The 137,364-nt window shown below is 55.3% G+C and overlaps 7 protein-coding genes across 12 annotated transcripts in view; 2 read left to right on the forward strand and 5 right to left on the reverse strand.

The window, feature by feature from the left end:
- Positions 1-613, reverse strand: part of KCNC4 (potassium voltage-gated channel subfamily C member 4) — a 14,947-nt gene extending 14,334 nt beyond the window's left edge. The window contains exon 1 of the mRNA XM_062509505.1: positions 446-613. Coding sequence (XP_062365489.1) covers positions 446-613 — 168 coding nt within the window. The remainder of the gene's footprint in view (positions 1-445) is intronic.
- A 6,861-nt stretch (positions 614-7,474) lies between these two features.
- SLC6A17 (solute carrier family 6 member 17) lies at positions 7,475-18,877 on the reverse strand. 2 transcript variants are annotated; one of them, XM_062509423.1, is made up of 11 exons: positions 18,592-18,877; positions 14,627-14,784; positions 14,244-14,370; positions 13,388-13,569; positions 12,179-12,289; positions 10,952-11,193; positions 10,461-10,653; positions 9,930-10,122; positions 9,579-9,738; positions 8,967-9,129; positions 7,475-7,843 (listed from the first exon to the last, which is right to left on the reverse strand). In XM_062509423.1, the coding sequence occupies exons 1-11, from the start codon at positions 18,875-18,877 to the stop codon at positions 7,475-7,477; spliced, it is 2,184 nt and encodes a 727-aa protein (XP_062365407.1). The 2 variants fall into 2 exon arrangements, with proteins under 2 accessions (XP_062365407.1, XP_062365408.1); XM_062509424.1 differs by having other exon boundaries at positions 9,930-10,112; positions 10,454-10,653.
- Positions 18,878-54,192: 35,315 nt separating this feature from the next.
- Positions 54,193-59,520, forward strand: ALX3 (ALX homeobox 3). Its single transcript, XM_062509425.1, has 4 exons — positions 54,193-54,439; positions 57,552-57,853; positions 58,967-59,029; positions 59,215-59,520. The coding sequence occupies exons 1-4, from the start codon at positions 54,193-54,195 to the stop codon at positions 59,518-59,520; spliced, it is 918 nt and encodes a 305-aa protein (XP_062365409.1).
- Positions 59,521-61,863: 2,343 nt separating this feature from the next.
- STRIP1 (striatin interacting protein 1) lies at positions 61,864-76,148 on the reverse strand. Of its 2 annotated transcripts, none has more exons than XM_062509651.1 (21): positions 76,008-76,148; positions 74,011-74,080; positions 73,679-73,753; positions 71,823-71,957; positions 70,304-70,424; positions 69,947-70,015; positions 69,451-69,557; positions 68,979-69,106; positions 67,912-68,094; positions 67,612-67,829; positions 67,233-67,298; positions 66,975-67,038; positions 66,460-66,531; positions 66,099-66,173; positions 65,841-65,938; positions 65,335-65,461; positions 65,141-65,241; positions 64,861-64,927; positions 64,008-64,112; positions 63,636-63,840; positions 61,864-62,592 (listed from the first exon to the last, which is right to left on the reverse strand). In XM_062509651.1, exons 1-21 carry the CDS (start codon positions 76,131-76,133, stop codon positions 62,345-62,347), a joined length of 2,460 nt encoding a protein of 819 aa, XP_062365635.1. In that variant the 5' UTR covers positions 76,134-76,148; the 3' UTR covers positions 61,864-62,344. The 2 variants fall into 2 exon arrangements, with proteins under 2 accessions (XP_062365635.1, XP_062365636.1); XM_062509652.1 differs by lacking the exon at positions 76,008-76,148 and adding an exon at positions 75,683-75,747.
- A 1,735-nt stretch (positions 76,149-77,883) lies between these two features.
- AHCYL1 (adenosylhomocysteinase like 1) lies at positions 77,884-103,767 on the reverse strand. Of its 3 annotated transcripts, XM_062509653.1 has the most exons (17): positions 103,554-103,767; positions 88,577-88,688; positions 88,075-88,218; positions 87,256-87,356; positions 86,903-87,005; positions 86,071-86,165; positions 85,197-85,303; positions 85,006-85,122; positions 84,800-84,863; positions 82,869-82,957; positions 82,369-82,439; positions 81,671-81,765; positions 81,471-81,569; positions 80,875-80,943; positions 79,772-79,850; positions 79,255-79,375; positions 77,884-78,675 (listed from the first exon to the last, which is right to left on the reverse strand). In XM_062509653.1, exons 1-17 carry the CDS (start codon positions 103,656-103,658, stop codon positions 78,669-78,671), a joined length of 1,578 nt encoding a protein of 525 aa, XP_062365637.1. In that variant the 5' UTR covers positions 103,659-103,767; the 3' UTR covers positions 77,884-78,668. The 3 variants fall into 3 exon arrangements, 2 of the variants coding, with proteins under 2 accessions (XP_062365637.1, XP_062365638.1); XM_062509654.1 differs by lacking the exon at positions 77,884-78,675 and having other exon boundaries at positions 79,251-79,375; XR_009934004.1 differs by lacking the exons at positions 77,884-78,675; positions 79,255-79,375 and adding an exon at positions 81,026-81,224 and having other exon boundaries at positions 79,809-79,850.
- Positions 103,768-109,674: 5,907 nt separating this feature from the next.
- Positions 109,675-115,790, reverse strand: CSF1 (colony stimulating factor 1). 2 transcript variants are annotated; one of them, XM_062509667.1, is made up of 8 exons: positions 115,770-115,790; positions 114,450-114,572; positions 112,642-112,704; positions 112,178-112,357; positions 111,759-111,936; positions 110,110-110,237; positions 109,814-109,869; positions 109,675-109,726 (listed from the first exon to the last, which is right to left on the reverse strand). In XM_062509667.1, exons 1-8 carry the CDS (start codon positions 115,788-115,790, stop codon positions 109,675-109,677), a joined length of 801 nt encoding a protein of 266 aa, XP_062365651.1. The 2 variants fall into 2 exon arrangements, with proteins under 2 accessions (XP_062365651.1, XP_062365650.1); XM_062509666.1 differs by having other exon boundaries at positions 110,110-110,927.
- Positions 115,791-136,076: 20,286 nt separating this feature from the next.
- EPS8L3 (EPS8 signaling adaptor L3) overlaps positions 136,077-137,364 on the forward strand; it is a 5,140-nt gene continuing 3,852 nt past the window's right edge. The window contains exons 1-5 of the mRNA XM_062509580.1: positions 136,077-136,117; positions 136,217-136,290; positions 136,383-136,447; positions 136,530-136,685; positions 137,233-137,364. The exon at positions 137,233-137,364 is cut by the window's right edge and continues 6 nt beyond it. Coding sequence (XP_062365564.1) covers positions 136,077-136,117; positions 136,217-136,290; positions 136,383-136,447; positions 136,530-136,685; positions 137,233-137,364 — 468 coding nt within the window. The remainder of the gene's footprint in view (positions 136,118-136,216; positions 136,291-136,382; positions 136,448-136,529; positions 136,686-137,232) is intronic.

Genomic DNA, 137,364 nt, shown 5'->3' on the forward strand with positions numbered 1-137,364 from the left:
TGTGCCCCAGGGCCAAAGCTGTCACCCAGGTGAAGACCTGAGGAACTCATCCTGCCAGCACTGCTTACTTCTGCACTGCCACTGCTGGTGCTGCTGCACGGAGGGGGCTGGGGGATGTTTTTGGGGTCATAGAAGGGATCCAAGCCCAGCACAGACCTGTTACTGGGGTGGGGGTCTCATCCAGGAGGGTCAGCACTTGGATAAGAGAGTTCTTGGTGCAGGGCAAGGGGACGTGTTCTGGGGGATGCTGCCTCAGCACCCCTCTCTGCACCCCCCCCCTGGCTGTGTGGTGCATTTTCACCCCACTAGGGCCCCTCCTCACCCCCTGCCCAGCTTTGTCCCCTCAGTGAAGTGCCCCCAAAATCTGGGGGGCATTGGGGGTGGCTGGGGAAAACGCTCCACCCAAGAAAATCCACGAGGCACAAGAGCCACGCTCGAATCTTACCACCAAGAAAGCCCTGCTCCAGCTGTGACTGCAACTCCACAGCTTCCAGGGCCGGATCCCGAGCGGGCGGAGGCTGGCGGAGCTCCACACCCAAACCACCCGGAGCTGCACCAGCGGGAGAGCCTGGAGCCCGAGGGAAAACCGTGCTGGAAAAATCGAGCCTTGCATCACCGGCCAGGCATCGCAGCTCAGCTCCTCATCGTCGTAATGCGAGTTTGGCCAGGAGGAAGGAATGCTGAGACCTGATGCTAATATTTTATCTGTCGACTTTCATCCCGCCAGGAAGAGCTTCGTGCACCCAAGCGCGGCCGCTCCTGGGTGGGAGGAGGTGGCCAAGCAGACAAATGAGTTGTTTCTGGGGAAGGAAGGGATCTTTTAGCCAGCAACACCCGCCCAAAGCTGTCTGCTCTCTAAATATGCCTTCTGATTTTTAATGTCCATGGGAAAAAAAAAAAAAAAAGAAGAAGAAAATAGAGGGAAGAGAGGAAATGGAAAGAGCTGGATGAATGAAGGGCTTTTTGGATCAAGAAGGAGTTACTTCTGCAGGGATGTCCTGCAAGGCTTAAGCCATCTCATATAACATCCAGACAAAGGATGGAATGAAGAGCAGGACCTGGGAGATCTCAGGGAGGATCAGCTCTAAACTGGAAAGCCTTGGGTGGATCCTGAGGACATGGTAAGGGGTCTCTGGGTCCCCTCCCACCCATGATCTCTTCCTGTTACCCAGCACAGCACCCTGAGCCTGGCCCATGGTCCAGCACATCAGACACATCCCCAGAGGTGGGGAGAGACCAGCACAGGATGCTCAGGGGGCTCAGTGGCCTCAGAGAGAGGTTGGGAACACGCTGCGATGCCTCAAGGTGTCTGTCCATGGAAGGACAGAGGAGGAGGGTGGACTGCAGCAGTTTGGACTGCAGCAGTTTAGGGAGAGACAATCCTGCTCTGGTGTAGAAATGGCCAAACCAACCTCTCCAGGTCCTTCCAGCCCAGAATCTTGTTAATGAAAGCCGTGTTGTCCTCAGGAACACCTGGATGCTTCAAACAAGGTCTCTGCCCTCATGTTTTTGGTGGGACAGATTCATCTCCAATCCCCAGTGTGTGGTCCCCAAGAAATCTTTCTAGACTCTCTGCTGGAGGTGGGTCTCCCCCCAAAAAAATCTGTCACAGGCTCTGTCTCTGCTCTCTGTCTCTGCTCTCTGCCTCTGCCAGGGGAATTTTTTTTTTATTTTTTTTTTTGCTACAATTACTCATTTTAGCAGCGGACAGAGTCTGCAGCCCCATCCCTGCATGAGCTCAGCCTGGAAGGGGAGCTCACACATCCCCTGACTCCGGGGTGGGGAGCGCTCCCCGAATTCCTGGCGGGGCGGTGTGTGCCATGCTCTGTCACACAGTGCCACCTCGTGTCCTGCGCCCCGCCTGGGGCTCCGCCAGGGACAACACGGGCGCCGGAGCGTGCCGGGGTCTGGGGAGAATCTGGCTCCATCCGCGGCATCGCTGGCGCAATTTCGCTCCATAAAAGCGACTTGGGAACGGGAGGGGGCTGGGCTGGAGTGGGGACAGCGGTGGTGGGGATTGTCTGGCTTTGGAATGAGCGAGAGCGGTTCGTGAGGAGGTGCTGTGCCTCGGTTTCCCTGTCTTTAAGCATCAGGACGTCCTTTCCCTTTCCGAGGTGCTCAGGGAATCGCTGCAGATGTTGCTGTAGCAGCTCCACCTCGTGTCCGATCCCATCTCGTGCCCGTAGCTTGGTCCAGAGCTGTTTTGAGATGGGACATCCAAAACCCACCCCCACATCTGACAGCAACATCCTTCACCTCCCACCAGGCTCTGAAACCTCTCTCCCTGTCACAGGAAGTTCAATACTTGTGGGGTTTTTAAAATAGAATGTATTTGGCTTAAATTCCACATTTGGGCCCATTTCTGCATCATTTTTCCAGCCCCCAAGGACCAGAATTGCCCTTTCCAGTTTGTTTCTCTCAGCTGTTTTCAGGAAGCCCCTGGGACTGGGATCTTCTGGCCACCTGCAGACCCTCTCTCAGACCCTGGGAGCACAGGAAGGCCTGAATTCAGCTGGTTCAGCACAGCAGTGACACCACACGTGTATCCTGTCAAGCACTTGGCGTTACCCTGAGCCAGGATCTCCATCCCTGCTCCCACAGAACTGGGCTGTGTTGGGGTCAGAGCTGCCCTACTTTTCCCGTTGTCCTGGTCATCACTCCTGGGGGATGTTTTGCCCCAGAGCTGGGTCCTGGATGTCCTCTGGGACACAAATAAACCTGTGCCACCTCCTGTCCCCTCCCTGGGCAGTTCTGCTCCCCCAGCCGTGCCAGACCCTTGTCCCAGTCCTGCACCAACATCTCCAGATGGTGCCCAAAAGATCTTCCCTGCTTCCCCACAGCTGCCACTGCGTGGGGACAGGTTCAGTTCAGGGTCATGGCACTGTCCCCACAGCATCCCCAGTGTGGGTGTCTCATCTGGGTCCACTCTCCTGCTCTCTTCCTTCCTTCCTCAGGCTCTCTGAAGCAGCTCTGGAGAAGCCAAACAAGCTACCAGAAATGGGAGGGAAAGGAAGAGGCAGCCACACTCCCCAGCTAACCTAAGCTAATTCCCAGCAGTTCAAGTCATCTGGGATTGCTGGAAACCCTTGGTCCTTCTGCAGGAAGGGTCTCCAGACTCCCAGCAGTCAGGATAAGCCTCCAGCACTGTCAGCAGGACATTGTGGAGAGGAGCAGAGGCTGCACTTCCCAGTCCCTGTGCCCTGGAAAGCCAGGACATACTGGTTATACTGGCCCAGGATGGAAAACAACCTCCACGGCGCCCCTGGAGCACCTACAGACAGCTCGCTCTGAGCAAGGGCCTTGCAGAGGCTGATGCTGGGTGGAGGAAGGGATGAGGGGAGACAGGAGGACAACAGTGGGACAGAACAGGGAAGGACAGACCTCGCCACCCGTGGCCCTTTGCTTTATGCCTCTGCCACCCTAAACCTCAGAGAGACCCCAAAGCCCACCCAAGAAAGGAAACAGAGGCACAGAAGAGACTCGGTGAGGAGAGATTTGGTAAGAAGAGACTTTTAATCAGACTCCGATACAGCTCTTGGAGGGTTTCTCTCGATGGCCGAGGAGCCCGGGGGGCGCAGCCCGGCCCCGCCCGGCACACGTGGGAACTACTGCGGCTACAGGGGACACGGGACGCGTCATAGAGCTCTGTGCTTTACCTGTACGGGAGGGTTTCGCCAGTGTTGTGCTTGTCCCAGGGGAAGCAGCCGCGTCCTGCGTGTTCCCATGGCTGTGCTATGTCCCTCCCAAGGCCACCAAGGCCACTCGGCCCCGCTCCTGTCCGTGAAACCCACGCTCGGGAAGGGTGGGGGCCACTGGAAGGCAGTGGGAGTTGCTTCTGGGAGGTGCTGGGGCTTAATGTGACCTGCCAGGGTCTGGGCAGGAGCTGAGAGGTGAGGAAGGGGCTGTTTGGGAGGGACTGAGGGGAAGGATCCATGGGACATGCTGGGGACCCAGTTCCAGTCATCTCCTCTGCGGCAGAGGCTGATGCTGGGGAACAGAGCATCCCAACTCCAGCCCTACAGGCTGGACCTGCAGTTCCAGCACCGCAGGGTGTGCCCCTCCAGCAACCTCCTTTTTGCCCTCTCCAGATCCACTGAACATCCTTCCCCCAGAGAAGGAACGGGGGTGGGACCCCTTCGGACCTACCCAGCACCTCCTCGTCCCCCAGCCAGGGACACCACCCTGCTCTGAGCAGCGCATCTGGGCCGGGAACCATCAAGGAGCTGATGTGGGGGGACAGGAATATCGGCAGCGGTTCACCCCCTTTGTCCCACTGCCTGAAGGAAAACTGAAAAGTGCCTGTGCTCACAACTAGCAGCTATTCCCTGTGCCTCTGTGCAGAAAAAGAGGGAAAGAAGTGATTTCTAGGGCTAAAAGCCACTGGGGGTCGGCCCGATCCACAGCCTGGGACCCCAGGAAGGTTTGTGGAGGGAGAACCTGCCCCGGCGAGCGGGAGAAACCCCCACGCAGGCTCCAAAAGTGAGCGAGTACAGCCAGAAGTGAATCCTAAAGCCACCCACGCACACGGACACGCGCACACCCCACGCACGGCAGCTACGGACGGACACACGCACGCTCCCACGGCGACAACACGGATCTCCTACAGCCTAACACACACACACTCCCCCCAACACCCCGTGTCTAACACCGAGCAAATGCCACGACAAAATACAGGATTTCCACAGAAAAAAAGTAAAGGTGTCGTCCCTTCTCCTCCTCCTCTCTGCTGGATCCCCAGGGCAGCTGGACACCCTGGGGCTGGGGGGAGAAGGGGACGTGCACCCATCACGCACAAGAAATAAAAAGGTAAAAATATGCCCTGCTATAGAATGAGAATTGATCTGTACAGCACTGGGAATGAAAATAGGTCATGGACCACTTTGGAATACGATTTGTCATTTAACAGCATTTACAGTGACATTTACAGAATAAATATACAATAGAAATAGAGAATCTCTAGGTTATTATTCCATCTCCTCTCTCTGTATATATTTTATATATATATAATATAGCTTCTTTGCTACCTTCTTATTGACTTTGCCTCTTATGGATGCTGCAAGTAGAGAGGAAAGCGAATGCCTCCCTGGCTGGTTTGGGAATGGGGGTGGGAGAAATGGGGGGCCAGATCCTTCCCCCCGGGGTTCGAGGAGCATCATGCCATGGTGGGAGCACATGGACTGAGAGTTTTGGCTATGGAGTTGTCCTGCTCCAATAACTCCATGGGAGCTACGGTGGGAATCCGGCCCCCGGGCTCAGGGGCACTGGGGAGGTGATGCTGGGCAATGATTTGCTTCATCCTCTGTTCTGCTGGTCGGGTGAGGATGGACCCCATAAAAAATGGGAGGGAACATGTTGCCCTAATGATGGGCAAATGTCACCAGATTTGGGCTTTTCCCTTCCAGAGATGATGCCGTGGGGACATTTCTGTGTCCCTCTTGCATGGGCAGAGGAAGGAGAAGGACGTGGGAGGGGATGAGGAAGGGGGAACTTCTGGAGGAGCATGGCTGATCCTGACTCACAGATCTGGTGCCTCTTGGAACTATCACTGAGCTGCTTTGGTTCAGTCCACTCCTCCATCTTCCCCCCAGAAAAACAATTCATGAAGGGCTTCAGCTAATTGCCCAGGAAGAGCCTCCAGGTCACCAGCCAAGTCCATGGAGAAGACTGTGAATAAAGGATCACACCCACAAGAGATGAAACTGTGGGCACCTCCTGGCCCCAGGGATGCTGAAAGTCAGGGGTGTGGTGAATGGACCAGCTGCTTTCTGCCTTCACCTCCAGCCAAAAGGAGAACCAAGGTGAAAGAAAAGCAATTGAGAGGACAGTGGAGGAGAACAGAGCTCATGAACCAGCACCCACAAACGTGGCTTTCAGAGCAGCCTGAAACATCTTCATGCACAACCCAAGCCCAGCAGGACCCAGGATGAGGCAATCCCCCAGCCTTTGGAGGCAAGAGGGGAGAGAGTGTGCAAGGAAAGAGAGTGTCCCCAAGGAAAAGGGTGATGCCAGGTTATCCTGATGCCCTTGGCTCGGTTACATGTAGGATTCAGGGAAATGACCCTCAGTCCCAGCAGGAGAGACCCACTGCTAGAAGATCCCACCCTTTCCTAAACAGCCTGGGGAGAAACAATGTAAGGTCACAGCACTCTGATCCCCCAAAAACATGGATGGGCACAATAGAGGCCCCTGGACTCTCACAAGGGCTCCCTAGCCTGGATCAAGAGCTAGTGGGCACCTGGTACTTTGGCACTGGCTCCTCGGATGCCTGTGGTCCCCAGGAGCTGGTCACCCCCATCCAAAGGCTGGTGAGCTCCTGTGGGGTGGGACAGGAGGCAATGCCAAAGCCCTGGCTCGGAGGGGACGTGAGGAGAAATGAGGAGGCACATCCAGAGAGAACCACTGCCCAGCTCACCTCAGCAGGGCGGCAAGGGAGGGACGTCAGGGGATGGTTTCCTGAGAGCTACACCAGGAGTGCGGTAGGACTGGATGTCCCACAGCTCCTCTCCTTGTCCCTCTGGGACATCTAAAGAGAGGAGCGAGAGGAGATGATCACCATGCCAGGGATTTTGGTTCGGCAGAGCATCCCACACATCAGGAGTAATTCCAGGAGAGCTCTCCTGATCCCCCATCACACCAACCCCATCCAGACCCCTCACAGGCTCACACACCCAAACCACTGTCACCTAAGGGGTCCTCCTGCCTCTCAGAACCATCACCACCAACCCACAGAACATCCCAACCCCTCCATCCCATGGTTGGGACATGTCTGCACCTCCAACCAACTCCCAGCCACTGTCCCTATGCTGGTGGCAACGAAGGTCCCAGGGACGCACCATGCCCTGTCTCACACACCCCAGCATCTCAGCTGACCCAGTGCTGCTCCCTGCCAACCCTGGTCAGAATTTGGGGGGTTATTTGGGTGTGTCCACAGCTATAAAAACCTACAGGAGATACAACAACAACGACAATGGTGACAACAACAGCACCTTTTTGTGCTATGAACATCGATGGTTAATTGTGCTCGTTGGAATAAGGCCATGACTCCTCCCGGCTAAAGGACAACAGACGGGGAGGGAAGAGTGCTGGGTGACAGGAGGAAGCATGATTGGCTTCCCACCTGCTGCCAGGTCCTTGTTCCAACCATCAGCTGCTTAGAAAAGAGAGATTCCTTGCTTCATATTTGAGCTGTGTGAGAACAACTCTTGGAAAGGTATTGCAGCATCTCTTACTCCTCCTTCTTTCCCTGGAGATGAGTCCAGGGGTCCTGCCTTTCCACCGAGGGTTGTTAGAGGAGTCCTGCCCCTCCTGCAATCCTTTCTATCCGATGTCATCTTAGAAATGGCTGCTTTGCTTACGATTTTAAGAGGGGTTTCTTCTTCATCTTCCTTAGTAATTAATTTTCCTGTTGCCTGGACAGCCAGGATCCACTCCCCAGTGCCCTCCTCTCCCGGCGGGGGTGGTCGGCAGGCAACCATCACAGTTCAGATTCGGGGGTGCTGGCCAGGAGGTACCCGCTCCCGTAGCGTCCATTGGGAGCACTGCTCATTTCCATTGGGGAATTGCTGCCGGGGCCCAGGTAGGAGCGGTGCGTGGGCATGGGGGAGGGCGTCTCGCTGGGCACTTTGCTCAGGATGAAACGGGTCTCATCGTTGTCTTCCAAGTTGGAGATGTCCTTCATCATCCGACCCTTCTTGTAGGTGACAGAGAGGGCGTTGGAGCCATCCGACACGAGGTGGAACTGCCGGAGGATGAAGACCAGAGGCAGAGGGAGGGATGCCAGGATGATCAGGGAGATGAGGATGGCCATGGCCCAGGTTGGGTAGAACAGGAATTTTTCAGCAGCCTGGAAGAGACAGAGTTGATGTCACGGGGTTGTTGCAGCAGCAGCAGCGATGCCCACAACGTCTCTGAAGCACCAGACAGCTCCTGCTGCCTCCTGCCAGACTCAGGGACACCACAGGAAGGTGGGGAAGGATCCTCACAAAGGATGCTGAGCACAGCGTGGAGCTGTGGGAGCCAACCAAAAATCAACAGAAACTTCAGCCCACAGGCAGAGCTGGCTGGAGATATCTGGGCAGGGTGAACAAACCTGACTGCTCCCAGGGGATGAGCAGGGCAGGAATGCCACCCAGCAGGAGAGGAAGGATGAATGAGCAAAGCTGTGTTGGAATGTGAAAACAGAGGCCTCTCTGAGTCCCTCAGAGAGAGAACAGAATGCAAGAATTAAACTAAAAACCTTTAGAAAAATTCAAGTTCATTAAGCCACACGGACATGAAATAGAGGTGTAAGCTTTAGTTTTAAGTAAGTAAAAATATGGTTTAAGTGCCATAAGGAGCAAAATTATTAGAATCTAGTGCAAAAAACAAGGTTCATAGACAAGTGAGAGTGCGTGCAGTGAGAGTTCAAAAACATAGTTCTAGACATAACAAAAATATAGTAAGAATATTGCTTATATTCTTCAGATAGAACAGATAGGCTATATGCACAAATTATACGTCAACTTTCATATTATAGAACCATAATTCTAATAGGTTTAGAAGAAATGCTTCAGATTCATGTTTTTAGCTCACTGAGTAATTTGTACATAAGAATCTGTGTATTGAGAGCTCTCTCCTGCTCTCTCTGCTCTCTCTCCCCTCACCATCATCATCACCCAGAAGAAGACAGGACCTGCTGCTGCAGTTTCAGCCTTCTCAGGGCCTTGCACCAGGAGCTGCTTCTACTTCTAATCGGGACTTTACTTCTATTTGGGACTCGGTGCTGAAAACATTTAGCACGGACTTTAACACTTAGGACTCTGCCTTTTGAGACTTTACAATAACTTTACAGCAGCTAACAACTGCTCAGCTCTTTTGAGGGTACAAACCCACAACAATCCCGACAGGGCTGGGATGAACAGAGGGGTCCGCAGCTCTGAGCTGGCCCTGCTCTTCTGGGGGATGGGTGGGGAGGGAGCTGTGCTCACCTCCTCTCTGATCCACGCGCTGTATCCTGGGGGGCTGACTCCCAGCTGGATGATGCTGGCGGTCATGAGCACGGCCATGCAGATGGGAGACACGTACTTCCAGGTGTAGTAGTAGAATTGGTAGGGCCTGAAACCCAGCATTTCCGTCAGCTCCTGCATGAACCTGCCGAGGAAAGACATGGAATCCTGGTATCCCACACCTCCGAGTGAGAAACAGCCTCCCAGGAGCTCTGTTGGTGCTCAAGGTAGAGCCTGAAGAACTCATGGAAAAGTCCTCAGGACAAGACTATCTGAGCATTATCCAGAGCTGCCTTTGCTCTGGACAACTTCTGAACAGGAAGCGCTGTGGGGAGCAGCCTCCCACTCCAGAAGGACCTGGAAAGCTCAGGAAAAAGGGTCATCACAAGTAACCGAGCATCAACCAGCAGGAGATACCCAGGAGAAGGACCCACTCCTGGGGCAGGAGGATCAAAGCGAACTGAATTCCTGCCTCTATAACTGGCCTTGGAGCATTTTCTCCTGGAGAAAAAGCCATGTGGAAAGGAGCTGGAGGGAGGGTTTTTAGTCAAGAGTTACAGCACACTTAATCCTTTTGCTGTGGCAGCTCCTTACTTCTTGGTGCCGTAAATCCAGGCCACAGCGATGTTCTCCAGGATGACCACGACGGTGAGCGGCAGCGTGGCTGAGTAATCATCAAACATGGTGACAAAGTAGTTTCCAGAACGCTGCACAAAGATCAGCCCCACTACGAAGGCGAAGATGCAGCAACCAACTGTGGGGAGCAAATGGGCCTGGTCAGCAGAGCCCCCTGAGGGACACCAAGACCCCCACAAGGTCCATTCCCTGCATTGATATGGCCCAGTTCACCCCCCACTATGTCCACGCTCTTCTTTAGTGACTTCTCAAGGCAACGGGGGCCCGCCCCCACCCTTCCCAAGGAAGTTGCAGGAGAAGAGACCTCACCTGTGAACACTTCCTTCCGCACCTTGAAGGTGTCGATGATGGGCGTGGTGATGCCTGACATGGTCCCAATCATGCTCCCCAAGCCCAGGTTGATCAGCATCAAGAAGAACATGACAGACCAGAAGGGCGAGGCTGGGAAGTGGGTCATGGCTTCTGTGAAGGCAATGAAGGCCAGGCCAGTGCCTTGCACCGACTGTTGAGGTGGTGAGAGGACCAAAAGATGAGGAGAAACTCGTCAGACTTTGAGCCCCTGATGTCTCAGGTCTCCCTCACCAAACCCTCTTCAAGGAAAGTAAATCCCAGTCTGGTACTGGAGATGAACTGGTGATGACCCTGCTAGACTTGTATTGGACAGAGCTTCTCCCACCCCAGGAGAACCCCTGTGTGCTGGGTAAACCCCAGGGAATTGGATTCCCCATCCCTGGAGGGTCTCTAAAAGTTATTTTTCCAGATCCCTCTGCCCAGGATTGACACAGGGAGAGGCAATGGAGCAGGCAACCTGCTGGTCCAACCAGGAGTGCCACCAGGTACCTTGTTGAGCTCATCCTCCAACAGGCAGGCATCCAGGCCCAGCTCTTTGAAGTGCCCCTCCTTCACCGTCATGATCACCCTGTACATCTCGTTGTAGTCCTTGGCAGTGAGGTGGGAGAAGTTCACGTGGGGCGGGATGAGGTCATGGCTCAGCACATTGGTGTTCAGGTAGCCCAAGATCTTCTCAGCGTTCCTAAGGGAAGAGCAGAAGCTCTCAGGTGATGCAGGGCACCAGAGACACATTGGATTCATGCTCAAACTGCAGATTAAGAGCGCTTCTTGGGGCTGGATTTTAGGCTGGAGGAGCTGAATGTCCAGCTCCCTCAGCTACAGTGGTACATCTCTGGAAAACCAGGTCTTGACCACCAGGAACTTGGGTCCACCAAACCCCAGCATCATCCAGCTCCAGAGCACTTTTCTGCCCCCAGACCCACCACAACCAGCAGCAGCAAACACCTGCCCACCCCAAAGAGAGAAAAAGCAAATCTTACTCCACCACACATTTCTCGTTCATGATGTTGGCCTTGAAGCCCAGCACAGCAAACACAACCAGGGTGGCCAGCACAGACGTGAAGAAGTTGATGAAGGATACCAGGGTGGCATCGAAGTGGCAGTTGTTGTCCTGTTTGTTGTAGCTGGAGAAGGCAATGACGCCCCCAAAACCCAGGCCCAAGGCGAAGAAAACCTGTGTGGCTGCTTCACGCCACACCTGGGGGTCCAGCATCTTGTCCAGCTTGGAAGGAAGACAGGAGAAGAAGTCAGGTAGCCTGGTGGCCCCATCCCAGAGCTACATTAAAAGGGCTGGGTTGGTTTTGGAGCAGCTGTGGGCTCTTTTGGTGTGGAAGGAAACGATCTCTAAGGCCCTTTCCAACCCAAACCATTCCGTGATTCCATGATCTGCCATAGTCAGGTCTGGCTTTACCCAGCACTCACAGGTCCTTCGCATTCACACAGAGGGGGAAACTGAGGCATGGAGAGGACAGGACAAGGTTTGACCTGACCACATCTCTGCCTGCTCTACCTGCCCCACAGGCCTAACTGGGGGTTCCATCTCTCCCAGCTCAACTTCCAGTCAGTGTCCCCCCAGCCCAGGGAACTACCACAGCCATGGGTCTCCATCTTCCCCTGGCCCTCTCCTGCTTCCAGAGCAGCTGGAGCATTGAAATCAAACAACCTGGCTGGGGGGTTCTTTTAACTCCTGATTCCCCCCCCCAGCCACATCCCCCCTCTCCTGGGAGCCAGAGCTACAGCCTGGAGGCTTCCCAGCATCCCTCATCAAGGGACCATAATTAATGTCTTCTATCAGCCTCGCCGCCTGAGCTGATTCATCTACATCTCTGCTTAATTAATTAATTAGCTGGTTAATTAATAAGTGCATACCACCAGCAGAGGTTTTGCTGCCAGACAGCATCTGTCCATTAAATCTTTATATTTATATATTCCCTTGGGCACCTCTGTGCCCCCCACCCTGGCAGTTGGGTAGCTGAGGATGGTGAGTTTGTGAGGCTCGAGGCTGTCTTGGCCACACCCTGAATTTTGGGAGCCACTCCACATCCTAATGATCCATCAGGATCCCCAAGTTTGGGGCTGGTACTCCGGTTTTTGGGGTGGGTGGGTGGGGAGGAAAATAAGGGGAATAATCAGAGAATAAAAGAAAATAGGGCATGACCAGCCAGGAGGGGAATGTGCTTGGAGTGTGCTGGGCTTGGAGCTCTCACCTTGGGTGTGAACATGTGCATGATGCCATCCACTGCCCCACGCAGCAGCAGCCCCCGCACCAAGAAGCAAACGAGCACCAGGTATGGGAAGAGGGAGCTGAAATACATCACCTGGAGCAAGACGGATGAACACAGCACAGCCTCAGTTCCTGCCCCTGGGCCCAGCCACCTTCCCATCCAACCTACGGACAGCTCACAGGGGGAGAAGGAGCATTTCCCTCCCCAGGATCGGGTTGGCTCCCCGGGGATAAACTGTGGGACCCCTCGGAGCAGGGTGGTGCAGGTGGTTGGGCAGCAGCCAGGCAGAAAGGAAGCTGGGGGTATGGACAGACAGCAGGAAGGACATAAGCCAGCAGTGTGCCCTCATGGCCAGGAAGGCCAATGGCACCTGGCCTGGATCAGGAATGGTGTGGCCAGCAGGACCACTGGTGAGGCCTCACCTCGAGTGCTGTGTCCAGTTCTGGGCTCCCCAGTGTAGGAAGGACATGGAGGGGCTGGAGCATGTCCAGAGAAGGGTAACAAGGCTGGTGAGGGGTCTGGAACACAAGTCCTGTGAGGAGTGGCTGAGGGAGCTGGGGATGTTTATCCTGGAGAAGAGGAGGCTCAGGGGAGACCTCACCACTCTCTACAACTCCCTGACAGGAGGGAGCAGCCAGGAGAGGTCAGGCTCTGCTCCCAGGGAACAGCAACAGGACAAGAGGACACGGCCTTAAGCTGCACCAGGGAAGGTTTAGGCTGGGCTTTAGTAAGAAGATCTTCACGAAAGGAGTGATTGGGCATTGGAATGGGCTGCCCAGGGAGGTCACGGTCCCTGGAGCTGTTCAGGGAAAGCCTGGATGTAACACTGAGTGCCATCGTCTGGGTGACACGGTGGTATTAGGTCACAGGTTGGACTCCATGACCTCAAAGGTCTTTTACAGACTGATTCTAATTGATTCTGTGAAGTGCTGGAGCTCAGGGGGATTCCCTGTGCTAGTGTGGCTGAGCCCTGGCTGCTTGTGTCAGCCAAGCTAAACATCTTCCCTACACCCTCTTCTTATCTTATTCTGGGTTCCTCCAGAGGTCACCCCAACTGTGGGGAGGGTGTGAGCACCCCAGAGGACACAGCATTCCAGGGATACCCCAGAGCAGGGCAGGAGAGTGTGGTCCAGGCAGGTTCCTGCTTCCAGGACAGAGCCCAGCCAGGCCCAGGTGGCCACCAACACCCACCTTCCCCGAGGACTGGATGCCTTTGATCATGGCCAAGCCAACAAGGCTCCAGGCCACCAGCAAACACAGGGTCATCTTCCAGTTAAGCCCCCCGCTCTCAGAGATGGAGTTGGAGATGTCCAGGGTCTCCCGGTACCAGAAGTAGGTGGTGGCCGAGCTCCTCTCGCATTCGGTCTCCACAACTGCAACAGAGCAGAGGCAGGAGAGCATGAGAGGGAGAGTCATCCACTGTCTCTGGATTGATCAAATGTCACAGACCCACTGGAGCCAGCCAGGCAAGGGAGACACCTCGAGAAACTGAGGGGCAGAAATTAATGGGGCTCAATACTAGCAGGGAAAAGAAGAGACAGGACATAAAACCACTGCCAGGTGAAAATGAGATGTTAAATACATGGAGAGACATTTTCATTTGCTGTAAAACCTCTCAGAGAGTCCCAAGCTGATGCTCAGATGTTATTACACACCATTAGCTCCATCCATGTCTCAGTCAGGCAGTGCAGCAGCCCCTGCCTGACTCTCGCTGCCTCCCTCCATGGTCCTGGGGCAGATCTCGGCCTCAAGCACTGAGGCAGCCTGAAAATCCCATCAGTGGGGACTCTGCATTCCCAAAGTGGCATGAGATCCCATCAATGGAGTCAGAGAGCACTGGAGACATCCATCCAAACCCAATGGGAAGCTCTCCATATGGTCATGGCAGCCGGGCCAGAGAGGACCCAGTGCCCCAGGAGACACCTCTACCTCCTGCAGCCCCACCTTCTGTTGGGGGTGATGACAGGTCCCACGGTGTCCCACAGCGTCCCACAGCCCCCCTTCCCTGGAAACTGCTCCCTCCCAGCTGAGCTTCCCCCTCCCTCACCGGCCACCGAGCCGTTCTTCACGATGGGGCACTCGCTCCAGGGCAGGGGGTACTGGAAGGACTTGAAGAAGTAAAAGATGCTCCAGCCGATGATGACGTTGTAATAGAGACCAACAAAAAAACAGACCTGGGCAGGGAGGAAGGAGAAGGGCATGGCATCAAACCACAGGGCAGTGCCACTATCCCCAGGGCACTTCTCTCTGCAGGGAGCAGAGGGAGGCCAGGCTGCTGGGACCAGGGGGTGGGTGCATTCCCAAACCATTCCCAAACCAGCCCCCTAGCCATGAGTGGAGCTGGTAAAACACCTCTTGAGCCTCCCATGGGGCTCCTCGAGTTTTGCCTCATCCCTGAGGTGGGGCTAGAGGGTCCCCGGGAGTGCTCACCAGGCAGCTGGCGTAGCCGATGCCTCCCAGGCGGGGACAGATGTAATTCCAGACGCCGATGCTGCCCCGGCGGATCCGCTGCCCCACTGCCAGCTCCAGGAAGAACAGGGGCAGCCCGATGATGATGAGCAGGACCAGGTATGGGACCAGGTAGGCACCTGGAAGGGGAGAGGAAGGTCATTATAGATCTCCCTGCTCCAGTGCGGCCAAGGACAGATGGACATGGGTGGACAAGCTGGGCAGACCTGTGACAGGCTCTGCCTGGTCCATCGGTTCATTTGCCAACAGCCTCAGGTTGTTCCAGGGCAGGGAGGCTTAGATTGGATATTAGAACAAATTTCTTCGTGGAAAGCATGGTCAGGCACTGGCACAGCCTATCCAGGGCAGCAGAGGAATCCCCATCCCTGCAAGGGTTCAAAAACTGTACATGTGCCTCTTGGGGACATGGGCTAGCGGTGGCCTTGTGGGTTAATGGTTGGACTCAGTGATCTTAGAGGGCTTTTCCAACCTAAATATTTCCATGATTTTGTGATCCAGGAATGCAGATCAGAGCTTGGCCAGAGGAGAAGCTATGGAGAGGAGCAAACACGTGTGTGGACAGAAAGGGTGCAGCATCCCTGATGGTGTTAGATAGACCCCAAAGACTTCCTGAATCGACACAGACAAACCTCCACGTGCCAGGAGCCGCCTCCACGAACTGACCCCTGGGGAATTCCCGACCATCTCAGACACAGAGGAGCCGTCCTCTTTCCCCAGGCACAGCCAAGCCCCCTGTGCCACCACATCCCCTGGACATCCCACACTCCCAGCAGCAGCAGCACCATGCCATGTGCCACCCTGAGCGGTCCAGGGAGTAGAAACAACTGAGATGAAAAACTTGGTTAGTGTCTGGCTGATGGTTGAGGCTGGAGAGGAGTCAGTGCTTCCCGAGGCACAACTGATGGCCCTGAAGGATGCGATGACTCACGCTGCAGCCCGGCTGAGCAACGGCCCCAGCTCCTGCCAGGAGCTGAGGAAAGGGCTCAGGACAACGTGCCTGGCTCCTGCAGGGCAGCAGACGGTCCAAAGACAACAGAAATTCCCGCCTGGATTGACACCCCGTGACAACCACGACTCCAAGCAGGACCTGCGGTGTTAGAAGTCTGGGAGTTTTGAACTTTCGGTGATTTCTGATTCTGACCCTCAAAAGAACACTGCTTTGACTTGAGGCTTTGGAGAAGGCTTCCAAAATTGAGTGATGGAGTTAGAGTCAGTGGTAGTTTTGCAGAAGTGTGTAATATCACATGGCAAAGGGTTTGGAATTTGGGGTTTTAGAATAGAGTAATAGGTATGGGACAAGATGGAGGTTCTTGGGTGTTGGCTCGTCTTCCTTCTTGTTCCTTCTTCTTCTTGATTTTAAGTTGTAATTTTTGGTTGGATGGAAAGTACCGAAGTGCAGGTGACAGGTGTTTTTTCAAAAGTATAAATAATACAGATGTTAGTTTTTAATTGGATACTTAGGCCTTAAAAGACCTTGTAATGAGCAAGGTCCAGCTCTGTTTTCTCACTTTTAGCTTGTTAGCTATAGGTGCTATGGAACTCACTGTGCTTTAGATAAGAATTAATAAACAACCAAGTCTGAACACAAAAATCCATCTCTCGTGCCTCAATCCCAACTCTGAGTGAAGACAGAAGAAAAAAGAACATAGCCACTAATATGTGGTGCCACTAATACTGGGACAGGGGTGCTGCTCCAAGGAGGGACTCTGCAAAGCAGATCAGCCCTGCCATGGTTGGGGAGGGTGTGTCAATAAACACGGGTAAGGAGAGAAATTGAGGTGCAGGAGCCCTGGGTGATCGAAAGGGTAAAAAAGGAGAGGCAGAAAGCAGAGCTAGAGCTCGGGGAAATTCAGGAAGGGCCATGAGCATCCCATCTCTGCAACACTCTCCTGGGTACCTCAACCTACAGATAGGTGGACATGAAACAGATGGACAGATTCAGATGCAAATTTGCCCAGTAGTGGAGATTTTCTTCCCGTGATGCTTGGAAAGGTGCACAGCAGCTCACGCCTGTGCAGCACCGCCAGTCCCTGCTGGCTCCCGGCACTCCGAGTCCTGGGAATTTGGCTCCAGCCCATCCTGCCACCAGCACACAGCCATTCTCCCCTGCAGACATCTGCTCCAGGAGCAGGAGAGAAAGCAGCTGCTGCCATCACATCTTGGAGCTGCTCAGAGCCACCAGGAAGGGTCTGTTTGTCCATCCCTCCCAAACTCCTGCATCTGCTGGATGGCAGCATCCTCCTGGCCTGGTGGATATCCCAGCCAAGAGGGTTTGACATGGCAGGAGGAAAAGACAGAGAATCAATATCTCAATATGGGACAGACAGATGATGCCACTTGGGCAAAAGAAAAACCCCTGCAAAGCCCAGAAATCTGCTGCTCAAGCCAGTTCCCAGCTCCATGCCTCAGTTTCCCCATCTGTAGAATAGTGGCAATGCTTGAGGCAGCCTGTAAAGTCTTTTAATTCCTGCTGCAGAAAGATGTTCTATCACAGCAAGGAGCTCCTAAAAGCAGCTGCTTGTGCCAGTCCCTGCGTGGCTCACCCCTGGATCCCACCACAGGGTGGGTCAAAACCCTGCTCATCTCCTGTTGCAGCAGTGTCTCAGTTCCCATCCCCATTCCGCATCCCATCTAGTCTGGTGTCCAAAACTCCATCTTTAATGCTCCCCATGTACAGACAGCTAGATCAGTCCTGGATTTGAGGAATACACCAGGAGGAATCCCAGCCTGGCCATACCAGTTACACCTCCTTTCTCCCAGCACCCACATGGCTGAGGCCAAAGCTCCCCAAATACCCAGGACAGCAGAGTGCTCAGCATAAGATGAGGATTTTTAATAAATTACACTAATGATGCTTAATTAAGGATTGCTGTGGGCATGGGGAAACTGAGGCACATCTGGGTTAAGTCCTTATAGAGAAGAAGGATGCTGGTTCTCCATCCTCTGGGCCTGAGCTGGTTCTAAACCTCATTTAATGGGGAAAACTTCCTTGGCATTTAGAGGCCAGCTGTGGACAGCTGTGTAATGAAGCCAGCAGGGCTGTACCCACCTCTACCACCCCGAATTTGGGGTGAACACACCGTGCAGAGCCGTGCTGTGCCAAAACCGAGAGAGCTGGAGCCCAAGCAGGCACTGGGAGGTGCTGGGATGCAGGAGCCAGGCACAGCCGGCTCCATCCCGCACGGGCAGGGAATGGGGGGTGAGCAGCTCCGGGAGGGGAGTGCTGACTGCACAGGTCTCTGTTTGGCAGAATGACTCATCCTGACGATGACACCGGAGAGGTTTTAATTATTGAGAGCGCTGCGGGTTCGGCAGCTGCAGGGCTGGGACCGTGGCAAAGGATGCAGGGCTGGCGACAGCAGAGCTCCGGGGGACAGGGCCACTGTGCTGGTCCTGGCTCCCTCCAACATAGGAAGGGACTGGGTTTGGATTAATGATGAGGAACCCACTCTCTCATCAGGGTCATGAAGGGTGGTGGGGCTCAGCACAGCTGGGAAAGACCTGGCCCAAGGAGGAGGTGTGTGGACTGGGCTGAGGGAAAGGCCCGGCTTGAAGGGGGACTTGGGAATGGAACCACAAAATGTGGCTTCAAGGGCTCAGGACTCTCTTCCTTTTTTAGCCCTGATTTCCAAATTGCCCCAACAGGAGTCAGGGGGTGCGGCCAGAAATCCTGGCTCCCAATCTGGGACTCACTGTGACTTTGGAGCGGGCAGAGGGACAGCCTTTAGGAAGAGTCCATCCTGGAGATTTCCACATCTCAGCACAGCTTCTGGAAGCCCTTTCCCCCTTCAGAGCCCAAACAACCCATTTTAGAGCCCAAATTACCCCTGTCCTCTCCCAGGATCCACAGCCCAACATGCGGGGAGGCAGGACTGGGTCACACCTTCTTCTCCAAGGGCTGATCCCAACCCTGCCCCATCTCTCACCTCCTCCGTTCTTCTGGCAGAGGTAGGGGAAGCGCCAGACGTTGCCCAGCCCCACGGAGTAGCCGATTTGTGCCAGGATGTACTGCAGCTTGCTGTTCCACGCCGGCCGGTTCTCCGCGTCCAGGTCCTCATCTCCCTCCTTCTGTTTGTCCCAGGTCTCCCCTGCCACGTTCAGGACGCTGCGTTTGTAGTCCACGGGCTCCTGGTGGGCCAGCAGGTCGGCCACCGACTCGGTGACATGCTCGCTGCTGTGCTCCCGCTGCGTCACCTTGCTGTTCTTCGGCATCGGGACGGCTCCGGGGCGGGGTGGAGGGAGGGAAGAGGATGAATGTCCCGCAGGGAACGGTGAAATGTGTGAGCTACAGCTCGGGCTCACCACCTCTTCATCAGCGGGACCTGCGTGGGGAAGGGAACAGCTGGGGTCAGTTGGCTTTGTCTTATCCCCAGGTGGGACTGGTAGCAGTAGGTGAAAAGTGTCTCCATCCCCCCACCGTGTCCTGGGGACCTTCATGTGAACCTGGAGGGTCTCCTGCTCCAGGAATGATGGACCAGGAGCAATGTTCTGGCTGAGAATTAGAGAATGCCAGGATGGTTTGGGTGGGAAGGGACCTTAAAGCTCATCCAACCCCACATGGGAAGGGACCTTTCTATAGACTAGGCTGCTTTAAGTCCCATCCAACCCGGCCTTGGACGTTTCCAGAGATGCGGCAGCCACAGATGCTCTCATCCATGGAGAAGAGCCTCCTGTGTCCCAGAGAGAGGAATTGCTCTGGGCTCCAGGGGACAGTGACTTGGAGCAGGTCACATCACTGGAACATCTCTTCTGCCCTCTAACACCTCCGGCCCAGCAGCTGAACCTCACAAGGCCTGACACCAAATCCAGCCCTGGCTGAGGCTCTGCCCTCCCTGTCCTGCTCCTTCCCCTCCTGACCATCAGCACAGCCCAGGCTTCACCCCACGACAGCTTGGGAGCACTCAGGGGACAGTGACAAATGCCCAGGCTATCTCTGCATTCCAGGAAGTTATCAGGAGTGACTCAAAAGCCTTGGATCCTGACACGAAATCTCCCCAGGCAGCTTTAAAACAGATAACAGCTGCAAAGACAGCAGCAGCCAAGGCAAAGCCATCAACCCTGGCCCCTTGGCTTTCCCAGCCTTCAGTGTGGGGCAGGAGGAGTGATCCTGCACAGAAGCACCTCAGGAGGTGCCCAGAACCCAGCCCAGCCCTACAGATTTCCCCCCTGCCTCAAAAATCTTGGGAACATTGTGAAAATGTGCTTCACCGAGCTAGGGATCCCCAAAACGGGAAAGCACCATGTCCCTCCTCTCCATAGTGGGAGAGCTGGGGTCAGTTCTGGGAGATGAGCAGTTCCCACCCTAGGCTGGACCACGGTGCTACATCATCTGGGGAGAAAACACAGAACTCTCATAATAAATCCCTCTGCTTGGGGAAGTGACCCTCCTGAAGAGCTACGCTTCCATCTCTCCTCTCCCCTCCATCTCTGCTCCCAGGGGCTGGTGGCTGGGCCAGGGCAGAGCAATGCACTGTGCATGGAGACCTGACCCACCCAGACACCTCCCCCTTTTCCAGAGCCATTCCCAGCTCTTCTTTCCTTTTGGACATTTCGGATCCAATTCAGCCCACAATCCCAACCCTTTTCAGGGCAGTGGGTACAGCCTAGGCAGAAAAAGCCCATCCCAAAGCCATGAACAGGGTCCCAGCCCAGGAGCAAAGCACCGGGAGCAGGAAACCTCCCCCTCACCCACCCTCACCTTGGTGTTTTCTCACCCCTGACGGAAGTTCCCCCTTTGCCAGGCCCTGTTCCTATAACGAAAGAAAAAAAATCTATTTTCAACTGTGGGCTGCATCAGTTGCCAGGCGACCATCTCGGCCGCACATCTCTCCTGGATCCGGCTCCTCGGGAGAAGCCGTTTGAGTTCTTTTGTCAAGCCTAGGCCAGCGATGTTTAATTTCCTAACGAGGGCTCATTCACACAAACCGCTCAGTGCTCAATCGTGCCGATTACCGGCGTGGGGCTGCCCCGGGCTGCGGCATCCTCAGCCGGGGTGGGGATGGGCACAGAGCATGGGGAAGGGAAGGGAAGGGAAGGGAAGGGAAGGGAAGGGAAGGGAAGGGAAGGGAAGGGAAGGGAAGGGAAGGGAAGGGAAGGGAAGGGAAGGGAAGGGAAGGGAAGGGAAGGGAAGGGAAGGGAAGGGAAGGGAAGGGAAGGGAAGGGAAGGGAAGGGAAGGGAAGGGAAGGGAAGGGACTCATCCAGCAGCCAGGAAAGCGCAGGATTTGCATCAGGTTTGGGTCAGGCTCTCCGGGGATTTGTGCAGACCTGGGAGAATCACCCGCGGATTGTTTTCTGCTCTCTGTCTGCTCAGCAGCTCCTTCAGAGCCAGGGTGACTCAGAGAGCACCAGGAGGAGTCAGCCTTGGGGCTAAAATATCTCTTAGGGTTAGGGAGAGAGACAAGAAGATCCAGGATGTAATGGCCAAGCCCCCAGAGTTCAGTGGCCCACGGTGAGGGCACCCAAACAGCTCTCCTGGGACACCCCAACCCCTTGGAGGTGCCCAGCTCCAGGACAGGTGGTGCTGAGCCAGGCCAGCACCTTGGAGTCAGGACAGACCCCACAACATCCTTCTGGATCTCAGCCTCTTCCTTTCCTCAGTTTAGGTTCCCCCCACGTTGTTCTGAGGAGCTGAGAGGCACCAGGACAGATCCTGCAGGAGCAGGGTCCTTCCAGCACCTACAAAGCTCCAGAGGCTCTCAGAGCCTTGGAGGACACTCCAGACAGCAAATTCCCAAAGGATTTGGGGGATCAGCAGGACTGCTTGGCTGCTTTAATGGTGTGGGGAAGGGCTCTCTAAATACTGGCATGAGGGTGAAGGACAGAGGTACACGTCTTCACGCCTGTGGGAGATGTGCCCAACCTAATCTAGAGGGGAAGGTCGTAGCAGAGATCCAAATCCTGATCTGAGGATGGCTCTGGAGCAGTGTCCCCATAGCCAGTTTGGGGAGTTCCTGCTGTCTCCCCATGGCTCAGCCCCATCTGGGCAGGCAGCGTTGCCTGGCAGAGCTCCAGGCCTGCAGGAGAGAGGATCATTCCCAGTAGTGATTCCATGAGCACACCCAGCCTTCACCATCCCATCCCTGCTGGAACTGGGAGATGAGCCCAGCCAGAACCTGCACGAAGCCACCAACCCACACAGCACAGGAATGTGATCCAGGGAAAGCCAGGTCAGCAGGGCTCTTCCCAGTAATTTCCCCAGCCTTTTGTATCAGCCCTGAAGTCTGCACCCTCAAATGGAAAAGCACAGTCCAAATCCATCCAAGAAAGGTATTTCTGTGCATTTCTTTGGTTGAAAAGGGAATTTAATCAAAAATTCATCTGCCAAAAATAACAACCACCCTGTGAGAAAGACAAGGCAGATCAGCTGACAACCAGGAGCTTTCCGGGCTGGAGAGAGATAGAAAACCCTTGTCACGGACAGATGGAGATTCAGCTTGTTTACTTAGTCCCATGACCTTAATTTTCTTAAATGTGCATTTTTTTCCCTCTCTCTCTCTTTAGAAGAGAGATTAGGGTCTTTCAGAGCCCACGGCTTTTAAGACTCTCACTCATGCTGCCAGACCAGGGCTGCCTTTGCACCCACAGCTTTGCCCAGGTAAAACCAGTGCTGGTTCTACCTGCCTGGAGAGGCAGCATGGCTTTTCCCACAGCAGGACCCAGGAAAGGACCAGTTTGTGTTGTGGTCAGTGCTGGTGTCTCTGAGCTGGGGATAACTCACCTCGTCCTGCTCCATGTCCCTGGCTGTGTCCTTGAACAGGATTCTCACTTCCCTGCTCCCAGTGGATACCTTCATATTTAACTCCTCAGAAAACAAGCACCATTCCCTGAGCCCTGTGCCCAGGCCAGACCTCCGGGCTGAATCCAGGGCTCCTGTTTGCACAAAGTGACAGTCCCCCATCCGTGTCCTCCTGTCCAGGTGACACAGGGTGACCCCAAGCACCACATCCCTTTGGACTGGTGTGGGAACCATCGCTGCAATGGATCCAAGGCACGTGGGACTGCTTTGTTATGGGACAAACTGGTTTAACCCACCAGGGAAAGATCAGGGATGGAGAAGCTCTTACCTTGTTACATCCTGGGGGTTTAATCCCTGCTCAGAGGCTTCCCCAAAAGCACACACTGGGGAAAAGCTGTTATTTGGGATAAGTGGAGTCCCCCCCCCACCAACATCCCCCAGCCCTGCCAGCAGCATCATGAAGGGGTCAGGGGAGGAGGGAGGATCTGAGCCACGTGTCCTGTCTCAGCCCATCCTTGCTTTCATGGGAAGGCAGCTGGGGAGCAATAAACAGGCTGGAAATGTGTCAGCAAAGCTTTCAGCTGGGCCCAGGAGTGCAGGGGAAGGCAGGGAGGAGATGGGAATTTACAGCAGAACCCAAGGAGAGCAGCCACCAGCAACAAACATGCTCTGGGTTGGGGCACAGAGAAATTTTTCCTCTCCTGTATCCAAATTCTACATTTATTCCTTGTTTGGGTCCAAAAAGGAGAAACAGAGGCAGGAAAAGGCACAAGATGAGATTGGGTGAATTAAACATCAGCATTTCCACCCTTGGGGACTCTCTGCTGGTCCCTCCCTGCCCCACCATTACCATTTCTCCCCCTTCAGCTTCCACACAAATCCCCCACAGCTCCTAATGGAGAGGGGAAGGATATTCCTGGTGAAGCATCCAGCTAACCAGCCTGGGAAGGTCCAGCTCTCCCCATCAAGGTCACAGAGCAGGGAAAGGAGGGAGGAGAGGGGACAGAGGAACTGAGGAGTTTCGGGAGGTGGAAATCTACTCTCAGCTTCAGGCTCAGAGATCTGAGCATCAATTTGCAGCTCCTCATCCTCCCTGACACACACAGAGCAGGGGAAAATCTTGCACCCAGGGCCAGGCTGCTCGGTGCACATGGGGACACTGGAACAGGGAGGAGAAGGGACAGATCCAAGGTCACCCAGGAAGCAGAGGAGGAGGGAAGGACCGTGCATCCCTCCCATCGTCCCTCTGTGCTGCACAGCCAAGAGCCAAGGGAAGGAGACCTGGGTGCACATCCCGCTTGGAGCCAAGTCGTGAGAAAAGAGGCTCCAGGCCCCTTCCTGCTCCTTCCAGGTCAGGAGGGCCCCTGTGGTGGGACTGCCCTGGCAGAGCTGGTGCTTTGGGAAGCATCCCGCTCTTCCAAGCCACAGGAAAACGAGGGCAGGACCCTCCCAGCAGCATCCAAGCTGCTCTTCAAAGCCCCAAGGCAGAGTTCTTGCCGCTCTGACCACCCTGCCCTGCTCCGAGGGCCTTCCCACAGCCTCCTCCACACAAACCTCCCTTTTCCACCGGCCAAGGCTGGTCCAAGACACCTCCATCTTCAATCCCCCCATGCTGCGGGTTGCTCCTCCCTGCTCGGCCTCTGGCTCCACAGGGAAGGCTTTTACCATCTGGGCTCATTAGGGCTGCTCCCGCTCTCCCTTCGTTAAAATGAACCCTGCTAATTAGCACCCAGCACCCTGCAGAAAGGACACGGGGTGACTCAGTGCCACCACGCCTCCCACCCACCGCTGGGGAGGCACAGGCCGGATGGGGTCGGTGTGAAAGAACAGCGAGAAGCTTCCCAGGACCGAAGCCGGGGCTGAGAGCAGCCGGCATCTCCCTCGGAGCCGCTCCTTGTCCTTCCCGTGCGAGCCCGGTCCCGCTTTAGCATCGTGACCCAGGAGAGACGATGAATCAGAGCTGCCCCCGCTTCTGTCTTACACCCACCGCAGTGGCTTTCTCCAGCACCCAGCTGTTATAAATAACCCCCAGTTCCTCTCCAAAGAGCAGAGCTGGGGCTGCACCAGCCCCTGCTCCACCCCAGCCCAGCCCAGGTGAGTGCCTGTCCCACCTCAGGGGGATATGGCTGTGACATGACAGTGACTCTTGTCCCCAGCAGGTGCCAAGAAGCCTCCGAGAGGGGCCGTTCTGCCCATGGGTCACAGGCAGAGGAGCAGCCCCGGCACTGGGGTTTGTCACGAAGTGTAACGAGCCCGTTGATTCATCGGCTTTGGGCTCCTTTCATGTCTCGTTCGGTAGCACGAAAACACACACAGCTGCAATAACGTGACACCAGAGCAAAGCCGAGCATCATATGACTCCTTCAGGGCCCCGTTTGATTCACCAGACGATCTTTTCCCACTTAGACCTCAGTGATCCCTTGTAACTCACCCACTCCAGCCAAAGGTTACCGACTGAACCCCAAAGCAGCCAAGATTTATCCTAAAAAGCAACAAACTGGCAGCATCCAAACCCTGCTGTAAGTGCTGTTTTTCCCTGTTGTAATTCATGAAGCTGCTGCTACGTTTGTAAACAAACAAATCCAAACCCAGTCTGGGACAGCGTACAAGCAGGGCCTCTCCTCCCAGGGTGATGGTTTTGCCTGGATGTGCACAGGTCAGTGCCTCATTTGGGGTAAATTTGATTCCTGTGACTCCAGCTCTGGTATAACTCCATTCCCTGCTCTGTGCAAGCCTGAAGTAGCAGTGGAATCACTCCAGATTTCAACTGAACCCTTTTATTTCTACTGATTTTAGCAGAACTATCTCCAATTTATCCCAGTGGACAGCTCAGACCCACATTTTATTTCCCTTGGAGAAGTCACACCCCCAGCCAGGTTCCTTGACCTAGTCCTGACACCTCTGGAGAAATATTCACAAGGAACTTTCCGCCCTGCCGAGAATAGCTCAGCTGCCGCGGTGCTCCAGGTTTTTTTTCCTACCAGGACCAGAAATAGTTACATCAGCTCCTGATGGATTCAAACCTCAGGTGCTTCAGACACAAGGCGTGATCCAGGAAGCAGGATTTCACCTTCTGGGTCCTCTACAAAGAGCTGTGAGCAGATTTTTCAGCTCGTTTGAGCCCCACATTCCTGGACTGACGGAATTCTGGACCTTGCCAAGGGGCCAGCCCAAAAAACACACCTTTGGGTGTATCCAGTGGTAAAATAAATGCACGGAGGGGCGCAAGGGCTCCCCACACCCAATGCTGGGAATTTCACAAAACCAAGACCCCAAGCCCCATTTTCTACCTCAAACCCAACCATCCACACTCAGGGAGCAGCATAAAAACAAAAGAAGGGGCAAAACCCCCCACTACTCCAGGGGCCAAGACTGAAATATTGATCGCAGCCGAATGCTTTCTCCTCTCCCAATGTTATTGTCAAGGTCAACCTGGAGGCTGCATTTCCACCCATCCTCATACGGGATGAGCCCCCCACCAGCTCCAGCCGGGCAGGAGCCCAGTGCCACCCCCGGCGGTGACACCCCCCCCCCCCCACCCCGGAGCCTTCTGCTGCCTCTAAATGTCCCCCCCAGCCCTGGATGCCACCCCTCCGAGGGCCACGCCTGATGCCTCCAGGCTGGGATGTCCCCTCCATTGACCTCGCCCTGGCCCTGAGCATCTTCCTCCTCAAAAGACCCCGGTGGGGAGGGGGCGAGCTGGGGAGACCCCGGGAGCGAGACCCGGAGCGGGGATGGGGGAGCATCCTTACCTCGGTGCTGCGGCGGCTGCCCGGGAGGATGAACCCGACCCGATTCCAAGAGAAACCGGCTCGGTGCTGGAGGAAACAGCGCAAATTCCCGATAGAAATCACCCAGGCTCCCGTGAAGGGGGGCGAGTCCGGGGCGGCGGCGGGGCCGGTCCGAGGCTGTCGGTGCTGCAGGGAACCGGGCAAACCGGAGCAGCGGTGGCCGGGAAAGGAGAGCAGTGGTCGGGAAAGGCTCCGCGGGGAAGCTCCGAGGTACCGGCGGCTCCGCTCCGGGTCCCCGCTCCCCGCCCCGCCACCGCCCGGTGGATGCGCGCTGGGCTCGCCCGGCCCCGCTGGCCTTCGCCGGAGGGAGGGAGGGAGGGAGGTAACTCCGCTCGGCTCCAGGGAAATAAAGAAAGAAAGAAAGGCAAAGGGAATTTAAAAAAAAAAATAGATTAAAAAAAATAAATAAATAAACGCGAAGGGACACGCAGCCCCTGACGCAGGCTTGAGTCACCAGGGCTGCGCGTCAAAGCTGGGGTGCTGGGCCACCCCCCCCTGCTCCGAGGGAGGCTCTCGCCTTCAGAAAAGAGTAACATCGAGTCCTGACACAAGGGGTGGGTTGGTTTTGCTGTGGGGAGAATAAAACCCCTTTAAAATGCCCCTGAAGAGCAAGCCCAGGGGGCCCTCCTGGCTGCTGCTTCCCCTGGGGCAGTGTTTGAGGGGTCTGGTCACCCCTTTCCCCTGATTTATTGTCAGAGACTTGGAGGATGGTTTGTATTGGAAGGGACTTTGGTGACCATCTTGTTCCACCCCCTGCCATGGCAGGGACACTTCCACTCTCCCAGGCTGCTCCAAGCCCCAGTGTCCAACCTGGCCTTGGACATTTCCAGGGATCCAGGGGCAGCCACAGCTTCTCTGGGCACCCTGTGCCAGGGCCTGCCCACCCTCACAGGGAAGGGTTTTTCCCTAAAATCTAATCTAAAACCCACTATATTTCATTATTTGAAAGAGGTATTTCATATCTCTTTTATTATTTGGCATTTCAGAGGATGTGGCTGGGACCACACAGGAGAGAGGCAGGAGGAGTAGCCAGGCCCCAAATTCAGCTCCCCCTCACTCAGGTGTGAATCCATAACCTGCCCCTTCAGTGTGAGGATGCTCAGGGCTGGTCCTTTGCTCTGTGACACGCAGGGACACCAGAGCCAGCCCTGGGCACAGAGGACACCACATCTATGGCCACACCAGTTCCCTCTGCCAGAGGAGTCCAGTACTGAATACAGCAGGGCTGAGCTGGGGTGTCAGCTAGCTTTGAGATATTTGAGACATGATATTTGAGATATTTGCATTTATTATGGAATGGTTTGTGTTGGAAGAGACCTTCAAACCCATCTCATTCCGCCCCTGCCATGGGCAGGGACGTCTTCAACTACCCCAGGCTGCTCCAAGCTCCATCCAACCTGGCCTTGGACACTTCCAGGGATCCAGGGGCAGCCACAGCTTCTCTGGGCACCCTGTGCCAGGGCCTGCCCACCCTCACAGGGAAGAATTTTTTTCCAATATCAAAGCAAAATTCCCTTTCCTTCAGTGCAAACCCATTCCCCCTTGTCCTGTCACTACAATTTCTGAAGAAGTCCCTCTCTGGCTCCCTCATTGGCCTCTTTAGCTCCTGGAAGACTGCTCTGAGGTCTCCAACTTTAACCCACCTTTAAGGTAGACAATAATATTCTCCAGGTAAAAGGACACCACTTTCCTTCGAGGGCATGGGATATAGCAGCACATTCAATCTGGACAAAGGCAGAAATACATTGCACAAAGAGCTCTTGAGAGTGAGCAAACCTCAAACCCAGCTTTTTAGGCCCAGTTTCCCACAGCTTCTCAGGCTGCTTGGTGGGGGAAGCAGGGCCCAGGACACCTGGAGGGCTCAGCCTACCCCATCTATTCAGTGCTGCCCTCAGAAAACCTCTAATCAGATTAATCAGGAAAACCGCAGGGCTGTTAGGTTGGTCCATTGCAGGGAAAACAGGGGAAAAGTTATTGGAAGAGTTAATTTCTGGTTCAGGACCACAAAAGTCTCCTGTTCCTGAATTCAGCTTATCCAAACCCCAGCAAGGGAGCCTGGATGCATTTTCCCAACCAGTGCGTTTCTGGTGCTGGGGATGCTCGTACCAATATCCAGTGAAAAGCCCCGACAGGAGGAAAAACATATTTGGAAGAGAAACTCCAGAGGATTCAAACCTCCAGCCCTGAACCACGCTCCCTCAGCTCCTGGGTTTTAGTGTTTATTCACATTCCTGGCCTGTGGACCCGTTTCCCTTTCCAGGCTATTAGGCACAGAATGATCAATTCTCCCAGGTTCTTGGGAGCTCAGCCAGCACTGCTGGCCATAACTCTGCCTCTTCCCCGGGAAGGAACGAGGCCATGCTCCATTACCTGCTCCTTCCCCAGCCCAGCATGGGGAAGGCAGCTCAGCACGGGAAAGGGAACCCATCACACATGACTTAAAAGTCAAACCACTCCCCCAGTGTGAAATCCACGGTGTCTGCTCAGATGGTGGCAACATCTCCGCATGATCCAGGGAGTGATGGAAGTGGCAAAGCAGCCTGGAGGAGGTGGGATGTGGTCAGTGCCTGCCAGGGCTGCTCTGCTCCGTGATCAGTCCTTGTGACCTCTCCAAACATTTGGTACTTCCTGTGTTTGGACCGAGGCATCTTGAGCCAAGAACATTCCTTTTTTTCTTTTTGCTTTGTGAGAAAGCAAACACGAAGCCAAGGTTGAGATGCCCAGGCTGGGAAAGGGAGACTTGGACAGGACTGACAGGCAGGACCTCAGTGGGGGCACGTAGGGGACATGAGAGGTGAGGACCTGGCACAGGGTGCCAGAGAAGCTGTGGCTGCCCCAGCCCTGGAAGGTGCAGGTTGGATGGGGTTTGGAGCACCCTGGGATAGTGGAAGGTGTCCCTGCCCATGGCAGGGGTGGGAGTGGATGAGCTTTAAGGTCCCTTCATCCCAAACCACTCCGTGATTCCCTGACTCTAATTTCTGAAGATGGGGATTTTTGTTGCATCCAGGCACTGTCTCCATGGGAAGATGGGCCTGAGCTTGGAGGGCTGGGGAGGGGAGCTGCAGATCCCACGGGCCGCAAGGGCCAGCAGCAGCAAACTCTGTGCACCCAGATAATCCAAAGGAAGATTGGGTGATCTGATTTGGGGGTTTTAAGCAAAGAGAAATCAAGGATCCTTATGAAGGAGGGGCTGAACCAGCCACTCAGTTCCCTGATCCCATACATCTCATCAAGGAGCAGGGATAACCTGACCGGAGATGGGGAGAGCCGACTCAACGACACCTTGAGGTGTCATAAATCCTCCCCTGTGGATTTAAAATCTCCCTTTGGTTCACCACACCTCACCAAAGTGTGTTGTTGGTTGGTAAACTGAGGCATGGAAATATTCCCAGATTACCAGAGCTAAAACCATATGAGACAAGGCTGGATTTGGGCTCTGCCATGAACATTTTCAGGACCAAAAATCCAGGTTATGGCCCAGGCTGTCACACTGCAACAACAAATAGAGGAGATGCTACGGGCAGATGCGGGAAGGTTACGGCTTCATTCGGCTGAAGTTGATTCAGAGAGATTCAGGCTCAGAAAAAAATAAACCAGACCCTCTTCCCGGTACTTTTCCAACACCAACCTGAGCAGCAGGAACAGTCTGGATTAAAGCAGAGCATGAGTAATGTCTCCTGGAAGAGCGGTGCCCCAGAGAGCCGGCGAAGGGCTGATAGCACGGTCGAAGGCAGACGCATTTCCATAAACGCTGGAGCAGCAGCCTATAAATAACTGCCTGAATTTACCGCTGCTCTCATGTGACCCTGATCCCCGCATTTTCCGCTGCCATCTGTCACCATGGAAATGGCATCACACCAGCCATTCATTCATAGGACTGGGCCAGGGGAGGGGGTCCGGCTCGGGGGAGGCTTTTTAAAGGATGGAAGTTGTGATTTCGGGAGGAAAAATCCAGCGCGGAGGTTTGGAGGGAGGGAGGATGGAGCGGGTGAGGATGGAGTGGTGCCTCCCAGGGGGGATGCGGCAGAGCCGAACACGCTGCAGCCAGGCAGAGCTGTGGGGAGGGACGGACAGACAGCAAACCGGGATGGACAGAAACCAGGGATGAAGGGACACCTTCAAGGAGCACAGTGATGAATGAATCTCTCCCCAGGTGTTTTGGAACATCAAGAGGGAGCTGCTCTTCCCATCTCATCTACCCCCAGTCCCCTCCTGTGCCTCTGGGACGAGAGGCAGCCTTCAGGATGCACCTTAGTGTCTCCTCTGCTGGTGAAACAGCTCCCAAACCCAGCTTTCTCCCCCAAAACCAAGTGGGAACAGGGTGAGGATTAACAGGACAGTGAGTGCAGAGCACCGGAACGCTCTGAAGATGATTTTCCACCTAAGCTGTCAAGCCGACCTACATTCAAGTGATAATAATTGCAGGGGATAAAGCCCTCTGGTTTCTAAATACGTATTTGCCTGCAAAGCCAGGGCCTGTCGTGCTTCATTGGGGTCAGCATTGCAAACAAGGAGGGAAAGGAGCAGACCCGGGGAAGGAGAGCCCAGCCTGACTCAGAGCAGAGGAATTTCTGGCTCTTAAGGAGCATTTTCCACCCAAGAATCCGAATCCCAGCTCCCTCTGCCAGGATGTTTCTCTCATTCCATGAGGAAAAGAGATGTGCCCAAGAATGGGAGAGGCTGCAGCATGGCTGGGATGCCAGGCAGGACATTCCCCTTGGATTTGCCTTCCCCATCATAGAGATGCCCCTTCCTCAGGGATAACTTGAACCTGTGGCCACCAAGGACACGCAGACCTGGTGGCACTTCCCAGTGCTCCCAAACCTCTTGGGTCACTCAAGAGTGGGATGATAACACCACAGGGCAGCATGTCCCCAAAAAAAGTGTTGATGTCAGACAGTGCCAGCTGGAAACATCAAGAATCACAGAGAAAATTACCTCTAAAAGCATCATCTCCCTTTATCAGGGATATTAATTAACCCAGCCCAGTGCCCCTCCATGCACTCACCTGTTGGCTGTTTGTCTCCAGCCCTGGGAGGAGCAGGGCTCATCTATTTTTGGCCTAGAGATCATGTCTGAAAGACAAAAGGGTGTTGGGAGGAGGCAGCAAGCCATGTCTGAGGACAAGAAAACCACACTGCTTCCCTTGGCCCCCGGGGGACAGGCATGCAGGGAATAAAGGGGACTCTGCACAATAGAGGGGAAAATAATAAGCCCCAGCCAAGGCAGAGGAATGAGAACCATGTCCCATGGCCCCTGGGAAGGGCTCCAAGCAGTGGGACATGCTTTAAAGAGCTGCTGCTCCAGAGTTCTGGTCTTAATTTTCTTCACATGCCAAGCTGCTGGCGAGGCAGACGCAACCGAGGCGACATTGAGCAATGGGGCGAGTTCAGGAGCACCAGGGCTGGGTGGCACCACTCCAGCTCAGGCTGTCACAGCTTTTCCAGGTGGTTTTGGTGGCTTGGATGCATTTTTGGAAGGGATTTTGGTGATCTCAAGGAGTTTTTTTAAGTTTTTTCCCCATAGCTTGGATGATATTGTTCTCCACACCAGACCTCCAGTGCTGCCCCTCACTGTCTGCAAGGCCCATCTGAGCCAGCTCCATCTCCCTGCAGGGTTTCCAGTGGGATAGATCCCCAAATCTCTCTCACAGCTGAATCCAGCCCTCTCTACACCACACAGAGGCCTGAGTTGGGATCTGGGATGGCCTCAGTGCCTGGACCCGCTCCAGCGAGCTGCGTGGTCCTTGGACATTTTGTCCTTGTAAATGAAAATAAAACCCTTTCAAAAGCTGCTCAGCCTCACATCTCCTAGCACAGGTACCGTGCTGCTTACCTCAGCCTGACCTGGGGCCAGTCTCTCTAAGCAGGACTTGTGTCCCTCCCCAAGGTCCAGAGGGAGGACACAGCCCTGCAGGGAGGGAGTTTGCTGTGGTTTTGTCTGATGCTGCCCAAACCAGCACTTGGCTTGTTCCTGCAGTGTTCACTCTGACTGTGCAAACCTGCCTGGTGGGCTCAACAGGGCTCAAAGTGCCAAAACCAGAGGATTTTCACCCCAGCCTGCATCTTCTCTGTGGAAAAAAGCATATCCTGTGCTCCTGAGCCAACCCTTCCAAGCTGCTCATCATTCCTGTCCCCTTGAGGGGGGTGACCCTCAGCAACTTGGCACCCAGCACAATTTTCTACCCAGCTAACAAGAAGCAGCCAAACACCACCAGTACACACATCCAGCCAATCCCTACCAGTAGCTGCTTCCAACAGAAGTCACCCAAAAAACGCCGCGGGGCCGTGCAGCCACAGCCCAGGCTGCTGGGAGCAGATGGGAACCAGGCGGCCACCTGCAGTCCCCAGCCCTCCCTGCTGTCCCCAGCCTGGCAGAGCAGCTCCCTGGTCATGGCAAAGGCTGGGAAGCAGCTTCAGCTGGAGCACAGATCCCCAGGGCTCCCCTGGGACTGGTGCTCGGAGCCCAGCAGCTCCTGTTTCACAGCTGCCATGTGATTTTGCCCTGGGTATATTTTAAGCGCTGCATTTGACGTCACACCTTCTTCCCCAGGATGCTGCTTTCTATAAGTTTCCAAGCAGAACCGTTCCCAAATGTCCCTTTCAGCTTTCCCCCACCAGGCACAGAGCTACCCTGGCCTGAATTTCCCCCATTCCCTGCAGCATTGCCTCCCCGCAGCCAGGTCATGCCTCGGCAGCCAAACAGAACTGAGGGGCAGGGAGGTGATGTCAATGATCCTCTCTGAGAGAACAAGGAAAAGATGGGGAAAACCACAGGCAGGGAGGTGCCCAGCTCACATGGCAGTCAGACCGGGGCAGGATTGGTCCATCAGCCCCACAGGGTGGGAGTGGGGAACAAGGCAACACAGATGGATCCATGCAGGATGGTGGGTTCATCCTGCTCCCTTCTTCTTTTCAGAGTTTGGCACAAATGAAAAATCCTTCCTGTGTCCCAACAGACCACCTCGAAAAGCCCCATCAAACCAGACCCTGTCCCATCCTCTCCACCCCAGCTGCACTCCTGGATCAAATGAAGTGCTGAATCCTATCCCAAACCAGGATCAAGCCTCCAAATCCCTCACATCCCAGGCTGGAACCCCTTCAGCCACCTGAGGCAAAGGACCTGGGCAGGGACAGAGCAGCTTGGCTGCTCTGCTGGTTCTAGTGGCTGGGCAGGGCTTGGCAGAGCTGCAGTACAGCACAAACTGAGCTTGGAGCTCACACAGCTCATCCCAGAAACACCCACCGTGCTCCAGAAACCTTCACCCGAGCCTCCCACCACCTCTGATCCAGCAGCTGGGGCTGAGCCATGACTGATGGAGAGCAGCAGAGAGCAATAATCCAACCTGCTTCTCCCTCCTCCTGGGAGGCTCTGTCTAAGCACACCCCTCTGGATCTCAGTGCCAACACCAGGCACATAAGTGCTCTTTGTCCTTCCTCGGATGTCCCCAAAGCCAGGAGATGCTGTAGGAATGCCCGCTGATTCCCACACGGCACAAACACATCCTTCAGTGCCCTGAGAGCACCAGTGGTCTGAAATAAACCCAAAACATTTGGCCAAGGGACTGTTTCCTTCCCCTGAACCCTGGTCACAGCCCAGGTTTTTCTGTTTTGATCCTGTGGCTGTCAGCTAGCCAGGTGTTTCCACAGGCTGTCCTGTAACAGAATGTCTCAGTCTGTGATCCAGCTCCCACTTGAGCTGTACAGGAACAGGGAGAGAACCCAGGAGAACTCAGGACTTTGAGAGGTCACTGGGAGGACTAAAGCAGCTGATAAAAAATAAATATTTTTTTTTTTTAATGGCAGCAATTCCAGCTGGAAATGATCATCCACGTGAAGACAGGCGGGTTGGGATGAGCTGTCCTTGCCCTCCCCTCCCTCCTTGGTGCCCCTCAACCCTCCAAGGTCCTCAGCGAGCTTTAAGGATGGAAAAAGCTCCATGGAATGTGAAACGCCGCTGGAGAGAAGAGCTGGATGCCACCCCTCGTCACCCTCCCCGCTGTGCTCCCATCCAGCGGGAAGAGACAGGCTCCCCACTAGGGCTGGCACCAGCCAAGGCATCTCCTCTCATGAGCCCCGGGGCCGATCCTTGTCTCCCATCCAGGGCACAGCCCCACTACAACAGGCCCGGGAGAAGGAGTCAGAGTCGGGAGAGCTTTGAGGAGCGCTCCTGGCTGAGCAGCATCTCCTGGGATGAGCTCTGAGCCGCACTGCCGCTCACCCCAGGGATGCGGGATCGTGCCTTGAGCATCCCGCACGGAGGCGGCTTTGCAAGATGTCAGGACAGGGAGACTTTTTAGGCCAGGCAAGACCTCCTGCAGCTTTGCAAAGAGCTGAGAGAGGGGGATTTTCGTCCTTGAGACTCTTTCCCTGGCCGGGGATGGCAGCAGGAGGTGGCTGGGCTGTGGGGAGATGTGATGAGAAGAGCAGGGCCGGCTGTGGTTCAGGGTCTGGTGTGTACCTGCTCCATCCTTCCTTGTTTCTGGTTTCTCCTTCTTTCCTCCACTTCCCAGAGCTTCCTGAGCTGGCTCCAAGTGGAGTTTCCTCTGCCGTGCCCCATCCCTTCCCCTGAGGCTCCGGCACCACCCGGAGCCAAGGGAGGCTGGAGCCAGCACTGACATCAAGCAACACTTGATGGGAACAGGGAAAGATTTACTCAGGACCTCAGCAAACAGGACTTTGCTCCCTATCCAAGAGCCCTTAGAGCTTCAGGACCACCCTCCCACCCCCCAAGGGCATCTCCCAGCATGAGCACCTCAAAACCGGCCACTCAGGGCATCTTCCAGTGGAAACCCCCACCCAGATCAGCCTTTAGTGGGAAGCCATCCAAGCAGCATCCGCCTGTCGGTGCCCATCCCTTCCCCCTCGGCGCAGGGAGCCGCTGCCAAGACAGCAGCACGCTCCATTGTCCGGGTCGGGATCAACCACTGCCACCCGCGAGGAGCTTCGGGCATCCAACAAAACTGGCAGCGCCAAAGAGACCCCGGAGGAGGCGAAGAGACAAACAACCGGAGAAATCAACCCCCCGAAAAAACAATGCAGTTTTCTGAGGCCGGGATCAAGCCGGGATCGTCCCCGCTGCAGGGCTCGACCTCGGCTCAGGGGACCGCGGAGGAATGCGGCCACGGGGGGGTCCCCCGGGCACAGGGGGGCACCGAGGAGGTTCGTATTTGGTAGAGGGGATTGCAAAGCCCCTGGCCTTTTCAGAGACTTTGGGCTCCCTTTTGGCTGAGCCACCTGGAAGTTGAACCCCTGGGACTGAGTCCAACCCAGGATCTGGGGAGGCAGCCTGTGAGTCAAGGGAGGAGTCCGGGGACGCAGGAGCCGGGATGAATCGTTCAATCCGGTGGATTTTATGGATGTTTTAACCTTCCCTTCTCTTTGGTACCTAGAATTTACAGCTACTTCAAAAAGACGCTCAAAGCTGGAGCCAAGGACACAAAAGACGTGGCAGCATCTCTGCAGCTGGAAGGGGAAGGTCGGGGGGACCCAGCAGGTCCCAGCCTCCTTCGTGCCTCAGTTTCCCCTCGTATGGAGCTGCGTCCTCATCTCAATTCCTCTGCAGCTGAAGCCTTGGTTTTGCACCGTGTGGAAATAGGGGCTGGGGTTGCAGGAGAATGTTGGGGTCCTGCGTGGCAGGGAAGTCCTGGGGGGGGGGGGGGGGGGAATAAATCAGCAAAATAGAAGAACAAGAGGAGTCAGGAGAGAGAACGAGGAGAGAAGGAGCGAGGAGGCGGTGGCGGGGAGACAGACGGCACCGACCATCTGCTGCCGGAGCTTTTAATTGCTCGGGCTCGCTTCAGCTCCGCTGCCTCGGCTCTTCTGCAGGAGCTGCCACTGAGGGAAACTGGTCCCCAGCACCAGCCTGGGCCACAGGGAACACTCGGGAATGGGGCAGGATGAGCCCCAGCCCCTGAGCAGGCCAGGGGAGATGGCAGAGCCGTGTTTTGGGGGGCTGAGCTGGGGCAGCGGCGTCTGCCGGGGATGGCTCCAGCTCCAAACCACCCCCGGGGCCGGGGAACCTCCGGTAGAGCCACGCTGGAGCAGGGGAAGGAAAAGCTGCTCGGAGCAGCTGTACAGGTTTCACATAACCAGGCAGATGCCCCGTTCCTCGCAGCTTTTTAAGGCTGCCTCTTTTCGAGCGCTTGACGTGCACCTGGAGCTGCTGAGCTCTGCTCCAGGTTATAAATACCCCTCTGCTCCCCCTAGCAGCTTCTTCTGTTCCATCGGCATCCCAAACGCCTCCCTTGGGCTCCCCATTGCTGCCCTCGTGCCTGTCACCCCCCAAAACCCTCACCCAGGGTCCCCATTCCTGTAGCTTTGCTTTTCCCACATCCCGAAAACCACCTTTGCCAACGGGCAGGAGCAGGAATAAAAATCAAAATTAATCATGAAACAAAAATTTGGGCATCCCTCCTGAGTGTGAGATCTCCCACCGGACCAGGAACTGGCCACGGGGGGGACCAGCACCACCCCCTGCCAGGCTGCATCACTCTGGGGGGGCTTGGGGGTCCCCCCCATCCTAAGGGCTGCAGCCCATGAGGTGTTTGTGTCAGCCCTGCCGTAACACAAACGGTAACAACGAGCCACCATTCTCCCACAGCCCTTTTATCCCTTGTTAGGCTGCAGGGAGCCCTAGCTGTTTATTATTCCTTCACCACACTTGCAAAAATCCCTCGGCTTCTCAGCATGGATGAACTCACACCACGGAGCATCCACTCTCCCAGGGGCTGGTGCTGATTTATAGCTGGGCACCGCCTGCCCTCTGGGGAGTCCTCAGGCTCCCCAAGACCCCCCAGCCCTTTCTGGGCTGGGCTGGAGCTGCCAATCATCACCAGGGATCCCATTAACCAGAGCCTGTTAATTGTTTTACACAGCAGGGATAGTCCCGGGAGGAAAACGCAGAGACAGCGGTGCACCCGCGTGAATCCACACACTCCAGGAAATCCAGCAGGAGCTGTGGACCCCGCTCCTGGCTCCCACTGGGGATTCCAGTGCTCCACACTGGGACTACTGGGAATACTGAGCTGTCTGTGTAGTGCTATCACAGGAGACACCTTCTGTCCTGCAAAACTTTAAGGGTTGGGATTCAGAGGGGAAAAAGAGCCGCTCTCCCCCTGTCAGAGGTGTGAGCTGGCAGGAGGGATCCAGCTGGGGTGCCCAGGGGTTCGGACAAACAGCAGAGCTGCACATCCCTCACCAGGGTGTTTACAAACAGGATCAGTGCTGCCAGCAGAACAAATGTGCCGTGCCCGGGGTTTAAATTCCTTCATTAGGGAAGTCTGATGCTGAAATCCAAAGCACCAGCTCTAGGTGTGAGGTGAAAGAAGCTGGTTGGGTCTCTTAGTGCTCAGTGTCTGAGCTGCTTGTTAATCCCAGTGGGGAAAGTTGTCCCAGTAAAGCCAAAAGATGGGGCTGGACCTGTGGGCATCAGTGGAAGTGAGGCCAGAGGCAGTGAAGAGGATGTGGATATGTGTCCTGTGTTTGGGCCGAGCCAGCAGGTCCCTGTTGGACCAAAATAAAAACCTGCCTGAAGGATTCCCAGGAAAAACTGGGAAAACCCATCCAAAGAGATCACTGAGCCAGCAGCTCAATACAATCAGCTGAGAGCACCAACAGGAATAACTGCAGGTGAAAGAAGACGGATCCTTAATCTTGGATCAAATCCTGCTCCCAGCCCTCCCCTCCCTGTCTCATCCTTCCCCTTGGAACCTCATACTCCTTTTCCCAGCACCCCAGGAAGGTTTGTCCAACGTGGATCACGGGGAGCAGGGTCAGGCTGGGGACATCCCTCCACAAACACAGGAGCTCATGGCAGACGTGTCCGACCCGGCACGGTAAGGAGGCATCTGACACACGCAGGGCTGGAAACAGGCTGGTAATCCCGAGGGAACCGCCAGTGCCGGGATAAAACCCCAGGATCAGGCACTAAAGCGCTAAAAAAGGGGGAAAGAGTGATGGGAGAAGCAGGGGTCACCTCCGCCTGATGGACTTCGGGGCCGGGGAGGGATCTCGGGAAGAGCCAGCCCGGGACAGCGATCCAGCCCCGCTTCCCAACACTTTTCCCCGCGTAATTGCTTCTCCCAATTACACCATTAGCATATGCAAAGACAATCACAGATCGGAGGATTATCAGTATCATCCTCACACGACTGCGGTGATTTCCGTGGAAAATTGAGGAGAGAAGCAGCGAAAAAATAAATCACCTCCAAAAACCAGGGAACGGGGCAGCACTCCAGCCTCACACACACCTTTGCACTAACAGCTGCTGTGGGTGCATTACCAGGATAAATCAGGGATTCAGGCAGCCTCCAAACAATCTGGGATTGTGGTGGATGAATTATGTCAATGCACGCGAGTCCTCTGCCCTGCTCCTTCCTTTTCCTCCCGAGCGGGGCTTGGATTTGTGGCCTTTTCCTGCTTTATAATCGCCCGGAGGGAGGCATTAATGGGCAGCTGGAAGGAGAAATTGCAGGGCTGGGCAGCTGCTTGCAGTTTAGGATTGCAGCGTGTTAATTATGTTAAAGGCATTAAATAATTTTACCGTGTTGATGAGGGAGGAAGGATGCTCTGGATGTCTGAAGTGCTGGAGGAAATAGGATACCTAGAGCCAAGGCTGCACAGACACCTCGTTCCCATCAGTTCCTTTGGAATAAAAAAAAAAAAAAAAAAAACAAAAAAACAGTTTCTAAGATTTAACAGCGCGGTTTGGAGATGTTTAGGTTGTGTTTGGACACTCAGAGCTGGGACCGCGCTCTGACCCTGCACGGAAGGAATGAACCGCGACGGAGAAATCCCTTTTTCTACGGAAAGGTCGTTCCGCTGTCCCCTCCAGCCCCGGGAGCTGCCGGTGCCGGGAGGAGCAGGGGGGCTCAGCCGGGGGCCGGTGCCACCGCCCTGTCCCGGGTCCCGTTGTCACTAGATGGCACTGGAGCATCTCGGTGAGGCTCGGGGGGCCCGCTGAGCCCGTGGCACCCCCGCCAGACCCCGCAGCCACCCCACCCCAGGGCTGATCCGGAGGGAGCCCAGGTGCAGCGATCCCAGCACGCCCGAGCTCCGAGCATCGCCGTTGCCCTGGATACAGCCCGGTTTCTGGCTGAGACTTTATTTGGGTGGAAAAAACTGAAGATCTTGGCTGCTTAGCCAGGATTTCTCCTGCAGCGGGCTCGGCTCTGGATTCACGTGTCCTGCCCACGGCTGGGCTCTGTCGGGCATGATGCAGATCCCAAATACCCCTCTCTGTCCCGGGGCTGCAAAAAACCCTCCAGAGCCTGTGCAGAGCCCAGCTGTCCTCTCGGAATGGGGACAGACCCCAAGTTCTCCAAGCTGTAAAGGGAAGAGGCAAGACAATCAAACCCTGGAGTTCCTCTGGGATAAAACCCAGCTCTTTCACCCAGGCACAATCACATGGGAACAACCACCCCAGGGCAGTTAAACTGCCCCGTGGACTGGCAGCAGAGCAGGGGATTCCAGCACTCCCAAACAAGGAATTCCCCAAGCAAATCAGTTTAGTTCAATCGTTGCAGTGGCTAGCACAGGGATGAAACAATCTAGAAACCAGCTCCATTAAATTACTGTAATTTCTGGGCATGGATCAGGTCTGGATCTACAGACCTCCAAGCAGGGCACTGTCCAGAGCAGAGCAGATTTTCAGAGGTCTGGTTTTCCTACCTCAGGACCTCCCCCTTGCCCTCCAGGACCAGCAGCCCTGGAGCTAAATCAATTCCTGCTTGGGAAAGGGACAGCAAAACCTCGAGATGGTTTCATGCACATCCTCTGGGATGTGCCGCTGCAGGCTGAAACTCCTGCTCAGAATTCTCCTTTCAGGGATACCTGAAAAGGGAGAAACTCACCCCAAATTCAAGATTAGCTGGGAGGATAAAGCCCCAGGGCCAGCAGAGCAGAGGGATGACACAGCACAGGTAGAGGACACCCAGGCTGGGAGAACAGGGCAATAAATAAACCTGAATTACCGTGCTCCTTGCTGGGCAGAGAGCATTGCTGCAGGGCTGCTGGGATAAGAGACATCCCCTCCAAGTCCAGTAAAGCCAATATCCCACCAGTCCCTTCAAACCCACAGCACCCACCGGTAGGTGCCCCCAAACCAGCTTGGGAGAGAGATTTTGGGGTTTACTTTCTCCTTTTGGATATGGCCAGCATAGACCCCAAAGGAAGGGAGAAGAGAGATGGAACAACGCTGGCTCACACCTTCCCAGATAGGCAGGGTCCACGAGTCCCTGGGATTCAGTAACCACAGCAAAGCCTAAAAAAAGAGGTGATATTAATTCACAATGAGCACCCAGTTATTTTTGGGGTGGTGGTGCACCTGGAAGCTTTTAACCCACAGAATCCAGCACTGCCAGCACAGATCAGGGGGATGAAGCCCAGGACAATCCCAGTGAGTGGCACTAAGACCCCATCCATCCTCCAAAGGGATTTTTTTGCAGTGAGAAAGAGGGAAAGCAGTGAGATCTGCTCATTCTCAGCTGGATTTCCACGGTCCCCCAGGACCTGTGTTCCCTGACACCGGAGCATCGGATTTCCATGGCTGAGGATCAGCCTCTTATCACCGGAGCCTGCAGGAAATTGGGGCTGATGGGAGGCCCTGGGAGCCAGGATGGGGTTGGGAGGTTGGATCAGCAGCTGCCAGGACAGTCATAGAGCCCAGGTCCCTCTGAGATCACCTACCTGGGTAGAACATATTGAGGTGCCCTCCAGGGGGACATCTGGGGGGGTAAACCCGGGGATTGCTTATTTGGGGAGGGCACAGCACTCACCTCCTACCTTCTGCCATCACCACACAGGTCCTGGGATGGGTACAATGGAATGGGGTAATGGGGAGAACATGAGTCTCTGCTGGGCTCTGGAGCCATGGAAGGGAGGAATCCTCATCCTCATCCTCATCCTCATCCTCATCCTCATCCTCATCTACAGCCTGCTATGACAGGGCACAAAAGGAAAGATGTTTGTAAGAGCATCCAAGAAAAGAGCCCCTGAAGTCACAACCCTCAAGCTCTGCTCTGAGCTCAGAACCAAGCAGGAGGAACAATTTTCCAGGAGCCAGGGAGTGGCAGAGCCTCAGGATGGGGCTGAACCCCTTCTGTTGGGGTGTGCCCAGGGCATCCAGCTCCTCCAGAGAGAGCTACTCCTCACCGGATCTGTCTGCTCCATATTTATTAAAAAAACAAACAGGAGCTCTGCCTCCTGGTGCCCTCCCACCCTCCTTTGGTGCCTTTGGAGCCTTTGGAAAAAAGCCCCATCCCAAAGCCAACTGTTTGGTGAGGAGCAAAGAGCCAGGCTTTGGGATGGGGGACCCCATGGGAAGAGGGGGAGCCCAATCAAGGTGGGGATGTCCCAGCAGGAAGCAAAGGGAGTGGGATGATGGATATCACACAGCTCCTGCACCTGATTCCAGATGAATTTCTCTTCCTGTAGCAAATGCTTTCTCTCCCACCCAAGGAGGGCAAATCCCCCTTTTGAGGCTGGATAGAACTCTCACTCCTTCCTAGGAAAAACCTGAGCAGCTGCTGTGCCCTTGCTCAGAAGTGGTTGTTTTCATGGGAAAAACTGAACTGATGAATCCAGGGAATTGGCTGGCTGGGAGCCAGTCCTGCTGGAATCAGTGGGTGGATCTCAGCCTGGAAGTCCACGCAGCCTCCACAGGGTCAATGAATCCTGGTGTAGAGCCTCCTCTGAACTAAAGGAGTTAAGAGAATTACTGTGAGCTGCAGGGACACAGAATCATGTTTGCACTTTCCTCCCCAGGAAAGCATTCCCAGGGAATTCTCCAAAATCCCCTCCTGAGCATCCACTCCCAGTACCCGGGTCCTGCTGCTCAGACGGGCAGTGCTGGCAGAATGGAGAGCAAAACAAAGATGCTGCAACAACTTCCTCGCTCCTGCTGCCAATTAACCTTCCTCGTGCAACTTTATCCTCTTCCCAGTCCCCAGGCGTGGCTCCGGCTGGGCTCACAGGATGGGATAAACCTTCCCAGCTCCTCGGGGAGCGCGGGCACAGACAGCGACGTTCTGCTGCTCTAACAGCCGTGACTCCGCGCCGGGAAAGCCTCGCTGAGCTCATGCCCGGGGCAAGGTTATTGGATTTAGTTCCCCCCATGAGCTGAAGGGAAGGGGCAGCGCCTGGGACCCATTAAACTGCATCCCACCAGTCACACGTGGCCCCGGGAGCAGGGGGACTCTGTTTTCTCTTCCCAAAGCAATGTCCTCCCAAAAAGAGGGCCAGGAGAAAACCCCAGGGGCAGGGGAGGGTGGGGGTCCAGGCAGAGATGCTGTTGGGAGGGCAGCAGGGTTGGTTGTTGGTGCAGGTCAGATCCTGCTCATGGAGTAATTCCATCAGCCTGGGGTAGATGTGCTGGGATCTCTGTTATCCCAATTAGCAGCATCAGACCCAAATCCCATGCTCTCTAAAGGCTAAAATTTAGTGTCTGTGCTCTGAGAACCTCTGCCCCGATGAAAAAAAAATCTCTCACAGAGTCCCCCCCCCCACCCCACAGGATCCTCCAAGACCCCAAACCCAGAGTCCTGTGTCCCTTCCAAGTGCCCAGCACCAGGGATTCTATCCCCAGCTCCCTCCACCACGTGGGTCCAGCTCCTCCCTCCAGCTTTTGGATACCGCACAGCCGAGCTGGGGTGGGGAACCCCCACTGAAGATGCTCAGAAAGAGCAGCAACAAAAAAGAAAATCACAAATCAACACTTTTCACCCAGAATGGCCCATTCTGCCCATTTCCCATGAGGAATGTGGTGCTCAGACCACAGCGTAATTTTTTCCCAGACCCACCTCTCTAAAACACTCATTTCCCCCCAAATTACCTGAGTTGATGACTTCCCAATAAGCTTCATACCCTGGGATCTGGGTTCTCTGAGCAATCCCTCCAGGAGCATCCTCTCCCAGGCTAGGGTTGCCTGCTGAGCCCTTACCCCCAGATCCAGAAGGTTTTTCACCCTGGTTCCATGCAGGAAGGGCTGGCCCTGGCTCTTTCTTCTTCCCCAATAACTCTGGGCACCGAGGTTTAATGGGAACATGCTGTGGGCTGTTTGGGCAGCAGGAGGAAAGCAAGTCTTGCTCCAATTTGGCAGAGGTCGCCTCCACTTATTGCTCTGAGCTTTCCCCCCTGCTGCTCCTGAGGCTTTGAACCAGCTCAGATCCCATTAATGGGGTTAAGCAACAGCAGGGAAAACATAGAGTTAGTAACAGAGGCAATATAGGGAACCTGCTGGTGTTTAGGGCCTGATCCTGTGGGATTTGGGCTTTCCATCACCTGCCACAGCCCCGTGGAGTTGTTCTTGATAAACACCCAGGAAAAGATCAACTCATGAAATCAAGTGAGATGTGTTTGGGGAAAGCTTCAGGGCACACAGTTCTCCTCCACCCAGGGGCTCACACAGAGCTCACGTCCATACCAGGTGAGGGATGGGGTCCCAAGTGCCTTAATCCACTTAGCAGGGGCCAAACATCCAGTGGGGCATGGGAACACTGCCCCGTCCCTCGGAGCAGACCACAATCCCTCTGCAGAGTCACCACATCTCCTGCTGCTGTGTTTCTACCAATTAGCTTGCTCAAAGCAAGCTCAAATAAAGGAGCTCCAACACCTCCAGCCATCACCTTCCTATTGCAGCATGACCCAGAGTGTGTGAGCAGGGAACAGGGAATGTCCTGGAGTTGGACTGCACCGGTTTGGGATGGGAAAGAAAGCGAGGATGGAGCTTTGCTTCCTTAGGAATGTTGTGTATCCACTGAAATTACAGAATCAGAGTGGTTTGGGTTGGAAAGGACATTAAAAATCACCTGGCTCCACCCCCATGCCTTGGACAGGGATACCTAGGGGTCTGTCTGTCCCCAGCCTGAGGCTGGCAGAGGTAAAGGCCTCAGCATCATCCAGATCTCTGGCTCTCAGAGAAGAGCAAAGGAGGTGCCAAGTGTCCCAAAAACCTTTGTACCCCATCCGTGGGTGTCCAGGGGTGAGCACAGCAGCCCAAAGGGAAGGAGAAATGGGAAACAAAAGGGAAGGAAGCACAAGGCCAACACTCCAGACAGCTGCTCAGCCCACGGCACCTCTTACACATCACGAGTGCTGGCCCCGCTCCTCAGCAGGGTTAAACCCACCCCATGCTCCTCGGGGGGTGGGGGGGTGCTCTTTTTTGGGTGCTTTAGAGTTTTTTGGGAGTGAAATTCCTTAAAAGTTCAGCAGCACAGGGGTTTTGTTTCCTATCAAGGAGCCTTTGAGATGCAGAACAGCTTGGACTCCTCGCAGGGGGATTTGTGGTTGAAAGGTCAAAGCTGTTTCTGGTTCCCCTTATCAGCCTTGGCCGAGCACGAAGGAAGTGAAGGAAACCTTTGGGTCGGGTCAGGGAGGTCACGGCGGGGACAGAGCACGGGGCACCGGGGATCCGGAGACGAGGCGCCAATGGCAGAAGGCTGGAGAAAGCCAGGAGTCAGGAATTCCGACTCTGTCCCTGCAGCCAGGCCAGATAGGGGAAGGCATCCCCACAGACCCGTCTGCTGTGGGACACAGCGCTTTGGGGACACCATGGCCCAACGAGGATTTGGCCTCTGCAGTCACAGAGTTGTCACCAGGAGTGGCCACTGAGTTCTCTGGACATGTTCCATGTCCCTCCCAGCACTGCTGGGTTTGGTTTGGCTCATACATTGACACAGATGAGGATCCACGCTGGGTTTTGGGACTCGTCCAGGGCTCTGCAGGAGCACGGAGCTGGGCAGAGAAGGCAGAAGCAGTGTCCAAGGCTTCCTGAGTTTGACCAGTCCTGAGGGACAAGGTCTCCACACAATGTGTGTCCCATGGGACCACCTTGGCCTTAAACCCAAATAACTCAGAGCAGAAGCATCCTCCAACCCAAGCAAAGCTGCAATGCTTCTGGGCTCAGCTCTTGCCTAGCCCTGTCTTGCTCACAGCCTTCATCCTCCTCTTTCCATCCATCCATCATCCATCCATCCATCCATCATCCATCCACCCATCCACCCATCCATCCATCATCCGTCATCCATCATCCATCATCCATCATCCATTCATTCTCCATCCATCCATCCATCCATCCATCCATCCATCCATCTATCCATCATCCATCCATCCAATCATCCATCCATCCATCCATCTATCCATCATCCATCATCCATCATCCATCATCCATTCATTCTCCATCCACCCATCCATCCATCCATCCATCCATCCATCCATCATCCATCCATCCAATCATCCATCCATCCATCCATCTATCCATCATCCATCATCCATCATCCATCATCCATTCATTATCCATCCATCCATCCATCCATCATCCATCCATCCATCCATCCATCCATCCATCCATCATCCATCCATCATCCATCCATCCATCCATCCATCCATCATCCATCCATCCATCCATCCATCCATCCATCCATCCATCCATCATCCATCCATCATCCATCCATCCATCCATCCATCCATCATCCATCCATCCATCCATCCATCCATCATCCATCCATCATCCATCCATCCATCCATCCATCATCCATCCATCCATCCATCCATCCATCCATCCATCCATCATCCATCCATCATCCATCCATCCTTCATCCAAGCATCCAGTGCTTTGAGTTGTTGGACACTTCCATGTCCCCTTTCCTGGCTCCTTCCTGCTCCTCACTCACCTTGGCAGAACCAACCCATCCCCGCTGGGATCTAGGGCAGATGAAAGCAGTCAGTGGGAAGGAAGAACCCCTGGCAGCCCATCTGGGTTTTGCACAGCTCCCGTGGTGCTCCCGGCGCTGTCACCTCTCATTCATCCTGACAGGCACAGACATCACCACCAGCCCGATCCCTTGAAGTCCTGATGTGGACAATCCTGTTATGAGAAAACAAGAGCTCCTGCTGATGTGCCTGTGGGGAAAGCAGAATGTTCTGCAAAGCTGGGAGGAGTGGGAAGCACATGGGAAGGAGGGAAACACTCCCTGGGATGCTTGAAGGGGTTCCTGGGGGTCACTCTCCCATTCCCTGGTTTCCTCCAGGTGTAAAGCCAGCCAAACATTCCCAGTCCACCAATAAACCAGCCAAGGGAGAACTGGGGGGTATTTGCAACCCTTAACACCCATGCCACAGCCACGTGCCTCAGTTTCCCCTTGGAAAAAGGAGCGTTCTGTCCCCTGGTGTTGGCTCCATGATGGGACCGTGAGGATAAGGACACATCCACCCACCAGCCTGAAACGATGGAGAATCCGTGTGTGCTCCATTCCACGCCTGCCTGGAAGCAGGAGTAGTGGGAAAACACAGCTCTGCCCCTGCAGAGCCCCGGGACGGCTCCTTCCCCCGCCACCAGCCACCAAAAAAATCCCGATTACTTTCAGGTGTCGGCTGGTTAATAAAATCAATCTTCCCTCTAGGAAAAAGGAGGTGTGCAGGGGGGGAATGTTTTTTTTCCAAAGGCTAAACACAAACCAGAAGGCAGCAGACTCCAGAGTGCTGGCTCCACTGTCCTTTCAGGACACACTTGGAGACACTCGGCTTCATTTCTTCCCTCTTGTTTCACCCCAAGAAAAAAATCTTCCTTAATTTTTAGGAGCTGCTTTGAATTTATCCCAGGAATCCCAAGGTGATGCCATCCCACCAGCTCAACCCCGGGGAGTTCCTCACATTGCTGTTTGTTACAGACTTTCCGGAGAAAACTTTTTCTTTCCGTGCAATAAATTTTCCACTTATATTTTTAAGGGAAGAAAATGTTTCTCGGTGCTTTTGCTGCCTCTCTGTCGGGAATGATTACTCCCAGATTTATTGGGATTTGCAAAGGAGGCAGCGATACCTGGGATCTTCGAAACTTGCCGGGATAATGATGCAGGCAGAGCTTGCCAGCCTCAGATCTGATTTATGGAGCAAGATTTCATCCGTCCCGGTGCGTATAATTTACTGGGATCTGGAAGTGGCTCATTAGGGAATGGGGTGAATAAATCCATCAATCCCCCGGGGAGGGGAAGGGCTTTGTCCAGCTCTGCTTGCTCAGGGGAAATTGGGGTTTTCCTTGGTGGCAGCTGGATTGAGAGCGGGGCCCTCGCCGGAGCGATCTGGGATCCCTGGCACAGCACGGGGGAAATGAATCCTCAGGGTGGGGGAATCATCCTGGAGTATCCCCAGGGACAGTGAGGGTCCTGCTCCCCATGGGTGGGAATCAGGGGGTGCTGAACCCCCAGCTCCACGGATCCCAACCCAGCAGGGGAAGCCGGAGCCAGACGCGTTCTCTCCTCCAAAGCTGATTTCTGGAAGGGCTCGGGTTTATTCCCGATCCCTCCTGGGATCACGGGCTTGTTTCAGTCACTGCACAGCCATGAGCTGAATTTGCCCCAACCCCCCCAAATCATCACCTCTTCTTTGCTTCCCCCCCCCCCCCCCCCCACTCCCACCATTTTCCAGATTAAACTCAAACTCTGCCCGGGCTGATCACATGGAAACTCAGAATAATGGAGCCCAGAGCAAGAGGCACAGCCCAGCCCTGCACTAATGATGGGAATCAATTAATTTATTCCCCTCAGGGAATAAATTCCCCCCCACTCCCTGGGAACTAATTCCCCCAAGCCAGGCTGTTGTACATCCTTTAGGAAGCGTAAATCCACATAACACCCAAATTGCTCTGATTTACACCCATTTCTCCAGCTGCCGTGTTAATCCAGGGGCCGGATCCTGCTCCTGGTTCTGTAGATCTTAAATCCAAAGTGATCCCACTTAATTTAATGCCAATATTTGAGACTTACAACCCTTAACAGGTTAAAATTTAAAAAAAAAAACCAACCTCAAAGGGATTCAAATCCTAGCACTTCCCAGCAAAGCAAATATTGCAATAAATTCATTTCAATCACAGACAGAATAAATTCCCTTTAATCCGCAGCTGTTTTCCCGATTTTCCAAGCACTATCAGGTTTTTAGGAGTCAAAAGAATAATTTTGCTCCCAGTTCCACAGCTTTTATTGGGATTAATGGTATAAACACTCTTCCAGCCCAGCATCTCTCCTGAATCCCACCCACTGCCAGCTCAGCTCGCTGCCGCTTCCAGGCTTCACTTCCACCTTTTTTTTTATATATAATATATATTTTTGGAGCAACTGGAAGGAAAACAAGCCTGAATTTACCATCCTGAAGCACTTCCCAAAGCAGCCTGGAAATTCCCCACAGGGATGAAGCACAAATCTTTCTTTATTAAAGCAAAAATCCAGCACAGCATCGGGATGGCGATGGGAGAAGGGATCGCGGAATCCCCTCTGCCACCCGGTGTAAAATTGACTTTATGGGCCCAAATTACCCAGGGGTGGAATTCTCCCACTGCAAGCAGGAAGATGGATCCTCTTTTAAAGCAGCACAAGGAATTTAAAATTATTTATTCCTACAGCTCCTCAAAAGGCAACTAGATTAATTTATAAAAACTTGGAATTTTATCCAGCAGCAGCCAAAAAAAAAAAAAAAAATAGTTGTTTTGATACCGGTTGTAATCGGGGTAAAATAACGTTCATTTTTATTGTATTTTTCTTTTATTTCCTCCTAATCTTTCTCCTTGAAATGCAAAGGAAAAGTCCTTGAAAATCAAAGGAAAACTCCTTGAAATGCAGCAGAAAACGAAAGCGCCGAGCTCGGCGTTCCCGCCGGGGTGAATCCCGTCCCCGCCGTTTGTTTTCACGGAATTCAATTCCTCGATTGTTGTTGCCATCATTAATTTATGGCAAAATGCTGCTCCAGAGCCAGCAGCAGGGCGAGAACAGGAACAGCGAGGTTTCAACAGCACGAAAAACAACAAAGGAAAATCGCTAAAAATTGAATTTTTAAGAAATTCGCTATTTTCCTGGAAAAATTCCCTCCTTGCCAGGGCTGAGCGTGTCCATCTGTTACCCGTCCTTGCTGCAGCCACATGCTTCGTACATATAAACTACACGATCATAATGTATTTATACAAATTTAGGGATTTATGCAGTTATTTGCATGTGATTTCCACACGCTCTTCCTCGTCTTCCTGTCATCCACACATAAAATTCTGTGATTTTGGCGTCTGTGTGTTAACATGAACTAACATGTAAATACACTGGTCTGGGCAAAATTATTATTATATTTGCATAAGATTAATTTCTTAGGGAATATATCAGAATAGCTGTGTATATATATGGATATAAATATTTATATTTATATAAATAAGAATTAATATTTAAACATTATTCTATATAAATATGTATGTGTTAATATGGAATTACAGAATCACAGAATCATGGAAAGGTTTAAAGCTCACGTCACCCCCCCTGCCATGCCAGGGACACCTTCCACTATCTCAGGTTGCTCCTAGCCCTGTCCAGCCTGGCCTTAAAAGTTTCCTGGGATGGAAAAATATTAAAAACATATAAAATTTTAAAATTACATAATTAATATTTTATAATTAACGCAACATAAACTAGTATTTATAATAATATATTGTATCAATAATAATATGTAATCTACATAGATCTATAAAAATATATAATATTTATAGCTAATATTAATATATTGGATTAACATATTTTATAATATAATATTAATATCTAATTTCTATCTAAATTGCATCTCTAAATCTATTCACATGCCTGTAAAACACGTGTGTGACCCGGGGGCATGGCGATTCCCCGTGGGTGGATATTTGTGTTTGTACTTTGGCTTTTGGGAGATCTGGAGTCAGGATCACTCCCTGCAACAGCAAATCCAGCCCGGCTCTGTGATCCCGATGTGTTTCCGGTTCCAGCTCCCACTGCCTCGCACAAAACACGGTTGTGACCAGCAAGGGATTTTATTTCTCCCTATATAAAATTATATATATAAATTACTTTATTATTTCCCCGGGGAAATTAAGTAATTTTTCCTACCACCAATATGCACATTCCTGAACAAAATCCAAGCGTGGCTTGGGACGAGGCTCTGCAGCAAGCTGATGAGGAATCAGAGGGTTTGGGGGATATTTTTGGTTTTGGGGATATTTGGGAGGTGCAGAGGGACAGAGAGCCAGGATGGAGCTGCAGCTTTAGGGAGAACAGAAGCTGAGGAAGGGCAGAGATTCCCTGCGGTGCCCGGGGCCGGGATGGGTGTCCTGTGACAGAGAGGGGCAGGGACGGGCCCAGACAAAGCCGAGGATCCCTCTGGCACCCCCGGGATGGATACCCCGGGATGGTGCCCAAAGGGATGGATACCCCGGGATGGATACCCCGGGATGGTGCCCACAGGGATGGTGCCCACAGGGATGGTGCCCACAGGGATGGTGCCCACAGGGATGGATTTCCATAGGGATGGATCTCCACAGGGATGGTGCCCACAGGGATGGTGCCCACAGGGATGGATTTCCATAGGGATGGTACCCACAGGGATGGGTACCCACCGGGATGGATACCCCGGGATGGTGCCCACAGGGATGGATTTCCACAGGGATGGATGCCCACAGGGATGGTACCCACAGGGATGGTACCCACAGGGATGGATTTCCATAGGGATGGTACCCACAGGGATGGGTACCCACCGGGATGGATACCCCGGGATGGTACCCACAAGGATTGATTTCCACAGGGATCCCTTCTGGGAGCACGGAAAGGTCCTGGAGCAGTCCAGGCTTGGAACAAGAGCAGAAGAGCAGGAGCGTGGCCCGCTGGGTCCTGGCTGGATCCCACATCTTCCTCAGGCAAGGGAAGGACCCCATGGGCATCCCCAAAATGCCCGTCCCTTAAAGGACAGAGGGAATGGCCTTTGTTTTGCCGTTCCAGATCCTTTTGCCCACACATGGTGCTTCCCCACTCTGAGAAGAAACAGGAATATTTTGCCTGGGATTGAGAGGAGCAGCAGAGCTGGAGATCATCCTCCAAGCCCTGCTCCAAGCTCGGTCAGGAAACATCCAACAGAGCCAGGAATGCTGCGGGTGGGAGAGGCCATCAGTGCCTGATCACCCCTCGGACAGTTGTCCCCAGATTGTCCCTTCTGTCATCACCCTGAAGCTCTTGTACCACGCTGGGCTGAACCGAGCTGCCTCCCTGCTCTCCAGAGGAATCCACAGCTTTTCCTCCACAGGCTCCCAGAATGGGTTTATTCCCAAACTTCCAAAATAATAAAACCCAACTGCCCTCGAGCAAAAGCTGGACCTGGGTGTCGGCTGCTGATCCCTCAGGCTGGGAGGGAAAGTGTGACCTTGGGGAAGGAGAAGGCTGTGCACCACGCACTGCTCCATCCCCCGCCAGCATTCCCGAGGCTCTGGGTAACGCCGCGAAGTCTTGGCTGTGAAGGGATGGATGTTCCTACAAACCACAGAGCTCTGCAAACCCTCCCGGCCCCTGCAGAGCTCTTCTGCGACATCCCGCGGTCCCAGGGGAGGAGAGGCAGCGCTCTGGGATGGCTGCAGACAGACGGGAGAGCAAATGGGATGTGAAGAGGAAGGAAAAAAATCCTCCCAGCAAGCAAGAGACAAAGCAAAACCAGCCTTTTCAGACAGAGGATCCCATCAGAGTCCTCCTGCCACTCCTGGTGGCTCTCTGGTGAGGATCACTTGGTGGAAGATCCAATTAAAATTGGGCCACAAAAGGTTATTTCAATCCAAGAGTTGGCCCAGCAGCTCTTCTTCCCCTTACGGAGATGGAGTCAGACACTGTGACGTTGTGAAAAGTTTCTCCTGGAAGCTTTTCAAGTTGGTGGGATAATTCTTTGCCCAAAAATAAGCTGATCCATGGAAAATTATGGAAAATGAACCCCAGCCAGTGTCAGGAGCAGCTCAGGGACTTCCCCACTCCAGTCACTCCCACACTGGCACCCACCCATGGAAGGAGCAACCACTTTTCAGCCTTTTCCCTGACCCCAAAACATACATTCCCAAATCCAGGAGAACGAGGCACCCTGCTCTGGCTCTACACACAGGAAAGAACAGGGCAGAGGGTTGGTGACAGGTTCAGAAGAAGATCCTGGGGGTCCTGGTCCCCATCCCTGCCCACTGGAAGAACCAAATTTCTCAGCAGCTTCAGGAATGAACATAAACACCCCAAAATCTCACAAACTTCATGCTGCCTTCAGCTCCAAGCACCCCAAACCCGACCTGCCCAAGACCTCTCCACTTGCCCACAAGGGTCCCAGCAATCTCTCCATCCTGGAAAACCAGCACATCCTAAACCAGCCTGTCTGTTCCAGCACACGTGGGTAGACTCATCCCTCTGCTATTAAATTCCTTTCAATGCCAGCAGTAAAACTGTGAGAGCAACCTTAAAACTAATAAGCCTTTCCAGGAGTTATGTTTAATAATATTTAATGACCTGTTGTGAGCCAGAGGCCTCCTAGTCCCTATTTAGCCATAATTTACAGCACCCTGCCAGCTGTGGATAGTCAAACAGGGAAAACCCCAGCAGTCCAAGCTGCTGCAAAGGGAAAGAGTCAGGGAAGGCTGGGGGATGCACAGGGAGCATCGTGGGCATCAAAAGGGTGGGAAAGGAGGGGGCATCACATGCTCAGACCTCTCTGTGCAGAGCCAGCCCCCCACAGGATTCTGAAAGAATAATTTTGAGCCCAGGATCGCCACCCAGCATTTTCTCACAAGTGCAGTTTCCCTGAACAGGGGCTGGAAAATCCAGTCGTGATTTACACCACAAATCCATCACTCCTGCAGTAACAACAGCTTTTCCAATGACCAAACAACACATCAATCCTCAGCCCCTGCCAGGACACAGAAGTGACATATTTATATCACAAACTCTTTGAAATGAGATTTTCTTGTGATTACAGATTTTCACTGTGCCTAGATAATGAAGTCCTGCCCCGGTACCAATAAAAGCAATCATGTTATTTATAGTCGGTGTTATCCCCTTGTTCCGCTATCTAACATCACACATCTGGGATCTGCCAGGTTCCTCTCCACCTCTTTTTGCTGCTCACATGCAGCTCATCCCCTCCCTACAACCCCCACACCTGCAGGTTATCTCTTCATAGACCTGGAGCAAGGAGTGGTGCCCAAGAATGAACCCAAAGTGTTGTGCACAGGGAAAAACAGCAAATGGAGGGGAAAAACTTCACCCCTCAGCCCAGATTTCCACTTAGTTCTCCAGGCCTCTTATTTAACTCCCTCTCCAAGCCTTTGAATTCCGGCTCATTCCCCTCATTTTGTACACAAACACCCCCAAAGCTGTAGCCTCCCCCAGCCAAGCCAAACCTCCAGCCCTGGGGAGCAGAGGAGTAAAATGCAGGGAAAAAAAGGGGAATAAAGAAGTCCAGGCAAGCTCTGATCCACACCAGTACCTGATGCCAAAGCCAGACTCAGGATGCTGGGCTGAGGGGATCCAAATCCTGGGGTGTGGAAGCATCAACAGGGACACGTGGGGAGCAGGATAGGATCCCCTCGGTGCTGGGAGCAAGCACCACCCACGGCAGGGCCTGCTCCAGGGACACTGCGGGATCCTGGATCCCATATCCTGGGGTCACCATCATCTCTGCATCCCTTGTCCTAGAGTCACCATCATCCCTGAATCAACTTGTGCCAGGCCTCAGCCCTGGTTCTGGGGCGGGAAAGGCTACAAATGGGTTCTGTAGGGCTGGTGAAGGGGAGAATAAACCCAGAGAGTGTCAAGGAAATGGAAGTTTCTCCCCTGCCTGGTATTTCTTGCTGCTATCAGCAGTGAGGGAAGAAGTTTGAAATCAAAGAAGTGCCCTGGGCATTTCCTGTAGCTGGGAGACACTGGGAGCACGAGGAGGGGGGAGCACGGTTCCCCCTGCGGCCCCTGCCTTGAGGATGAAGGGATCCGACCCACTCGGGAAAGTGTCCCCTGCGGGGGGAGGATTTGGGATTAGAGGGTTAACGAAGCGGCTGGGAGGACGCACGTGACTGGCTGTGGAGTGGGGGGGGGGGGGGGGTGTGCGGGCTGGGGGGGCTGCGGGCCGATCCCTCCCTCCCCATCGCCCCCCGTCCCCCTCCTCCCGGTGCCCCGCACAAAATCCGCTCCCGCGGACCTTCCCCGTCCCCTCCAACCTGCGCCATGGACGCACCGGGCTGCCCGGCCTTCCCCCCGCCTCGCCGGGCCGGGGGTCCCCCGGGGGTCCCCCGGACTCCCACCGCCTTCGCCCTCGGTCCGCCGGGACCCCACCGGCGGCCGCCGCCGCTCAGCCCCCGGCCCGGCCGCTGCCCGCCGCTCCGGGCAGAGCCTCGGTACCTGGGGGTCGCCAGCCCGGGCCCCCCCGCCGTGGCCGTGCATGGGAAGCCCCTGTACCCGGCCGGGGCTGCAGGTACCAGGGGAGCGGCGGGTGGATGGGGGGGGCCGGGGCCGCCGACCCCTCCCGGCCCCTCCTGCTTCTCTTCCCCCCTCTCTGCCTCCCGCCCGCGGCCTCGCGTTCTGCCGGGAGCCCCAGCCCTGACCCCTCCAAGAGCGTCATTTCACCGACGCGCTCTCCCGGGCTTCTCCCAGGCGGCCAATGTCGCGATATGGCCCCGTCGGAGACCACCGGTGCGTCCCCCGACGGGAGCGGGAGCCGGCACGGGCCGGTGCCGCCGAGCGTCGCGACAGAGACCGGGGTGTCCGGGACGGTTCCCATTCAGAAACACGGGGGGAAGAGGGGAAAAAAGGCGGCGGGAGAGACCCGGCCCCGCTGCCGCGACGGCGGGGACCGGCCCGGGGTGGGGAGCGGAGGCTCCCGTTACTGGGGATGGAGAACGGCCGCGCTCCCCGGAGGAGGCTGGAAAGTCGCGACCGGCCGCCGACTCCGGTCCCCGGCCCCCACCGGGCAGGACCGGCGGCAGCAGCCGCGGTGCGGCCGCACGGACCGGCCCGGGGCTCCGGGGGAGGCCGGACTGCGGGGCTGGCAGCGCAGCCCCCTCCCCGGTGCCCGCTCCGCAGCTCCAGCGCTCCCGGTTCCCTGGGGCTCCCCGGTGCCCGCTCCGCAGCTCCAGCGCTCCCGGTTCCCTGGGGCTCCCCGGTGCCCGCTCCGGGATAAGAGTGCTCTGGTTCCGGGCTCCGGCGCCCCCAGGTCTCCCCGGTACCCATGTCCAGAGCTCCAGAGCAGCCGGTTCCCCTTGGCCCGGGTGGCCCGGGGCTCCGCACCCTTCTCCAGGCTCGGACAGGACCAGGCTCATTCCCGGGGTTGTCCCGCGGTTCCTTTGCGCTTTCCCAGCCGGGCCCGTCGGGGGCTCCCTCCGGGACTCCCACTTTTGCTTTAATATAAGAAACAAAAGGCAGCGCCGCAGGAGCAATGGGAACCAGGTGGGACCCAGCAAAGCCGTCTCGGGGAACAGGTAGAAAAAGCCTCGGGAAGTGCCGGGAAAAGCCGGCAGGGAACCCCGGGATAGTCCCGGCCGCGGCGCTTACCTGCTCCGGCTGCGGCGGGGGATGCTGCCGTTCCACGGGTGATCCCCCCGCTTCCTGGGAGTCCTTTCCATGCCCCCATCCCTTCACTAATGATCCTTTGGAATTCCTTCCCTTCCCCATTATCCCAGGAATTGTACAGCTGTTTCCCAGCTGCCGCCTTCCCCAGCGCCGCCGAATCTTTTGGGGGGTGTCAGTTTAGGGAGGAGTGGGAGAAAAATTTCTGTATCTTCCCTTTGTCCCCCAGTGCCGCTGTGTTTATTTAGTTACGTGCTTGTATCTTGCGCCTTCCTGCTTTTTCCTTCTTTCGGGCTATTTATTTATTTGTCTCCAACGCCAAAACCTGCGGGTCACTCGGAAACGCGCTGCATTGCCTTTGAAAAATGGGGAAAAAACTCAAACTCGATGCTTTATGCAGCAGCATTTTATTTTGGTCATTTTTTTTCCCCTTAATTTTGGTTATGTTTGGTTATATTTCTCTTTGGTGAGATTTGGTTTTGAATCATTAAAAGCCTCTGGCCCAGCAGCTGAGCCCTTTGGAGGCCAAAGCAGGGAGGAAATGGCAATTTGGTTTCATTCCTTTGCCGTTATCCATGACCAGACAGGTCAGTACTGAGAGGAATGAGGAGCAATCACCCCCCAAACACCACCCCCCCCCCAATTACAATTTCTTATTAATTCAAAGCAGCTGGATCTGGGCTTGGCAGCTCCATAGCCCCAAATTGCCTTAATTAGAAAACAACCAAAAATCAAAACCGAAAGGCTTGAAAAGGCCTTAGCGGGGGCTGTTTTAGGGGCTGCAGAGCCCCGGGTGGGTCTACAGCATGGGGACCCCATTTCCCCGCTCTCTTGGGCTGTGCTGGTTAATGGGCTGGGAAGGATGATCCATCCCAAAGGAGACATTTCCCCCTCCTGGCCGTGGGTCTGATCCTGCTTCTCTGAGGGAGCCAGTGGTCCCCACCTGCAGAAACCCTGAATCTCTGGAGCTGGTGACTGGGGTGGGATCAGGGCAAACCCAGCGTTTTTAGGTTGTCCCTTCCCAGGTGACACCTCTGTGTCCCCTCAGCAGACAGGGGACCCCAAGGCACCCCTCCCCATCTGTTAATTCCCCGCTCACTTCTCCTTTCCCTGGCTCAGCCTATTGGAGTCCCAACACCTGGAATCATCTGGAGGTGCCAAGCTCTCTGTGTCCCCATGTGGGGACAAACAACCCTCCTGGGGGTACAGAGGTGGCCCCCAAAACGTGTGGCAGGGATTTTCCTCCTTGATCCCATTCCATCATCCACCCCAGTGATGCAGCAGCACCGATATGGGGGGGAACCCCCAGGTTTCTTGCTCTGGTCCCAGAGGAGGGTGAGAAAGGGGAGCTTTTTTTCAGGAAAAAAAAAGAAAAAAAAACAGGACGGGATTTTTTAGTCCTTTCTATGTGTTTCCCAGTACTGCAGCTGCAGGGCACTGCTGCCTCAGGGGCACAGAGCTCCCCCTGAACTCTCTGAGGTGCAGGGGGATGGATACAGCCGAGCCAGGGTGGGTTTGGGGTCACTGGTGGGCTTTGTTGACTCTGCTCTGGGCTCTGAGCCGGGTGGAGGCACCAGCCTGTGAGGGAAGGGAGTGGGAGGAGAGGGATGAGAAGAGTGGAGCAGAACTGTCTGCAAAAAACCCTGTGCCCACCTCCTCTGCCCCCTCCCTATGCACTTGCAGCACCCCAGTGGGACCCTGAGCACCCGCTGCTCCAGCCAGGTTTTCCCCACCCTCCAGAAGCTTTTCTTGCCCACAGCTCCCACAATGAGCATGGATCCCACACGGAATTTCCCCTCCTCAGGGATGGAGTTGCTCTGCTGCATGTCCATGCTGAGCCCTTTCTCCTGGGGCAGTACCTCGACATCCCCTGGGGGTTGGGATGGGATGGGATGGGATGGGATGGGATGGGATGGGATGGGATGGGATGGGATGGGATGGGATGGGGCACAGACCGTTCTGGGCTTCCTTTCCTCTGTCTTTGTTTACAGCCCCTGGTGCTGTGCCTCTCCCCCCACCAGGTGAGAAGGGCTGCAAAGGTGGGTTCCAGGCAATTCCTGCAGCCTGCAGGGTCCCCCTGAAAGCTCCAGAGGACTTGGGGTGCCCACTGGCAGCACCCCTGGGCAGCCTCCGGGACCATGGAATCTCTGAGCTCCCCGAGCCCCTGGGCAAGAGCAAGAGCAAGAAGCGGAGGAACAGGACGACCTTCAGCACGTTCCAGCTGGAGGAGCTGGAGAAGGTTTTCCAGAAGACACATTACCCTGATGTCTATGCCCGGGAGCAGCTGGCACTGCGCACAGATCTGACCGAAGCCAGGGTGCAGGTATGGGCACAGAGGGATGGGCATGGACACCCTGGGGGCTGCCAGGAGGGGGGATTCCCCTGTCTGCAAGGTGATGCTGAGATAGAAGCTGGTTTTCCCATGAATATGCTAAATCCCAGATGGAAAATCTCGGGCTGTGCACACTCTGCACCCGCTGCTGTGGGTATTGGTTGTACCTGAACTCTCCGCATTTTCCCCCTGGACAAGCACCCAAAAGGTGGGAAGAGCCAAAATTTGGGAGGCCAGTGACAATCACGCCCCTCAGAATGTCCTAATCGTGATGCCCCCCATGCATCCATCATTCCCTGCCCTCCTCCCTAGCTCAGGAGAGGAATCTCTGGGAGCCCCGTGTGGATGGGCCTGGGGTGGCACACGCTGGGACGTGGGGCAGGACGAGGCCGATCCTCAGCCCTCGGCTCTGCTGGGAGCTGCTTCCAGAGGTGTCTCCATGCGGTTTCAAGTTCCAAGTGGGAAGAGGCAGCTGGAGGGTGCTCCCAGCAGGGAGGAAATGCAGGTGGAGAGTAAGGAACCGAGCAGGGAGCACCCGCTGGGAGCCTGGGAGCTGCTATCCCCAGGAGCAGCAATGGGGACAAGACACAGGCAGGTGAAGTGTCCCCCGAGCCTGCACCCACCCAGTGCCCACCGGAGCCTCTGAACCCAGATTTGGGGTGGACTGAGATGAAACCACCTGTAGCCGCGAGAGCCTCAATCCAAATATCCCGGTAGCGCATCCTCCTCTCCAGGAGGTGCTGCTGGAATTGTCCCCACCCCAGCACGGAGGGAACGTGCAGATGGGACATCAGCACCCAAAAAACCTCGTTCTGCAGCAACATCTGGGATAAACAAGTCCCAGAAGCACCAGGGAGGGGAAAGGATCATGCACGGAGCAGGACTGATCAATTTTGGAGCGGGACAAGATATTCCTGCTGTTGGTAAAGGCCAGGGCTCTAACGCTGAGCACGGAGCAGCTTCTTCGGCTCGGCTCCGGCTCTCTGGAATGCTGGGGCACCGTGTCCGGCCTTTCCCTGCCGGGGAGGAGCGTGGACCTCGGCAGGAGGCTGCAGCGGGCAGGGGAAGGGTCCCCGCACCTCAGCCCTCTCCTCCATCCCCCAGGTTTGGTTCCAGAACCGCCGGGCCAAGTGGAGGAAACGGGAACGCTACGGGAAAATCCAGGAGGTGAGAGGTGCCACGGGAACTGCTCCAGCCCTGGGTCCCCCCAATCCCAGGGAGAGTGGGATCATAGGTGGGATAAGAGGAATCCTGAAGAGGGGGGAGTGGGATCTATGGCAGAATGTAAGGTAACTGAGCAGGGTGTGATGTCCCCACCCTCATTTTAGGCTTTGTTGTTGTTGTTATTTCAGCTGCAGAACAACCTGTGGCCGAGCCCTGGGAGCCCCCCAGGGCTGCTGCCCCCCGAGAGCATCCCATCCCCCTGCATGTCCCCATACCCCCCTGCTCCCAGCAATGGCTTCGTGGGCATCCCTGCTTCCCCGGGCCCCCACCCCGGCATCAACAGCCTCTACTCCCTGCACGGGCTGCCCCCCCCGGCCCTGGCCCCCCACCCGTTCGAGCCGCCCCCCCAACACGACTACAAGGCGCCCACCCTGATGCCACTGAGGATGAAGGGCAAAGAGGGGGCCGGGAGCCTCCTGAATTGGGCCACATGATCCCCCTGCAGGATGGACACGGAGCCCTCATCCCCCCGGAGTGTATCCCCCCAGCCCCTCGGTACCAGGGAGTGGGGGCAGGGTGGTGGGGTCACCTTCACCCCGTCTCTGCACACCCCGAGCTCTCCCGCACCCCCCACCCCAGCTGAGAGGGGACAAAGGGGGGCTGTGGGGAGGAAAAACAGGTGCCCCCAAACCCAGGTCGCCCCAGCAGGACTGGCACTGGCAGCTCGGGACCCCAGAAATGGCTCCCCAAGCTGCCTGAGTCCTCCCAGCACCTTCAGTGACCGGGGTTTGATGAAGATTTTTGTTTCCTGACTCGGGCAGTGCCAGCCGTGGGTGCGGCTGGGGAGGAGACTGCCCATGGGGAGCTGAGGAGTTTTGGGGACAATTCTCTTCCCCCCCCACCCCAACTCAAATTTGGCCGCTCACCCCCGGCCTAGTGCAACCAGCAACGGCAGAAATTGGGTCTAGCTCTCCCAGTCTCATACTGGGAAGAGTGGCTGGACTGGGACAGCCGCTGGTGCTCGGGGGTACTGCGGGCAGAGCCAAGGAGCCCCAGAGCTCCTCCCTGGAACATCGCAGCTCGTTCTGCTCCCTCTTGGAGGGGAAATAAGGCCCTGGGATGGGTAATAAATCCATGATGCGGGGGCTACCAGGATAAAGCACCCCAAATTGAAGGCTGTTTCCCTGTGGGGGGGGTGACCCTGATACCCCTCGGGAAGGTTTTAATCCCAGCAGGTGGGAACCCTCCCAGGTGCTCCAGCTGGGGTGTTGGGGGCACCACTGGTCGATTTTGGGGGGGCAGCAGGGGACTGGCATTTTGCAGGGTCCTGCATGTTACTGCTGGTACCTGCATGGCCAGTCTTGGGGGAGGGTGGCACCTCATTGTACCCAACGTGCTTCATCTGCTCTGGGGTCTCCAGGGGGACCCCTGAGCCCCGCCAAGAGCCAGCCCGTCCTGTCCGCCCCCCTTCACCCACTGTGATCTCCTCCACTGTGGGGAGACACCAAAAAATGAAGCCAGGAACAACCATGTCCACTCCAGCACCAGGAGATGCTGGCACAGCCCCAGGGACACTTCTGGGCCAAACCCCTCCCCACCACCCCCCTCCCCCCCCAAAACAAAACCTGCAATGCTCCCCTGACCCAGCTCTCACATCCTGATGAGGGGAACACCCCTGTGGGGCACTGAATCCCCCTCGGGGAGGTACCAAACCTGCTGTTCCAGCCCCATCTGGGCCAAATTCTGAGGTTTTCAGCCAAGCCCTGGCACCCTGGGCACAGCCCAGTGCTGCCCACCCTCACCCAGGACATCTCACACCCCCTCCCACCAGCAGGGAGTTTGTTATTCATTTCTAAACAATAAACCACATTTTTCATAAGGTAATTATGGCTCCAGCAGCCCTATAAAGCCAGGGGAGAGGGTGGGGATGGAGATTCCCAACAGGCTCCTCAGGCCCCTTCTAGTGCTGGGAATGGGTTTGGGGGGCAGGACGGTGCTGGAAGCACCCAGGTGGGTGCTGGGGGATGCAGCCCTGGCAGGATCCCGGGGGCACATCCAGCCCTCCAGGAGGCACATCCAGAGCCTGGCTTTGTGCTGCCCACAGGGGCACAAGGTCAGGGTGCAGCTCTGGGCACCCAGAGGGATTTGGGGCTCCAGCTCGATGTCACCCCTGGCCTCAGGGGAAGAGGGCAGGATGGGGACAGCTCCAGGCACGGATTAAGGGCATGCTACCATCCATGCTGAGCCCACAGAATTTCTCTTATGCCTCATAAGGTCGAGTTTGCTGCTTCCAGGGCTGGGACTGAGCATCCCCACAGCTGGATTCACTCCTGAAGCTCCAGTAGATGATGGGGTGGGAATTGGGCCTGTGCCAGTCTCCCTCTGCCCACAGCCATCTCTGCAAATCCCTGCCTCAAATCAAGGTGAATCCCCAGGATTTCATCTCCCAGGGCTGCTGCTGCCCCTCTGCCAGGAAAACTGAGGCCAGGCCACGTGCAAGGCTCAGCTCTGGCAGGATTTGAACACAGGATCTTCCGCTGGGAGCAGGGACCAAAGAAAATTCCAGTGTAACACCACACTGGTGTCAGAAATCTCAGGACACAGCTGGGGGAGGGTTCAGTGAATGGACAGGCAAATGCCTGCAAGAACCTGCTCCCCTCAAGGCCACCAGCCCCTCCAAACCAATGGACCTGGGTGCAAGATAAGACTAAACCTTTTGGTGAGGGGCTGTGTACCCCCTGGGGTTTGAGGGATGAGTGGGGAAAAGGACATGGGATGAGGAACTCTCATCCAGGCACGACGGTCAGGAACACGGACAGAGCCCAGGCACGCTTGGGGCAGAGGTATCACCAAATATATATAATATATGTACAGCTCCTGCACCCCTCGTGGGCTGAGGGGAGGTCACCCCAGCCCCTCAGGCCCCCCCCAGGCTCCTTAACCCCCCAGAGGGGCTGGGCAGGGCCAGCCTGGTGTCCCACCCAAGGACCCTGCTCCCACACTGCCACCTGCTCCCCCTTCTTGGCCGGGGGGTCACGAGAAGGGTGGTGCCTCTGAAAGCACCACATGAGGTGGGCAGAGATTCCTCCACCCAACAGGAAACCCCCAGGGCACCATCAGCTTTGGGGTGAGCCTGGAAGAAGGCAGAGGGTCAGGATGTGGTCTCAGCGAGGACCCCTCAGCTCCATCTTCTTCCCAAGCCCACCACAGCAGTGCATCCACCCACAGACCCCCCCACACCTCGCCGCCCTGCCCTGTGGCAGCACGTGAGCGTCGAGCTCTCCAAGCAACCCATTCTGCCTTCCAGCATCCAGTCCATCACTGCAGCAGCTCCTCCCAGGAGATGGGCCGGGAGAAGACCTCCCGCTCCAGCCACAGGTCGTAGTTGACCTGGAAATCCTCGGGCAGGTCCACACGCTGGCCCAGCACACTCTGCAGGCAGTTATCCACGGGCAGGAAGTCGGGGTTGCCGTGGGCCCGGTCGTAGCGCCGCGAGTTGAAGCGCTCGATGCTGGCACGCAGGGCACACTCCTCTGCCTGGAAATCCCAGGGACGGGCATCCAGGTCTGGGAACAGGGATGAGAGCGGTCAGAGAGGGGCTGGGGACTCCTCAGCCAGCCCAAAGCCCTTGGTGTGCTGGTTTAACCCCAGCCAGACCGAGCCCCATGCAGCCGCTTGCTCATTCCCCCACCAGCTGGAGCAGGGAGAATCAGGAGGGTAAAAGACGGAAAACTGGTGGGCCGGGATAAAAGACAGCTTAACAAAGAAAGCAAAAGCTCTGCCAACACAAGGAAAGAAAAACTAGGAATTCCCTGCTTCCCATGAGCAGGCAGGTGCTCAGCACCTTCTGAAGAACAAGGCCCTATCCCAGGGAATGGTGATTTGGAAGACAAACACCATCACTCCCAACATCCCCCAATTCCTCCTTCTTCCCCCCACTTTATATTGTGAGCATGATGTCACAGGGTTTGGAATATCCTTTGGTTCTCTCTCCTCCCAAGAACCCACACAGCCCCAGCACCCACTTCCACAAGTGCAGAGCCAGGAGCCACCAACAGCTCCAGCACCACTTCCAGCATCCCCACCACAGGCACAGCACCAGCACTATCTCCCAGCACATTCCCACCCCATCAAGCACATGGAAGTGGGCAAGATCCTGGGAGGGGACACAGGCCAGCTGACCCAAATTAGCCAAGGGAATATTCCAGACTCTGTGATGTCAGATCAGATATAAAAGCTAAGGAAAGGAGAAGGAATGATGGGGCATTTGTTATTTAAAACATATGCCTTCCAGAGCAGCCACTCCACGTGCTGCAGCCTGACTTCCTGCAAGTGGCTGAACATCACTTGCTGTTGGGAAGTAGGGAACAAACTTTTTTTTTCTGCTCTTGCTGTACTAAACTACTTATCTCAACCTACATCTGATTTTCTCTGCCCTGTCCAGCTGGGAAAGGGAGAGATAGAGCAGCTTGGTGGGCACCTGGTCAAGTTCAACCAGCCAAGGTGCACCAAGGTCAGCTCAGCACACCTGCCCAAGCCCCAGGGGACAAGCTGGGGGCACAGACCGAGGAGTGGGAGGGCTGGGAATGCCAGGGGTGCCAGGATGTACCATTGCCGTAGGCCCAGTCATCGTTGAGGCGGTGCCGCACTTTCTGGTAAATGGCTGACATGGTTTTCATGTTGCTCTTCCTCCACTGTCGGCCCAGGTACTTGGTCTGCACCTTGAGCAGCTTCAGCACGTAGAGCTGCATCATGGCCTGCTTCACCTTCAGAGCCCGCTTCAGGATCGGCGCCGACTTGAACACCACCAGCATCTGCCAGAACATTCCCAGATCCCACTGGGATGGATTCCTGTGCCGACACCTCCCCCATTCCCCTGCCCGCTCCTCGCTCCCCACCAAGCACGGGGTTATCCCCAGTGCAGGCGCCTGGCCACGCTGAACTCCAGAACATTCCCAGCCCCAACACTCCCAGCCCTCACCATGGTGCGGGAATGCTTCCACTTGGTCAGTTTGTTCAGGATGCGCAGGAGGTTTATGCAGGAGAAGAGGTTCCGCCAGCAGAACTGGTTGTTGTCTCCAGCTTCCTGTGGGGAAGGACACGCAGGGTCAGGCAAGGGATTGGAGTGGGGATGAGGGGAGGCTCTGGTGATCTGAGGAGCCACATCCAAAGGGGCCAGTACAGTGTGTGGGCATGGAATCATCCACTCATGGAACTGTTAAGATTGGGAAACTCCTCTAAGATCATCAAGTCCAACTGCTCCCCCGGCACTGCCAAAGCCACCAGTTATCCCTGTCCCCAAGTGCCACATCCACATCCACACATTTTTTGAACACTTCCAGGATTGGTGACTCCAACACTGCCCTGGCCAGCTTGTACCAGTGCCTGACCATCCTTTTCACAAAGAATTTTTCTCCAATATCCAACCTGAGCTTCCTCTGGCACAGCTTGAGGCCATTTTCTCTTGTCCTGTCCCTTGTTCCTTGGGACCAGAATCTGAACCCCCAGATCCACGCTCCAGTCAGGGAGTTGTGAAGAGCCAGAAGGTTCCCTCTGAGCCTTCTTTTCTCCAGGTTGAGTCCCCCACCAGCTCCCTCAGCTGCTCCTGGTGCTCCAGCCCCTTCCCCAGCTCCATTCCCTTCTCTGGACACACTCCACCCCAGCAGACATCTGCCGTCTCCATCCTCCTCCCCAAATCCCAGCAGCAGCAGGGGCCGAGCACAGGAGAGCTGAGGGTGCAAGGGCTGGGTGCTGGAGCCCTGCTGCCTCCCTGCACCCCAAATTCCCCCAGGAAGCAGCCCAGGAGCCAGGGCCGTCCCAGCAGGAGGACTCACCAGGCTCTCTGCTGTCAGCTCTGGCAGCTCATGCACAACACAGTAGGGATAGTCCAGCACGGAGATGCTGCAGGAGGGAGAGGGGTGGTCATGCTGTTCCCCCAGATCCCCCCTGGCCTGGGGGTAATGCAACCCCCACTTCCCACCCACTACAGAACTTTCCAGGAAACTTTCCAGGTCTGTCTGAGCCACTACCATGGAGAGACTGCAGAGGGGCCAAAGAAACAGGGACCCCTCCCCACATCCCCCAGGAATGCAGGTGGGCACTGTTCTCCCTCACCTGTTCTTGGCAGTGATGTAGGACATGATGTTCTGGTTGAAGAACTTGAGGATGAGTGGGATGCAGTTGGCAAAGACCAGGTGTTGGGCCATGTACTCAAACTGGGGAGGAGAAACGTGGGTGAACAGGGACCCATTCGGGGTCCTGCCGTGCCCAAAGACCTACAGGTACAGCTGGACCCCGGCCCACCTCACCTGGTAGATGTGGTTGAGCTTGAAGTGCTTGAGCAGGAGCAGCAGCACGGCGGAGATGGCCTTGACGATGATCTCCTTGTGCCGATTGACATCCACACCCAGCTTCATGCTCTGCAGCACCGTGGTCCTGAGGGACACAGAGGGATTGGATCAGGAGGATTTCTTCCCTCTCAGGGCGGCACAAGCTGTCCAGGGAAGCTGTGGCTGCCCCACCCCTAGAAAAGTCCAAGCCTAACCTGCTCTAGTGGAAAGTGTCCCTGCCAGTGGGAGGGGGTGGAACTGGGTGAGCTCTAAGGTCCCTTCCCAACCAAAACATTCCATGATTCCATAGCCCTTGGGCTGGGACAAGGTCTGCCCCTCCCAGTTCCTGCAGGGCACAATCCAGGGCAGAGCAGGCTCACATCCCCCCGGGAGCCCCAGCCCACACCTGGTCATTCTTGCAGCTCCCTCCCATCCCTCCTTCCCTGCCCAGCCCCAGCCAGCTCCTCTGCTCCACAGTCACTCACGGCATCTCCTCTGGCAGGACATCTGCCAGGATGTTGATGGAGTCTGTCTTGGCTTTGGAGGTGGGGGCTGCAGCCAGCAGGATCTTCAGCAGAGCAATCTGGGCAGAAGGAAGAGATTGAGGGGGAGTGAGAACTGCAGGGGACTGGCCACAGACCCTTTCCCCACTACAGGAGGGAGGAACAGGGGAGAGGGTGAAAACCTGGCATGCATCACTGGAAAGAGACTGATCCAGGGGATCCCAGTGCTCCCCAGCTCACCATGTACTGGGGCAGGCTGGGCAGCAGGCCCTGGTACAGGATCTCTGCAGGGACTTGCTCCACTTCCTCTTCCCCCTGGTGCCAGGAGAGACCAGAAAACCTCATCCAGGAGCTGCCACCAGCACCATGGGGCATGAACCCAAGGGCAGGATACCCCCAACTCCTGCCCCAACCCCCTCTGCCCCAGAGAACCCCTTCTTCAGCAAAACAGACCCCTCAGCCCTGCCAAAAATACTGGCAGGACCAAGTGGCCCCAGCTCCCATCCCATCCCATCCCATCCCATCCCATCCCATCCCATCCCATCCCATCCCATCCCATCCCATCCCATCCCATCCCATCCCATCCCATTCCCGCACTCACTCCGGAGAGTGGAGAGCGCAGGTACTCCTCTTCCATGTGCACCTGCACCTCAGCAATGGACGTGTACTTGTGCTGCAGGGGGACAGGACAGGGTCACCACAGTCCCCCAGTGCTGCCCCCAGCCTGCTCCCACCATCTGCTCCATCCCTTCCAGATCCCCGTCCCAGGGGTGACCTGTGTAATGTGCAGGGGGGGGAGCTGCTGGACTCCGGTCTGGGACAAGGCCAGTAGGAAAGGGATGAAGACATGAAGTGAGGAATAAAATCCCTTAAGAAAGGGATAAAACCCCCTAAGGAAGGGATGGAGCCCCTAAGGAAGGGATGGAATCCCCTAAGGAAGGGGCTCAGACAACCTGTGAGTCCTGGATGAGAAGAAAGCTTAATGCTGTTCTCTCACCACTGGGTGGAGGAAGGGGCAAATTATCAGGAAAATCCACCCTGAGCTGAGATGGGAGCAGGGAGATGGGCAAGGGGCACCCATACAGCAGCAGGGGCTGGAGGAATTCCTTAACTCACCAGCTTCAGGGTGCGAATGCTCTCATGGATGGGCCTGGGCAAGCCCACCACAGTGTTGGTGTCACTGGAGGAGGGAAAAGAGTCAGGCTGGGAGCAGGGCTGAGCACCCAGGGGTGAGGCAGAGACCACCCAGGGATGAAGCCATAAACCAGCCAGCCAAAGCCTTCTCTACTGCTATGCAGAGACAAAAGCAGCCCCCAAACTGGCCTCTCCCACAGGCCACCCACAATGGCAGTGCCGGGCTGGCTCTGAACCCACCTGCCCAGCGTGTAGCCGATGAATTTGCTGCGGCTGGATTCCAGGAACATCTCAATGTCCTTCTCCCTGCAGCAAAGGGGGGAGGAAAGAGTCTCATCTTCCTGTGCATCTGCAAGATGCCCAGCCAGGCACAGGGAAAGGCACGCCACAGGGAAAGGCACAGCACAGGCAGAGGGAAAAGCCTTGTGGTCAGGTAAAGGGTGCCCAGCCAGCTCCGCAAGAGAACATCCATCAAAGTGACCACCCCATCTCAAACACCCTCCCTATATTCCTGCTGAGATTCAGGGATCTGAATCTCAACATCCCAACAGGCAAAATCCAACAGCCTTCGTTTCCCTGACCCTGCTCTAGTTCTCCCAACAGGGAGCCCCCCACTCACCGGACCTTGGGGGCCCAGGGCAGCCCTTTGGGGCAGGTGATGCGGTCACTGGGGGGGTGCTGGGTGGGGGGAGGCATCACTTCATCCCGTTCCAGAGGGAAGGTCTCTCCCTCCAGGCTGTTGTCATCATCATTTTCCTCTTCTTCCTCACGGGAGTCATCGGCTTTGTACGGATCCCGCTCGTTGAAGGCATCAAGGTTATCCTGCTTAATGAGGGCCTGGAGCAGGGAGAGCAGGAAGGGAATATCCTGAAAAGAAGCCCAGACCAGGCAGTGGCATCCTTAATGTCCCCGTCCCCACCTTGTGCTCCCTCCGGCCGCGTTTCTGCTGCTGCTCGATGAGGTCGGAGGCGGAGGCGGGCGGGGAGGCCGCCCGCATGTTGCGGATCACCTGGATGCTGTCCTCGGGCAGCGGCGGCAGGCCCAGCATCTCCCTCTTCTCTGCCTTCATGCTCTGCAGCTCCTCAAACCCTCCCAGGGTGCACTGCAAGGGACACCACAACATGCTGAGCATGGGGGGCTACAGGGGTATCTACATCTGCCCTCTCAAACTACTCTCTACATCTACATTCTCAAACTCACTTTGCAGAATCACAGAAACAATCAGGTTGGAAAAGCTCCCTGAGATCATTGAGTCCAACTCCTCCCACAGCACTGCCAAGCCACCACTAATCCATGTCCCCAGGTGCCACACCTACATGTCCTTTAAATCCCCCTGGGGATGGTGACTCCAACACTGTCCTGAGCAGCCTGTGCCAATGCCTGACCACTCTTTCCATGAAAGAAATTTCCCAATATCCAATCTAAACCTCCCCTGGCACAGCTTCGTGTTGTTTTCTCTTGTTCTGTCTCTTTTTGCCTGGGACCAGAGCCTGACCCCCACCTGGCTGTCCCCTCCTGTCAGGGAGTTGTGCAGAGCCAAAGGTCCTCCCTGAGCCTTCCCTTCTCCAGGCTGAGCCCCTTTCCCAGCTCCTTCAGCCACTCCAGACCCTTCCCCAGCAATGCTCCCCTCCTTGGACATGCTCCAGCCTCCCAAATCCTTCCCCAGGGTTTCAAATAGGAGCTGCCTGTCCTGTGCTCCTCTTGTCACTGAGAGAGGCAGGAGGGACAGGAGGATGTCCAGGCATCCACAACTGCAGTGTCCAGAGCTTTCCTTTCCCCACCCAGGGACCTTGCTTTGAGTCTATCTTTAGTATCCAGCTCCAGACACCAATATCCAATCCTTCCCTAAGAGGGAAAACCTGGGCTTGGTTTGAAAGGAAAACTGAACACCAGGACAAGAGGATGGAGCAGTTACAGCCAAGTCTTGAGAGCAGAATTCCCTCCTCTGCCAAGTATCAAACCACACATCCCACATCCTCTCCTTACCAGCACAGTCTTCCAGAGGAGAAGCAGCACCTTCTTCATGGGGAAGTGTGGAGCGTGGCCACTGCAGAATTTGGTCACCATCCCAAAGAGCATGACAGAAAAGGGCTCATTGTTGTACAGGGGAGCTCCTGGAAACACACAGCACCATCATCCAGCAATTCCTCACCTCTGGCCTCACCGCAATCACCAGCATCACCAGCTCCCTCTCCCCTTCCATGGCCTCGTAAACTCCATAATTTCTTACCTCTAAGCTGAGAGCATGGTAACAGCTCCAACATTCCATTTTTTTCCCAGGGAGAGAGCACCCAGCAGCAGAAAAGGCTGGATGGCTTCCTCTGCTCACCTCCCTCTGCCCCACAAGTTGAGCAGAAACCAACCCAGTGCTGCCAGTCGCTATTATCTGACCCCTAGAGCCAAATCTCATGTCACTGTCTCCAGCCCTGGCAGCTCTATCCCAGCTCCTGGTCCTCACCCAGCTCTGCTCGGAAGGTTTGCCTCATGCTCTTCCACTCAGGCTTGTCCCCCTCGGCCTCCTGTCGCACAGTCTCCACAATCAGGTACATGATGTTCAGCAGCACCCTGCAAAACCCAGGGCAGCTAAATCCCAGAGGCTTGGATAAGTTATGGAAGTACTGTCAGCACCCAGGGCTCAAGGAGAAGCTGGAGCAACCCAGACCACATCCACAATTCATGTACCTGCTCCACACCAGCACACAGGCACTGGGGGGAAAAGTCTCTGCAAGTCCAAACAGGAAAAAAATCTGCTTTCCCAAATTTTACTGCCTTCATATCCCCCATCTGCCCCATTCCTACAGTGCAGCCTGAGCATGACAGACACCTGTGGAGACTCTCAGAGCTGGGACAGCTCTGGGACCCCTTCCAGTGTCTGTCCCAGCCTCCCAAAGCTCCCAGAAAAGCCTGCCCCCCCTCCTGGTCCCCCCCCCGGTCCCCCCATTCCCACTCCTTACCTGAGGTCAGTGCTGTCAGCCAGGGAAATGGCCGGTTTCCTCACGGCACTGGAACAGGCTGCACTGTTGCTGTGGAGGGAGAACAGCTCAGAGGGAATCTGGGAGAATTCAAACTCTGTCATGGGCACTCCACATGCCAGCTCCAAACCCTGAGACAGACACTGCTGCATGAACTCCCTGCTCCCGGTGCAGCCACGGGAAGAGGAGCAGAGCTGCCCGTTTGCTGCCAGGCATTTGATTCATTGGGAATCTCAGGAGAAATCACGTATAATCCTACATGACACATCCACCCAACACAATAGGAATCACTCTGGTGACTCCAGAGCCACTCCAGAAGGGTTTTCCCACAGTACTCACTCAATCTCCATGTTCAGCAGCTCCACCAAGGCGTTGAAGGTTCCCACTTCCAGCAGCAGGAAGATGTTGTACCTCATCCACGCCTGCACCTCGGCCTCAGAGCTGCACTCCCCGAAGGTGCCTGCGAGGAGACCCTGCTGACCCCAGCCCCACGGGCCCCCCACAGCACTTTGTATGGAAAACACACCCTTCAGAGGGAGGGAAAAACTAATGCACGGGATGGAACCCATTCCAGGTCTGCAGAACTGCCGTAACACAGGGAAAGCAGCCAAATTTTGGGGCAAACTGCTCTAAACGACCAGGTCCCATGAGATTCAGCCCCATTCCAGACAGCCCAGGTGGAAAGAAATCCCCAAGGAATGAAAATTGATCAAGATAGTAAATATTAAAATAATTAGTAATTATTGTTAATTATTGTATTATATTAATACTATATATTCATTGTATTATATATTGATATATTACATACATTATATATAACATATTGTGTATAATATGCAATATTAATCACATAGACTATATATAATATATAAAATACATATAGCATTTAATATATAATATATAATGCATAAATATATACACAACGTATTATATGTAAGACATAACATGTAATATATGTAATATATCATATACAACATAGAGATTATTATATATATTGTAGATTATATTGTATTATGTGCAGCATACGTGCTATAATTCAATATTTTTATGCATATGCCATTCATAAGATTATATTGTACTGTCTCATACATATAGTATATACATACAAATGTTATATATAGTATACATATTATAATTATATGTGTATATATGTAATAATATATAGTTGTATATAAATATATGGAAATACATAGAAATATGTATTGTTTTATATATAAATAAATATATAATTATATAATTAATTATCTCATATTACATATGAGACATAGGACAATATAATCCCACATATAATATATACATAAAAATATACCATTATAATACACGGTACAATATAATCTACAATACATACATTATATAGTACTATACATTATACTACATATAATACAAAACTATATTTTACATATTTTTGTTATATAGTATATATATTATATATAATACAGTAAATGTATATGAGATGTATAAATACATCTTATGTCTTTAAGAATTATCTTTATTTATATTAATATTTATATGTTTAAATATAAATACATTAGTATAAATATATATGCACTTCTATTTAAATAAATTTATATAAATATATATGTATTTATATTTATATATTTAATTTTTAAGTATCTTTAAATATCTATAAATACATATATATAATATATATATTAAAACCTTATGAACATAAAGGAGTTCTGTATTATTTAAATACACACTAGATATAAAATGTACACGCATATATAATGTATATGATTGTATATCTAATTGCATAACTACATTATACAATATATAAAACACTCATACGTGAACTATATCACGATGCAATCCATTTTCTGGACCTGGCAGTGGGGGAAGCAAGGGGCAGAGGTGTCACCTTGTGCCACGTAGAGGATGGCCCTGGCCACACGCAGCCTCTTCTCCCGTGCAGTCACCTCCAGCCCGTCCAGCAGGCGCATGGCGTGGGTGCGGTGCTGCGTCCGCTCCAGCTCTGCCCACTTCTTGTCCCGCACTGCAAAGCACAGCAAGGCAAAGCAGGGCTTTGGGCACGGCACAGCCAGGGGACACTCGAGTTCTGGGCTCTGCACAGCCAGGGGACACTCGAGTTCTGGGCTCTGCACAGCCAGGGGACACTCGAGTTCTGGGTATGGCACAGCACAGCCAGGGGACACTCGAGTTCTGGGCTCTGCACAGCCAGGGGACACTCGAGTTCTGGGTATGGCACAGCACAGCCGGGGGACACTCGAGTTCTGGGCTCTGCACAGCCAGGGGACACTCGAGTTCTGGGTATGGCACAGCACAGCCAGGGGACACTCGAGTTCTGGGTATGGCACAGCACAGCCGGGGGACACTCGAGTTCTGGGCTCTGCACAGCCAGGGGACACTCGAGTTCTGGGCACGGCAGAGCCAGGGGACACTCGAGTTCTGGGCACGGCACAGCACAGCCAGGGGACACTCGAGTTCTGGGCTCTGCACAGCCAGGGGACACTCGAGTTCTGGGCACGGCACAGCCGGGGGACACTCGAGTTCTGGGTATGGCACAGCACAGCCAGGGGACACTCGAGTTCTGGGCTCTGCACAGCCAGGGGACACTCGAGTTCTGGGCACGGCACAGCCAGGGGACACTCGAGTTCTGAGTATGGCACAGCCAGGGGACACTCGAGTTCTGGGCTCTGCACAGCCAGGGGACACTCGAGTTCTGGGCACGGCACAGCCGGGGGACACTCGAGTTCTGGGTATGGCACAGCACAGCCAGGGGACACTCGAGTTCTGGGCTCTGCACAGCCAGGGGACACTCGAGTTCTGGGTATGGCACAGCCAGGGGACACTCGAGTTCTGGGTATGGCACAGCACAGCCGGGGGACACGCGAGTTCTGGGCACGGCACAGCCGGGGGACACTCGAGTTCTGGGTATGGCACAGCACAGCCAGGGGACACTCGAGTTCTGGGCTCTGCACAGCCAGGGGACACTCGAGTTCTGGGTATGGCACAGCCAGGGGACACTCGAGTTCTGGGTATGGCACAGCACAGCCGGGGGACACGCGAGTTCTGGGCACGGCACAGCCGGGGGACACTCGAGTTCTGGGTATGGCACAGCACAGCCAGGGGACACTCGAGTTCTGGGCTTGGCATAGCCAGGGGACACTCGAGTTCTGGGTATGGCACAGCCAGGGGACACTCGAGTTCTGGGTATGGCACAGCCAGGGGACACTCGAGTTCCAGGCTCAGCACAGGGACCATGCTGCAGTGCTGCTGGGGGAAGGACTCCCAGGATGTGTGATGGCTGAGGGATGTCTCCTGCTGTCCAGCAGGTCACTACATCAGTCATGCCATCATGGAATCTCCTGAGCTGCAGAAGACCTACCAGGATTATAGAGGCCACCTCCTGGCCATGCACAGGACATACCAAAATCTCCCTGGGGTGCTGAGAGCGCCATCCAAACACTCCTGGAGCTCTGGCATTCTTAGGGCTGTGCCCATTCCCTGGGGAGCCTGAGCAGTGCCCAGCAGTACTCTCTGGGGGAAGAACCTTTCCCTGATATCCAACCTGACCCTCCCCTGACACAGCTCCTGTCCCTTGACTCCTGTCCCTGTCACAGGGAGCAGAGATCAGAGCTGTCCCTTAGGAGTAGCAACAGACCCCAGTGAGCTCTGGCATCAGGCTCCTCTCCTCCAGGAAGAGAAATCCCTGTCCCTCCCCAGGGGAGGAGGAATCCAGAAAAAGGCTCTTACTGTGGATCCTGAAGTCCTCCTCAAAGCATTTTCGGTTAAGCAGGAACTCTGGTCCTTCTGTGTAGCTGTACAGCTCTGCCAAAAGAGGAGAAAACATGCACCGAGCTGCAACTCAGCCCTGGGAACTGCAGTTACAGCCAAAACATCAAAATGCAATAAAACGCCATCCAGTGTAAGGCAAAAGTATTAATTAAACATCCTATCCCTTTTAGCAACAATACAGTGTTTAAACATAATAACAAAGCAGTACTGGAATTGACAGAGTTCATTTAATTCTACCAGGAGAGGAAATCAGGGTTGATTAATTGATCCATCACAGAAGAATTCCTTACCCGACAGCTCTGCTGTCCATTTATCCATGTCTGCATATTCGAACTCCAGGTCTGGTGACTCTGAATAGCCCTGAAAACACGGGGGGAAAAGAATCAGTTCCATTACAGCGTATTTCAGGAAAACCAAAATCCCTGAAAAGACTCACAATTCACCTCATCCTCCTGCAAATTCAGGGCTGGTTTTCCCGGTTTAGGGACCAGAAACATTCCTGCAGCAGCACAAACGTTACCGAGGCAACTCCAGCCCACCTCCTGCATCTCCATCGGCTGTGCCGCATGGAGCCACTGCAGCACCCCCAAAGCACGGGGGGAGCCCCCAAAGCACAACACAGCAGAGGACAGGAAGAGGCTTCTGTGACATCAGGGAGCTCTCAGAGCTCACTCATTTCACACAAAATTGGGAAAATTTGGGCTATCCCCCTGTGCCATACCAGCAAACGGTGAGGATGAAACGACTCCAAACAGTTCTGGTAAGGCTGCAAAACCATCCAGGAAAACCTCTAGAGCACAAAATATCTGCTCCCTTTAGGGAAATCAAGAACATCTACCCAGGGGCAGACACACAAGCAAGACCCTCACAAATTTCAGGATCCTGAGCATGGGGTGAATCCTCACCAGAACTCTCCTGAATTATGAGGCTCCCATTTCTGAGCACAGGGAGGATCCAGAACAGAATCCTCATGCCCTGCTGAGTGAGGGGCAGACCCATATAAAAACCATCCCAAATTTTGGGGCTCCCACTCTTGTATGAGGCAGACCCAGAGCATAATTCTCCTGAATGATGGGACTCCCACTCCTGAGTGAGGGGCAGATACACACCAGAATGCTCCTGAATTTTGGAGCTCCCACTTCTGAGGGAGAGGTAGACCGCGAGCAGAATTTTGGGACACACACTCCTGAGTACATGGCAGACTCACACCAGAACCCTCTTGGGACACCCACCCCTGAGTGAGGAGCAGAGCCACAGCAGAACCATCCTAAACTTTGGGGCACACAGTTCTGAAGAAGGGGCACACCCAGAACCAAACCACACAAATTTTGGGGCACCCACCCCTGAATGAGGCAAATCCACAGCAAAACTCTCCTAAATTTGGGCTCTCCCACTCCTGCTACAGGGGCAAACCCACCATCAGAACAATTCCAAATTCCAGAGTCTGAGACAGGGGTAGCTCCAAACCCCTGCCTTGTGCTGGTTCTGCTCTGCTGGGAGCCTCCCCAGCAGCTCAGGCTCTCCAAGATTCCCCCTTGCATCCTTCCCTTGGCATTCCAGGGACCTTTCTGAGGAACCCGTGGGTGTGAAGGGCTCTGGGACCATCCCAAAAGTGAAATCCTTTGGAAAAGCCCTGGGATACCTCAGCTCCACAAAACCCTCCTGACCCCGCAAGGCTCAGGGCGACTCCAGGACCGCGGGGTTTCATTAGCGGGGGGGTGGGGTTGGTCACCTCTTGCTGGATCCACCCCTGGTCGGAGCACAGCAGCGGCACCCGACACCCCACCCCGGGCTGGTACCGAGCGGTAACACCGAGAAAACCCCCGGATGGGCTGTGAGACCCCCGGGCCAGCTCTGTCACTCCCGTTTGGAACCAGCGGACCGAGCCACCCTCACGCCCCAGCCCAGCCACAGCGGCCCGGACCTGGGGAAGGGATTGATGAAGGGGAAACAGGCACCGACCGAGACCAGGCAGCCCAAGTTCCGAGTAGGCCGGGCAGGGAGAGGCCTCTCGGCTCCACAGCCCGGGACCACTGCGCCAAGGAAGCGGTACCGAGGGAGCGGCCGGTCCAGGACCAGCCCTGAGACCAGTACTGGAGCACCGGAGCCAGCGGACGGGTTGGTCCTGGGCTAATCCCGGGAAAGGCGGTGCCCAAGCCGGGATGGAAGAGCCGGACACTGGCACCGCCCCTGGGCACCGGCACCCATGGACAGGCCCTGGACGAGGCCCGGCGCGGCCCGCCCCGCCCGGAAAGGCCACCCCGCTCCCAGCGGCGGCGGCGCTGACCTCGGAGTCCTTGCGCGGCGGCCGGGCCAAGTCGCGGCCCCTCCCGGGCGCGGCAGCCCCACCACGGCCCTTGTTGTTCCCCGGGACCGCGACCGGGCCCGGCCCGGAGCCGCCACTCGGCTCCATGTCGGCCGCTCCGCCGCGCCGCGCTCTCGCGAGGACTCACCCCCTCCTCTCGCGGGAGCGGCAGGGAGAGCCGGGGCAGCGCCGCCGCCATGTTGGGAGTGGCACCTGGGGGAGCGCCGGTGTCTCCGGTGGGTGCGATGCAGCTCCGCCCGCCGCTCCCGCCGCTCCCCCGTGGCGGCCGCGTCACGGCCGGCGCTGCCCGCCCCCGGCGGCCGCGGACGGCGCGACACACGGCCGAGCGGCGGGCTCCGCCCCCGCGCGGCCATCTTGGGTGCGGCGCAGCCCTGGGCGCGGCCATGCTTCGTGCGGCACTTCCGCCCTCGCCCCAGGGCCCGGGCGCTGGAGGCCGCCATGTTGGGAGTGGCAGGAATAGACAGATCCCAAACTGAAGGGCCTGGAACAAAGGAATCCCCCAGACCTCAACGAGGGGGGACCTGGTGGGGCTCAGAGGAGAGGCAGACCACAGAGGAAGCTGCCAGGGTTCAAGCCCCAAGCTAAAGGTGCCCTGCTGGGCTTAATAGAGGGTGAGACCCCAAAATCCAGAGTGGCTGCAATGCTCAGAACATTCTGGCAGGACCCAATCCCACCCCAAGGGGGCCAAAGGGAGATTGCAGCCTTGCCGCCCTTGGGCTCAGAAACAACTCAGCATCGCCCAAGGCGCCAAATAAACCACCCACAACCACAAGCACTTTGTTTTTCCTAATAGTTTAATTAGACTTTAATGATTTATTGCTCATCTGCAAGGATTAATATTGCATTCATTAAAAATCATTCCTATACAAAATAAACCTCTCAGTCCCGGCCCGACGCTGCCGCCGCCATCACTCCCAAGCTCCCCCAACATGGCTTATCCAGACAGACAGCCCTTGAGCCAAGATTCCACCCGGGAGGGGTGGGAATGGGGGGCCAGGACCCGCAGGGATGGGGGACTCACAGGGAAGGGGGGATGCTCCCCCTCCTTCCCACAAACGCCCGTCCCAGCTCGCTGTCGCCAGGGAGGTCTGGGGGATGGTGGAGGGAACCCAGGTGATCCTCAGGATCTGTGGGGGAACGAGGCAGGTAATCCCCAAAATTATGGAGCAACCATCCAGGAGGAGACGAGGCAGGGTGGGAGAAGAACAGTCAGAGGACATGGAGGCAGGGATGAGAGGGGGATGATCTCAGCACCTCTCCCATCTACTGGCCCCCAAGGAGCTTTGCACCCCCAGACCTGCAAATCCCTGGGAAGGACCCATCCAAGTGGATCCCTGCAAAGGGGGAAGGAGCAGCTCCACGGTCCAAGAGGTGCCAGCAGCTCCTTCCCTCCCTTGGGTGGGGAAAGGAACAGGAGATTTGGGGAGGATAACAAAAGCCAAGAGAAACCTCAATGGGTTGGAAGGAGCTTCCAACAACCCAGCACAAGCTGGGAAAGGGAAATGTCAGCAGGGGGGGCATGGAGGAGGTGATGGGATCAGCCAGGACACAGGGGGAGAGGGTGAGGAAAACAGCAACAGGGAGCAGAGGGGCCAGGCTGGGGTATGGGGAAGGCTCATCTCTGCATCCAGCTCAAAAAAAAAAAAAAAATAGTGAAACACCCCCAAAACCCACCGCAGACACCCTCAGCACCACCCAGCACTTCCCAGTGGGACATGGGAAGGCAGCCACATCCCTAGTGCTTCCTCTTTAAAAACATCTAAAAACATCTCCACCCTCTAAAACATCTCCGTAAGGATCAAAAAGGAAAAGAGGAAGAAAAAAAACCAAATAAACAAATGGGGAAAAAGATGTTTAAAACTCAATTAAGGTGCAGTTTGGCTAAAAAAAATAAACAAAAAACCTAGAAGAGATGAGGATAATGCTGGGAAAGTGACCCCCATCCGGATTCAGATTAGCACCCCGAAACACTGAACTCCCCTGGACCCAGGTGGCCAGCAAACCCAGGCCAGTGGCCACCAAACCTGGGCCACCTCAGCGCAGGGACCTGGGCTGGGCTTGGGCACAGTCACCCCCTTTGCCAGGTGTCCTGCAGGCCACTCTGCTCCCAGGAAGCACCCGGAGCAGGGATCTAGCAGCTAAAACTGGGCTCTTTAAGGCAATTTAGAAGTTGCAGATAATCCACACAAAGAAATAGAAGATAAGGTAGAAGAGCATCTCCGGATCCACAGGGAGCCCGGCTGAGACCAACGTGGGCTGGAAAGGTGGGAAAAGATACAAAACAAAAGCTGAAATAAACCATTGCTGCAGGAATGAAGTGCCCTTGGCATAGCAGGAAAGGGAAAGCCCCTCCTGGAGCCAGGGCTGGGAATCAGTGGCTTCAGCCACATGAAAGCAAGAAGCAAATTCCAGGTTGTCTGGCAAGATCAGACACAGATGCAATCATGGAAAAGGGGGAGAACAGAAAACCTGACCTTAAAATCACAGATAAAATGTAAAAACAGGTTCTGATGATGGTTAAGAGAAAAAAAAAAAAAAGGTAAACCAAAATAAAAATTATTTCTAAAAATAATCTCTCAAATGTTGCCTTGTGTGGTCTGGTCCTTCATGGAAATGGTCCCATCAGTATCTAGGAGAGAACGAAGGGACAGTGAGGGACATGGGATGTGCTGCTGTGCCAGGATAAGGAGATGCCCCAGGCATGGGATTCCAGACTCGTTTGAGCTGGCAGGGACTTTAAAGTTTATCTCATTCCACAGGCAGGGACACCTTCCACTATCCCAGATTGCTCCAAGCCCAGTTCAGCCTGGCCCTGGACACTTGCAGGGATCCAGGGGCTGCCACAGCTGCTCTGGGCGCCCTGTGCCAGGCCCTGCCCACCCTCACAGGGAACAATTCCTTCCCAATATCCCATCTACCCCTGCCCTCTGGCAGTGGAGGCCATTCCCTCTTGACCTGTCACTCCAGACCCTTGTCCAAAGTCCCTCTCCAGCTCTCCTGGAGTCCCTGTAGGCTCTGGAAGGGGTTCTAAGCTCTCTTGGGAGCTTTCCAGCTCTGCCAGAGGGGCTCCAGCCCTCAAAGCACCTCTGTGGCCTCCTCTGGACACACTCCAGCAGCTCCACATCCTTCTGCTGTTGGACACCTCAGAGCTGGAAGCAGAACTCCAAACCAACAGGGAGCTGGGAGCCCCTGCCCCAGTAGTTCTCACCTGTAGTAGTTGGGTTTGAAAGGCCCATTTTTGTTGAGTCCCAGGTATTTGGCCTGATCGTCCGTGAGCTCCGTTAGGTGGGCGTCGAACGAGGGCAGGTGCAAACTGGCCACATACTCATCTGGGAATGGGAAAAGGGAAAATGGGATCAGGGGGTCCACATCCCCCACCACAACATGGGGATGGGATGATGGGAAGGTCTGGCTGGGCAGCACCCCAGATTCACCATCACCCAAAGCAGAGCTGAGCCCAAGCTTGGGCTGGATGTGCCCCTAAAGGCACAAGGAGGACATGGAAAATCCCAGAGAAGGGAGGCTACAGGATGTGGGATGCCTCCCACGCTGCAGAACACTAACGAACATAAATCAAATAACCCCCATGTATTTTAAGGCTACTGCCTCTGGTGACTTCCTTGAGCTCACTGTCCCTCTGGAAGTGTTTTCCCAGGCCAGGTTTGAATTCTCCTGACCCTGCTGGCACATGGATTCCCCAGGGAAGAGTCAGTTCCTTCACTCACCCATCTTCTTGGGCAGCAAGTAAACGTCCTGCTTGTACCGACCCTCGGGGGCGTTGTAGAGCTCAATCAGAGCCAGAGCCTGTGGAGAGCACAGGGACAAGCTGGGAACAGTCAGGAATGGCCACCAGCTTGGGCAGCACAAGGCTCACAAAGTCAGAGAAGGATCAGGGAGCTGGAGGGACAGTGCAACTATTTTCAACATGCCTTGAGGGCAAGGCTCCCACCCCAGGCACATCCCTGTCTGGGTCTTCATAATCCCACTGGAGGGATCAGAGAGCAGGGATGAGATGCCACCCAACTTGTCTGCAGCATCTGGACTCAACACCCCAGGGAAAAACATGAGGATGGTTTAGGGTTAGCAGCTCTTCTCCTCTTAAACCACCCAGCTGCTGCAGCACATGGAAATGGAGGGGCTGCTCCTCAGAAACTGGAAGCATCCAAAAACCAGGGTCATTCCTTCAGGTGAGATGAAACTGCATCCCCTGAGGGCTGGCTTCCACTGTTGGGAACCAAGTCCAAAACAGTCCTGTTCCATGTCCACTTGGGCTGACAGGAGTGAGGATAAGGGAATTCCCCACTGTCAGCCTGGCTGTCCTTCCCCATGAGCACCAGTGCCACCAGTCCCTTCTGTGTTCCCAGTCCCATCAATTCCCTCCATGCTCCCAGTGCCACCAGTCCCCTCAGTGTTCCCAGCCCAAACAAAGCCTTGCTTTGAGGTAAGCTCAAACCTGTGCTAGGTGGGCTTCAACCCATGCTGGGGGAGTTTAAATCTGTGCGCTAGAGGGGCTTAAACCTGTGCTGGGGAAGGTTAAACCCATGCCAGAGGTCTCAAGTCTGTCCTAGGAGGGCTCAAACCTGTCTGGGGGAAGCTTAAACCTGTCTGCCAGCCAAGCAGGACCTGTGCCATGAAACCACTCATTTAAAAGCTCTCCCAAAACTTGCTGTACCCAAAACACTGGGCCCACGCCAGCAATAACTCCAGCCCAGACAAAATGGTATTTCTGGCAGTGGTGCCATCTCAAGGACCAATCCCAGCCCGTTCCCAGCTCCTTCCAAACCATCCCCACCCCGAAGCTTGTGCAGGGCCCCTCCCATGTACAAACCTGCGTGGTGGCAGTGATGGAAAGAACAAAGGTGGGGACTGTGGAGCAGCTCAGGTTGAGCAGACGGCCCTGAGAGAAGGTAGGAGGAGTCAGCACAGAGTTGGACATGCTCCCAAATCCAAACCAAACTGAGTTCCCAGATGAGATTCACCTCCACCCCTTCGCTGCACAGGTGACCAGGGGCACAGAGAACCAGGGCATGGTGACCAAAACATTTCAAGTCTGCTCCAGTTTCCACCTTAACCCTTCATTTCAAGGCAGGGGAATGTTGTGGTCCCTAAAAAAGCCAGTCCCTCCTCCTGCTAGAACAGCTCCTGTGGGAAGAGAAGCCACGCAGCACCTGGGGAACCCTGCACAGATGGGGGTTTGTCTGAGTGGGACGAATCCCAGCTCAGAAGAACGGAGCCAGATGGCACCTTTGTGGCTGCACATGGGATATGACACACCCGCCCTCAACAAAAGGAAATAAAAAACAAATAAAGTAAATCAAAAAAACCTTTTTGAGCCCTGAAGCTCCCCCAAGCACTTTTCCACCTGGATAAATCTGTGATTTCTTTACGGAGGCCCAAAACATCATGGCCCAGCTCTCAACACACCTCGGCCAGCAGCACCACCCGTTTCCCATCTGGCCAGATGACATGGTCCACTTGGGAACGGACCCGCTCCCACGTCAGCTCCGGCATGCGCAGGCTGGTCTGGAAGAGGAGGAGGAAGAGGCTGGAGTCAGGGCAGGAGGAAGAGGCTGGAGTCAGGGCAGGAGCCGCAGGTGGGCACGCTCGGAGCTGCTGGCACTCACCACGTCAATCTCAGTGTTGGAGTGGCCCATGTTGCACACAATGCAGCTGTTCTTCATCCGGTCCAGGTGCTCCCTGGTCACCACGTTCTTGTTTCCTGCAGGTACAGAGAGCACAGCTGACCCCACAGCAGTGGCAACTGAAACCCTCTGGTTTCTCCTTCCCTGAACTCGAGTCAGAGAAGCTCAGCTTGGACATCAGAACATCAGATGAGTTTCCCTGGGACATGAGCCCTTCTGGCTGTGACAGCAGAGAACATGTGGGACAAGTGCTGTTGTGGAATATCCTGAGCTGGAAGAGATCCACAAGGATCATCAAGCCCAAGTCCTGACCCTGCATAGGACACTCCCAACAATTTCACCTGGTGCCTGAGAGCATTGTCCAAATACCCTTTAAGCTCTGGCAGGACTGGGACTGTGACTGTTCCCTGGGGAGCTTGTTCAGTGCCCAAATCTTTCATCTTTGCTCTCATTAATTAACCAGGCTCTAGAAGATCCCAAAATACCCTGAGAACAGGTGGCGAAGATGTCCCTGTACTCTGGGCCAGGACTGTGGTCAAATAGTAAACCAAGGGGAAAAGCTCCTGGCAGAGCCCAGCTACTGCAGAAAAATAGGAGCACACAGCAGTGAAATGTCCTCCATTCCCAGCTCCCTTGAGACTCCACTTGGAATGATGTTCCTCAGCCCTGTCTATCCCTACCTGTGCAGGTGATGACGACATCCACCTGACGGATTACTTCGCTCAGCTTCACCACCCGAAATCCATCCATGCTGGCAAAGAAAGGGGAATAGGGACCATGATGAGGAGGAGAAGCTTGTTCCTTCTCTGCCCCAGGCCATGAGGGTTCTCAGCAGCTCCAAACTGCTCTGGCAGCAGCCCAGGCTCTCCTCTATCCCTCCAGGGACACCAGTGCGACAAGGGAGGGCTATGTAACAGTTGGGATGTCTAACCCAGACTTGGAAATGTTGGATGAGCCAGGAATGTGTGGCATAGAGGCTTGAGCAGCCTCCCCAAAACAGCTAGTGAACACCTTCTGCCTGGTATCCCATCCCTGAAAGCTGCCTGAGCCCATTCCCATCATACCCCAACAAGGTGCATCTTCTCCAAAATGAGCCAAAGATCCCCCCGGTTTCAATCCAGCCTCTGTAGGGTTTGGAAGAGCAGAGAGAAACACTCCCACACAGATGGGAACACCTTACCAGGCTTGAAGAGCGCAGATGGGGTCAATCTCCGTGACGTACACAATGGCTCCCAAGGCTTTCAGGGCAGCACAGCATCCCTTCCCCACCTGCCGAGGCAAAAGGATCCCAGTGAGGCAGGACACAGACACACCAGTGCTACAGTCCCTGCCCTGAACTGCCCAAGCCCATCCCAGGCTGGAAAATCCTCATCTCAGCCACCTGTCCAATGCCAGGAGCAGCTCAGGATGTACCTGGTGAGCAGCACAACTGCCACAAGCCCAGCTCTGCCTCCAAGGCCACCAGCTTCCCACTGCCAGAAGGCAGGATTAGACAGGATATTGAGAAGGAATTCCCCCCTGTGGGAGGGGTGAGACCCTGTTCCAGGTTATCCAGAGAAGCTGTAGCTGCCCTACCTGGACATGTCCACAGCAGGAGCTTTCCCAACCCAACACTCTCACAGCCGAGCATTGCAGGAGCCTTTCTCCAAGCAGGAATTAGAGAGAGCCTAGAGGACCATACACTGCCCCCTTGCCTTTAAGCTACAGGATTTCAGAGCCATCCTGCACTCCTCAGGGGGCAGATCCTCCATCCCATGCTGCCCACATCAGCCTAGGGAGCACAGGGTTCCTGCAACAACATCTCAGACTTGCTCCTCCTCTTCAGTGGAAAATTAAAACTAAGTCCAACTCCACATCACCAACCCACAGCAACACCTGGCTCTGCTGCATCAACTCTACTCAGCCCCATTTTGTGACCAGCAAGGTGCTGGACCAAAATCATTTCCAGAGAGAGCCTCACTTATCATCCAGCTCCAATCTTGGGTCTACTGAACACACCCAGGCAGGGCCAACTGGGACTCCAACTCACACCCAAAGGGGAACCATTCAGGGTGAACAGGCTGGGAGAGCTAAGGGTGTTCAGCTTGGAGGAGAGCAAGAACTTAGAGCCCCTTCAATTGCCTGAAGGGGCTCCTGAAGAGCTGAAGAGGGACTATGGACAAGAGGTAGAGTGACAGGACAAGGGGGAATGGCTTCCAACTGCCAGAGGGCAGGGGCATATGGGACAGAGGGAAGGAACTCCTCCCTGTGAGTGTGGCAAGGCACTGGAATGAACTTCTCAGAAAAGCTGTGGCTCCCCATCCCTGGAAGTGTTCAAGGTTGGATGGGGCTTGGAGCAACCTGGTCTAGTGGAAGGTGTCCCTGTCCATGGCAGGGGGTAGAACTGGATGAGTTTGAAGTTCTCTTCCAACCCAAATGTGGGTCGGAAGTCTGGGAATCTCTGACTCTCCTGTTGTGAAGTCCAGTAAAGTTCAGAACAGACCCTGGAGACAACAATGCCCAGCACAACTCCTGCCTGGGCAATCAGGCACCAGCCCAGAGCATTCAGTGAGAGCCAGCACAGTCTCTTGGTCAAGCAATGCTGGGCTCCACTGGTGCCTAAATGAATTAAGGAGCAAATTCCTGCTGGGAAGAGCCTTTGCAGCTCCTGCCAGTCCCTGCACAGTGCCGGAAGATAAACACCCACATGGACATGGCACAGATGGAGGGAAAGTGGCAGCTCCCAGCTTCAGCTCTTCCAGGGTAGAATCAGTTACAAATTCATTATACAATTTTCCTCTGCCAGAGTATTATTCTCAGGGAGAAGCTGCCTGCCCTGCACAGTGACAGCCAGGCTGGATGCTGAACCTGGGCCAGGGACAGCAGATGGGAGTACCCATGGGTAGTTATAATTCAGGCCACTGTTCCCAGCAACTGTCAGCTGTGCAGCTCAGTTCATCTGCAGCAGACTGGGAAATCTGATCCTTGATCTCCATCCTCCCAGCAGATTCCTGCAAGATTTCCCTGGTTATCGCTCACCAGGTTGGGTCTACTCCTTATAGCAAGGGCGAGGGGCCTTTGCACAGGGAATTACAGGATGCTGAGCTTGGGAGGCCAGCTCACGGAACTCACCTCCCCATAACCACAAACCACCACTTGCTTCCCTCCAAACATCACATCTGTGGTCCTCTTCAGGCTGGGGGACAGAGAGAGATCTGTGTTGGGATCAGTCAAGCCCAAAACCAGGTCAAAGCAGCAGAGCCTGATATCTGCTTAAGATCAGCCAGAGTCAAACCCATCAGTGTGGAAGCGCCAGTGAAGAGAAGAGCTGGACTCACCCATCCAGGATGGATTCCCGGCAGCAATACAGATTATCAAACTTCTGCTTGGTGACAGAGTCGTTCACGTTCATGGCTGGGACACAGAGCTTCCCAGCCTTGGAGAGCTGGTACAGCCTGGGAGAGGGCAGAGGCAGGTCAGAGCACACAGCAGCAACTCCCTGAGATCTCTGAGATCCCAAAGCTCCCACCTGTGGACACCGGTCACACTCTCCTCCACAATCCCTCGGATCTTCTTGAACACGCTGGGGTATTTCTTATAAACCCAATGGGTCAGGTCCCCACCATCATCCAGGATCTAGAGAACAGGCAAGAAAGAACAGGGAGCAGTCAGGCCTCCCACTGGGAAATGCACTGGCTGAGGACAGGATGGGGAAAATTATTTGGAGAAGCGTCTTCAGGCACTGCTGGAGTGGCTCTTTGGGCAGGGTCCTGTGGGTCAGGACTCCCAGGTTCCCCTAGGTGCCTGCAACTTGGGGTCTCCTCCAGAACACTGAGATTCCTTACCCCCATGTGGAGCTGCTGGATCCTAACAGGATTTCCTGCCTCTGCCTGGAAAGGTGACCACAGGCAGCACTAACTAACTAGGCTGAGCTCAGGGTGCCACAACATTCATGCCCTGAAAGCAAACAGGAGAGGAGAGGCTATGGGATGTCAGACCAAAGACACATCACTGGTGACCACAGACTATGCACTAAGGGGGGCGTCAGCCTTGACAAGGGAAAGGTCCCCAGTGTGATCCCAGCTTTGGGAGGGAGAGGGCAGATGGCATCTGTGCTCAGAGAGGAGTTGCTGGGGCAGCTCCTGCAGGGGGAAACAGGCCCCATTTCTTGGCTCATGGCAACTCCACCAGGAGCTGCTTCCTTGCCATTGGGATGTGCCAGCTCAGCACATCATCTCTGCAGCTCCTGACATTCCCACAGCTGCTCCCAGCTCATCTCCAGTTGCTGTCCTTCAAGAGCCCCCCTTTAAGGGGAGTCAGAGGACTTACTGAGGCCAGCAGGCTCCCAGGAACAGCCCCAGGGTGAAAGGGAGGAAGAAGGAGGGCTGGAGAAGGTTCCTTACCATGTTGGCCTGCCAGCCATCCACGTTAACACAGCGGTCAATGCACCACCAGAAATCATCCTCTGACTCCCCTTTCCAGGCAAACACAGCAACACCTGAAAGAACAGGAGCACCCTTGGTGTTTGGCAGAGTTCTCTCCTGCTTGGCCAGCTCCAGAAACACATGGGCACAAGAGCCAAGGGGCCATGCAGAGATAACACCACAGCTCACACCAGGATCACACCTGTCCATCCCTCCCTAGAAGATATTCCCCAAAAATATTAATTCCCTAAAACATAAATAGAATTTTAAAAAACCCCAAACAAATAAATAATAAAAATCAAAGAAAAAATAAGTAATGAGAAAACAATACTACTAACAATAAACAGTATAAAAACAAATAAAATAGAATTAAAATACAGTTAAATATAAAATTAAAATATATTTTATGGTTTTTATAATTTTATATTTATTCCTATTTATTTTATTAGTTTATGTTTTATATTTTTAGATTCCATACAAAATAGCTATAAGCATTTTATAAATATCTATACATGTATTCATATGTTTATATTGTATATTTATGTCAATGTATATACATTTATACATACCTAGTATAAAATATTTTGAAATATAAATCATAATTTTATAAGTTTATAATATAAAAATAAGTGTGATGCTATATGATACTATATTCTATTCTATTATAAAAAATTCTATAAATACAGAATAAAACATATAAAAATAGAAAATGAAATATATACAAATCAAATACGAAATTCCCTAGATTTCCCCTGGGATGAGGTAAGGGAGGCAGGAGGGGCTGTGAGGGCTCTGGCCCAGCTGCACTCACCAGCCTCTGCCAAGGCAGCAGCCACTTCGTTCTGGGTGGAGTAGATGTTGCAGGCAGACCAGCGGCACTGTGCCCCCAGGGCACACAGCGTCTCGATCAGCACCTGGGGACAGCGGGACAACCGGGGGTCACGGGTAACCCGGGGGTCAGAAATGCCCCAGGCACCAGGGCAGGCCTCGGGCAGCAGCGATGGGCACAGGAACCAAACGCTGCCTTGGGGAAATGCCAACAGCACCATCTTTCCAAAACGCCTCCAGGCCCTACTGAATGTGCATTCTCCCATTCCCAAGAGATAAAAAACTCTTCCCCAGAGAAAAGCTGATGTCCCACCCCCAAAAATAAGCAGCACTCACTGCAGTCTGTGCTGTGATGTGGGTACAGCCCACGATCTTAGCTCCAGCCAAAGGCTTCTCCCCCTGGGCTCGTTTCCTGAGCGAAATCAGAGCAGACATGTCTGCAAAAGGAAGAGAGGTTTTAATGCTGGCTCAGTTCACAGGGTCCCCTCTCCACAGTTCCTCTCCTCTCAGGGCCTCCCAGGAAACTTCCAGCCCCAAAATTTCTGCTGTAGCTATTACACAGCCAGGGAGAAAACTCCTCAGCCCTGGCCTGGCAGGTCTGTGCAAAATGTGACCAAAACATCAGGGTTGTCTATCACTTGATCAAGGGACAAGGAGAGAGACAAGGAGTCTGGGACTGGCAGTGCCTGGGGAAGGCACCTGAGGACAGTCACCAGCCCTGTAGCAGCAGGTGAAGCACCTGAACTTGTAAACAGATCTGCCACATTTCAGAAGAGCTGCTCTAAATGTGACTGGATTATCTTCCCTTTTGAAAAGGAGAGTTACCCAATCACCCCAGTGGAAATGGTAATTCAGCTTCCCACCACCCCCAGAGGAAGGGGTTGGGATTTTCAGCTTTCAGGCCTCTGAAGATGTTACAAAATCCTTGTCCATACAAAGCCAGTAAAACATTAAACCCTGCAAGAGCTCTGCTCCAGCTAGAAAATGGATGGGACACAGCATCAACACTTGCTGGCACGTGTCGCTCTTCCCTAACTGATTTGGGGGGCAAAACAGGATATCCAAGGCTGCAGCAGGAATGGGAATTGTCACTCCTCAGCTCCTGGTCTCCAGAACTTGTCCCAAGCCCCAGACACCCCACACTCCACTTTGTACCTTGCTCAGCGATCTCAATCTCCCGGCGCCCAAACTCCGCCTGCTTGATGTTCTTCACACAGAAATTGCTGCTGCCCTTGGAGTTGGTTTGTTGCTTCTCTCGGGGGGACACCTCGTCATCAGAGCTGTCCGTGTACGAGGCAGCTAAACCAAAAAAGGAATGAGTGTTATGCCAGGCCTTATGAATCCAGGAACCTCTACTCTTCAGGTTTCTGCTCTGTTTCCCTTCCCAGCTTTCACTCATGGCTCAAATTACCAACCTCCTAAGGAAAGCAAACGCCCTGAAGGAATTTTGCACTCTTTTTTCTCTAAAACAACCCAGAGATAACACGATTATCAAGTGGCAATCAATGCCTGAGTTTCGGCAATGCCTGGAATCATTCTCTCCACATCCAAATACAAACAGCACAAATCCTGCCGTGGGGAGTAAGCAGCACATTCACTGCAGCACCCACGCTGGGTTTGAGAGAAGAACATGTGAGGACAAGGACCTGGCACCTACCAGAGCTGTAGCTGTCGGTGGAAGACTGGGAGATGGAGCGGGACAGGGACCGACGGCCTGTCTTGGTTGGGAATTTGGTGAACTCCTGCATGTCATCTGCAAACTGGATTTGCTGGGAGCAAAGGAAAGAAGTGCTAAATCAGGAGATGATCCTTAGGGCACAACACCTCCCCAAGCTACAGGGACCCACAGGTCCCCTCAGTCCACAAAAATTAACATCACCAAATACAAGGCTACAGATGCCAAAAATGAAATCTCTTCCTCTGCCTGAACAGCTGCCACCAGGTTTCTGTCACCCTGCAGATTTGACACAACACCTTAAGATAAAAAGAGCACCCTGAAACATCCCTTTTAATCCATTCCCAGCTCCGTAAGGCTCCTTCAGGAATTTACACTCCTTGTACAACCTACATCCCATGTGGAGGCAGAGCCCCTGCCCCAACCCGTCCCAGCAGATTTCTGCCCAAAAATGCAGCAGCAAGAAAGCTGGGGTGGTCCCAACAGATCCCTGGTGCTTCCAGGCTCTTCCCCAGGAGCAGAGCATCCCACAGGTTAAAAACACCACACATCCTTCCAAAACTGACACGAAAAGCACAGGAAAAAACCTCAGCAAGAGAGAACATTTCAACAAAAAGAAGTTGACATTGCATTGGCTTTCAGCCTCCTCTGCAGGACAAGATGTTTCCATTGGAATAGAACCCCCAAAACAGCCACTTCTCACAGCCAGAGGCAACTCACAGGCTCCAGCACCTTCCACCAGATCATCAAATTTAACTGTGTTGGGCCAAAAAGAGAGGAAAAGTAACCCAAAACTGCTCAGCTGCTGCATTTGCCCCGAGTGAGCAGCCAGCAAAGGCCTTATTGCTGCTCCTGCCAGGGAAAGGTGACGGAGATGAAAGGGAATTAGGGGAAGCACCAGCAAATCCAGTCTGCAGCCCCCTCCCTGCTGCCATGCAGGAGATCCTGACAAAGAACCCCAGCACGGCCCCTTCGCTCAGATCACGTTGCTGTAGGATTTAATTTTGCCATTTAACAGGGATGAGACGTCATGGCAGGGAGTGGGATTAACAAAGCATCCCCAAGACACAGGAGACCTCAAGAGGAGTCCTGGAGAAATCAAGGTGAGGGAAAGACAGCCCAGAGCAGCCTCAAGGAGGGGTTTTCTGTGCCACAGCTATCCCCAAAGATCCCTGAAAGCTTTGACGCATGAAATAGCCTTCAGAGGGGAGAAGAAAGGAACTGTTTAGTTGAAATGATCCATTCCAGAATGGAGGCATCTGCACAGGCTGGAGCTGGGGTGGCTGCAGCACCAGTACAGCTTTCTAGGCTGGAAAAAGTAGCCACAATTCTACAGAATCCCAACAGATGGGCCAAAACCAGCATGGTTTTCCACTTGGGAAGGGACAAGGGGGCATGAAACCCATGGCTCACTCCAAGGGAGGGCAGGAGGGATGATGTGGGACTCCAGCATCCCTTCCAGGAACTGACTGGCACAGATCAGATCCATCACCACACCCAGCCAAGCATCCCAGGCATTCCTGTGGGTGCTGCTGCTGCAAGGTTTCCAGCCAGCTCCTTCATCCTGGACACATCACAGCCCAGTATCTGCTTCACCAACCAGACCTCCTAGCAGACTCAAGCTGGATTCTGATGTAAACTACTTTAGTTTGTATTAGTGGAAGGAATGGGAATAATAAATGGAGATAGAAGGTTTGGTTTTGCAATTGTTTGAGGTCATTTGGTGCAGAGGGAGGATTCAGAGGGCACCACAACCTCCATCCCCACACAAGAGCAGAGGGAGGGTGTGGAGAAGACCACAACCTTCATCCCCATGGGAAATCAGAGGGAGGACCTAGAGGGCATTGAAACCTCCATCCCCATGGGACAGCAGAGGGAGGGTGTGGAGGCCACCACAACCCCCATCCCCATGGGAAAACTGGTTCCAGGAATAAGAGGGGCAGAAGCACTTCCAGGCAGGTACCAACACTGTGCTCAGGGTGTGTGGCAGGAGCTGGCAGGTTTCCCAACAAGGAATGATGTTGCTGGAATTTGTTCAAGGTCTATTGCTGGGATCAATCTTCCTCACACAGCCTGGGATAGGCTTGTGTTAATTCCATGCTGGTGTATTGCTCATGGGTGCTTCCAGGGAGAAAAATGCATCAGCAATTTCAGGACACAAGATTTCCATGCCTCCACATCAAGCTCTTCCTCTGGCAGCTCATCAAACCAGAGGGTATAAAAAACATTCCCCATAAAACAGCTGCTGGCATTACAACAGCTTAAAGTGTGAGCTGAGGAATTTTCTGTATCTCAGGGAAAGGTTTCCAGGGAAGAGGTGACCCAGGAGGGAAAAAACATAAGGCACAGTGCTCCAGCCCAGGGTGCAAGTCTGTCCTGGTTTGCAGCACCCAGGATGTGTGAACACCAGGACAGGGCAATTCCTTTCATGGAAACAAGCTGTCTGCATGGGTCTCATGGAGAAAGCTCCTCTGGGATGCACTGGAAAAGAGGGGATGGGATGGAGGGATGCTGCATCCCCCAGTCCCAAAAGATCCCACACCACAATCCACCTCCCCTTCAGCACTCTAGCTGTGAGTGCTGAGCCAGCTCTGAGGCACAACCCCACCCTGCAAGAGAAACAGCAGGTTTTGAAACACGGGAATGAGGGGGCTGAATCCAAGCACAGAGAAAAAGCAAGCGCTGAACAAACCAAATGCTGAATTACCCCCAGTAATCCCTGCCGTGGCTTTACCAGGGCTCAGCTGAACTCCCCAGCTTAGCAAAATCTGCCCTGGCTAAAATTATCATCAAACACCAGGAAGAGCACCCAGATCCAAGGAGCCATGCGAGCACCCCACCCCTCTGAGGCCGGGACGTTACCGCTGTGTCCGGCAGCGCGAGGCAGGAGCGCGGGGAGCTCGGGCACGGCTCTGGAGCAGAGGTGCGTGACCAGCGCCCTCCGCGTGCCGGGCGCTCGAGCTGCATTAAGGAGACAGAAAATCTCCTAATCCCTCTGCCTGTCATGGCAATTGGAATGAACAGCATTCCCAGCCAGGGGCCGTGGGTCAGAGCTCTGTGGCTGAGCGGGACTGGGGATGTTCAGCTCCCAAGAGCACGGTCAGGAATCGCATCCCAAACTTCGTCCTGCTGGAAGCGGCTTTTCCAAGCGGGTGGAGCACCAGGGTTTAAGAGCAAGGAAAATATTTTTTCATCCCAGAAATTCGTGGTCAAAGAGGGAAAACAGGACAGCACCCATTTCCCTGCACAGGAATTAAGCCAGGGGTTTTCAGCATCACTGCCCTGGAAAAGGAGGAGATAGGGCTGGAGACCTAAGGGGCCAAATGAGCTGCTCCTCACTTGGAACAGCAGGAATTTTGGGATATGCCCTGCAGGAAAACAGCAGGTTCCACCATCTCCTGCCAAGTCCTTCCAGAGCATCACTGGGCACTGCCTGCTCCCGGTCACACCAGCTAAGCCAGGAGGACATTTTCTCCCTTTGGGAAATCCACTGCCACTGTGTCCATTCCCAGGCAGATCTGGCATTTCCCCACAACAGCTTCTCACGTTCAGCTCAAACCATCCTTCCCAGGGCTGGAGCAGGAGCTGAGGGAGCATTGTCCACCCTATCTGGCAACACTGCCCAGAACATCCCAAACCACCTGAAGCTGTTCGAAGAGCAGCCTGAACATGCTCCTCTCCAGCTTATAAGTATAAATCCAGTGAGAACACTGGCAGGGCAGGGCCAAACCCAGCAGCTCAAGTGTCTCCAGCACACACAACCTCATTTGTTTAATTATTACAACACAGGGAGGGCAAACAGATTACAGGTCTGTCTGGATTGGTACCATCTCACCAAACTGGCAGCTCATGACTGCAGGGTGTGCCATCCTCCATGGCTGATTGCAAGCACCTTCCCAGTGGTCAGCCAGGAGAGCAGTTTTTGGAGCTGACAGAGCAAGGAAATTCTACTCCCTGACTCCAGGGAGTTGTAGATGCAGCTGGAATTACCCCAAGCACAGACGAGCCCAGCATGTCCCTCTCACACAGGACAATCCCACTTTTCATTTTAACACTTCTTCCATTCCCAGAATAGCTCCAGAGAGGTCACTTAACCTCCTTTGTTGTGCTACACGTCCCTGACTGCATCCCATGCAGCCTTGGGGGAGCACGGGAGTTCCTTCCACGGGTTGTGGAAGGAACAGAGATTTTGGAAAGCATCCACCAACTCACAGCTGACATGGCTCATCAATGCACAGGCTCCACAGGGGAAAAGACACAGGCTGGGAAGCAGCTCCAGGCTCTATTCCTAGCACTCCCAGGTTTGCTTCAGCAATCCTTTTCTTACTATTACTATTAGGGATAACATGAGCATCAGCACATGCACAGCCATGGGAAAAGTGTCCTCCCAGCCACTTCTGTCCTGAGTAAGTGGAGGGGGGACAGGAGCAGGCTTCACACATCACCCAAGATAAGCAGGAAGCAATGAACCATCTAAAACCCTCCAGACTTCCAAGTCTGACATCCCTGGATGTGATGACACAGCACAGTTGCACAGGGAGAAACAGGAAAATGGGAGGAAAACACTTTCCTACAGCCACACAACCACCTCTATAAAGAAGAGCCTCTGCAACCCACATCTGTCCTCCCAGGAGAAAGCCTGGAAGGATACAGAGTTCTGGACCTAGACTTTGGCTGCAGAAAACCAGCAGCAGGGATCAGGACTATTCAGTGCAGCTTGTTCCCCTTACTTAACACGTTCTCCCAAACAAAAACTCCCTGGCAGAGGCCGGGATGGCACTGCTGGATGTCCGTGCTGCCAAGGCAGCCCTGACGTGGCCTGTCTTTTAAGTTCATCATTTCTCTGTCAGTCCTGGAAACTCAGCCAGACAAGGAATGTTTTACAGCTCAAATGAGCATCTTCCTCCTCACCAGCCCTGCTCCCACACAAAGAGGGAGCAGCAGCTCGGACTAGGGCTGGGTTTTGCCCGCCTGGAAGAGGGACACCTTCAGGTTTCAGTCTCCAAGGATTCCTTATCTGCAGAAGGACAGAGAGCTGCTGGCTTTTCCCATGGAGGAGCTGGGTCAGGCATTTCTGAAGTACAAGTTGTTTTAATCCACTGACTTTCAGAAGCAACTCACCACAGCATCCAGGGAGGGCAGAGGCATCCCAGAGAATGAGGCCCTTCAGCCTCATCAGCAGAGGGGGAAAAAAGTCAGATAACCAGTGTTCTCCTTCATTCCAGGTCAAAAAGAAGAGAGGAGCAGCTTTGCTTGAGCCAGCTCCTCAGGGAGGGGACAGAACCTTTCCATGCTCTTTTCACCCAGAGCCTGGAGGGGACCCCGAGCTTCCTGGCCCAGGAGAAAAGAGCTGTTGCCACATTTGTTCCCCTGAGGCCATCCCAAACCCACTAGCTGCAGGTTCCCAATGCTCCCAGTGTGCGTCCCTGTGCTGGCCCCTGCAGCTGGCCCCATTCCCACTGTGCCCATGCCAGAGTGCTGGGTTTGTTTAGAGGACTTGGCTGCCCTGTCCTCAGACCCCCTCTGCTCTGCTTCCAGGCTGGAAGATCCAGTCCCTGTTCCCACAGGACAGTGTCTAGACATGAGGCTGGAAACAGGGGACACACAGGCGGACGCAGCTCCTGCTCCACAGTCCTACAGGACATGGGTTTTTGGGGTGGGAATCAGCAAGACAGACAGGATGGTTTCAAGGCTCTTTTCCTGTGAGGTTATCCATCCTGGAAGGGTATTTCTGGATCACAGCACTCCTTAAGGATGGAGGGAAAGGAATAATGAAGTACTCAGAGAAGAGGGATGTGGGATCAGAACCGGCAAGACTCCCACCCTGACAACTCACCATCCTCATCCCCAAACACAGGGGAGGGTTTGGAGGCAGATCTGGCTCTGTGACTCAAACCATCCCATTTTCCCACCTCCAAGCTCTGTTTGCACATGCTAGTGCAAACCTGGATGGCAAAGGGCTGCACAAATTCACATGAGGCTATGGCCAAGCCCATGGAAGAACCACTAGATTCCCAGTTCAAATCCTCCCAGCAGCAAATGAATCCCCAGCCAGAACCATGGCCAGGTGAAGGTGGGGGATTTTCCCCAGCAGCACCCACTGCTGTGCCCCACCATTCCATAGGGATGCTGCAAGAGCAGATCTGTTCAGCAAGCATCTCCTGGTCCTCCACAGCCTGAGCACCATGGCTCTGTGAGAGCTGAAAGCAGAACAACCCTCATGAAAAAAGGACCTGCTTCTGCTCCAGGTGTGGCCTTTGAAAGAGAAGAACTTTCTCCTGGTGGTTCCCCCAATTTTATGAAGAAATTCCAAGTGCTCCATTCAGACATCACAGCTAGAAAAGCTTCCCAAGGGTGCTACTCTGTGAATGGAAGCACAGCCATGTGGAATTTGGTGCTCCTGGCTCTGTACCTCACTCCCAGAGGGTTCACAGGGCAGACTGTTCTCCCTAGAGGCACACACCTGCCTAGAACTCTCCCCGCCAACAACCCAAACAGGAATCCCAGCCAAATCTCCACCTGGAAACCTTTACACTGCTCCCAGGGAAAAAATAAAAGAGCACTGAGGTTCTGGCAAAACAAACCAGCCAAGCCCTGATCCCAACCTCCATCCACCACTACCAAGGAAAGGCTGACTGGGTAAAGCGCTGAGGGAAAAAAAACAAATACAAGCCAAGTTTCTGTGAGTCCAAGATGAGAACTAAGGACTTCCACATGAATCCCCAAAGCTTGGCAGAGGGGAAAAAAAAAAAAAAAAAAGACCCATGCCAAAGGTTAATAGGCTGGAAATCACCACAAGATTTCAGTCATGATGGGAATCACTGTAAATGCCAGTTAAAGGAAAAATAAACAGAAGGAGGGATTCAATAAAAGAAATGTGGTTTTGAGTGTTAAATAGTAACTGGGAATAAATCCTGCCTCATAAACACCTGGAGGTCAAAGGTGTGCTCCAGCAGGAGCAGAGGGAAAGCTCCCACGAGCAGATAAGGAGGCATCTAGTCCTTGAACTGCAGGAATCAGGCAAAGGCTTGGGGTGGCTCTGATGGAGCAGGATCTCCTGGAACACAAAGGGATATCTCCTTCCTGGCATGAACAGCAAAAGTCCAATGTCTGGGATCCATAAGGGCAGTGAACTCCAGTCGTGTCTCAGAGGTTAACCCCATAATCCCCATGAAAGAGCAAACAGCAACTGGTCTAAAGCCATCCTGGATTTCTCACCTCTGGATTCATCCCCAGTGCCCACCCAGCCTCTGGCACAGCACGTGTTTGGACAGTAGGAAAATTAGTATTAATTGGAATTACCACACTGGAAGAACAGCACAGGCAAGACAAGGTCATGTCCTTGCAAGGACAAGGGAATGGCTTCCCACTGCAAGAGGGCAGGAAGAGATGGGGTATCAGGAAGGAATCCTTCCCTGTGAGGGTGGGGAGGCCCTGGCACAGGGTGCTCAGAGCAGCTGTGGCTGCCCCATTCCTGGAGGAGAGTGTCCAAGGCCACGTTGGATGGGGCTTGGGAGCCATGGCAGAGGGAGGAACTGGATGAGCTTTAAGGACCCTTCCAACCCAAACCATTCCCCTATTCCAAGACTGTGGGTTAAATCACTTCCAGCAGCTTATGGGGCAATCTGAGGACTGCAGGCCTCCAACAGGCCAGCTGGCAGAGCTGGAAGCCCATGGAAATGTGTTTGTGTGTCAGAGCTGAGAGGGAATCAGCTTTAATTAGCATAAATTTTTAAACTAATTAGAAAATGCCTCTCCAAGCACAGTTGCATGAGACCAAGGGAACACTTGGAAGCACTGTTAAACAGCTCGTTCAGCAACACCTCATGGTCTGAAGGGAAGGTTTGCCACCAAAAAAAATCCCCAAATTGAGATGCTCAAACTTCTGCTCCGTAATCCTAAAGCAGCCCCTGTGTTTTGGTGGAGGAATCACTCCCCTTGGGACTCTGGGTGCCCCACCTGTCTCCTCTTCTCCCCCCAAAACTGCCTTGAAGAACCTCAGCATTCCAAGACTTCTACTGGTCTTTCAAAAAACCAAAACAGCAAATCCCACTCAGGAGAGGCTCCAGCTACTCTCAGGTACCTTTAGCTGATCCTCCATCCCTATGTCTCGGCTTTAAGGGAAAACAGGAGCAGCCTATTCTGGAAAACTGGAAATCCATCCTCCCCCTGCCCTGACTCCCAATGCCTCTCACAGTGGTATTTCCACTAGAGTGGCCCACTCTTCATTTACCACTAGACTATTTTCAGCCCTACTTAGGAAACCACTTAGATTTTGATGCATCTGGTAAGAGGCAAAGCAGGAGAAACATCAGGCTTCAGCATGGGTTTCTCTCTGCTCAGGAGTCTGAGGAATCGGCATCAGGATGGACAAACATCACTCTCCTGGGTACTGATTTGTGTCAGAGCAAAGCCCATCTTTCCCTGCAAACAGGGCTGATTCCATGAAGCCTTCTTTTAAAGGAAGCGGGAGGGATGAAAGTTATTTCCTTGTGGAGATGGCAAATTCACAGAAAATTTTGGAGAAGGGCTTAGTTAATGTAGGAGACACTGTGCTGCCTGTAAGATGCTGACAGTTCCAAGGTCAACAGGGATCAGGCAGATGTTCTCACTCCAAAACATGCCCAGGTTGGATGCAAAACTCTCCCCACAGTGCAGGAATATGTGAAATCTGGGGCTCCCTGTTGGGAAGCAAAAGGAGGAGAAGCAGAAAACAGCAGACACAGGCTGAACCTCACCCTCATGTGGAAGGAGGACACTAAAATATGAATTTCAGGCAGGCAAAGCCCCAAGGAGCCTCCTTTTCCAGGCTGCCTACTTCTCACTGCAAAAAGCCTGAAGGAGTGAACCCCTCCAGCCACACCACACAGATAAACCAGACTCCAGGAGCTCCCACCCAGCTCCTGGCTCCTGAATGCAGGCAGCTCCTCAGCCAGGCAGGTATGGGTGCTGCCAGCCAGCTCCAGGTCTGTGGGGGCAGCCAAGGGGAAGCTGCACCCAACTCTCAGGGCTGCAGGAGCCTCACCCGAATTACAATGGAGCCTGTTCAAGGAGCTGGAACATCATGTCCTCAGCCACCTCAGTCCTTTGGCTGTGACCAACCTGAAGTAAACAGATTCTGCAGCAGCAATAAGCTCGTTACCAAGGCCACCGTATTGATCCCAAAGTGTAATTAAAATTCACAGTTCAAGCAGCCTACCTCAACAGGGCAATGAGGGCAGCTCTGAAAGGCAGGACAGGCCTCGGCTTCTGCTCCTGCTTTCTCAGAGGCACTGAACCCATGGGGGGAGATCAGCTGCCAAAAAAACAGCCCAAATTCTTCCCTGTGAGGGCAGTGAGGTCCTTGCACAGGGTGCCCAGTGAAACTGCGGCTGCCCCACCCCTGGAAGTGTCCAAGGCTGGGCTGGACAGGGCTTGGAGCAACCTGGGATAGTGGAAGGTCCCCCCACAGCACTGGGGGGGGGGGCAGGCAGGCATGCTTTAAGGTCCCTTCCAACCAAACCATTTCCAAACTACAGCACTTTCTTCTTTGGACCTTTGGGCCACCAACTAAGATGTCCCAGAGCACCCATTCCCAAGGGTTAACCATGCCAAGGAAGCCTGCAGGCATGATGTGGGCAGAGAGGGATGGTGCAGAGTGGATTCCAGCACTGTTCAGGGTGCACAAGCTCCTGGAATTATCCAGTTCCCTGGGAAGGGGCTCCACACAACCTGCTGAGGTGGCACCATGATGCTTCTCCTTGGATGTTTCTCCTAGCCCCTTACAGATCCAACCCCTGGTGTCACCAAGTGTCACTCTGGGAGAAGTTCTGGCACGAAGTCCCTCGGGGCCACCAGCAGATCCCAGGACAGTCACCTGGAATGTCACCACCGTGTGCTGAGTGAAGGTGAGCCAGAGGTCCCAGATAAGCAGCTCTGATCAAAGGGCTCAGCAGGAAGCATAATGAGCCCTCTGCAAATGCGACCATCACCCACAGCAACCTCCCAGTGATAAAAACACAGCCAGGCACAAGCAAATCCCTTAGGCTGAATGTTGAAGTCCCACACATTTCCCGCTCCAAAATCTGGGACAAGGCACTCACTAACTCCTCAGAGGAGCAACACAGACAGGATCCTCATTTGCAAAGCATTAACTCCAACCTGACCTTGAAAACCTGATTTCCAGAGCAAAATACCCCAGGCCTCAACATCTAGCAGGGAGCACGGGAACCCGCTCCAACATTTGCAGGCTGGAAAGATAGAGAAAACTGTCCCCAAAGAAAGTATTGTGGTAGGCTGGTCCCCAGCAGAAGATAACATGGCATCTCAGGGAAGATCAAAAAACACTGTACTCCTGCCTCCAGCACTCTTCCCACACTCCAGACCTGTCTGTTCGCGTGAGAAGGGGGCTCCCAGGATGGGTGGTCTCTACCCCCACACCATCAAAAGGTGACAAGAGATGGTTCTGAAGACTGGGAATAATGAATATCCAACTTTTCTCCCATCTCCAAAGTGACATAAGACTGCAAGTCCAGCTTCTTTCCAGGATGCAAGAGGAAAAGGGGAAAGCAAAAGCAACAGGCTCTGGCACACCATTTTGAAGACGGCTTGTGCTCATCAAACTCCCAAAACCTCCTTTCTTCCCCCTCTCTTGTTCAACAAGTCAATTAAGCGTCTTCTGGCCTTGCCCAGTGCCAGGGCACTGGGACAAGCCTCCCCTCTGGACATCAGGGAGACCCTCCAAAACAACAGGAAGGTCCCAAGAGCAACTTAGAAAAAAATTAGGGTTCTATCATTTAACACAGCACCAGGAGTGAGCTGGCTGCCCCAAGCCCTGATAATTCATCTCCACTCCAAACACCCCTGTGCTTTTTTTCCCCACATATTAGGGTTTTCCTGCACCCCAGAGAAGGCCAGACTCATCTCAGGACATCCATACAGAGGACAAAGAACTGTTCAACTCATCCAGCCCAGGCACCTCCTTATGAAAAGGAAAAACTGCCGTGACAGAGCAAGGAACAGAAGAAGTGAAGATCTGGGCAAAGGAATGGGGAGAGTCAGGTGCGTAGTGCCTGCAGAACAGCGGGATAGGAGGTGGTAGCCATGGCCCCAGACATGCTCACAAAGGCACAGAGGATTTATGAGCAGCCACTCTAAGGAATTAAATTAAAGGGACAGGAAAAATGAATGGCTGCAGGAGCTCTGTCAGGACAAACAAGGGCAGTCTCATCCCCTTGACAGCCCAAAGGGGAAGGTAGTTTATTATCACCCAGCCTAGCAGAGCTGCAGGGACCTGGGATAAGTCACGACAGAGCAAAGTGGGGCAGGAACAGGCCTTTGGGAATGGGCTGTGCGGGGCAGGGATGCAGCCAGCTGCAGCAAGATCAGCGGTCCGCAGACCACTGCAGACAGCAACAGTGGGAACGAAGCTCTGGAGGGGACACCCATCCCTCCCCAGGGGCCAGCAGCTCTCCACAAGCTCCATCTCCCTCTCCCCAGCTTTTCCCTGCTCCATCTCTGCCACCCCCACACCAGCCAGCACCCAGCTCGCTGCCACCGCAAAGCTGCAGCGCTGTGCATTAGCATTCCCTGCCACAGCCAGAGCCGGCATCCGCAGGGGCACAGCACCACCCCAACGCACCCACACGGGCTCCATGGGCACGGAGCACCACCCAACTCACCTCTCCAGAACCACACCTGAGGCTTCAGCCCATCTCAGAGCCCAGGAATGCTGCAGGAGAAAGATCTGTCTGCAGTGTCCATCTGTTTGCCAGCACCAGGCGTGGAAGAGCCCAGCAGACAGCGATGCCAGCGGGACAAGGACACGGCGGGGTGAGGTGGCAGACAGGGACAGCACGTGCCAAGCCCCCTGCCCTGCCACGAGTACAGTGCCACTCGTCGTGTCCTTCCCACTCCAGGGCACCCCCAGCTTGGCTCGGCTGGGAGTTTAAGGCTCCACCAACCGGCTGACGTGGATTGGGAAAGCAACTGCTGCCAAGGGCACCTGCAGTCTCCAGGGAGGCAGGAGAGCAGATGCCCAGGCACAGCAGTGATGGCACACAAGGATCTGGAGGAGCACAACCTGCCCTTGAGTTCTGCCATCATCATCTCTACATCCATGTTCAATAAACCTGGGGAAGCCAACAGTCACAGCATTCCCAGTTTTCCCCAGCAACACCACAGCAGTGACTGGAGAAGGTGCAAAACTCTGCTTCGCTCACCTCTGCCTGCAAACCACTCCTGGCCAAAGAACCGTCTAGCTCAGACAAAACTGGGGTCATTATAATGACAGACAAATCCCCATGAACTGCAGTGAAAAGCGAGCTCTGGCAGAGCCAGGTAATCCCAGCTCTCGGGGGAAAACATCCCCATTCCTCCTTTCCACCTCCACTGAATCAGCTCCTAATTCAGCCTGGAGTTGATATTTAATCTCTTACCTCCTGCTTGTTTCACTTTTTCACCTTAAACAAGTCCCTGACAAGAGGAAACAGCAATGCTGGGGGCTGACTCCCAGTTTCAGGTGACCCCAACAAGGAAACACCAACTATTCTGCAGCACCCACGGGGCCAACATGCTTCCAGTTGCATCCAAGATGCCTCTGCAGGTCCTGGGCTGGATGCTGACACTCTCCCCAAGCTCCAGCACAAGTTAAGGCTCCTCTGAAAAGCCATTCACAGAGACAGATGGAGCCTGCACTGAGCATGGCCCATTCCTACCCCCCATCTTCAAACTCCTCACGCAAACAGCATCAGCAAAGTTCAAGGAGCCCAAAAACCCAGGAGGGACGTGCTTCAGCAGCACAGCACGATCTTGCCCATCTCCATGCTGGCAAATCATCTCTCTCCACCATCTTTGCTGGCCTCTGGCCATGCCAGGAGCTCCAGGGCAGCTGGCACAAAAGTCACTTCGACTTGCAGGGAATCAGAAGGGCGTTTTAATGGTTTAATTGCAACCCTGTTCTGGGGCATCAGAGCTGGGGGCACTCAGCATCTTATCTCAGGAGAGCAATTCTCCCTTCCTCGTTCTTTTATCCTCAGCCAAGGCCTCTGCTATTCCCCAGCACTATTTGCAGGAACTAGCCAGGCAAGGAAAACAGGAGCCCGGAGCAATTTGTTCCCTGAGCTCAGCGAGCTCCCCATCTCTGATGTTATCAGCCTCAAATGTCGTGTGTCGCTGTGGGCACCTTCAATATCCTCACCCAGCCAGGAAAAGCCACAGCAGGCACTGAATCCAACCAAGGCTCCTCATGCTGCACAACCAGCCACATCTGCAGCAGAAAATTCTAGGGATACAACATCTCATCCCCCTGAGAGGCTGGCAAACTTGTCTCTGAGGATGCTCAATGAATTCCTTTTTGCCACAGGTATTTTGGTTCCAGGGGATGCTCCAGGATTTGCAGTCCCCTTGGAGCAGTCGGCTGCAGCCTCATGTTGCTCGCACTGACAGAGATGATGGTTATGAAAAGGTAAAAACAATCCCCGAGTTGGAGCTGTGCTGAGCCACTGCTGGAAGAGGCAGATCCCAGCCCCACATTCCTCTGCTCCTGCCTCCAGGCTATGTCTACAGCCCAGATAAACAGGGCCTGGTCTCCAAGTCCTGTCCCTGGGACAGAATACACCTCAAATCCAGCTGACCTTCCCTAAGGGTCAGACTCTCCCCAGTCCCACCCGTGGCCAGAACAGGCAGAAGAGATTCCCCCAGAGAATAAGGATGTTCCCATTCTCTGTGACTGCTCTGCCTTTGCGTCCTCAGCTCCCAGACAGCTGCAGCCTCGAGGGGAACGCAATGTTCAGCTGCACAGATCTGTGCAGTGCTTGGAACATGGACCTGCCTCCCTGACAGGACTGAAACTTCAGCACTGAGCCTGGAGCATAGGGCCAGTTCCCCAGGTCACTGGGGTCCTGCACCCCGCTACAGTGGCAAAACCAGTGCTCGCCCACCCTCGGTGCCATCTGAGCACCCCACAGATGTGGGAGCAGCACTTGGAAATCTCAGAGCTCCTGTGAGGCCTTCAGGGATGAAGGGGTACTGAGGTGACTCGACAGCCTCTTCCTGAGCCCAAATGTGCTCCCACCCACACCTCCAACAGAACCCCTGTCCTCAAAAAACTCAAAACTCACTCTGAAATCTCTCAGCCACCCTTCTGAGTGACCCACAGCTGGACGTCACATTGCTGCTTCTGGTTCTTTCCATATAACAGGTCCCCCCTGCTTTGCCCCCACCACAAAGCCCTGCCATTCCATAGTTCCACACAAGGGCCCCACCCTGCCTGTCCCCTTCCCGGGTTCACCCTGTCCCCCCGCACTCCTATGCCACAGCTAAGGCCCCTGCTCTGGCCCCCAGAGCTGGACTCGGCCTGCCCCAGCCCCCCAGAACCTTCCCTGCTGCTCCCGGTCCTCCCCTCACCCCCACGCGGGCCAGGGTTGTGCCCCAGCACAGACCCCTCTCTCCCCAGTACCCGAGCCCTTCCCCCCCACCCCAAACTGGGCCGGCAGCCCCCTGGCTCATACCTGCCACCCCAGACCAGCCCCCCTCGCCGGTGCCAATCAACCTCCCTCTCCACATTGAATAGGGACAGGCCCGCTTCCCAGGTACCCCAAACTGAACCCCAGCAGCTTTCCCAGCACAAACCCCACCTGAGGCGCTGCTCTTCCCAGAGCCTGGTCACGGTCCCTCCCATTCCACAACCAGGGGCTTCTCCCCCAAATCGAGGGCTGCTCCCCGCCCCGAACCGGGGCTGGTCCGCCCGACCACGGGATACCCCCGACCCCAGACCGGGGACTCACCCCCGCAACCGGGAGCTGCTTCCCCGGAACCACGGGCTGTTCGCCCCACAGCCAGGAGCCTTCTCCCTCCGCCCCACCGCAGCCTGTGCCCCGGCAGCAGCCGAGGGTCCTGCCCCGCAAACCGAGGGCTGTTCCCCCGCCACAACCGGGGGCTGATCCCCCATACCGAGCCGGCCCCCCGCCGGCCCCGCTACCTTCTTGGGGGCCTTGGTGACGGTGGCCATGAAGGAATATTTCTCGGCGTCCTCCACCTCCTTGGCCTGCTTCTCCTCGCCGCCGGCGGGCTCCGGCACCGACATCCTGATGCGGCGGGGAACGCGGGGCGGGCCGCGGCCGCCGGCGGGACAGAACGGGACAGAGCACGGCGGGGCGGGCAGCGGGGGAGCACTCCGGGCCGGTTGAACTGGGGTCGGCCCCGCCGCTCCCTCACGCTCGCTGCGGTGCAGCCGGCGCGGTGGCTGCGGCGGGTCTGCGGCCGCCGCGCCAGGGGCGGGGCTTCGTGACGTCACCGCGCCGTGACGTCACCGCGCAGCCGACGGGCAGCTGAGGCCGCTCGGCGCCGCGGGGGGCAGCGAGCGAGGGGCGGGGCGCCCCCTGGCGGGAAAGGGGGGGAGTGCGCTGGGGGCGGGGACAAGGGCGTGGTCAAACCGGGGGGGCGTGGTTAAAGGGGGCGTGGTCAGGAACCAAATCCCAATTAACTACAGTAATGATATAAGTTAAATAAATGTATATATAAATTTTTACACATGTACTACATGCAAATATTAAAAATAATTAAATTAGTTAGTAAGATGAAATGAAATAATTATAAAGATTAATTTTATAAATAAAATAGCTACCATGTACATATAAATAATTCAATATCAATTATATGAACGTGTAAAATAAGTAAATTATTTGATACATTGCAAATGTATTAGTTATATAAATTTACATTTATAAGTGATTATAAAAGTATAAAATTTATATTAATTTTTTGCATATATAATGTACATAAATTTATGTTAAATACATTAACTATATAGATTTAATACATAAATTACAATATATTTTATATACAATAAATTACATGTATTTTAATATAATTTTTCTAAATAAATACAGAAACTAAAGAAGTTACATAAAGAAATTCATTGATTGATTAATTGGGAAATAAAAGCTGAAACTAAAGAATGAGGGTTTTCAGGGTAAAAAAATATTTGTGTCTGTTCAGAAGGAAGAAGTAAAGCAGGAGAAAAATCACGATTAATCAGGAAAGTAGTTTAAATAAAACACGGATACAAGTAAATCAGTGAAAAAATAAAACATCAAGGAATGGAGAAATCAAGGAGAAAATCAAATTAGGCAGGATGGCAGCGGGGACGGTGGGCAGGGCAGGGGGGGTGCCTTCCGTACCCCACCGGGGGTGGGTGCCCAAACTGGGATCGGTGTCCGGCTCTGTAGGGGAGTCCAGCCCAGGGATGCGTCCAGCTCTGGGGGTGTCAGGTCCCAGGTGTGTGGGTGTCCTGTCCCAGGGATGTGTCAGGTCCCAGGTGTGTGGGTGTTTGGTCCCAGGGATGTGTCAGGTCCCAGGTGTGTGGGTGTCCGGTCCCAGGGATGTGTCAGGTCCCAGGTGTGTGGGTGTTCGGTCCCAGGGATGTGTCAGGTCCCAGGTGTGTGGGTGTTCGGTCCCGGGGATGTGTCAGGTCCCAGGTGTGTGGGTGTTCGGTCCCGGGGATGTGTCAGGTCCCAGGTGTGTGGGTGTCCTGTCCCGGGGATGTGTCAGGTCCCAGGTGTGTGGGTGTTCGGTCCCAGGGATGTGTCAGGTCCCAGGTGTGTGGGTGTTCGGTCCCAGGGATGTGTCAGGTCCCAGGTGTGTGGGTGTTCGGTCCCGGGGATGTGTCAGGTCCCAGGTGTGTGGGTGTTCAGTCCCGGGGATGTGTCAGGTCCCAGGTGTGTGGGTGTTCAGTCCCGGGGATGTGTCAGGTCCCAGGTGTGTGGGTGTCCTGTCCCGGGGATGTGTCAGGTCCCAGGTGTGTGGGTGTCCGGTCCCGGTGGTGTTTGGCCCCGATGGGTGCCAGCTCCCCGGGGCGCCGGGCAGGCTCAGCCGTGCTGGAAGCGCAGTCCCGGCTCAGCGCCAGCCCGGGGTCAGGGCACTGCCCTCCCGGCCCTCATTACCCATTAACGAGCCGAGCGGAGCCACCGGGTCCCGGAGTCACCCTCCCACATTCCCAGCCCAGAGTGGGGGTGCTGAGCCTGGCCAGGGCTTCTCCCCCCAACTCTTCCTCCTCACCCTCCTGCAGTGGGGTCTGCTGGCTCCGGCGTTCCAGGGAGAGTCACAACCAACCTCTCCCCAGGGCCACGGACCGCGGTCCCCGGCTCCACGCAGTCCCCACATGAGCTTTAGGGACCATTCCAGGACACGCAGAAAGGCGGGGGGGGGGGGGGGGGCTCTGATCCCCGGCCACGCCGACCCCATCCCCAAACCCCACAAGCGACTGGGAGGGGTCTGAGCCCTGTTCCGCCTTCCCTTTCCCGGGGCCGCTGCCTTAAAATACAAGCTGGGAAAACATCGGCATGTGGGTTAAAACCCCAAGGAAAAGTGCAGATAACGGTTTGTAACCAAAATCACTTTGTCTGACCACAAAACGGCCTCTGGCCACCTAAATCCTGCAGCAGTTCCTTGGCCAAAACCCTGTCCCGGACCCGCCGTGCCCCAGGAACCGCGGCCCCGGGGCCTTTCCGCTGCTTCTGCCCTGTCAGCAGCTCTGCGGTGCCCGCGGCTGCACTGGGGAGGGTTCCCAGGGTGGGCAGAGCTCTCTCGGGGCTCTTGGGAGGGGGGTCTCAGGACATCTGGGGGGGTCTCCGAGTGCTTGGGAGGTTTTGGGACAGCAGGATAAGCCTGAGATGTCCCAGCCCTGTCAATGCCACAAGCACCAGGGATGTGGGGACCCCCAGGACCCCTGGGGTGGGCACTGGTGACAATAGTGCGCCACTCCATGCCAATCCATGCTTCAGGTCGCGGGAGCCTCTTGCTGATGCTTTCCCCTCCCACCATCCATCCTTTCCCCCACATGCCCTGTTCTCATCCCATCAAAGCGGCTTTTTGCAGTACAAACACCCATTTGGGACCTCAGGAAGGACCCCCGGCTGCCACCACCCTCCGTGCCCCACTCAATCCCGGGGTGAGGGGTTCTTTTCTGCCCTCCTCTACAAGTGCTGAGAGTCATGGATGTAGCTCCGTGTCCTTCCCAGCTGTGAGATTCCTGAGGGGGGGGCTGAGAGCAGGTTTTGCCCCCCCCCCCCCCCGCCCCCCCCCCCCCCAAAATTGCAGAGGCTGGGAGTGGAGGCTGCCCGGGGCAGGGAATCACATCCCTGCTGACACACGGGCCAGTAACAGGGTGGGGAAAAGTCCACCAGCTGGGAGCATGAGAAGCAGAGGGACCCTCCTGGCCCGGACCCAAGGGCAGGGAGACAGACATCAGCTTTTTCCCTGCATTTTCCAGGTGCTTTTATAGCGCAGAGAGCAGCCAGAAAAAGTCAGGGATGAGGGACTGTGGGGTGTGAATACAGAGGGGCTGGGTACTGGTGCTCCTCACATCCCCCCAGCAGCCCGGGATGCTCTCACCTCTGGCCCCCAGCTCTGCCACAGCTTCGAGCTGCCATCATTCAGCTCCAGCCACCCTCTCTTGTGCAGCTGTGGAGCTGCCTGGACCATCCTGGAGCGGGGCAGGGACTCGTTGCCCTCAGCATCCCCAAACCTGGGCATGGTGCCCGCCTCTAAGAGCAGCCTCCGGCCTCAAATACCCCCTCACATCTGACCATAATGATCGTGGCATGGATCCAGTAGGATATATATAGGTCCCACTTCCCTGGGAAGGGGATGCGGACCTGGGAAACCCCCGGCTACTGCTGGGGAGAAGAAGGGCTGGGCTGAGTCAGCTCCCCTCGAGGAATCCTGTTTGTCAGCAAACAAGGCAGCAGCTCAGCCCTGGCACTCACAAAACACTCCCGGATCCCCTCCTGCCCTCGCCATCCCCTTGGATGAGAAATGGGGGTGTTCACCCTGCACACCCCATGGGCTGGTAGGGACCCAGGATGGTGTGGGAGCCCCCTGGCACCCCCCTGGAGATGCTGGATCTATGCAGGGGGAGCGGGATGTGGGGCTCCCCTGCTCCTGGAAAGCAGGAAGAGGAGCAGGGGGAGAAGCGGGAGGGAAGGAAATGCCTCTTCCAGTGCTGTCACTCTAAGCATAGTGCTCCAGGAAACTTTGCCTCAAGTGTGTTTGCTTTAAACAACTGCTTCCCAACATTTTGCACAGATTTTGGCAGCACCAGAGCCAGTGTCTGGAGTTCTCAGCGATGCTGAGGCAGGAGCTGAGGGCAGGAAGGGCAGATGCATCCCTCTGCCCTCATTCCAGTGGCCATGAACACCCACGTGCATCCACAGGGAAGCAGGTCAGGGTAACACTACCAGGAGTCAGCCCCCAGTCACCTCCTCAGGGACCCCAGGGCTGGGACAGGGGAGTCACATGCTCCAGTCCCCCCTTGCATGCCAGACTTACACCAAGCTACACCTCTCTGTTTATTAATAATATTAAATATACAAGTTGATTTCCATTATTTTCTTTAAATAGACTTTTAAATGCCTTTGTATAAAATATTTCAGGATTTCATTGTATAAAAACAACCCCACCCCAAAACCAAAAAAAACCCAACTCAACAACAACAATAAAAAAGGCAAAATAAATCCAACATGGGTAAAGGCAAGTTTTCTCCCCTAGAAGCAGCTCCTCCACAGTGTAAACTGGTGACTTACACCACCAGGAGTTTGGCCCCAGATTTCCTGCTGCATCAGGGCTTTCATCCTGATTTACACCAGTCCCTCGCCCGGGAACCCCCACCTTCTGCCAGTCATAAATACACACACACACACACACACATATATATATATATACATATATATATATATATAAACCCCAAATTAATAGTGATGTTTTCATTAAAAACAGTTAGGTTTGTCCATATTTTCATCCTTCATATAAAAATAGTACTTGAAATTCCCAGAGCAGCGCAGGCCACGCTTCATCCAGGGCTGGAGAGAGCCAATGGAGCCTGGGGACATCTCCAGGGCTGGTGCATCCCAAACCAGGCTCTTCCCAAAGCCCACGAGTGGGGCTGTGCCAAGAAGGCCCGGGGTGCCCAGCTAGGCCAGTTCCAGCTCTTACACCCATGTGGATCCCATCCTTCCCATCCCCATTCCCTTTTCCAAAGCGCAGTCACCAAAGAAATGGAATCCCAGCGAGGCCAGCTCGCGGCGAGGACCCTGCAAGGGGCACATGGCCCCCCCAGAACATTTGTGCAGGATAAAGACTTTCATCCACTGTATATTAAAAAAAAAAAAACTAACAACAGGAGGATGGGGAGGGACTGGGACGGTGCCAAGGGTCACCCCAAACTCAGCCCTATGCAGGGACATGGGCACAGGTGGGCTTTAAATATTCACAGTGTGAGGGTTTGAGTAGCAAGTCAGGGCTGGGTGCCTCAGGACTGGCCCCCCAGAATTCAGGATGCTCCAGTTGAAGCCTCAGGAAAAGCAGGGTGAAGGGGGCGATGGGTGCTGCTCCAAACCCAGTTTGCTTGGGTGGGAGAAGAGCCAGAGGATTTGGGGAGCCGATCCCCTCCATCTTCATCCAGCTTTGGCCGTGTCCAAGTGGGATCTGTCATCCCACATCCAGCAACTCCATCGTCCTGCTCAGCATTGCAGAGTCACATCAGCCAGCGCTGTCCCAGCAAAGCCTGCAGTCATGGTCCCTTCACTTCCCGGTGCCCGGGGGTCCCACTCAGGGCACGTCCCCCCCATCCTTTTGTCCCTGCCAGGGAGTTTTTTGCTGTCTCTGGCCACCGGCACGGGGCAAGGGAAGAGAGAGTGTCAGCATCACGGTGGGATCACGGCAAGACTGGCACCTGCCAACCCTCCTTCCATCCGGACCCATCCCCTGAGCAGCTTCACATCCTGCCTGGGGCCCTGGGAAAAGAAGGAGAGAGATGAGCAGGAGCTGAGGCTCTGCCAGGGAGGGCGGCATGGGGAGAAACACATGAAAACCACAGGAAAAACTACTATGTATATTAAGAAAGTGCCAGTAATGGATTAACGAGTTGTGAAACCACATGCTGGCAGCACCGGGGCGCAGACCTGCTCCTGTCCATGTCTTCCTACCCAGAATTTCCCTGCCCGTGGCCAAGGTCAGCACCAATGGGGACAGTCCAGGGACACAATATCATCCTCACAGCTTGGACCAGTGCCCTTCAAAGTTCCACCCAGCCCCTGATCACCTCAGAGATCCTGAGTCTCCAGCTCTGAACATTCCCTTGCTCCCTGCAGTGCCCTGTAGCAGAAAGATGGGGGGTTTAGAGCAGGGTCACCCACGGTGGGGGTCCCCAAAGCCCCCCATGCAGGATGCTGTCACACCCACCTCCTCTCTGGCTCCTCGGGGTCACAGCCTCCATCTTCCAGCGGCCGCTCCAGGACCTGTGTGGAGGGCGGGAAATGGGGAGATGAGCCCTGGGGAAGGGGAGGAGGCTGCAGCAGCAGCTGCAAATCTCCCAAATAACAACCTCCCATCACACTCAGCACCACCAATTGTCCCCCAGTCTCAAAATTATGGGGAAAATGGGGCTCAACCCACACTGGCCAGCCAAGAGACAGGTGGGGAAACTGAGGCAGGAGAGAATCTTGGTGCCCAGCGAGGAGACAAGGTGAAGGTCTTACCCTGGATTTATACTTGTAGAAGAGCAGCCCTCCCGTGGCCAGCAGGACGGCCACCACACTGGCCACCGTAATGTAGATGAGGGGCTCCTGGCGGCCCTCCCTGGCCGGCGGCTCCTTCCTGCGCTGCTCTGCGCCCAGAACAAAGCCAGAGTCAAAGCTCGGCCCGGCCCCGCCGCCGTCCTCGGGGCCCCGCAGCCGGCTCAGCCCCCAGCCCCAGCCCTTCGCCCCGTCCCTGGGGCTGCCCGGGACTCGAAGCTCTGGGGCCATCCTGGAGAAGCGGAGCTGGGTCACGGGCTCGGGCGCTGCCGCGGGATGGATCCTGGCTCTGCCGCCCATGGAGCCAGCGCTGGGCGATGCTGTTGGAGGGGTGGTCCTGAGCCCGCCGAGCTGATCCGGGAGGATGGAGCCTCCCCAGTGCTGGCCTGCATCCTGAGGCAGGTGGTCCGTGCCCCACTCCACCAGCTCTCCATCCCCACGGAGGACGGGGATGTCACCCAGTGCTAGGCTCAGCATCCCGGCCGGATCTTGGAGGGCTTCGGCACTCCTGGCTGGAGCTGTCTGCTTCATCCCAGGGGCCAACACCAGCGCTGTGTCACCTACCATGGCACCCAGGACCTCCTCGGTCCCTGAGCCCCCATCCGTGCTACTGGGGGCCTGAGATGGGGCCTCTAAGTCAGCGAGGGTGGTATGGAGGAGGCTGGAAGGGACCTGGGTGCTAGCGGGTGCCATGTCCCTGCCAGTGGCAGCAGAGAGGGAGGGCTGGGTGGCAGAAGGGAGGGCAGGGGACAGGCAATTGCAGTCAGGATCTGTCCCCACACCTGAAAGAAGGAGAGAGAAGAGACAGCCGTGGGGTCACCAGCCTCCAAGAGGGGCTCAGCCAGCAGATCTGAGGTCAGGGGCACTGTCCCCATCCCTCCCCGCAGCCCCGGGCAAGCGGGTCAAACAGCTCCTCAAAAAATGAGAGAGCAAGGGAGAGGCAGGGAACAGGCAGGAGCAGGCAGGGCAGCGTGAGGGTGACAAGCAGGAGTTGGGATGAAGCAAACCCGAGTCACCGGGTCCCCTGAGCTGATGGCAGTGGGTTATGCACAACTTGCAGGAGCCAGCCAGCCACGTTTAACGTCCCCCACGGCACAAGGACACGGCACAGCTCTGACACGAGGATGAGAGCGAGACACCTCCTCCATGCAAACACAGCACGGGTGCTCACAGAAGCACAGATGGCAACACAGGGATCTTCCACCCCGGCAGCAACACTCCCTGAAGGCTTGGCCAGGGGAAACTGAGGCACGAGGCAGCTGAAGTGACACAGCCAAGGTCATGCAGTGTGTTGGTGGCGCAGCAGTCCCTCCATTTCTCTGTGTTATGCTCTACTCAGCACCCGGGCTTTGAGACAGAGCTGAGCCTGATGCCTCCTTGGTCCCCCTCAGCATCTCTCCCTTGCCTTGCTTCCAGCAGGATTTAGCCCAAATCCCACCTTCAAACAGCAGCCAGACCCTTCTCCCCTGACACTGATGCAGAGCTCACTGACACAGGGAGAGGGACCAAAGTGGACACGTGCCACACCCACAGACACAAGACTTTTAAGGTGCTCCATGCAGGCGAGCTCAAGCCCCCCAGACTGGCACAGAGGCCAAGCTTTGGCATCTCACCTGGTGAGGATCCAGCCTTCCTGGGTCCTGGGCAGGCCCTGCGGTAGACGCGGCTGCAATCCTTCTCAAAAGTCTCCTGGTTCTGCAGCAGACGTTTGATGTCCTGGAAGAAATCCTTCACCAACACCAGCATCTCGTAGGGGGAGGTGGTGAACTCCTTGAAGCACATCTGTGAGAGCTGGAAGAAGCACCAGGCTCAGCATCAGCTTCATGACTGACCTGGTGTCACCACCCCGGGTAGCACAGTGCTCCCAAAGCAGGATCTGCTGGCTCCTCGTGGTTCCATGTCCACGCACTCCCCGTCTCTGCTCTACTCCACGGCCCTGCCCACGCCCCCACCCCAGGATGCTCTGGACATCCCATTTCACGCCAGGTTGAGGTCCCAGACCCAAACCCCCACGAGGCTGGGGACACTGTACCATTCTCTCCTCATCATCCTCCTCCCTGATGCAGGGGTCCACGCTCTCATCGATGCGGTTGTACATCCTGCGCACCGTCTGCATCTTCCGGGCGTTGGACGAGTTCTCTTTGAACTCCGTTCGCTCCAGGATCTTGCCCATCAGGGGAAAGGCAGCTTTCACGTAGCAGATGGAGTCGTTCTGCAAGGATACAGACCCACCCAAAAGTGACAGCGGTTACTGGATGGGCATCTCACCCTGCCTGGGGGAAACTGAAGCACAGAGGCACAAAATGCCTTTCTACAATCCCACAGGATGCCCAAACTGGGACTTGGAAGCCACCTGGCCAAGCAGGGTGGGTCCCTCCTGGGCAGTCTCCTGCAAAGGGAGACAAGAGGGGAGACTGGGGAGCGGGTGGACCTCCCACCATTCACCAGCCAGCCCTGCTTTCTGTCCCCCCCTGTCCCCAGCAAGACACCACTCACCAACTGCATCTTGTCAATGAACTTGAAGGAGACCCTGCCCGGGTGCTGCATCTGGGTGTCAGCCTGGAAAGACAAAGCAGGATGTCACCCCACATCCCCAGGGACAGCACTGGGGCTGAGCAGCCCCAGGTACGCCATGCTCTGGGCACAAAGGGGTGCCTGAGACCCCCAAATCCGCAGGGCTAGGAGGACTTTGCTCCCATCCCTGCTTCATCCCATCCCATCCTCCTCCTCACACAGGCACATCCCTAAGGTCGATGCAGTGGCAGGAGTGAGCTCAGAATTCCTGCTCCCATCAGGATGTTGTACTCCCCGAATCACAGACCTTCTCCTGTCTTTCCCTGCCTGCTCCCACCCCCGCCTCTCTTCCTCCTCCTCCTCCTCTTCCTGCCAGCGCCACAGCAGAGCCCAGCCCTGCTTTAATTCTCCTCGGGTCTCCCGCACACCACTCTCTGTTCTAAATCCAGGCTGCAAAAGAGCATCCTGCCGTGCAGGAGGTGGCCGTGACACCAGGGTCACACATTCTGCGGGATCACACAGCGCCGGGGTCCCACACTCAGTGCCGCCGGCCGCCCGTGCCACGACCCTTTCCAGTGGGACCGAAAACCCACCCTAACCAAACGCTCTCCCTGCGGGCTGGCATCCCAGGCTGGGAGGGCGAGGACTGGCAGAATTGCCGGCCGGCAATTCCCCTGCTAGCCTGGGACGCCGTCCCGGAAACAATTGCTCCATTATCCTGCAGGCGCTGGAGCGAGGGCCAGCTCCTCCATCAGCAAGCAGAGGGCTACAATCCCCAGCAGGAAAACCACATCTTCCATTCAAACCTGCTCCATCCCCTTTCTCCCACAGCCGCGGACCCAATTTTAATCCCTGGGCGGAGAGCAAAGGCTCCGGGGATGTGGTGTGCAGAGAGGGCTCGGGCAGAGGAAGCCGAGCTCGCCCAGCTCGGCTCCTGGCCCCGCAGCTCGGGGCTTAAAGAGGAAGAGGTGAAGAGAGCCCGGACACGGCGGTTCCACAGAGCTCGGGGCGAGGCTTTCGGGGCTCGGAGGCGCCGTTCCCGTCTCTCGCCCGCACACCCCTCTCGCTGCAGGCAGAATTTAATCTGCGACAACCCTGCAAATCCCTGCGTGCCCCCGATTCCCGCTTCTCCCCTGAACATCCGCGTGATTCCCCGCTCGGAGGTGAGCCAAGAGCCACGGACCGAGAGAAACGGCCCCGGCAGCTGTATCCGATGGGGCCAGGGGTGGCCGTGCTCCGGGGCGGCTGCCAGCACCCAGAGCTGCCCACGGGCCACACGGAGTGACGGCCCCATCGCCCAGCCCGGTCGGCTCCATCGCCCGGCCGGGCCCCCCTCGCTGCCTGCCACCCACCCACAGCCCCGTTGCCAGCCCAGCTTCCAGGCAAGCAGCTGGACTCAGGAATGCAGCCGGATTCCTCCACTTAACCCCTGCGCAGCCGCTCAGAAAGCACCGCAGCCCGCAGCGCCGGCCCCTCCACTGCTTCCCCAGCGCCCCTGCACCCATCCGGCTTCACTCCCGTCCCCTTCCCGGCCTCGCTCCTGCTTCCCTTTGCTCTCGTTCCTCCTGTCGCCACTTTTCCACGGCCACCCTTGATAAAGGCACAACATCTGTCACCCCCGGTGTTCACTTGTCCCTTGTGCCCGTGGATGCTCAGCTCCTGCTCAGCTCCATGACTTCACTAGGGGAGCTGAAGGCCACCCCATTTCATTACTTCAGCACTAAATAAAAGCTGATTTGTACCCGTCTGGCCCCGAACGAGCCCCCATCCCACCACAAAGCTCCACTCACCAGCTCCTCCAGCTCGGCCAGGTGCCTCTCCGTGATGATCTGCTGGCAGTAGCTGTTCTGCTCCGTCTCATGGATGCGGAGCAGGAGGAGGGACAGCAGCAGAGAGCAGTGGAGCAGGCACACCTGAGCACGACACAGAAAAATTTGAAGCAGGGATAACTCACACACACGCCAAGCCCCCTCTCCACCACCACCCAGCGTGACCACCTCTGTGGTAGCCAGGGCTTGGCCACAGTCCAGCAGGATAATCCCACTGTGGTCCTCCAACCCCGTGCCTATCCCCATCCTGCTATTTTTAGGAGCACCGGGTCAGCAGGGAATTTCCCAAGGTCCGGTGACACAAGCCTGGATGTGACTCTTGGCCACCTTCACATTCCTGATCCAGCCCCTCTCCCCTCTCCCACACCATTTCTCTGTCTCTCCTGCAAATATCCTGCTCCGCCCTGGCTCTCCAGAGCCCATCTGACACACTGACCCACCCATCCCCAAAAATCCTCTTCCCACCCTCCAGACCCCCCCAGCTGCACCCGCCGGGCTCTTTCCATGCAGCAGCTCTGGCCTCATCCCAAATTTCCCTCCCAATCCCCCTGCAAAGAAGCGGGGAGGCCCCGATCCATGGCAGGACCCCGGTGAGAAACGGGGCTTATCCCAGAGCCAAGACTCCCGAGGTGGGGGCGGAGAGGACCCTCGGGTGGGTGTGCACCCCCGTCTCCTGAGGCACCGGCAAGGAGAGGGTGCCTGGGTGATGGGTGGGGGGGAATTTCCCTTGGATGATGTCCAGGAATCCTCCCCTCTTGTGAAATTCCAAGATGCCGCCCGGGCCACCGCCGAGATGCGGCCACGGCTGAACGGAGCCTCGCCCCGCCGGGAGCGGGCTGGGGACGGGGCTGGAGCCGAGGCTGGAGCCGGGAACGGGGCTGGGGCGGGGGACCGAGACAGGGTTGGAGCCTCATCGCGCAGGTCCAGGAATGGAGCCGGGGCTGCAGCATCGCCCCGCCGGGGACGGGGCTGGGGACGGGGAACGGTCGGGGCTGAAACCGGGGCCTCCTCACGCCGTGTCCGGGAATCGAGACGGGGCTGGAGCCGGGAGCCGGGGTCGGAGCCGCGGCTTCACCCCGCGGGTCCGGGACCGGCGCCGCCAACCGAAGCGGGGCTAGAGCATCCCCAGCCGGGAGCCGGGACCCCCCGAGGACGGGACCCACCAGAGGGCACGGGGACAAGCGGGGCTGTCGCTCCCGCGGGGACCCAGCACAGGTGGCAGCGGGCGCCGGGTTGAGGGGGGGTCTCCGCGGCCGCGGGTAGCGGGAGGGGCCGCCGTACCTTGGCTCCGAGGCGGGGCATGGGGGCTGCCGTGGGACCAGGGCCGGGCGGAGCGGGAGCGGGCGACACGGCAGCGGCGGCGGGGCCGAGCGGGGCCGGGCTGAGCCGCCGCCGCGGCCGCGCTCCCCTTTATAGCGCCGCGGCAGCATGTGGTTTATGAGAAAGCGCTGGCGGGCGGCCAGACCCCGCGGGGCCCGGGCCCGGCCGGCACCGGGAGGGCACCGGGCGGCACCGGCGGGTCCCGTGTGCACCGCTCGGGTCCGATCGGAACCTCTCAGGTCCGATCGGAACCGCTCGGGTCCGATGGGATTGGGCTCGGCTTTACTGGGCTCGGATCAGTTCACTGCTGCTCTGCCCGGGGCACCGTGTGCTCGAGCCCTCGTTATCGCAGCACACGCGTGTGTGCTCACGCCTGGGCACACGCACACGCGTCTGCATAGGTGTGCGCACGCCAGGGACAGACACCACCGCTGGATGTCCGTGGTGCCCCCGGGCTCTGGTAGCCATGGGCACACGCACAGCCCTGAGCCTGGCACACGTGTGTACGTGCGTGCTCTCTTTTGGGCACACGTACGCACAGAGCTATGCATGCCAGGGACCCCGCGGAACGTGCACGTCTGCACACACCCCGTGTATGTGCATGGTCACCCCTGGGCACTTGTATCCATGTGAACATACACACAACCCCCCTGGGTGTGCATGGACACCCCTCAGAACATGTCCATGTGTGTGCACATACACACGGAGCTCTGGGCCTTGCACATGTGTGTGCTTGCTCGTCCCTGAGCGCACACGCACATACACACATGGATGCACATATGATGGACACCCGTCAGAATGTTCAGGGATGGATGCATCAGCAAGGGTGTGCATGGACAGATCCATGAGCATTGATCAGCCCACGTGTGCATGGACAGATCCATCTGTATGGATGGATCCACATGTGCAAAAGCAGATGCGTTTGTGGGGACATGCACGGACAGATGACTGCACACATGCGCACGATAGATCTGCACAGACATGGACAAATCCCTGTGCATGGACGGATCCACATGAACATAGACAGATCTGAGTGCATGGGTGGGTCCACGTATGTATGGATAGATCCATGTTTGCAGGGACAGATCAGTGTGTACATGGATGAATCCATATGTGCATGGATGGGTCCATTTGTGCACAAGCAGATCCATTTGCACCGGTGTGCAGAAGGGATCTGTGAGTGCACGGATAGATCCATGCACAGGGATCTGTGAGGAGCTGGATCCAGGGCCAGCAGAAACATGCAACAAGCCCCATTCTCAGCTTTGGGAATTTCCTCTTCGCTGCCTGTTTGTTTTCCAGGCAACTGGAAGTGATTAGTGGCCACGAGGTGATCCGTGGCAGTGCCAAGGACTCGGCACTCTGACTGGAAACAGAAAGCAAACTGCTCCACCAGCACAGTGGGATGCGGCCGCAACAGGGGATGGTGACAACGGGGCCACATGTAGGTGACAGCCACCACAGCTGAGCTTCCAGGGACCAGCGGGATCTGCTGCCCAGGGCCGAAAATGCTGCTGGGGTTGCAGAAGATGGTGATAGGTTTCCTTGGAGCTGAGAGCTGATCCCAATAGTGGAGGGCTAGGATCAGTGACCTGGCAGAGGAGTTGGGGAAGAGCTGGGAACCAGTTGAAGTTGGGGACAGCAGTGACAGCCCCAAGATATATCAGATTTGCACCGGCGCATGAGTGTCACAGGTCTTGTCACCCACAGTGTCCCTTAGCAACAGCAGCAGATAAACATCTGAGGGTGCTGAGGGTGACGAGCTGGGGGGGAGGGCGCTGAGTTAGAAGTCAGCCATCCTCCCAGCATAACCCCTTTCTCCCCAAAATGCTGAGGCATTATCCACATTTTTCATCACAAGCTACTCTGGGAGCCTCACAACCCCCAGGGTGGGAGGACACCAAGGGACACGGCGGGTGATGCCACCACCAGGGTGACTCACGGGGACCCCGTGGCAGCACATGAGGCCCTTTCACACCGGGTGAGACCATGGGCTGCTCATCTCCCGCACACTCACTCTCCTCTTCTTTAAAGGGACCGGAAAAGTATCATATGCTGGGTCATGGGACAAGCTGTGAGGCAGCGGGACAGAGGGACAGAAGGAAAGCAGGACAGAGGGACAGCAGGATGGAGGGACGGGTTAATATTAATCCGCCTCATGCGTGACAGAGGGCGAGTGCAGCATCCGCCTCTTTTTTTTTTGGCAGGGAAGTGGCTTTTGCCCCTCCTCCCTTCCCAAACCTGCCGAAATCCCTGAGTCACGGGGCAGAAACGGGGCTGGTGACAGAGGTGGCAGAGGTGGCAGCAGCTCCCTCCCCACACAGCAGCCAGAAAAATTGGGGGAGACAAAACTTAGGGTGGTTGTCCTTCTCACAGTTGCAAACTGGGACCCATGGCACTGTCACCACTCTGATGCTGTGCAGGACTTGCCCCTCTCTCCCCACAGCCACTGTCAGCCCATGGGGAAAGGTGGGATGAGGCTGTGGGGCTTCCTGGGCATCTAGGGGGTCCCCATGTCTTCTGGCCCCAGTGCAGAGGATGCAGGGCTGGGGGCAAAGCAGTGCAGAGTGGGACCCCAGCACCACCCCCGTGCAGCCACATCACCATGGCCTAGGTTGGAGCATCCCTGCACTTCAATTCTCCTGCTTCAGCGATTCCTTCTCTTTCCATCCCCCACGGGAGTGGCACCACATCACAACCAGTCCCTCATTTTGAGAGGCTTTTTCCAGCGAGCAAGTCCCAAAGCAGGGATAAAACCTGTAGCATATCTAATCCCCCCAGCTGCATCCTAAAACCAGCCTCGGAGCTGCCTCTCTGGAGAAAGTGATTTCCAGCAGGAAAGTGTTGCAAGGTCTTAATCAGTTCCTTCCCAGTGATTCACCGTAGGGCCAGGATGCTCTCCCACAGTCTCCTGGGTGCTGCAGCTGAGCCAGGACTCCGCCAGCACGATCCAAGCTGGAGCGATGTGTGCCCAGGCTGGAAATCCCCGTGGGAAGGTCCCGAGCCAGTTCCTTCAGGAGTGGAGGAATGTGGGTTGGAAGGCACTTCCCCCCAGCCCACTGCCAGTGGGGGGGGGGGGGGACTCAGGATGTCGTGATGAGGCTGAAGCCTTCATCCCACATCAAATCCCACACTTCCTCCCCTCCATTCCTCCCCTGCTGCCTGCTCCACGCTGGGACACTCCGGAACATTCTACCCAGCTCCAATCACTGGGGGGATCTCAGGGCTCCCCCAGCTGCAGCCCCCTCACCACAGGGCCAGCACCCACGGGAGCAGAGCACTGGCTCTGCTGGATCCAGGCACAGGGAATTCAGCCAGGCTGGGAGCGAGGGAACCGCAGGGTCAGGCTGTGTCCGGCGCCTGCCGAGAAAGTCCCTTCTTGGAGTTATCATAACCCGGGGTCTGGCCGTCCTCAAAACACAGCAGCTCTCGGGAGACCTCTCACCACCCCCTGCACGTGCTCGGGGGTCCTTGGGCACACATAAATCCCAGCCCTGCAATCAGGAAGGGGGGTGCCATGTGGTGAGGAAGGACCAAAGACGGCTGACAGTCCCACGTGGGTCACCGGCGTGTCCCAAACCCTCGTGGCTGCAGCTGAGTCATGTCAGGCTCCAGCTCCACTCCTCCCTCCACCGAGGAATGCAGGCAGAGCCAGAGCCAAAAGCCTTCTCAGGCAGCTGCCCACTGGCACCCCCAGAGTCTGGGGGAGATACAGGGGACAGAGGCAGGAGGAGCCACCAGCAGCAGTTTCAGGGTGGCAACGGGATGATGCCCAGCCTGTGGCAAAGTCCATGTGCTCGTGCTCCGGAGGACTCGCCAGCATCCCCAGAACACCCTGAACAAGGGTGCTGGGGGGCCACAGTGCCCAGTGTGCCCCATGCCCTGCTTGGCATCACCCGGAGCTCACGGCACAGGGCAGTGTGGGTGCAGCCTTGGCATGCTCCAACTCAGCCTGGCTGGAGCCAAGAGGGTCCTGACCTGTGGGGGGGGGGGGGAGGGGGTCCAGGGGCTGTTCCTGGAGCAGGGGCAGCTTGGGAAACAGTTTGGAAACGTCCCAGGGAGGCCAGGCCTCAGCGCCACCTGGGGGGGTTTCTGTCTGTCACCATGGCCAGGAACAAGGTGACTTCCAAACGCGCCAAACTCTTACTGGGATGCCACAGCCCTCGGACCGTGTGATGGACGCAGTCAGCACTGTCCCTGACTTCACCACGGGGCTAAATCCCACTTTTGCCCCCCAAACTGGGGATGCGATCCCCACACATGTCCGGCAGCAGGGTAACGGGGTGACAGCCCTGTGCCACCCACCGACACGGGGCTGGAGTGGGTGTTTGGAGCCATCCGTCCCGAGCCATGCAGCGGCTGCCGGGGCGTCGCAGGGGGATCCAGAGCCAGAACAGAGGAGCTGTTTGTGCTCCCGCAGGGGCCGGTTGTTTATCGGCAGCCGCAGCTGTTTACATCAGCCACTGGCCCCGATGTCCGCCACGGACATCCAGACGTGGAGCCCAGCCCCGGCTGCACCCGCGCTCCCCAGGTGCCGGCGGAGCTTTGCTGGGAAGGAGGGGCTTTGCTGGGAAGGAAGGGAATCAGGGATGAGGGCTGAGGCTGAGTCACGGCCTTATCTTGCTCCACACCCGACGGCAGGATCCATCCCCGGGAGCTGCTGAGCTCCTTTCCCTGCTTGCACCCATCCTAGAAATCTGGAGGACCTCCAGCCTTAAGGGACATCCTTGCCAGCCAAAGACACACCTTGAGGAACAAGGACTGTTCTCACAGGGCACGGTGGGGCTTATGCCAATCATCTTCCTCACTGTGGATGGAGGAGGATGAAGATGGACAGACAGAGGATTGACAGACCCCCAGCAGTGTGTAATCTCCATCATTCCATTCTCTGATCCCTGAAGGGTAGCTGGGGGCTAATGGGGACAGGGGGGGACAGCCGTGCTTTGCTTGCCGGGGAAGGAGCCCTCGCCTCCCAAAAGGAAGCAGCTCCTGCCAGGAATTCAAGGCATTACTCAGCTCGAGGCCATAGATCAGCTGTTTGGCTGCTTGGAGCCTGTTTTTCATTAGCACCATAGAGCTGCCTCCTCCCTCCTGCCAACAGCTCCAGCCTTGGAGAGCTGGAGTGCTACCAGCAGGTGGGAAGTGATGGCGGGTCAGGAATGCCAGGAGTGGTTTATCCCTGGTAAGCCACGGGAGCTGTCAGTGGCTCACCTGAATCCAGCCCTTCCCCGTGGCAGGATGCAGTTCAGCCAGGTTTTGGGATGGATGGTGGATCTCAGGATCCAGGTTCCACACCTGGATTCAGCCCTTTCCCAAGAGATGTATGAAGTAAAGGTTGGTTTTTGGAGGAACGGAACTCATAGGGAAGCTGTCAGTGGCTTCACACCTGGACCCATCCCTTTCCCAACAGGGATGAAGTTGAGGCTGGTTTTTGAAGGGATGGAGCTCCTGGGGGAGCTGCCAGTGGCCCAGGACACACACACTGCCCCCTCCACTATGCTGGCAACCCTGGCTAGGGCCAAATGGTTCTTTTTGGGCTGAAAACAGGAGATTTTGAATTTGTAAAGTCTGGTAGGGGGTGGGTGGGGATAAGGGAGTGAAGAGGCGCTTGGGGGCTCACAAAGCTCTCTCCAGTCTTGCACTTCTCCAGCTAAAAACTGATCTTGGGAAGAGTCTGGAACCCACTCAGGTTTATTAAAAGCATCTTTTCAGCTCTGGAAAGCCAAATAAACGTGATGCAACTATCAACTCCAACACCCTGCTACCAAGCAGCCCAGGTGTCACGGGAAGGGACACATCAGATGGAGCATGGACAGAGCTGTGCCAGCATCTCCCAGTGTAAATCCAGCATCCGCATCCCGTTCCCGCCGCTCCCACGCTCCCAGCCAGCACCGATGCTAAATCCGGCCTTTCCCATCTCCCTCACAGCTGGACAAGGAGCTCCCATCTCCATCTCAGTGGCCTCATCTTCACTCCCAGGGGACATTCCCCATCCTCTTCCCCCCACTCATCACAATTCCATCCCATGACAGAATGGAGCTGAGCAGCTCTCAGGAATGGGGTGAAATGGCTCCAGCTGTTTGTATGTGATTGGAGACTCAAGATTTGGTGTACTTGCTGCTTTCTCCAAGAAGCTGAATGGTTCTTCCAGCAGGTGAGCTGCTTCCCTGTTCCTCCAGGGATCAAAAAACCCCATCCAGCTCTGGGTAGCATCGGTGCTGTGGATGCAAAGGGGTGGTTAGAGCATTGCTGAAAAGTTTTGTTCATGCAAAACCGGTAAGAAACAGGGTCCCACAGCAGTCTGGGGGGGGGCTGCAGTCATGGTTAGGGCAGAAGATGTCTCAGGATAACCAGGATCACCCTGCTCCTGGCCCATTGCAGTGCATGTGCCCGGAGGCCGCTCTTGCACCTATGCCAAGAGCATTGGGTCATCCCCGGGACAGCATAAACAACCTTCAGCCACCACCAGAAAAACACAGACTGATGCATCTTGGCATGTGCTGCTGCACCTCCGCCCATCATCCCTGCGGTCCCCGGGACCGCGGCAGAACGGCTCCTCTGGCCCCTCAGAACCCTCAGAGCCATGCACCATCCCAGCAGGGGAAAATGGTGCCCAGAGAAGCTGAAGAGCACAAAAAAGCCTGCCTGGGCTCTTGTGGCCCCAGAGAGTGGGCAATGCTCAGAGGACCCCTCACCTGGACCCTGAGTATGGGGTGTCTTCCATGTGCTGGCAGGGGGGGGATGCAGGATTGGGGCCGGGGAACTGAGGGCATCCAAGCCATGGAGAGTCAGCAGCTCCCAGAACTATTTCTCACACCCAGAGGAATGTAATGAATCAAGGGTCCCCAAGGATCTTGGAGATGCTCAAATTTAGGGTCTGAGATGAGCCAGACAAGTCCCAGCTCAAGAAGGAGAGCGTGAGGCACAGCCATGCCACCCCAAACCCATTTCCAGCCATGGGGAGGGGGCTCCACAGAGCTCCCCCACCCAGCACTGCTGCAGAGTCAATCTGCTGTTGCCACTCCCACCTCAGCACTCGTAATTAAGGAAAATCCATCAGAATTTCATCCAATGGCTGCTGCTGCCACATCTGGAAGCTGGTGTGGGCTGCTCTTAGCTGTGCGGTTTTTCCAAGGAACCACAGGAGTTTTCCATCCTCTTTTGATTAGCGTGTGGTTCCTGCCCCAGAGCCCTAATCGGGGCCAGCAGCCCCACACTCAGTCAGGGACCTCGGGCCTGAGAGGTCCCCGGGCAGTTAAAGTTCATGATGTCCCCGTGGTTGAGCTGTGCCACCCCCTGGGACAGCTCAGCTCCTGCTGGAGGGTGGTGGCACAGCAGTGGGGCCCTGGCTCCTTTCAGCAAGCGATCCTGCCTCCCAAATAGCATCCCAAGGATGGCACTCAGCAGTGGGAATTGCCCCATGTCCTCTGAGGCTTTGCCACACCCTAGGGCTGGTGGCTGCTCCACAGCCTCTCTCCAAGGACTGGGGAGCCCCTGGGTGTCCCTGTCACCCCTTCCTTGGGAGCACCTCCCTGCAGGGAGGACACACATCCCGACAGGTGGGATAAAACCTCCAAGAGCTCCTGTCTCTCAGGGCCCGGCCACCTAACAGGTCCCTTCTGCTGTCCCTACGTCCCCGAGCCCTGCCCATCCCCGCTCACGGCTGCTGTGCCACATCTGGGGCTGATTTTCAGTGCAAAGCTGTTGGGAGGCTGAAACCGCGCTGGGAAAGCCGGCGGGAGCGAAGGCAGCAGCCCGAGGGCTGCCTCAGGATGTGGTGGCTTGACCGGGAGGAAAGTGGGGCTAGAGGGGCAGTGGGGGCCCGAAAGTCCCCCCCTGCACTGGCCAGAACCGGCTGTGACCCTGGGGACGGGATTACGCCGAGCCGGAGGCATGTCCTGCGGCGAGCCCAGTGCTCCATGACCTCACCACCACGTGCCTGCAACGAGGAAGGAAAAGAGGAAACTCTACTTTTTTTCAAGAATAACTTTTGCCTGAGCTTTTCCTGGGGGTGAGAGTGTGACCTGTGGCCAGCACCACTCACCCTTTCCACGAGAGCATCACTCTGGGGTGACAGCTGAGCCTCCCAGCCCACACCCATCCCAGGATGCGGGGATGGACACAAGGAGAAGCAATCCACCTCCCCAAAGGCCCCTCTCTCTTGTCCCAGCAGCACAGCCACCTCTGTCATGGTAGGGGTTGTCACCCACGGGTGCTGCACCCTCAGCCCATTGCATGTCCTGGGTGTCTGTGGAGAACTGAGCCCTTTGCTGGGAATCTCGGGCAGAGGAAGTTGTGCCCAGGCTCATAAACACATCGAAACCATCTGTGGTTTCCACATGGGTCACATCCTCCTTCTCCCACCCCTGCCTGATGTCCCCAGTGGTCAAAATCGTTGGCTGGATCCCCATCCCTCCACAGGGTTGCAGCCACCAGGATGCAGGAAGGGAAATGGGAATTAAAAATAATGAAAATATTTAGAAGGGCACAGGCCAGGAATGGAGCCCACCCCAGGGATGCAGCCCAGCTCCAAATCTAGGGCTGGATCCCACCTCCAACCCCAGGATGCAAAAGTTCCACTTGGCTGCAGCAGAGACCAGGGTGGGATTTGGAGCACAGACCCATTGGTTATCCCAAGCATCTGGAATAGCTGTGAAAAAGCAGGACATGAGCTGGGATCCACTCCCTAGGAAAAGCCCAAACCACTCAGAGCTGCTCATTCCTGCTGCCCAGTGCCAGGACATCCCAGGGCGGTTTGGCTTCACATCAGCCCTTCCCTGGCAGCCCTTGTGTGCCACTGAGATACCTGGTCCCAAAAGAGCACCTTCACATTGGCATGAGGAAAAGCAAGACAAATCCCAGGAAAGCAGGAGACACTGGCAGCAGGATAACCCCCAGGATATAGATTCAAAAAAGAACAAATTTAATCCGTACCTATGAGCGTGAAAATGAGCTGATGGGTCCTCCACGTGCAGGGAATGGGCAGGACCTGAGCTCACTGCAATACAGAGATGGATTACAATTGGGGTTAGGATTAGGATCGGGATAAGAACACAACAGCCTCCCTTCATGCCTCCAAAACCTTTCTGCTGAGCCAGAGGGGCAATTTTGTCCTCCCTGGTATCAGGACTAACACTTGGCAGCCGGCTCCTCTCATCTCCCAGGGATCCCAGGGTGGCTGGGCCGGATGCAGCCGGGCATCGCCAAAGCACTTCTCCCATGGAAAGGGAAAAGCAGATCCAGGGGGATGAATTTGGCCTTCCTCAAGGAAGGGGCTGGATTTGGAGGTGTCTAGGTGTGTGTTTCTCATGCCAGAGTCGCAGCCCACCCTCACAGCCCCAGGATGCTGCTTTTGGGTTGTTTTCTCCAGACCTTCACACATTCCAGCTGGGCCGGGAATGTTCGGCTAAAGGAGGGATGTGGGACCTGCCAGGGGTCTCGGGACCTTCTGCCTCCCACCACAAGGGGGGACCCATGGGAACACCTCAGGGAGAAGCAGCACTGGGTAGCCCAATCCCAAAGCACCTTTGTTAAAGGGGTACCCTCATTAATGGGACACCCCAATCTCAGGGCATCCTCGTTAATGGGGCATCCACATTAATAAGGCACCTCCTCCTTGGAGTGTCCTCATCTTTAAGGCACCCTCATTAAAGGGGAGCCCTTGTTTTTAAGGGCATCCCACCTCCCTGACTCCCTCATTAACAGGGCACCCTCATTAATGGGACAGCACCTTTAATTGGGGACCTTTGTTTCTGGGGTACCCTGGTTCTCAAGGTGTTCTTATTAATGGGGTACCCTAGTCTCTGGGGCAGCCTCATTAATGGGGCAGCCACGTTAATTGTGGACCCTCACTTCTGGGGAGTCCCCTTGTCACAAGACTCATTAATGGGGCAACCCCATGTCTGGGCACCCCTATTAACCAGGCACCCTTATTAAAAGGGCAGCCTGGTTGTGTGGCACCTTCCAGGACACCCACCCCTCCCCTGGCATCCCCCCCTGTTTTGGCATCCCCACGAGTGCTGCATCCCCACAGAGCATCCCATGGGAATAGGGCTGGGTACCCCAAAGGCAGACAGAGCACACAGGGGGGTGGGGGTCACCCATCACCTCTCTGTCCCCCCATTCTGTGAGCTCCAGGCCTGTCTCTGTGCTTACAGAGCCAGAAACCAGCTGTGGCTTGGAAAAAAAAAGAGGGAAAACTGAGTTTTCCTTCTCTGTAGAAATGATACTGGGGGAAGGAGAAGCAGCTCTGAGTCCTGGAGCTGTTGGTGGACTTTCCTCCCTGGGGGAGGATTTTATTCAGTTGATACAAACGATATCTGGGCTTTTTTTTATTCTGGTTTCCTCCCGGCAACGGGTGGAGATGAGTCAGAAATCCAAAATAAAGACAAATAAGTTTAAAAATAAAGGAAAGAAAAGCCCAAATCCCACCCCACTTGAAAATAAATGCTGGAGCTGCTGGATGGAGCTGCCGAGGCTGGAGCCAGAGCAGGAACCCTGAGAGCTGGGTGGTGTCCCAGGACAGGTCCTGGGGGATTTTGGGGTGCTGAGATGAATTCCCTGCTCCAGGTCCCTCAGGCAGTGGATCAGGCTTGGAGCGTGGCTTCTCAGGGGGAATATCCTGTCTGGATTACGGTTAATAATCCAGGAATTTGGATCCCGGAGCAGGATTTTGGCAGGGTGCTGGGTTTATTCAGGCTGGAAAGGAGCCGCCTTTTCCCGGGATTTGGTGACATTTAACCCCTCCGTGTCTGCTGGCCGTGCCCATCGCAGGGTGCCTGCTCACCATTCCCTCTCTGTACAATGCACGCGGACACTTCCACGGCTCAGAAACGCCCTGGACGGGTGGCCCCAGCAGGGATTTGGGAACAGCCAGCCTGGCTTGGACAGACACACGGCCCGGCACTGCTCCTCATCCTCACCACAAACCCCACGGTCCCCGGGGGCTCTGCTGAGTGACCCCGGGGCCGCCTCCACCGCTGCATCCCGAGCCAACATCTGGGCAGCGCCTCTCGCAGCTTCTTAATTAAGGAATTCATTAAAACACCTCCCGGCCGGCGGGCGAACAGCGCGGGGGCCGTGCGGCACCTCCAGTGACGCTCTTTGCAACCCCAAAATTCCCACCACGGCCGTCGGCGCTGGATTTTGGCAGGAGCAGCAGCTTACTCAGCCTGGAAGTGAACCGGCTCTTCCCGGGGCAGAGCCCTCACCCCTCCAGCCAGCCAGGCTCCAGCTCAAATCCATCGCTCTGGCTCAAATCCGGTTCAAATCCATCACTCCTGTTCAAATCCAGTTCAAGTCCATCACTCCTGTTCAAATCCATCACTCCTGCTCAAATCCGGTTCAAATCCATCACTACTGTTTAAATCCATCACTCCTGTTCAAATCCATCACTCCTGCTCAAATCCAGTTCAAATCCATCACTACTGTTCAAATCCAGTTCAAATCCATCACTCCTGTTCAAATCCGGTTCAAATCCATCACTACTGTTCAAATCCGGTTCAAATCCATCACTCCTGTTCAAATCCATCACTCCTGTTCAAATCCATCACTCCTGCTCAAATCCGGTTCAAATCCATCACTCCTGCTCAAATCCAGTTCAAATCCATCACTCCTGCTCAAATCCAGTTCAAGTCCATCACTCCTGCTCAAATCCAGTTCAAATCCATCACTACTGTTTAAATCCATCACTCCTGTTCAAATCCATCACTCCGACTCAAATCCAGTTCAAATCCATCACTCCTGTTCAAATCCATCACTCCTGTTCAAATCCATCACTCCTGCTCAAATCCAGTTCAAATCCATCACTCCTGTTCAAATCCATCACTCCTGCTCAAATCCAGTTCAAATCCATCACTCCTGTTCAAATCCATCACTCCTGCTCAAATCCAGTTCAAATCCATCACTCCTGTTCAAATCCGGTTCAAATCCATCACTCCTGTTCAAATCCGGTTCAAATCCATCACTACTGTTCAAATCCGGTTCAAATCCATCACTCCTGTTCAAATCCATCACTCCTGTTCAAATCCATCACTCCTGCTCAAATCCAGTTCAAATCCATCACTCCGACTCAAATCCAGTTCAAATCCATCACTCCTGTTCAAATCCATCACTCCTGTTCAAATCCATCACTCCTGCTCAAATCCAGTTCAAATCCATCACTCCTGTTCAAATCCATCACTCCTGCTCAAATCCAGTTCAAATCCATCACTCCTGTTCAAATCCATCACTCCTGCTCAAATCCGGTTCAAATCCATCACTCCTGTTCAAATCCGGTTCAAATCCATCACTACTGTTCAAATCCATCACTCCGACTCAAATCCAGTTCAAATCCATCACTCCTGTTCAAATCCATCACTCCTGCTCAAATCCAGTTCAAATCCATCACTACTGTTTAAATCCATCACTCCTGTTCAAATCCAGTTCAAATCCATCACTCCTGCTCAAATCCAGTTCAAATCCATCACTACTGTTTAAATCCATCACTCCTGTTCAAATCCATCACTCCGACTCAAATCCAGTTCAAATCCATCACTCCTGTTCAAATCCATCACTCCTGCTCAAATCCAGTTCAAATCCATCACTACTGTTCAAATCCGGTTCAAATCCATCACTCCTGTTCAAATCCGGTTCAAATCCATCACTCATGTTCAAATCCATCACTCCTGTTCAAATCCATCACTCCTGCTCAAATCCAGTTCAAATCCATCACTACTGTTCAAATCCATCACTCCTGCTCAAATCCATCACTCCTGCTCAAATCCACCAACCCTGCTTAAATCCATCAGTCCAGCTCAAATCCAGCTCAAATTCATCACTCCAGCTCAAATCCATCGCTCCAGTTTAAATCCACCAGTCCAGCTCAGATCCATCATTCCTGCTCAAATTCACCTTCCCCAAGCCATTTCCCCCTCGGGTCCCCCATGGATGCTGCTGGCTCCTGGGCACCCTGGGACCTGCAATCCCCAATCCCAATGCTGGAGTTGGGTGGATCCCTGTCCTCCCTGGAGCAGTGGGATGCTGCTGGAAAACTTAATAAAAAAAGAGGAAAAAAACCAAAATGCAAAAAAAACAAAGATCAAAATAACAAAACGAAAGAAAAGAGCTCTAGGGGTGATGGCAGAGATGGTGCCTCATGAAGCATCCATATGGGATGGGGTCCGGGATGCCAATTTATTTTATTTTATTTTATTTTATTTTATTTTATTTTATTTTATTTTATTTTATTTTATTTTACTTCACTCTAAATTTTTTGTCCTTTATTTATTTTTTGTTTATTATTTGTTAAGTTTAATTTCATTATGCTCATTTATTTTATTTCTTTCTTTTTACCTTATTTAACTAATCCTATTTTATTTCGTGTACTCAACTTTATCTTCCCTTATTTCATTTCCTTCACTTTCTCTCATTTTATTTTATTTAAATGGCAGCAATTACTCAATTTCAGCATCTAGATCTAGAAATTCCCTTTTTAAGGGGTAGGTCTCTCTAAGTCTAGACCATCCTGACTTCTGCCTTCACTGAAGTCCCCATGAGAATCTTGCACCTGCAGGGGCTGGATCCTGATTCTGATCCCACCTGCAGTGCCTGACCCTGGCATGGCTCAGGGACCCTCAGCTCTCTCCTGGCCCCTGGCCCAGCCGTGGCCAAGGCGTCTCCACCCAGATCAGCTGCAGGGTTGAGGAAGAGGAGGCATCAGCCTGGGTCTGTCCTTCCCCCAGGACGACCCACATCCCACAGCAGGAACAATGAGGATCCCCCTGGGCGGCTGCTGGGAGCATCTCAGGGGGCATCATCCACATCCCAGCTCCATGGGCCTTGGCCTTCCATCTTCCCTGGCTCTTAGAAGTCACTTTGAGACAGGACTGGGGGATGCCCAGGTGACAAATTCACCCCCAGAGATGCAGATTCCTCTGGCTCCTCCTGACCAGGGAATGGGCACTTCCAGGGATCTGTTGTTTCTCAAACCATCCGGGAATCACCTGGGTTTGCTCTTCCTTTGCCTTTGCGATATCTGTCGGTGGGACAGACATCCAGCATCTTCCAAACCAGGATGAAAAGTCGCAGGATTTGAGTTGGATTCAGGTTGGAGAGGCTGCCTGGGGCTGACAAACCATGAACAAAGCCAGAGTGAGTGTCCATGACTACAGAGATTGGACACTCTTCTTCAAAAATTCACATTTTGGACCAATTTTAGGACCTGATCAAGCCATTCCCAGACAGAAAATGGCCCTGGATATTCACATCATCCAAGGGCACAACCCTCCTGATGTCCATCAGAAACTGCACTGGCTGGAATAGGATGAGCTCCTCCTCCTGCTCAGCTTCCCACAAGAGCCAAACAATAGGGAAGGTCAAACACTTTCCATTCCTAATATTTATCGATGGAATTTTGTTTCCTGGCAGGAAACACTTGCTTTTTCTGGGGGGAAAACCCAGCTGTTTGTGTCCCAGTAAGCTTGGACCATGGAAGCAATGCTGGGGGGGCTGGGACACCTGGACTCCTGTCCTGTGACTTCTGTGGGGTGTCCATGGGCAAGCGTGAGAGATGTCACCTGACGGCAGGAGCAGCACTTGGAGTTTTGCTAAAACGCATCAGAGCTCTCCTCACCCTGCTCCAAACAGCTCCCAAACCCCTCCTGGGAGCTCTGTGCCTTTCTGCAGCCCCTTCCTGCCCAGCTGCCACCCGAGGGAGGAAGGACCCACGGACGATCCCGTGACGTGGGAGGAGGAGCCTCCCACCCAATTCCCTGGAAACTCCTGCCGTGGGTTCTCCCCACCCCACACCCCACTGACGGCATCTTCTCCTCCTTTCACAACTTCCTCCAGAGCTTCTCCCTTCAATGCAACACCCCTGACCCGTGCTGGGCGTCACGTTCCTCACCCATCCCCCTCCCCGGGGACCTCACGGGGGTTCCCAACCCAATCCCAACACCCACCAGATCCCCGGGAATGCGACTCAGCAGCACATTCCCATGGGAAGGGAACCCACCCATCCCACCCCACCATGGCATCACCCTCCTGGCTGCAGCCTCACAGCCCACCCAGCTCAGTGCCATGTGGGCACCGCCGCCTTCATCCTCCTCATCTGGAAAGAGGCAGTGGAAATGGTTTTTTGTTTGGTTGGTTTTTTCCCCCACCCCTGGAAAAGCTGTCACTTGCACCCTTGATCCCATTCTTCTCCCCACCACAGCCACAAGCTTGGTGTCCCTGGGTCTTTCCATGGGGACAATGGATTTGGGGTTCTGACCAGCTCCAGGTGCTCCATCCATCCAGGAAACTCACCTCGTTCTCTTCCAGGGAAGAGCTAGGATCCCTGAGCTTTGCTGAGCACCTCTTGCTGCCATTCCTGGACCCCACTGTGTCCCTCAGATCCCAGGATGGGGGATTTGGGGCTCATCCTAAATTTTTGGGGATTAAGGGGTGGAGGAACATTCCAAGACCCAGATCCCACTCTGCTCTGGCAGAGCATATCAGGAATCTTTTGGATTAGGTTTGCCCCTGCATGTGGAAGTGATGAGTAGGAGAGAAGGACTGGGAAGCAGGATGGAGGGGTGAAGAAGACACCATCTCTTCCATGAGGGAATTAATCCCAAGTACCAAAATTGGAGGAGAAAAAGACAATTTCCAGCTTTCTTTGGGCTCACTTGGATCCAAGCACACCAGGGACCCATTCTCCATGCTGGAGAGGAACATGGAATAACTGTGGAGGTGTGACCTCCCTGACATCCCTCCTTGCCCTCTCCCACCCAGACGTGACTCCCAGATCATGCTTACCCCAACAGCCAGCCTTCCCCTGGCACCTAGGGTGTGGGAAATGTGGGAAACACCTCCAAACCCTCTGAGGATTCTCAGGATTTAACCTGCTCATTTGCATGCCCTCATCACCTCTAATTAAATCTGTGTGGTGTCACTGTCCTTTCAGCCCTCACTACCCCTGGAAATCCCCAGGCTGTGCTGCTGGGATGATGGATGGTGGGAAGAAAACAGGATGGGTCCCACACACAGGAGTGGCCATGGGCACGTTGGTTTTTCCCTCTTCATGCTAAAAATAAGAAGGTTGTTGCAGGTTTGTGGTCAAAGCCATGGAGCTGTGGAGGAACACCAGCTCTTTTTGTGGCCACAGGGCTCCTGGGCTGTCCCTGGCCTGGGACCATAGCTCTAGATCACCCAAGTGATGGATCCCCAGCACTCTGCAGCACGTGCAGCTCCCTCACTGAGATCCAAAAAATTTCTATTTCAACCTCCTCAAAACAAAAAACTGAGGGTGTGAATGTCATGGGGGTCCAGCCAGGAGCCACCAGCTGTGGACACCCCTGGCTGAGCACATCAGAGTCCCCCAAATGTCACCCACTCACCTCCTCCATCACCCTTTGGAAATGGGAGAGGGGAAACAAATCAGCCTCCAAGGCTGTCACCAGGAGTTTGGGGAAGCCAGCAGGCTGAAAAAGCCCCACGGATTTTGTGCTGTTCCTCTGAAGACATGGGATCAGCAGCACACTGGGAAAGCCGGGATAAGGCAGAACAATGTGGGCCAGGATGCCCCACGGCTACAGAGCCCAGAGCACCAGGCTCAGGGCCAAGACTTCAGGGGATTCTCTTGGGGGGGCTCCAAGGATATTCCCAGGGAAGTGAGGGGTTTGGTGGCAGCCCTGAAACAGGACCTTCAGGAATGGGAGAGGAGATGCAACACCCAGTGACACCCACCACAAGGGGACCAGCAGGGTGACAGGGACCAGGAGGGTGTTGGGGACCAGTAGAGTGGCATGGGATCAGCAGGGGATTGTGCCAGGGTGACCATGCCAGGGTGACCATGGACCAGGGTGACCATGGACCAGGGTGACCATGCCAGGGTGACCATGTCAGAGTGACCATGGATCTGGGTGACCATGCCAGAGTGACCATGGACCAGGGATGGACCAAACAAGATGTGGAGGCAGGATGACAGTGAGGTGTCACCAAGCATCCCTCTGTCTTTTCCTGTGTCACCCCAAAACAGCGTGTGAGCCCAGCAGCTGTGACAATGGGACATTAGCTTGTCACTGTCACCAAGGACACCCCGTGGAGGGCAGGACTTGTGGATTTGTGCATCTCTGAGAGTTACAACCCTGGGGCTGTGCTTTGTGTCATGACATCCATGTCATGCCATGCCACAGGTCTGACCCAGGGAGAACGATCCAACACAGCTTCCCAGCCCCTGAGGGGTTAAACATCCCCAGCCATCCCCAAAATGACGAAGAGATGCTGGTCCCCAGCAATTAGGTGACAGACCCGGGTACACCGCAGCCCGGGCTGTGACGTGAGGATGGATCCAGGCTGGCTGGTGGTTTGTCCCTGGCTGGCACCCAGCCCCTGGAACCACAGCTGCTTCCCCGTGGCCTCATGGCACCTGGCCGGGAGCGATGTGTCACCGGGAATTCCAGACACTGGTGGCTCTGTGCTCCCCCTCTGCCTGGTGACCCCCCAAAATGCAGGAACCCCTGTTGTCTCTGGGGTAGAGGCTGATCAGGTGTCCCCGGTGGGGACAGGAGGATGTCCCCACAGCTGTCCCCGTGCTGGGTGTGGAGTGCCCTCCCCATGAGCACAACAGGGGTTGCAGACCGAGGCCATTTCCCTCCCTAAAGCAGCTGCGCTTTGGGGTCAATTCACAGATTTTGAATATTTTGATGCTGGGGGTTTCAAAACCTGAAATGGGAAAAGTTTTCTGTGTCTCCAGAAGCCTCCGAGCCCCTTTCTGTCTATTCCCAAGCGTTTGGTGTCTCCTGGGGAATTCCCGAGGCTCGGGAAGAGTGAGAGGGACACAGCCAGGTTGGCTCTGGCTGGGAATTGAGGAGAAAAACAATAAAAATTGGGTTTGTAGCGTATCTGCAGCCGTTGCCGCTCCCAGTTTACCCAGTGGGGTGACTGGGAGGAGCTGGGACTGGGCGGGGCGAGCACTCTGTCCCTGCCAGGGGCGGGAATGGACGGGCCATGGTCCTGCGGTGCCCTGGGCGCTGCCGGGGGGGTTCGTAGCAGTAAATCGGGGCGGGGGGGGGGTTGGGCTTTGGAGGGGATGTAACCCGAAATCTCCCACGGGGACCACAGGGTGCCCTTGTGTCAGCCTGCCCCGAGAAGCGTCACCCAAATGTCCCCAGCGCCAGGGATTTTGGTGGTGTCAGAGGTGCAAGCAGGACCTGGGACCCTGAACATCTGGGGCTCCGCATCTGAGGGCGTCACATCTGGAGGCGTCACACATCTGGGGGGTCACACATCTGGGGGTCACATATCTGGGGATCACATATCTGGAGGGGGTCACACATTGGGGGAGGTCACACATCTGGGGAGGTCACACATCTGGGGATCACATCTGGAGGGGTCACACATCTGGAGGGGTCACATATCTGGGGAGGTCACACATCGGGGGTGTCACATATCTGGGGGTCACACATCTGAAGGGGGTCAAACATCTGGGGAGGTCACACATCGGGGGGTCACATATCTGGGGGGTGACACATCTGGGGGGTTGCATACCTCGGGGGGGGTCACATATCTGGGGGAGCAACACATCAGTGTCACACACCTGAGGCTCCGCATCTGGGGATGGTGGCTACACCTCTGAGGGGGTTACACATCTGGCGGGGTCACACATCCTGGGGAGGATGTCACACAGTGGGGGGGGGGGTCACTCATTTGGAGGGGTCACACATCTGGAGGGTCACACATCTAGGGGATCACATATCTGGGGATCACATATCTGGGGGTCACACATCAGGGGGTCACACATCGGGGGGTTACACATTTGGGAGGTACACATATTGGGGGGTGACACATCTGGAGGGTGTCACACATTTGGGAGGGTCACATATCGGGGGGGTGACACGTCGGGGGTGTCACACATTTGGGAGGGTCACATATCGGGGGGGTGACACGTCGGGGGTGTCGCACATTTGGGAGGGTCACATATCGGGGGGGTGACACGTCGGGGGACGGGGGCGACACGGGCTCGTGCTTCCTCCTTGTGGCCGCAGGTGGGAACTGCACCCTGCCCCTCCCCGAACAGGGAAACTGAGGCACGACCCCAACTCCGGCACCCCTTCCCCGCCCCCTTTGGGGGGAATTCACAGATCCCCAAAACTTTCTCCCCCCGGTTCTGCCCGTGCGTGTCTGTCGGCGGTGCCCGAACACTCCCCAAGGGGGTCGCCTGCTCCGTGTAACACCTGGGGGATGCAGGACGCCAGGGTCACTCCGTGGTGGGGTCAGCTCGGTCCACATACCTGGGGAAAAGTAAAGAGGAGATGATGACAGGCGGGATGTGACAGCCCGCGGGACTGGGAGGCACCCATGGGACCCTCGGGGACGCAGGGGACACGGCCCAGCTGATCCGTCACCCCCTAAGTTACACCGGAGAAGCCAAAAGGCTTAAAATGAACCCAAACCTCACAACTCTGTGCTGGGAACGGGGCTTCAGCGGGTCACTCCAATCCCACAGACACGATCCCCGCCACCAGTGTCCCCCCCAGCCAAGCTGACCCACGGCTCTGGGGACGATGTCTCCCTGAATCCATCCTTCACCCTAATCCTGGACTCTCACTCCGAGTCCGGCCCCTTCCCCGGTACAAACCACCCCGGGAGGATTTTCCTGGCACAGACAGCTTTGGGGTGAGCCCGGGATCACCCCGCGGGCAAGGGCACAGAGTCCTGCGGGTCACAGGGCTGGGTCCTACCAGGTGACGTCACCGACACCTGGTCCCGGGGCGGGGGACCTTGGGGTGGGGGGCACCCGGGGCTGCTCTCCCCGCTGGATGCCCCGGGGCCAGCACGCCCTGCCGCGGGGTGGGGGGCCCGGGGTGTTTGCAAATGCGGTGGCTGTGCCAGGTGGTTGTGTCCCCCCCGTTCCTCCCCCGCTTTAACGAGAGGGCAAAGAGCAGGTGGGTGCGGTGCGAACGACAAGCCCTGTCCCCTGCCCGTGTCACCCTCCGCAGGAACAGCCCGAGCGGCGGAGCAGACGATCGAGGTGAGCGGGGACGCCTCGGGGCAGAGACCCCATCTCGGGACGTGGGGGGTTGTTTTCGGCCACTGGGTGACCCCCCCTAGAGCTGGGATAGAGCAGGGGGACTGGGGATGGATGGTCAGGGGGGTCCTGGTGGCCACCAGGGCATCGGGACCGTCCGGGGTGGGGGGAGGGATGGCATGTCCCTCAGATGGGTGGGGACTCCCTTGGGGGTGACACAGGGATCATGGCCGGGGTCTCACAGCAGGATCGAGACGCTCTTGCGGCTCCCCGGCAAGATGGGAGACCCCTTCGGCCGCTGGAGCAGCGCCCCGTCACGGTGAGCGGCCAGCAGGGTGGGGGGGTCCCTGCCTTGGGGACCCCCGAGGGCTGGGCGGGAGAGCCGGGCAGGGGTGTAAAGGTCCCTCCGTCCGTCCAGGAGTGAATATGAAGACAGGACCCCGCTCCGACGTTCCAACAGCTTCGTCCGCCTCACCGGGAAAAGCATCTACAGTGAGTGAGGGCTGCACCCCAAAAACCCCTCCCATCCCCCCGGCTACTGTCCCCACCTTTTCCCTGTCACCTCACCCTGCGTCTGCCCTCAGACCAGCGCAAGGACTACGGGCAGAGCCTGCTCAAGCTCCAGAACGATTTCCAGCACCACGTTGAGGTAGCAGCCACCTCAAACTGCCCCGCGCCCCCCAGCCTTGCCAGGGGGCCCCTGTGACCCCGGGTACCGTGTCCCTCCCCAGCACCTGCTCACGATGCACCTGGAGCGGGACCTCCGCAGTGCCGAGGATTGTCTGGGGCGCCTGAAGGACCTGGAGGCGCAGGGACGGATCTGGGGGCAGGATGTCATCTTGGCAGTCAAGGACCAGGAGTTGGTGCTGAGCGATGTGGAGAGCAAGGTACCCCCCGGCCAGGGCACCCCCAAAACTGGTACCCTCTGGCCATGGAGCCCCTCGGCTAAGTAACCCTACAAAGCCTGGTACCCCCTGAATCCTGATATTTTCCAAGCAAGTCACCCCCCAAAGCCCAGCACTCCTCAGCCAGGGCACCCCTTGAATCTCGATACCCACCAGCCAGGGCATCCCCAAACCCCGGTACCCCCTAGCCAGGGTATTCCCTGAATCCTGTGACCTTCCAAATCCCAGATCCCCCTGTCCAGGTATCCCCAAACCCCAGTACACCCCCCCCCCCCTACCCCCCAGCCCCGGCAGCTCCTATAGCTCTGGCACCCCCCAATCTGGGCAACACCCCAGTCTGGCACCCACAGCCCTGCCCCACCCTCAGACTCAGCCCCCCAAACTCTGCTATGCCCCTCCTATGCCACCCCACCACCCCACTAAACTTCACACCTCACAAGCCCGATCCTCACAATCCCACTTGCACCCCTTTAACCCTTCCCTAGCCATTCGGGTGGGGAGACTGAGCACCCTGTTTCCCCCCTTCCAGGAGGATCTGGAGGCTTTCCCGCTGGGAAGTGTCCAGGGATGCTCCGCTGGGCTGGACAACACGGTGCTGGCCATCAGCGTCCAGGAGAGGAACCCGCCGAGGACCAGCGTGCTGCTCTTCCAGTGCGAGCGG

The sequence above is a fragment of the Cinclus cinclus genome, chromosome 27, assembly GCF_963662255.1.
Source record: "Cinclus cinclus chromosome 27, bCinCin1.1, whole genome shotgun sequence".
Classification (NCBI taxonomy): Eukaryota; Metazoa; Chordata; class Aves; order Passeriformes; family Cinclidae; genus Cinclus; species Cinclus cinclus.

Excerpts from the sequence above, each read along its gene's own strand:
- ALX3 (XM_062509425.1), top strand. The coding sequence starts at position 54,193 with ATGGACGCACCGGGCTGCCCGGCCTTCCCCCCGCCTCGCCGGGCCGGG. Across the intron at positions 54,440-57,551 it reads GTACCCGGCCGGGGCTGCAG|GTGAGAAGGGCTGCAAAGGT; the intron begins GTACCAGGGGAG and ends TCCCCCCACCAG. Across the intron at positions 57,854-58,966 it reads TGACCGAAGCCAGGGTGCAG|GTTTGGTTCCAGAACCGCCG; the intron begins GTATGGGCACAG and ends TCCATCCCCCAG.
- AHCYL1 (XM_062509653.1), bottom strand. The coding sequence starts at position 103,658 with ATGTCGGTGCCGGAGCCCGCCGGCGGCGAGGAGAAGCAGGCCAAGGAG. Across the intron at positions 81,766-82,368 it reads TGTCGTCATCACCTGCACAG|GAAACAAGAACGTGGTGACC; the intron begins GTAGGGATAGAC and ends CTGTACCTGCAG. Across the intron at positions 79,851-80,874 it reads CCATCACTGCCACCACGCAG|GCTCTGGCTCTGATTGAGCT; the intron begins GTTTGTACATGG and ends TGCTCTCCACAG.
- CSF1 (XM_062509666.1), bottom strand. The coding sequence starts at position 115,790 with ATGCCCCGCCTCGGAGCCAAG. Across the intron at positions 114,573-115,769 it reads TGCCCCGCCTCGGAGCCAAG|GTGTGCCTGCTCCACTGCTC; the intron begins GTACGGCGGCCC and ends TGTCGTGCTCAG. Across the intron at positions 112,705-114,449 it reads TGGCCGAGCTGGAGGAGCTG|GCTGACACCCAGATGCAGCA; the intron begins GTGAGTGGAGCT and ends TTGTCTTTCCAG.
- STRIP1 (XM_062509651.1), bottom strand. The coding sequence starts at position 76,133 with ATGGAGCCGAGTGGCGGCTCCGGGCCGGGCCCGGTCGCGGTCCCGGGG. Across the intron at positions 73,754-74,010 it reads ATGGACAGCAGAGCTGTCGG|AGCTGTACAGCTACACAGAA; the intron begins GTAAGGAATTCT and ends CTCTTTTGGCAG. Across the intron at positions 67,830-67,911 it reads GCGGCCGGAGGGAGCACAAG|GCCCTCATTAAGCAGGATAA; the intron begins GTGGGGACGGGG and ends TCCCTGCTCCAG.
- SLC6A17 (XM_062509423.1), bottom strand. The coding sequence starts at position 18,877 with ATGCCGAAGAACAGCAAGGTGACGCAGCGGGAGCACAGCAGCGAGCAT. Across the intron at positions 12,290-13,387 it reads GCATCCAGTCCTCGGGGAAG|GTGATGTATTTCAGCTCCCT; the intron begins GTGGGTGTTGGT and ends GTCTTGCTCCAG. Across the intron at positions 7,844-8,966 it reads GCGCGTGGATCAGAGAGGAG|GCTGCTGAAAAATTCCTGTT; the intron begins GTGAGCACAGCT and ends TGTCTCTTCCAG.